This window comes from Cupressus sempervirens, chromosome 1 (assembly GCF_028749045.1).
Source record: "Cupressus sempervirens isolate cs-2001-9-10 chromosome 1, ASM2874904v1, whole genome shotgun sequence".
Classification (NCBI taxonomy): domain Eukaryota; kingdom Viridiplantae; phylum Streptophyta; class Pinopsida; order Cupressales; family Cupressaceae; genus Cupressus; species Cupressus sempervirens.
In genome coordinates, this window is record NC_143118.1 from 218,525,774 (window position 1) to 218,669,952 (window position 144,179).

Sequence of the window (144,179 nt, forward strand, 5' to 3'; positions counted from 1 at the left end):
TGCAAGGGATTTGCATAATCTAATGTCCTAAGGATTGGTGCATTCTTGATAGCACATTTAATTTCTTGAAAAGTAATAGTAGGCTCACCTTCCCAATTGATTGTTGCTCCTTTCTTGAGCATCTTGGGAATAGTTCTATTAATTTCAGCAAAATTTGTCACAAATCTCCTCAAAAAAATAACTTTTCCAAAGAAAGACTCTAATCCTTTTACATTTTTGGGCTTTGGGACCTTATCTATTGCTCTCACTCTTTCAGGATCAATTTTTACTACATCTTTGGATACTATGTGGCCCATCAATTTCCCTTCTGTTACTCCAAAAGTGCATTTCTTTGGATTTAGTGGAGCTCCATAATATAAAGCTTTCATTTAAAAAATTATAAATGCTTAAGGTGATCCTCATCCTTCTTTGAGCATGATGTCAAATCATCTTGATAAACAACCATAAATTTTTCAATATACTCTTTGAATGTAACACTCATGGCTCTATGAAATGTTTGTCCTATATTTATCAGACCAAAAGGCATCTTAACGTATAAATAGGTTCCCCAAGGAGTTTTAAATGTTGTAATTTCTCTTTCTCATCAACAAGGACCTATTTATATCCTGAGAAACCATCCATCATTGGCATTAATTCTAAACTAGTGACTTGTTCCAACATAGCTTCCATGTTGAGTAGTCCATAATTGTCCTTTAGGGAGGCAATATTCAGGTTTATAAAATCAACACACAACTTAGTATCCCCATTCTTCTTTCAGACTCGTACTAGGTTAGATACCCATGAAGAATTTCTGATAGGTTTGATTATCCCCCCATCCCTTATCTTCATGAGATCTTCTTGCATCTTAGGGGCTAGAGTAGGATTAATAGGCCTTTTTTTTTGTCTAAAAGGTTTAACATTCTCTTTAAGGGGTATTACATGTTGAAAAAGATCCTCCTTATAAACCTTAAGGTCATCATAATACCATGCAAAAACATGCCTAAATTTTCTTAGCAAATCAATCAATGACTTCCTAATGGCAGGGGATAATGTTTTACCAATGTACCTTTTTTAGGTGATTTGGCTATGCCAATATTGATTTCTTCAAGCTCTTGTGGTTTCTTTTCTTTGATGTCTGAATGCACTTTGTCTTGATTATCAAAGACACTTTCTAAAACCACCAACCCTTTAGGTACCTTATTTTTTTTCAGTTGTAAGATCTCCTGACCAAAAATGATTTCCTTTCTATCTATTATCTCAACCAGTGTACTGCAATCCAACTCTTGACCATTATATGTATCTTTATTAAGGAGGAAATTTGGAATGTCCTTGTCATCCTTAAACACTTTGAAATTCTACATTATCAAGAATGGAAGGTTTCTTTTGCATCTCAATCTTAGATGCACCAGTGAATAATATATCATTAGGCTTGATTGATACATTTGCTAATAGGTTAGTCATTTTATTGTTGCTTTTGTCCATCCAAGATATGTCGAATGCATCAATTGCTTCAATCTAGTCCCAAACAACATTTCTATACTATTTTAACCTCTTATTATTGGAAGCATGTCTCCTTAATCTGAGATACAACTAACTCTAGGTCACCAATAACATGCAGCTTTATGATACCATGATTTTCTACCACTTTCAATCCAAGTAAATGTGCTTCATATTCTATAATATTATTAGTGCATATGAAATTCAAAGTAAATGAATACCTAAAAGTATTTTTGTTTGGGGATATAAAAACTATCCTAGCTCTTGACCCATCTTTAGAGTTAGCACCATCAAATAATATGCTCCAAAGGTTATGAGAATCTACACAATTTGTTGCCTCTTGTATAATTAATGGAATTAGCTTTTCAATTCTTGAATTTTGTAAGTTTAACTTTGAAAGCATTGACCTTTGTGTACAAGAAACAAGTGTCATCTATATCAATGTTATCTTCCAACATATGAAAGACTCTTGTTCTCTGTGAACTTTAATGGCCTTGTACCCTATGTGAAATGTAGCATATGAAAGATCACATTGTAAGCTACCTCCCATTGCAACACTCCATTTTCTTGAGAGAAACATTCAATACTATGGAGTGATATCAACTACTTGGATAGTCATCGTTAGTTCAATATCAGGGTATGCATCTAATTTAAAATGTAAAGCATTTATTGTACCTATGATAGGTACTTCTCTTGTATTCATGGCCCTACATCTACCCTACATGGTATCCACTTTCAGAACTAGGGCTTCCATAATTTTAAAAGGTGTGATAGTATTAGAAGCCCCTAAATCAATCATACAATTTTTTAAGGTCTTCCCATTTACAATCAAACTCAAAAAGAATGGTTCAATATTTTCTATGTAGGTTGTAGATGAATTGTTCAAATACATCTGAGGTATTTGGGACATAACTCTATTTTCTTCCTTTTATTTTATTACAAGTGGTACTTTTTGCATTACTAGTGTTTCTTGTTTAACAATAGTACTATTTCTTAACTCACCCAACCAAGAGACAGTCGTATTCTTGTGTTCCTCTATCCTAAACATCTCAAATAAGGGAAGCTTAATAGTAATTTGAGACAACATAAAGATCATATCTATAGGGTCATATATAAAAGATTTGGAAGGATTACCTTTGACTATTTTTGTTTGAACAATAGAATCTTCCATTTTCTTGGTGACATCAAGACCTGACTTCTCTTGTATATTGACCTTGACTTTTTTTGCTCTTTGGAACTACACTTTCATGTTTTGTTCCCACTTCTTGATTTTACTATCTTTGGTTTTTAAAATCATTGGATTATCCTTCTTTTTCTCATCATCCATTTTGTGAGTAATATCCTTGGTGAAAATACCAAATGGTTTACCATAAGTATTGTTTATTGTCCTATTTCTAAGATTGTAAGTGTTATGCAATTGAGCTATCATTTTAGCAGTGATTCTATAGATCTCTTCATTTGATGGTTTTCTCAAATACATGTTCTCTACATCTAATACCATATTAAACATCTTATCTTCATTTTGATCTCCATCATTTTAAAATACTTGTTGATGATGCAATTGATACAAATTCCTTTGATTTGTAACATCAATCTTAGAATCCTCCAAATCAGATTCTTCACCATTATCACACAATTTTATCATGTTACATCCCATTTCTTCATTTTGTGCTTGCTGATTTGTAGAAAAGGAGTGAACAACTACACAATAGTATGGAGAATGAGGGGATTGACGCACAATACACCAAGGAATTTCTTCAACCATGTTTATATTTTTTTTTATAGTGGATCTATTGTACTTTTATCTTCGGTGTTTTGAGTAGGATTGGAAATAGGCTTACCATCCTTCCACTATGTTGTGTAAGGATAATTTTTCATCCTAGTCTACTTATTTTAATTATTGCTAAGTTGGGGCTTTTCACCAATATTGGGCTTATTAGCATGGTATGGTAGTGGATTCAAATTCTTAAAAAGATTCAAGAATTGGCCCATTGTATCATCTTTAGGTTTCCTGGTTACAACGGATTTTTTGCCTTCTTTCTTATTTCCCCTTGGATTGAATAGCTTTGAACCATCCCTTCTCCCTAACTTACCAAATGCTTTTCTATTATTTTCAATATTCAAAGCCATCTTGTAAGCATCTCTCAATATTCTAGGATCCTTATCCCTTAGAGTGTAAGCCATTTTACTATCAAAAGCATTGAAATAAGTTGTAAGGAACACATCTTCTCCTAACCTCATCACTTGAAACAACTTATACATCCCCTTTTGGAATCTCACATTGAAATCAAATGTTGATTCATTTGGGTTCTTCTTTATGTTGTTAAACTCATTCCACATGAAACTTGCATTGGTATTGTCCCCATATTACTCTTTGAAAAGCTTCTCTAAGTCATTCCATGAGCTAATGTTTTCATCAAGTAGTCTTCTAAACTAGTCCCTAGCATCTTTAGTAAGAGAATGGATAACTAGCTTCACCACCACATCCTCATGCTCTAGCTCATAATCATTTAACATGTCAATAAATTTTCTAAGATGCTCTTTACTAGTTACAACATTGTTGCCTAAGAACTTAATGACTTTGTCTCGTAGATCATTAGAAATAGGATTAGGAAAACTAGGGATGCCTATGAAGGACATTTTCTTATACTTTTCCATGTAGATAGGTCTTCTCTAAAAACCACAACATTTGATGTGCTCAGTCTAGACCCTTGGGTTTGTATAAGAATTTGAGGTTGTTGAACAACTAATATTTGGCTAACTTGGTAGTTATTGAAGAGGAAGAAGGTATTGATTGAGATGTATTTGATTAGTTATTGCATGTCCATAGATAGGAATAGAGGGTGTAGCTTGTGAAGGCTAGTTTGGCCAAGATGCTAAGGTAGAAGTAGATTTAATAAAATGTATTTTTCTTCTAGTCTCTACCACCTAGGCCTTATTTTCAACTTTCTCAAGTTCTTTGGCTAGATCTTCTCTTTCTTTCTTGGCTTTCTCTAAGTATAAATCAAGTTTATACATGGTAGGGAAATTTTTGGATGTAGCTACTGGTTCATTTATTTTGACACTAGTCACTTTCTATTTACCTTTATCAGTGACCTTGGTGGTATGATTAATCACTTATGTTTCACTTTACTTTCTAATAGGTGTATATGGCTAGATCTGCACAACTATTGGATTCTCCTTTTCCTGCAAAACCCATTCATATTCATGAACTTTGGATCTCATCTGTCCAATATCTCAAAATAAATTTGGATGCAGGGAAACAAACTTATCTTCTAATTTCTTATTTTGTTCCTACAAGGCAGACATTATCCTAAGTAGGTTGTCTCTCTCAATGAGAGCATCCATAGTAATTTGTTCCTTCTCCTTCTCCAAATGTATGCATTTGGCTTATTCATTAGCAACCTTTTTTCTAAGAATCTCTACTTCAGTAAGAAAATCATTAGGATCTTTGGTTGTTGTTTCTTATTCTACAAGTCACTGAGATCAATAAGGTTTCTCTCAATGAAAGTAACATAGTGAGGGTGAGATGAAGATCTACATGACTAACATTTATAGGTCTGAGATGTTGATTTATTCATCCTAAATCGCTAGATCAAAAAGTAGTATCCCCCATGGATGAAACCATTTTTTCTTGGTAAGAATGATCTTCATGAAAAGGTGTAGTAAAAAGACCTCCTAAAATCCTATTACTCTTAGATTTTGAGCTATGGGACAAGATTTCTTTCTCAACTACAAATTGGAACTGAAGATTATCTCTAGGTTTCCATGCATGACTAGTTTATCCCTTCTTCTTAGGCCAATTCTTCTTACCACCCTTTAGTAATTTTGTGTACAACGGGATATCTAGGATTAGTTATGGGGTATTAGTTGTAACTAGGGGTAGATGCCCTATCTTCACAAAGTGCTCCTATAGTGGACCTCTCCTCAGGTATATCCCCTCCTAAATCGCTAGATCAAAAAGTAGTATCCCCCATGGATGAAACCATTTTTTCTTGGTAAGAATGATCTTCATGAAAAGGTGTAGTAAAAAGACCTCCTAAAATCTTATTACTCTTAGATTTTGAGCTATGGGACAAGATTTCTTTCTCAACTACAAATTGGAACTGAAGATTATCTCTAGGTTTCCATGCATGACTAGTTTATCCCTTCTTCTTAGGCCAATTCCTCTTACCACCCTTTAGTAATTTTTTGTACAAAGGGATATCTAGGATTAGTTATGGGATATTAGTTGTAACTAGGGGTAGATGCCCTATCTTCACAAAGTGCTCCTGTAGTGGACCTCTCCTCAGGTATATCATTTGGGCATCATACCTTGCTTATAAATCTTCTAAGTTAGTTTTCTCAAGTAAGGCATGGTTAGGGTTCAGCATGAAAACCTCCCTGATTACTTCAAGTGTAACCCTAAAAAAATTTTCAAGATCATATCTCTTGGTTATTATTGTCAATAAATTGTCATAAAAAAAGATGCTAGGAACAATCAATTTTTCAATGTCAAATTGCCAGACATTGCTTAAATTAGTATCATGTTTTCTTTCAAAGAACCATTTTTTGAATAACTCCAAACCCCTAGTGGATGTTTTAGCATCTATTATCCATTTTTCTTTATCATAAAAATTCTCACTAACCAATAACCTAGGGTTTTTTGGGACTAACTCTTTCTCCTTAGTTGTTACATTATTAGACAATGACAATTGTTCCAGAAAGTCATCGTGTACATTCCTTTGTTGGTAACCTACTTTCCTTGAGAAATCCCTTCATGGAGGCATCTTATCTAATTTATCGCAATTGAAACTACAATTTCTCAAGTAACTAGAGGTTTTTAATGCTTACCCAACAATTTTTCTTACTTTACTAAAGAATTATTTCTACAACAATTCACTATTTTAGAAAATCACAATCTAAGCTCTTGTTGTTTTGTAGTTGAATTCTCTTTCCCTGGGTACTCAATAATGAATTGAACCATAAGTTTTATTCAAATTTTCTTCACACAAACTCACATTGATCAACATCAATGTTCTAACAGTCAAATTTTAGACAGCACTAAAAATTTGAATTCTAGTTGTCAATCTAGGCAAAGATTAGATAGTTCAATTTTAAACTTTAATGGTTGTGTTACCTTTTTGGCAAGTCAGACATGTGTCATAACATCATTTTCTCAATTTGGCTAAAGTTCAAGCATCTTCAAAATGAAAGAAAGAGACAATCGTTGATCTTTATTTCATCAACGATCTTGAAAGATCCTAGTTGTCCCTATATTCATCTCAAAACTTTGGGCCCACTGATACATGTGTCTCTTCATTTATTTCTTGCTTTAGTTAAACATGATGCAACTTCATTTTTTGATAAAACGATGATCATTGATCATCTGATGGTTATGAAAAAGCAATACATTTCTTTATACCCTATATTCTTAGCAAATCAAAGCTTGCCACCTGGAACCTTATACTGATAACAACCTTTGGCAACTTGTAACATGGGTTGGCCCTACCATCTCCACATGTCTTCACGTCATATTCTTGCTTTGGTTAAACGTTGCACAAATTCAAAAATCAAGAATGCAATAGTCATCAACCAAACAAGATCTAATGACTTTTAGAAAATGAAGTTCCTTTGTTACAGTTAGCGTCTATGACCAATCAAAACATGTCATTCAGACAACTACTCTAGAAATTTCCTTTTTGTGGCCCACAACTTAGTCTAGTCCCACTATTCTATATGGTAGCTTATCACTTTGTCACTTTGGCTAAAGCTTGAGTATTTTCAAAATTTAATAAAGCATTGATCTTCATTTGATCGATGGCCAGGAAGATGCACAATCTTACATTGCTTGAAACCAAAAAATGGTGGCCTATAGGGATAGGTGTCAATACATCACTTTCTTACTTTAGCTAAACAATACACAACTTCAAAAAGCAAGAAAGTGATGATCATCAATCTTAATCTAATCAATGATCATGAGATAAACTCACCAAGGGCTAAGTACTTAAGCAAAACAACGAGTAGGTGAACCACAAGAAAAAATTAGGTTAAAACAAAGTTATGCACTAGGGTAGGGTAGAATTTCACAAAAATATTTAAAAGATTGTGCAAAACTATATAATAATAAAAAATTTGAAGGGTTTTGTGGTGTTATTTAAAAATCTTTCTGTGCATATTTGAAAATAAGAACAATGTCAACCAATTTTCACAAGGAACCTAGGGCACAAAAGGCATTAGGGCAATGCAAAAAAAGATTTTTTAGGGAAAAATTTAATCAAAAGACATATAAACCCTAACCATAAAAGGATAACTAGATTTTTTCACAACCAATTTTCAAGGATTTTTAATATTGTAAAAAATTAGGCCAATAGTGGACATGAATACTTGTCATTTGTTTCTTGGTAGACATTGGCAGTATGATTGTAGGGTTGTGCATGATTCTATCAAGAATGTGTTTTCATTTGTGAAAGGTGGCAAGAAGCATTCCCTGATTCCTTCGTGGAATGAAGGGTTTGGTAGGAGGAACCTAAGTATTGGCATCTAAGTTGAGTTGGAATATTCTAAGAGGGTTAGATATCAGCATGGAAACAAAACTTGTAGCATAATAATGATGGATGTGAAAGAGTAGAAGAAGAGAAAGGGAAAGAGTGTACAATTTGAGGACTTGGAGGATATGTATGTGAAGAACCAATTTTGGATTTATGTGATGAATCCCAAAATATGTTCTTTGAGCTATTAAGAACATATTTTTGAACTTGGGGTGTCTGATGTAGGAGCATCCTTGGTTGGCTAGCAATCTTGCATGTTGGTGTGGTTTGATCTTGGAGTTAGAGGACCCAGTCAAAGGAAGAAGTGTGACTCGATCAATAATGATTTGGTTTGGTTGTTGTATTAGCTGATTGACTCATTTAATGGAGATGTTTGATGATGTTTTTGGTACTCAACATACACTAGGAGCTCAGTTCATTCTATAGGGCTTAGTTATTCTTGGTTGCTATGTTGACTGAGTAGCTCAGTTAATAAAGAGGTTGGGTTTTTTCTAGAGGACTCAGCACATACTAGTGCTCAATTGACGAAGAAGCTCGATTATGTCTAGTGGAATGCTGACACTTGGCATGGTTTTCTCAAATAGTTGGTTTGGTCTTGGTCCATATGGTAACTGAGTTGTCTATGAGCCAACATTTTGCATTTAATTTGTGTATGAGTATTTAATTAGAGTTGTAGCCAACTTGTGGTTTATGAAAATATTCAATGTAAGGGTTTATTTTAATTTGTAATGGGCTAGGCTGACTTGTGGCTTAGTTAGGTATAAATAAGGGGGTTTTGTAGAGTTTTAAGTTATGATTCATCCAGCTTGGAGAAGAGGATGAAGTGGAGGAGCAAATTTTGAGAAGGGCTAGTTGTTGAGGCATGGGAAACAAGGAGATTGCTTGGTGAGCTTACGAGCACAAGTTGAGATCTTCCTTGAAGGTTTTTACCAAAGTGTGGATCTGAACTAGCTAGTGTGGAGTTGGATCTTAAGGGATCTTGCAAAACTATTTTTGTAATTGCTTTTTGTATTTAGCCCTAACCTAGAAGGCCTTACAGTCAAGCATATTGCATGTAAATATTTGAACAAAGTGTTGTGATTTGGTATTAGATCTTACATTTGTGTTCTATTTTTGTTGTGTGGTTTTTCCTAGGGGTCCAGATTACCTCCAGTAGGAGTACCTTTGAATTCTCATTGTGTCATCCTTAGTTGAAAAATCTAATTTTTTTACATTATTAGTATGTTGTCACTTTGAATTTCTAGTTTTATAGAATTCTAGTATTATCTATTTAATCTAGCTTCTTCTGCATGTTAGTTTAAATCAAACTTAGATTAATTATAATGTTATAAATTAATCTCTCTCATAGTTGAGTTTGTCATTTTAGCGTAGTTACATTTGCATGCCTGAATCTCTTGTGGATCTTTCAAGTCTATTGTATTATCTCTTGATGAATCTTCCATTATATTGTGCACCTTCTAAGCCTCATTATTGGAATATGAGAGCATACATGGTTAGATCTTACATGCTTTGAATAAGAAATTGTAAGTAAATTTATAGAATTTTAGAGTATTTTATTTGTTCTAGATGTAATGATTTACAAGAGTGTTGATAATTTAGATTAGTAACCTAATTTTACTAATACATTTTTTGGCAACCAGTGTGGGGCTAGAACTAATTTCTACTTTTGATGCACAGGTACAATTTTTCATGCAACATAACAAAGAACTAGATTTGATAAACTTCCACACAGTTTATTATATTGTAGCTCTATACTTTATTATTCCCAACTCATTGTTGTATCATGCCCCTTATAGTCTTCTATCACCTCTACGTGTTTTGTCACATGGATTTATGAAGATCATAGCATGATAATTTGGTGAAGTATTGTTTCACCCTATTGTATCACACATTGAACATGGGTTTTTCCTCTTAGATGCAAATATGTTATATTTTCATCACGCATTCTATTGTCTAGTAGTTTGTGTTAGCTTTCCAACATGCCAACTTTTCTTTTTGTAGGATTTTAAACTTGGTTTTTGAATATCTTTGTCTAGCTTATAGGGTTCATTGGTCAAAGAAATGATATAAACTACTAACTATGGGTTGTATAGTTCAAAGATGAAAAAATATTAACACAGTGGTTTTTTAGGTTTCCCAAACATCATCAACCAAAATTATGAATGTTTAATGTTTATTAGGAACCTAGTCATATTTAGGTGCACTTAAGAATTTTAGCACATTTTTTTGGAATGAAACATGTCTAGTGTGTCTATAAGGAAGTGGCTTGATAGGAGAGTATGCTCATGTTCTTCTAGGAGAATAAAAAATCCAAACCCTCATCACCTATCTCATTTCCTCTTGTTTTACATATATAGGGCCTTTCAATTGTAGTACAAATATCTCTTGAATGACCCAAGTGAGAGTGCAAAAATGCTACGGATTCCACCTCACTATAATAATAAGGCTTCTTGGAGAAAAAAAAATTCAAAAGATGCATGAGCTTCATCCATGTTATCCTTGAGGTGATTGGTCCATGAATGCATTAATCAATGTGTAGGGAAAATCTGTCTCAATCTTGCTTTGTGAAACTTCACTCTTTTAGGCATCGATAGGGCTGAGAGGTCTTAATATTATTTACAAGACTACATAGGGTTTGATGTTAAATGAAAAATTTTTACTAGACACAATTAGATAGTCCTCCACTCAGTACACCTTTGAAGGTGTCCTAATCCTTGTGTAGGGATTGATCCAAGTAGTTTCCTAGATAACCCAAAGAAATGAAAATTTGAATGGGATGTTTGTGATTTTGTGTGATCAAGAATAAGCATCATTTGAAAACTCACCAAATTTAGTTCTAATAGATACTCATCATGGGAAAGGATTTTTATTACCCACCTATTTTCTTTCTAGGGATAGAGTGTGGTTGTTCATTTTCTTTATTGCATCTATCTTTGTCACACTCATCCTATCAAGTTGTATTATCCTTGGTAGGATTATTTTTTACTAATATTTTCTTCATATCTTCAATTCAATAGCATAAAAGTCAAAATTAAAATAAGTGCAAAACTAGCATGTCCTAAAACGTGTCCATTAAGAGAGTGAGTAAATTACTTATTCCTAGTGTGAGTATATTATCTTTTTATATCTAAAAACATTAATGTGAAACTATTTGAAAACTACTCAAACATTAGAAATGACAAAAAAACATGATCCCTTCATCAAAATCATGTAAATCAAACCTCTACTAGTTGTTTCATTGCACCTAGTAGAGAACTTATGTAGTGCCTCTCCCATTTGACTTTTGTAAGTCATCCTGATGGATGCAACCTTGTTGATCATTTGTTGTGATGGGATCATGATTGTGACACCATCGAGGTGTTTGGATTTATGTTTCTATATCAGTTGCTTTGTTTATGCTTTTGACTGATCTATGAGATTATGTTGTGATTTTTGGTTCATTGAGGTTTGTGCCAGTGGTTACCAAGATCGATATGGTATCATGAGGTTGTTCTGTGATTACCTTGAGATGTGTGCAGAGATTGCACTATGTTCTATTACCATGGTACACTAGACTAGGTTCCTACAGCAATGGTTAGTCATGTTTATGACTGTGTTTGCTTATGTGTTTTAAGTGTCTTTTTGTTGATTTTGTAATCAATTATTATTAAATGCTTAAGTAATTAGAAATGGATTGTTCATGTGGGATTATTTGGTTATGTGTTGCGGACATTTACCTTGTTATATTTTGATCTAAGAGATATATGTTCTTATGTGATGCTTTATATTTGAGAGGACCTGAGGGTCATATGTTACACCTTGATTCCAGTATCATAGATTTTAGACTACTATGTTGTTCAATTAATCATATTGTATGACGATGCCATTTTGAGATGACAGTGTGTTTTATGATGATATCTAGTTATTCGGTTTTTGGACATACCTCTGATTATGTTATGTGATGGATTTAATGCTATGGTTATTTACTTCATTCTTGCGTTGCTATCTTTTATGCGAATGTGAGTGATGTAAATAGATTATTTTAATATAATTAATTAAATGGTTAAATTAGGTGATTTAATGCATTTATTGCTTCGGCTATGTTATTATATGCAATTGCACTTGATCATGTTGTTTAGTGTGTAGGATTTATATCCCTGGCAGTGGCACATGGAGTTAGTGATTCAGCCATTCATATTTTACCAATGTCATCCTTATATGGTCAACGTATCCTTTATTAAAATGTTTAAATTAAATCTTTTGGTGATTATTAAATCTGAACTCATTTGCATTATGTGATTAGACTAGTAAGCGTGTCTATGCATTTAGAGGTTCGCATTGTTGCGAAAGTTATTAAGGAGATTTATGTGTTTTTGGGTTTTTGAGCTTTTTAATTGATTTATTTTAATTTATGGCAGCTTTGCCATAGATGAATTCCTATTTATAGGAATAGCCTGTTTTCGTTTGGGTCGATTCAAGGTTTAACTAGATTGGTTGGTTAAATGCCCTAATCAATTATTCACCTGAAAAGTGAATAAGTATCCAAAAAGGAATTTAATTCCTCACTTCTCACTTTCGAATTGGAAAGTTGGAGAGTAAAACCCAAAATCCTCTTCATGAGGATTTACTATTTTGTTCGTTGTGGGAGCTACAGGCGTGGGTGATGCAGGAGCATCTTGCATTGGAAAATTATTGGACAAAAAAAAAAAAAAAATTGAAAAAGAAAAAAAGGCAAAAAAAAAAAAAAAATTATGGAGGAGAGAGAAAAGTGACGAAAATTAGAGCAGAAATAATAAAAAATAAAAAGGAGAAAAGAAAGGAAAAGGTGATTTCTATTTTCGAGGTGCATAGGTGGCATAATAGAAAAATAAGAAAAATAGTTGTCATTCCATTAATCAAGGTGTCTAGGTGGCAATTTAGAAGTTTGTGGAAAGTTCCTTGAATGATGAATTTAATATTGGTTGGGTGCTTAGTTGTATTTGGGTGGGAATTTAATATTTATTTAAAGATAGTTGTATTTACCTTTTATCCCACATTGGTTGTGTTTGTAATGTCTTGGGTTAGAAGTGCCTATTTAAGAAAGGCTTATTATCATTTGTAATCAAGCTCAAGAAGGAGCTCAAGAAATAGAAGCTCAAGTGAAAGCTCAAGGGGGAAGCTTGAGGAGTAGAAACTTGAGAAGTAGAAGTTGTGGAAGGAGAAGCTCAAGGAAAAGCTTGATATCATCTTGTGGGTGTTGTAAGGATTTTCAAGTATAATAAAATTGCTTGTGAAGATTTATTTTTTTTATTTTTGGTCTCCATATTGTGGCATTCTTGGTTGTGAGTTAGTAGGGTGGTGTGGCCCTTTATCAGTAGTATTAGAGCTGCCCTCTATATCAAGTGGTATCAGAGCGTACCTTCGTTGGTGGTATTAGAGCGTGTCCTTCATCAGTGGTATCAGAGCACACCTCCATCAAGTGGTATCAGAGTGGGAGATCCAAAGTGTACAAGCAGATCGCCGAAGTGTGAGGCAGTTTGTACCAGGACCTTGGTTGGGTGAAGTTTATCAGAGCTGGTGGATTTCAAATCCATTGTCCTAGACTTGTGATGTGGTTCCTGATTGTTCGTGCGAGGTGGCAGGTTGTGATCTGACTTGCAAACAATTTGGTTGTCACAAGGAGCGTGGGAAGGATTTGTTGCAGAGGGTTTACAAAGATCTTGGAAGATGGCTCCAAGAGGATTGGACCCTAATATGATTGCCAAAATCCATGATATAGTGGAGAGGAATTTTTCTAAGATGTTTGCTCAGTTGGATGCTAAAGCTAAGAAGGTCAAGGTGGAAGAGGATGGTTTTGCTGATCAGTCTGTGGAGTCTGATGCAGAACCTGCAGAGCAACTAGAGGTTGTTGCTGAAGATATTCTTAACATTGTTGATGTTGGCACAGAGGTTGGTTTTCATGATCAAATGGTTGAGACTGACATGGAGATTGTGGAGCACTCTGTCATGGATGATCTAGTTGATGTTGGTGGTGACTTGTATGTTGTAGAGCACTCGGTCGTGAATGATCTGATTGTTGGAGGTGAGTTATGTATTGCAGAGCATCTTATTATGAGCAATGAGGTTGCTGGTGTTGAGAGTTTGGCATGTGTTGATGGAGATCTACATGTTGATGCTAATGCAGAGCTTGTTATTGCTGGTATGGATTCACTAGTTTTTGATGTGAATCGGAGTTTGGTAATGAAGCATTATGTTCAGTTTGTTTCTGAGGGTAAGCATGCTGATTGGATGGTTGAGATTCTGGTGTTTGATAGAGTGATGCATATGTGGAGGATTTGTATGGTGGTTTTCTTGTCTCTGTTGAGGTGGAAGCCTTTGGTGAAGATGAAGATGGTTGTAGATTTTCTTTTTGGCGTCCAAGTGTGGGACACACTTTTCTATCTACCCGGGGAGTCTGATGCAGGAGCATCTTGCATTGGAAAATTATTAGAAAAAAAAAAAAAAAAAATTTGAAAAAGAAAAAAAGGCAAAAAAAAAAAAAAAAATTATGGAGGAGAGAGAAAAGTGACGAAAATTAGAGGAGAAATAATAAAAAATAAAAAGGAGAAAAGAAAGGAAAAGGTTATTTCTATTTTCGAGGTGCATAGGTGGCATAATAGAAAAATAAGAAAAATAGTTGTCATTCCATTAATCAAGGTGTCTAGGTGGCAATTTAGAAGTTTGTGGAAAGTTCCTTGAATGATGAATTTAATATTGGTTGGGTGCTTAGTTGTATTTGGGTGGGAATTTAATATTTATTTAAAGATAGTTGTATTTACCTTTTATCCCACATTGGTTTTGTTTGTAATGTCTTCGGTTAGAAGTGCCTATTTAAGAAAGGCTTATTATCATTTGTAATCAAGCTCAAGAAGGAGCTCAAGAAATAGAAGCTCAAGTGAAAGCTCAAGGGGGAAGCTTGAGGAGTAGAAACTTGAGAAGTAGAAGTTGTGGAAGGAGAAGCTCAAGGAGAAGCTTGATATCATCTTGTGGGTGTTGTAAGGATTTTCAAGTATAATAAAATTTCTTGTGAAGATTTATTTTTTTTATTTTTGGTCTCCATATTGTGGCATTCTTGGTTGTGAGTTAGTAGGGTGGTGTGGCCCTTTATCAGTAGTATTAGAGTTGCCCTCTATATCAAGTGGTATCAGAGCGTACCTTCGTTGGTGGTATTAGAGCGTGTCCTTCATCAGTGGTATCAGAGCACGCCTCCATCAAGTGGTATCAGAGCAGGAGATCCAAAGTGTACAAGCAGATCGCCAAAGTGTGAGGCAGTTTGTACCAGGACCTTGGTTGGGTGAAGTTTATCAAAGCTGGTGGATTTCAAATCCATTGTCCTAGACTTGTGATGTGGTTCCTGATTGTTCGTGCGAGGTGGCAGGTTGTGATCTGACTTGCAAACAATTTGGTTGTCACAAGGAGCGTGGGAAGGATTTGTTGCAGAGGGTTTACAAAGATCTTGGAAGATGGCTCCAAGAGGATTGGACCCTAATATGATTGCCAAAATCCATGATATAGTGGAGAGGAATTTTTCTAAGATGTTTGCTCGGTTGGATGCTAAAGCTAAGAAGGTCAAGGTGGAAGAGGATGGTTTTGTTGATCAGTCTGTGGAGTCTGATGCAGAACCTGCAGAGCAACTAGAGGTTGTTGCTGAAGATATTCTTAACATTGTTGATGTTGGCACAGAGGTTGGTTTTCATGATCAAATGGTTGAGACTGACATGGAGATTGTGGAGCACTCTGTCGTGGATGATCTAGTTGATGTTGGTGGTGACTTGTATGTTGTAGAGCACTCGGTCGTGAATGATCTGATTGTTGGAGGTGAGTTATGTATTGCAGAGCATCTTATTATGAGCAATGAGGTTGCTGGTGTTGAGAGTTTGGCATGTGTTGATGGAGATCTACATGTTGATGCTAATGCAGAGCTTGTTATTGCTGGTATGGATTCACTAGTTTTTGATGTGAATCGGAGTTTGGTAATGAAGCATTATGTTCAATTTGTTTCTGAGGGTAAGCATGCTGATTGGATGGTTGAGATTCTGGTGTTTGATAGAGTGATGCATATGTGGAGGATTTGTATGGTGGTTTTCTTGTCTCTGTTGAGGTGGAAGCCTTTGGTGAAGATGAAGATGGTTGTAGATTTTCTTTTTGGCGTCCAAGTGTGGGACACACTTTTCTATCTACCCGGGGAGTCTGATGCAGGAGCATCTTGCATTGGAAAATTATTGGAAAAAAAAAAAAAAAAAATTTGAAAAAGAAAAAAAGGAAAAAAAAAAAAAAAAAATTATGGAGGAGAGAGAAAAGTGACGAAAATTAGAGGAGAAATAATAAAAAATAAAAAGGAGAAAAGAAAGGAAAAGGTGATTTCTATTTTCGAGGTGCATAGGTGGCATAATAGAAAAATAAGAAAAATAGTTGTCATTCCATTAATCAAGGTGTCTAGGTGGCAATTTAGAAGTTTGTGGAAAGTTCCTTGAATGATGAATTTAATATTGGTTGGGTGCTTAGTTGTATTTGGGTGGGAATTTAATATTTATTTAAAGATAGTTGTATTTACCTTTTATCCCACATTGGTTGTGTTTGTAATGTCTTGGGTTAGAAGTGCCTATTTAAGAAAGGCTTATTATCATTTGTAATCAAGCTCAAGAAGGAGCTCAAGAAATAGAAGCTCAAGTGAAAGCTCAAGGGGGAAGCTTGAGGAGTAGAAACTTGAGAAGTAGAAGTTGTGGAAGGAGAAGCTCAAGGAGAAGCTTGATATCATCTTGTGGGTGTTGTAAGGATTTTCAAGTATAATAAAATTGCTTGTGAAGATTTATTTTTTTTATTTTTGGTCTCCATATTGTGGCATTCTTGGTTGTGAGTTAGTAGGGTGGTGTGGCCCTTTATCAGTAGTATTAGAGCTGCCCTCTATATCAAGTGGTATCAGAGCGTACCTTCGTTGGTGGTATTAGAGCGTGTCCTTCATCAGTGGTATCAGAGCACGCCTCCATCAAGTGGTATCAGAGCGGGAGATCCAAAGTGTACAAGCAGATCGCCGAAGTGTGAGGCAGTTTGTACCAGGACCTTGGTTGGGTGAAGTTTATCAGAGCTGGTGGATTTCAAATCCATTGTCCTAGACTTGTGATGTGGTTCCTGATTGTTCGTGCGAGGTGGCAGGTTGTGATCTGACTTGCAAACAATTTGGTTGTCACAAGGAGCGTGGGAAGGATTTGTTGCAGAGGGTTTACAAAGATCTTGGAAGATGGCTCCAAGAGGATTGGACCCTAATATGATTGCCAAAATCCATGATATAGTGGAGAGGAATTTTTCTAAGATGTTTGCTCGGTTGGATGCTAAAGCTAAGAAGGTCAAGGTGGAAGAGGATGGTTTTGCTGATCAGTCTGTGGAGTCTGATGCAGAACCTGCAGAGCAACTAGAGGTTGTTGCTGAAGATATTCTTAACATTGTTGATGTTGGCACAGAGGTTGGTTTTCATGATCAAATGGTTGAGACTGACATGGAGATTGTGGAGCACTCTGTCATGGATGATCTAGTTGATGTTGGTGGTGACTTGTATGTTGTAGAGCACTCGGTCGTGAATGATCTGATTGTTGGAGGTGAGTTATGTATTGCAGAGCATCTTATTATGAGCAATGAGGTTGCTGGTGTTGAGAGTTTGGCATGTGTTGATGGAGATCTACATGTTGATGCTAATGCAGAGCTTGTTATTGCTGGTATGGATTCACTAGTTTTTTATGTGAATCGGAGTTTGGTAATGAAGCATTATGTTCAGTTTGTTTCTGAGGGTAAGCATGCTGATTGGATGGTTGAGATTCTGGTGTTTGATAGAGTGATGCATATGTGGAGGATTTGTATGGTGGTTTTCTTGTCTCTGTTGAGGTGGAAGCCTTTGGTGAAGATGAAGATGGTTGTAGATTTTCTTTTTGGCGTCCAAGTGTGGGACACACTTTTCTATCTACCCGGGGAGTCTGATGCAAGAGCATCTTGCATTGGAAAATTATTGGAAAAAAAAAAAAAAAAAAATTTTGAAAAAGAAAAAAAGGCAAAAAAAAAAAAAAAAATTATGGAGGAGAGAGAAAAGTGACGAAAATTAGAGGAGAAATAATAAAAAATAAAAAGGAGAAAAGAAAGGAAAAGGTGATTTCTATTTTCGAGGTGCATAGGTGGCATAATAGAAAAATAAGAAAAATAGTTGTCATTCCATTAATCAAGGTGTCTAGGTGGCAATTTAGAAGTTTGTGGAAAGTTCCTTGAATGATGAATTTAATATTGGTTGGGTGCTTAGTTGTATTTGGGTGGGAATTTAATATTTATTTAAAGATAGTTGTATTTACCTTTTATCCCACATTGGTTGTGTTTGTAATGTCTTGGGTTAGAAGTGCCTATTTAAGAAAGGCTTATTATCATTTGTAATCAAGCTCAAGAAGGAGCTCAAGAAATAGAAGCTCAAGTGAAAGCTCAAGGGGGAAGCTTGAGGAGTAGAAACTTGAGAAGTAGAAGTTGTGGAAGGAGAAGCTCAAGGAGAAGCTTGATATCATCTTGTGGGTGTTGTAAGGATTTTCAAGTATAATAAAATTGCTTGTGAAGATTTATTTTTTTTATTTTTGGTCTCCATATTGTGGCATTCTTGGTTGTGAGTTAGTAGGGTGGTGTGGCCCTTTATCAGTAGTATTAGAGCCGCCCTCTACATCAGTGGGATCATCGAGAGGTTGAGCTTGTTGGATCCAGCTTAGGGAAAGCTTGGATTGCCACAATTTTCAGCTACTTCTACGGGATATTTATTTTATGGTTCAGATTCCTATTTTGCCCTTTTGGCTGTGAGGTAGGGCTTTCCTGTTTTATTGTTTTGGCTCCATTTTTGCTTCTATTTTTGGTAGCCGTTTGTTTGGAGGTTGAGAACTAGTGTTCCCCTCCATTTTTGTATGCTAGTTCTACCCGGTTGGGTAGGTATGAACATTTCCCTTTTTTTTGGGATAAGGGTTTGGGTTTTTGGGCCGTTATGCTGACCGTTTTTGCATACGGTGTCTGATTCTTTTTTTTTTGGATTTTTGGGGTTTTTGAACCCAAAGGCCAAATGGGTTTTAATTTTGGAATTTTCCTAAAATTTGGGATTTTTACCTCAGTTTGCATGCTGCCCTATTTTCTTAGGTTTTCTTGGCACATTGTGGTTTGTGGACCTGGGTGATCTGTTTGGATACTAGTTCAACCACTTTTGCATCTTTTGTTGCATTGGGATGCATGTTGCATCTGTCTTCTTGATTTTGTTTTCAGTTGAGGGACTTGTTGCTTTGTGTTCTCTTCTAGTCCTTTTATTTGATCTTCGTGATGGTGGTGCACCACACACGAGTATGTGCACATACATTATCGGATGACTTGAGACTCTCGATCTTCCATGGTACTTTCAGGAGTTATGATCATTGGGGTTGGGTTGGGAATTTGCATGCTTACGGGCACTCATCGTTGGATGAGCATGGGTAGGGTAGGGTAGCATATGGAGGGGGCTTCTATTTTGCAGCCCGACAATCATGACATCATGGGTCAGCAAAGGAAGTTTTATATAAGTGATAATTAAAGAAAACACTAGGTGGTAATAAAACTTAAGATAATAAAATGTGTGAGCACCCGATTAAGTTTGAGGACACAAGGTGTGAGCACCTGATTAAGTTTGAGGACACAATGTGTGAACACCCAATTAAGTTTGAGGATACACGATTTGAGCTTTGGCTTGTCGATGCCAAGTGACTCTCCATGATGTCAGCCCCTACATAGCATCCCATTGAGGTGTCTAACCAGGACCTGTAGTTTATGCATTGTCTATGTCTTGGATTCAGTCATCATACTGCATGGCATGTGTGTTAGCCATGGTTGTTGTTTTGTGTGTGTGTGTGGTTGGATCATTATCTCCATCAGCATGGTGGGTGTGGACCTATAGGTGCCATGTGGTTGGGAGGCATAGCTACCTTCACCACTACTAGGAATCAGTGTACAGAGATGATATTTTGTCCTAGCGTGACCCTTGTTGGATGTCTTCACTTGATACTTCAGGTTCCAAAGTATGCTTTCTTGTGATTTGTGCTTTCATTGGGATGCTTGTATATCATGTTTAGATGATGATAGTTTATTTGATGCATTCCCTTATCATGATGTTTAGCATATGATTAGATGATGTTATTTGATTTAGTAGTATATCTATTGCTTACTGTTGTTTAGCATGTGATAAGTGATGTTATCTACTATAGGATTATCTTATGTGTTATCACTAGCATGTTAGATTTCCTTATGCTAATATTGTGCATGTTTTTTAGTAGTGACGTCCCTATTACAACAGTATCGACGATTTGGTCAGTGGCTTGGGATGTTACGCACGAGGGATGGCTAGGACCCACGATGGTCTTATGATGCTATTGACGGATGGGAGGATCTACCTACATAGTTTGGTTGTTTTGTTCTTGAGATGTATTTCTATACATTGTGATGTTGCTTTTGTTCTCTTCGATGTTTATTTCAGTATGTTCTTTGTTGTTGTAGTTTAGATGGATAGATGTTCATCGTTTTGTGTTGTTCTTGCACTCGAGTGTTCATTCCTCAAACCTTTGTGGATCTGATACTCCCTAGTGTGGAGGTTCTTTGCTTTATTTTGGTCAGTTGTTGGTCTTTTGTGTTTCTTGAAGTGTTTTTGTGTCCTTCGGGTGACATTTGTTCAGCATGGTGCAACATTAAAAATGTATCGCACGCCCATGCAAACTGTGTCATACGATACTGTAAAGTATCGCACGCCTTCTTGAGAAATGTCATACGACACTGGATGAGTGTTGTACACCTTCTTGAGAAATGTCGTACGACACTGATAAAGTGTCACACGCCTTAAGGAGAAGTGTCGCCCTCCCTTAGTAAGAAGTGTTGCACAGTTTTTTGTAAAAACCTGCGCAGGCAGACAGCGGGCACTTTTCGTCATGTTCCAAACTTTTTGAGGGTTGATTTGGCTACCCTTTTGGGTTTTCTTCGACCCTATGTTGTTGCATTTTGAATTCTGTCAGTTTCTCTTGAAATCCAATTTTTGTGTTTTTGTTTTTGTCTCTTAGGGTTTAAAATATATCATATAAGTATAAGTTGACGTATATTTAATTTCTTATGCTTAAAATATATTTTAATATATGTGACGAATCTTTTAAGATAGGTTTCAGACCTCTCAGAGATAAGGATTCTAGGAAATTTCAGGGCTTCAAAAATCCTAACTTAGCCAATTTTCAGGGCTTTAGGATTTTAGGCTTAGCCAAATTTTAGGATTTTGCATTTTACCCTAGCTTGGTGTTTTTTTGATGAGTGGTCATTTCTTGATCCCTCATCTTATTGTGGTGGTTGTTGGTTTTTGTTCATGTGTGTCAGTTGGTAGTGGTGTTCAGAGATCTATTGGTTGTCAGGATTGTGGTGAAGTCTTCCATTGCGATCGTTGTGATCCTTGTATGATGTTGTCATGTGCATTCATAATTGTTAAAAAAAAATTATTGGCTTGTATTTCATCCTTGTTTCCAAGGATCTCTGGACGGGGCATTACAACTTATCTAATAGGGAGGTCTCAGACCAAGGTCCTAATCTCTTCTAGGACTCTCTAGGGCCCTTAATTTGACCTCACTAGGTCTCTCTCAATGACCCTTATCAAATGATTTCTTCACCCAACTCCACTTCTCCACTAGATCACTCCTATCAAGTTTAGTTTCATTCTCCACACAACAACTCTTACTTAGTTTAACTTACCAAGTACCACTCCTAGTATTCTATGTCCATGATTTTTGCAAAAATAATGAGTGGGGCTTCCACACTAAGTTTTCCAACAAGTTTTACGATCATCTTTCTCACAAGATCCATAGCTTTGTTAACGATCTCATGAAACCCTTGTATTGGGCCTAGTAGCCCTTTTATGCCTATTAGGCCTCCTAGTTGAAGTTTTTATCAATAAATATGCAAATTCCTTAACAAGTCCCCAAAATAATCATAAATCTAGATACCCTTTTTAGAGCTCTCAAATATTTTCTAGGTTTCAACCCTCCAAGTTGTTCATACGATATTGTCCTAAAATCAAGCCTAATAATGAAGGTTTCACTCTTATACTAATTGCAGTGACTTTGCTTTCTTCAAACTCCCATAAATGGATTCATAAAATCTTGGTCATTGTCTCACAATAGCTTAAAAGTATCCTCTATTCAACCATGATGTTGGATTTTCCATGCTAATCCATTGAACATCTCATTCAACCACTTCTTCGAATGTTATGCCTAGTTGGGTGACTCGGGACTCGCCCAGGGCTTGTTGGAAAAAATAAAAACTCCTATATATAAAAACTCCAAAATCCATATTTAAATTTTTTATACAATTCCCTAACATGTTCTAGATGGTCGTATAGGTCTAACCACTAGATTTCAAGTTAGGGTCATTTTAAGACTATAGACTCTGCACAAACTAGTGAATAGTCACCGAGTGAAATAATTTTTTTACACCTAGCAAATCTAAAGAAATTGAAAAAAAATTTCACACCAAAAAATTAGATAATAATTTGTATCTAATCATGTAAAATAAAACCCCAAATCAATCCATTAACATGTAGATGCTTGGGTTAAAATATGACTGAGACATGAATTGCTTGTAAAACTTGTTTGCTTCAAAAGCCAAATCCATACAAAACTAAGTACACCTTGCACTCTAATTGGAAATGAGCTTAAATAGCTCTCACACATGTGATACAACTATTTCTTCAAACCCACAACCAACCCTTGGGTAGTTTGTAAAAAGTTCAATGTTTTCAAAGTTGTCATTGACAACTTTTACATTTTGAGTATTTTGATGAGCTTAGTACCCATGAACACTTCAAATGGGTCTAGAATGATCATATGATCATAACTAACATCATCCTAATCCATTTCAAATATTTTGGATTTCATTCCCCTTTGATCGACTTTGACCCTCATTGACAACTTAATGATCATATGGTAATTTTTAACACAACTCTAAGAAAACTTTGTCACACCTATTCAAACTCCTAACAAAGGAATCAATCACATACTTGAGACTTTATTCTAGTCCTTCTTCAATAGTGGTTTTACTAGAACAACCTACAAAAAAAATTTCATTGGATCTCTACTAAGAACCTAGGTACTCTCGCACCATTATCATACGATACAAAAAATCTTCATGTTGCATCGTCTCTAGTTCTGAGTTGTATCATTTGCCTTCTAGAGGATTATCAGATATAATTTTGAACATTATTGTACTAAAAAAAATTATCATCCCCTTCATAGATTTTTATTGTACCAACAACCATTTATCACACCTTATGAATATTTTTATCGTACGATACAACTCTTTGTCAACACCTTTTGCATGAGCATCAAAGATTATCAAAATTTATTTCTAGTGGCTTGATCTTTGCTGTAATTTTTCATCTAGTGTTTCACAACAGGTCTAGAGTTACATTTCATTAAAAATGAGACTTGATTCTACTAATTATGAGTCTCACATTGTGAGTTACATCATGTGTCTCCTTCTTTCATCTAATACATCTCATCTCTTGCTTGTTCATGTGTGTCAAACATCAAGAATTCAACCCTCATCCCAAAAACCTTGAAAAAATTCATCTTTCTTTATCTCATCAAACAAATAAGTGTGTATCTTACTTATTATACAAAAAATACAAGAAAATATAGTTTTCTATTAGCTTTTGGTACTCTTTCATGCTAGTAAGAACTAGGAGTCAAAGAATCCAAGGAGGAAAGTCTAAAGCTAACAATAGCTTTTCCACCAACATTCCTATATCTTGGAGATTGAACCCTTTAGTGAAGTTTCTTTTTAGATCTAAGTCCACACCCAAATTGGAGTCACCCATTTTCCTAATTTCACCAATTTAAAATAATGTTAATAAAACTATGAAAGCCTTATCAAGAAGGTAAGAGGAGACCATTAATGCATAAGAGAAGAAGAGATAATTCCTATAGTAAAAATGTATCTTAGCATATATCTCAACATGTATCCCAACACATGTCATAACATGTTGATTCATCCTCCAACAATGATGAGGAACCCACTAATAAGGGCATTCTTTTGTTCCAATAGGATAATATGACACAAAAACTTATGAACATCACCCTCAACTAGGAAGTAGAAGAAATGAAAAAGCAAGTAGAAGAAACGAAAAAATAATTGATACAATTGCAAAAGGAAAATGAACAACAAGAAGAAAAATACTTGTTAGAGACTATTTTTCCTTTCTCATTCGACAAATATTTATACATACCTCCTTTTCCTTCAAAAGTTGAGATGCCAATGTATGAAAAGTATGATGTGAATAGTGATCTTCAAGACCATGTAAGGGGATTTTGCACCCTTATTATAGAGTTCATGCATAGAAAAACATAACTGATGAGACTATTCCCTCAATCTTAATAGTCAACCCATTAAGTGGTTTACCAAACTATCTCCAATTATTTAGTCTTCAAGAAGCTAGTAAAATTATTTATACAATAGTATTCTTACATCATCCAACATGTTATGACCATGTTGGATCTTTGCAAAAATAAAAGAACACTCACAAACCTTTCATAACTTTCCTTCAATATTGGAGGAAGATTTATTCCTACCATCCTAGTAAAATTATGGAAACTAAAAATATTAGCATCCTTGTTAGCAATAGTATCTTGGAGCTACATCATGACCTACAAGAACTTCACTCTACCTTCAAAGAACCAAATATGTCCTGATCAAAAATGAAGAACTCACCCTTAACAAGGACAAATCCAACAACTCTAGTAACAACAATAGGATTAAGGAACAACTCATATGTACCAAGGATAGATCTAAAAAATCTAGTAAAAATAATAGGAATAAGAATAAGAAAAAAAATTGGAACAAGAAAAAGAAGTGTGGTCTATGATGGTATAGTGGACACTTCCACAACTAAGCTTAAAGATCCAATCTTCAACTTGTTCAACAACATTCAAGTTGCTAAAAAAAAATAAGCCCTAAGATCACAAAATGATTCTAACAAGGGAAAACCATCTTGGTCACCTAAACCAAAGAGGAATTTCACCCCTTTGGAAGAATCAATTGATTTTTTTATGAAGATGTTATTGTCTAACAAGATCATCACCTTACCTAACAACTCAAAACCATATGAACCTAAGGTAAAGCCTAGGTGATGAAATATTGAATATTACTATGATTATCATAGGAATAAGGACCACTAAAAAAATTAAACCATGGATCTAAAGAATTTTATTCAATACTTAATTGATAATGACAAGATCAAATTTTACCATATTCATTCTAAGTCGATCCATGTTTTGCTAAAAAATGATAACTAGGACCATAACAAGAAACCATTTTAGAAAGAGATACTAGGACTTCCTTAGTAACTATTTCATCATAAATAGGTTTGAAAAAAATATTATTAGCAAAAGAAATGACAACATTGATGTTCAGCTAATTATAAAGAGGGGGTTATTTAAATAGTTTGCTAGATTTAGCTTGCATAAATTAAAGGTCTAAAACTTTGTACTCTCTAATAAAATTTGGTTTGAAAACTAAGGATCCTCAATCATCATCTCTGAGAAAACTAGAGGAAAGAGGATCATTATTTTATTCTTGATCTTGTTTCTCATCAATGAACATAATAGGTTTATTATATAAAAAACTATTTGTTCTATCATTCTATCATCTGTGCGAAGAGTATATATCATGTTATTGTAGATAAATGAAGAGTGGAAGGAATAGCATGCATGTTATGTAACCAAGGTCTACCCAAAAAAAAGTTTTTAATTGAGAGGTTCAATTATCAAATGAAAATGAGTACCCAAAATAAATGGACCTAATTTGATAGGTAAAGTGATGATAGCTAAGATTTTATTACAAACATTATCAAAGAAATGTATAGGAACATTATTGGGTTGAATGTTTGAAATATTGACATTAATCTTTGAGCATATTCATACTAAAAACATTAAGCCCAAACCTATTATCAATCAAGGTCCAATACATAAGATTAACATTGATGAGGATTACTATCATAAGAGCATCACAATGATGTTGAATTTACTTAGGAGGTGAATCATCTTGAGTGAATAATATTTGAGCTGAAACATGGGTAGTGTGCATGCATCACAAAAGGCATTGATTAAGAGGTGGAGTTGGAAGAGTGGTTAAATACCTTTGCAAGCACACATGATATGTAGAAGAAGTTTGAAGAAGTTATCAAAGAGAATTCTTGATATTGTGTAATTTCTTTTCCAAATCATAATCCTTTCCAAGATTTTAATGAATATGGGGTGGAGGAAGAATGGGTTGAGAAGGTGGGAGAGAAGTACGAATAATTGGACTAGAAATTTGAGGATTATTTTTTATATGATAGGTATAAGAGACCACATAATAACCCTTAGTAAATTCCAAAGGATTTAATATTTTCCTTCCATAGTTATAATAGGTTTTTTTGGAGTATGAGAATAACTTTAAGGGTTAAATTAGGAGTAGGTGAGGATAACCCTTGATATTGATGAGAGGTTTATTAGGAACTTGATTAGGTTATTGATTATTTGTTGATTTCTCACTAGAAGGGAGAGCATGAAAGAGATTGATATTATCTTCTTTTTCCAAGGTATCCTTGGAATATGGATAATGGACTTCCTTTAGGGATTCATCTCTATTAGGAGTGTCAAATTAAGGAAAAGTCATACTAAGAAAAGAATTTATAATGTCATCTTCTTTCTCTAAAATCTCATCATAAAGGGAGTATGTTTTAGGAGAGAGTTAAACATCATGGATGAATGTGTCATCTATAGGGGAACTAGGTAAGTATCAATAATTATATCATCTCATTTGACCAATATTTGTTCATAAGGAAAAGAGTAATCAACATTATCATCTAGTGATTCATCCCAAATAGTGAGATCATTGAAAACTTCAAGAAAAATACTTTTGGAATGAAACAAAGTTTAGTTCCTATAAGGAAGGTATCACATAGTAAATATTCCAATGTAGACCCATGGGGGAAGCACATATCAAGAGAAGAGTTAACATAAATCCTCAACACTTCTCTTGAAAAAGAGAGGTTGAGAAAGGTTGGAGACATCTCTTGAATCAATATGGCCTCATCAGGAGGGGAATATTTAGGAGAGTGATAAAGTGATAAAAGGAAAGCTAAACCACTATCACATTGAGATAATAGACACATTAGAAGATTAAAAACATGAAATTTTATTTATTTTTATTTTGAATGTAAATATATCAACAGGAAAATAATTACAATAAAAACTATTTAGTGCATGAAATGAAATATTCTTGTTCTTTTCAAACATAGAATGAAAGAATGAAATGAATTTAGATATAACAGATCTAAATAAATACAATGTATTAAATATTAAATGTATACAAATTAGATACAAAATTACAGATGATAAAGTGCAATAATACAAAAGAACTAACTATAAAGTGTAATAATGCATAGAATATGAAAGTGTAAGGAAATTTCATGCAAGGGAGATCTAACTAGGAAATAAAAAGGTATGAAGCATGAAAGGTATAGGCTCACCAAAATGTAACATAATATTTAGGAAGAACAATATGTGAGATAAGTAATTAACATGTGTATATTGATTAATCATGATTTTATGTATTACATTAAGGAAAGAGAAAGGGAGACCTTCAAGTGTAACCTCTCAAAGGGTCCCAAACTATATAAACACTACCAAAGATGAGAGGGGTGGTAATGTTGAATCTAGGTCCTTTTTGAAGACATATAATCAAGGTTCTCTTTCTATAGGATGTTCTCTCCGCTTTGTTTCTTGAGTTAATAATTGATTTGATTAGAACATGTAGAATGACCAATTGAAATGCAAGTAATAAAAGAGCATATATGAAAGCTAAGCACATATATTGATCAGATATGGAGCATGAAAATTAATTATTTGAAATGAAAAAAGAAGCACAAAAACAACCTTGAATTATAATGACAAAGGTCAACTTAGATATGAAAATTTTTCTATCAAAAATATGAACTACTTTAGATCTATGATTGAAGAACTTATGCCTATCAAATTTCAAAAAATATCAAAGCCACTAGACATGGATGAACTAGAGGTTAGGGACAACCTAAATAGATCAAGGATGACCTAAAGGGTTATTTTATAAGATTCTTATTTGGAGATAAACCCAGTGATTGGGATTTGATATATGCACAAGAAAATTTTGCATATAAAAATTTAGCAAATAGGAGAACATGCAAGACAACATTTGAGATTGTTACTGGCATGCATCCTAAGGGTATATCATACTTGAGGAAATTTGGTTTAGAAGAGGAGAATTTCTAAAGGAGAGGATTGTGTAGATTTAATGAAAACTTTGCATGATGTGGTAAGACTTGGTTTAGATAAAAGTAATCAAAAGTATAAGGACACAATAGATAGCTTAAGAAGACATAAATTATTTGAAGTAGGTGATAAGTAATGGCTCATTTGAATAAGGGAATAATTATTTTTGGAACATATAGCAATTTGAGAATAAAGAAGTTTGGACCTTATAAGATCTTGAAGAGGTTTATTAAGTGGTAATGCATATGAAGTTGAGTTACCGATTGACATGAATATTTCACCTATATTTAACATATCCAATTTGTATGAGTATTATTGTTGGATACAACTGATTAATTTTGTATTGTCTTTGATGTTATGCAAATTTCATATCATTATTAGTCAGTGTATGTTGAGCTCACTCGGGCAGTGAAGACAGTTTTTATGCCTACCAAGCATTACTGTGTTTGCCTAGTTTAGAAGGCAGTATCTACCAAGTTCACTCGACGTTGAAGGATGGTCTGCAGAAGATGAGTGTTAACTAAGCTCACTCAATTAATGAAGAAAAGTTGGATGGAACTAGTGTTAACTTAGCTCACTTGGTTTCCAAAGGATCTTTGTGATTTTGCAGTATTAATCGAGCTTATGTTGGTTAACATAGGAAATCGTTTCTAAGTTAGTGTCTACTGAGCTCGACTAACAAATGATTTTCTTGTTTTGACATATTAAGCTTAATTGATTTATCTATTGGTTCTAGCCAACTAAGATGATGAATATTATTTAATCTAAGTTGTATATGAGCCAACTTGACAATATGAAAGATATAAGTATAATGTCAAGTTGTGGATTCAAAAGAAAGTAAGAAGTTATGAATGTATTGAAGATTTAATGATGTAGAGGGAAGCGAATTTGAAGAATAAGCAAAATATCCTTGTGGAGTAGAAAATATATATTTGATCAAGAAGGATCAAGTACAAGCCAGAATAGAGATCTACAATCAACAATTTAGTTGCATTCAAATCAAGTCATATCATTGTTACTCTCTAACTATTGTAGTAGTGATCTAAATCTCTTAACAGAGTTGGCTTAACAGCTATTTGTAAATCCTCTAACAAGGTGGCAGTTCTATTGAATTGTCTTAAGACCTTTAACAAGGCCACTCCTAATAGGGTGATTAAATCCTTTATAGGGTCGCACCTAACAATGTGTTTTGAAACCTTTAACAAGGTTGACTCTTAAGTGGGCTCACTTCAGAAGAGTGAAAATAGTAACTAGTTGCAATTAGTGGTTTTTCCCAAATTGGGTTTCCATGTTAAATCCTAGTGTCAGAAGTGTTCATGCTATTTTATTTTATGTGTTTACAACTAAGTTAAAGTAAGGGTAATCATAGATAACATTTAATGATTTGCATAATTAGTACTTATCGAGTTACAACATTTTATGTGTGTCTATTGAGCATTAGTAGTATTTAATTTTTAGACTTTATTTTGTACTAACATCTAAGGGATCTAGGATTTATTTTAGAACTATTTGATTCACCCCTCCCCTCTCAGTTACTCCTCTTATATTTCCAACAATTATGATTCAAATGAAGATGTAAATGTTCATCGATAGTAAATTAAGAAGAAAATAGAGGTAATTGAGAAAGTTCTAGAGAAAATGATTGGAAGAAGTACAAGAGGTAAGGATTACATTGAGTATTTGGTAAATTGGATGAACAAACTAATTGGGAATTTTTCATGGATTTCTCAATAGGCACTAGATCAATTTGAGTTAGCTTGAGTTATACATCATCTTAATTTGAAAGAATTAGTTCTTATTTACCTCGAGTGTCTAATGAAAGAGTATGTTGAGTATTTGGGTAATCTTGCATAAACTACAACATTCTCTCTATTTGTTCTTATTTTTCTTATAAGAAATTTGTTGAATCAGTCATGCATACTTGAGATATTTTGATTTCTATCTTGGAATCTAGTTAAGAAAGTTCTAGAGATCATATCTTTATGATCACACCTCATCTATATTTAGTTAAGTCATCAATTGGATTGCTTATGGTCTCACTAATTTGGTTGCTCAACACATTCACCTACTGGCTTGGTCACCTATTCATTGATCTTTATTTTTGTACTAGTTGATTTGTGTTCACAAGTTCTTTGCATAGTTACCTATTGTCTTCAAGTTATAGTTTTATCTTATGCATTAACCAATTTTTTTATTGTGGATTTTTCTCAAAGCTATCGATTGATAGATCTATTTAGCATGGACCTTGAGGTGTATTTATGCATATCCAACCTATTAGTTGGATCATCTTTAGAATTTTCTTGAATTTTTGTAACTAATTTTAAATCTAAATCAACTAGCATAACATGTTTGCATGGGGACATGTGATATCTTGATTGTTGAACTATTAGGGAATCATCTCTAAATCAAGGGTTGAATTCATGCTTTAGGGGAAAAGGAGGGAGAGATCAACAAAGAGACATCTTGTGGGGTGATGGCTTGTTGGTAAAAAATTATGTTTGATCTATTGTTCTTACTTTGCACTAGTCATAATTGGGGAGGCCTTACAACCTGACATACTTATTGTACCTTTTGGAATAATCAATTGATTTGGCATTATTTCACTCTATATTTTATATTATTTATTTTGTGGTTTCTTAGTTTTAATATTGGACATCTCATTGTGTGATTTATCCATGTTGAATTGTGGCACATAGTGAGCATTTTTCTCCATGGTGTTGTTGTGATGTGTAGCCTAATCATACTTGGAGGTTAATTTTTCCCCACTTCATTCGACATGGTTTCTCCCCAATGGGGGTTTGGGGTTAATGCCCCCAAGGTCTAGGGGTCAAGGGACAACACCCCTTGTTGGTTGCTAGGGTAGTGCCCTTTGCAAGGTCCCAAGGTCAATGGCCAAAAATGAATTTAATATTGTAAAATGCACTGGGATTTACATTTTTCTATTGGTTGGCTTATTTTAGCCCTATATTTGTATAAAAATTTTGTATAAAAAGGCTTAGAGTTGAGGATTTTATAATGAATAATGAGATTGTAGCTTCTTGTGGAAGTATTGAGCTATAAGGGATTATGGATTGTAATCAGGTTGTAATCACTGGATAATAAGAATATTGAACTCATTGCTTGGTGAGTGTAGTCCAAGATTAGGTGAACCACATTAAATATTTGTGTCTTGTGTTCTCTTCTATGCGATTTTTTTAATGATATTGGTTATATTTACATGTAATTTTTATTTGTGTCTCATTTATTCTAACAGTTACACCAACCAATTGATAAAGGTCCTTAGGTAGAACATTGTAAATTTCACTATGTGTCCTACAAAACTTGTGCATACTCCATATAATTGCTCCCTTTAACTTCTTCTTGTCCTCATCATTGCAAAATTGATATCTTCTACCCTTAAAGCCTATTCTACCACTTTATATTATGTCCTTGATAATGACGTCTATGGTTGGTGTTATCTTCTTACCACTCTCTTTCAATTGTTTGACTTCCTTTTCAGATTTAGTCCTTGCTTATTTCTCTTCTTCAACATCCTTATTCTTACTTTTTCCTTGCTTCTTTACTCTACCTTTCACTTCCTTCTTCTCCTTAGATGGATTTTATTCTATAGGTTCCTTCTCCTTACTCTTCTTTTGGAGCTCCCTTTTTCTCTTAAATATCTTTTATGTTGTAGGCATCTCTTTTATTTCTTTGTCAAATTATTCTAGGGTTGGACTGTAAGTGCCTACTTTTTCACCTTCAAAATTATCTAACAATGAATGGATTATTCTCCTAGTATTCCTCTATGTAATGCCTTGCTCGAAAACCCAAAAGAAATAAACTTAATATATTACAAAGTTTACTAAACTATTTTTTAAAAGTTTAAACAACATCAAAGTAATAATAATGTGGAAGCAATATATACATACACATCAAATACACATAAGAAATTACAAAAACTATTTCAATTCCTCAAGGGTCCCTTCATGTTGAGTCACATTTAATAAAGTTTTATTAATAAGTTTAAGTATCAATTGCAATGGCCATAATCATAAAATGAATAAACACATACATAATCATATAAAAAAATGCATAAGTACAACTAACAATACAAAAGCACATATAATGAATAACATCTACTACACATGTTATAGGGTATGTGAAAATAGATACAAGTACATTAATATACAATACAATATCCGATAGGATCTCAAAACACATGATACATAGATACATTCAAATGAATAGAAGTCTTCAAGTTAAGAAGAAGAATGATAATGGTACTGTTGTATCAATGAGCATCCAACAACTGTCAATTAGAGGAGGACCCAAATGGTAAGAATACACTACCTCTCGATCGTGTAGTCACCTAATCAAGCTCGCACTCCCACCATGCAGGAGAGATAATGTACAATCCACACACAGATAATTAAATCATAAAATAATCCTAGGCAAGGAATCCTGATAGCCAAATCTACCTCAAGGGTACACAAACTACTAAAGAAAAAAGATAATCAAAATTGAAAGGACACTCATTCCAATACCAAAACCACATACCAAGTCAACATACAAATACTAAGACTAAAAAATATACAACCACCTCAAAATCAATGTCAAATGGCATGAGCACAATGACCAATAGATAACAACTATCATCAATAAAAGTAAACTACCAATCACTAACTCCAACAATAAAAAGCACCACCAATGAATAACTGATCATTCATTAATAAAAGTCAACTGTCAACAATAAATGACATCTAATCAATGAATAACAACTCACAATAAATATACCATCAAAAATAATATCCAACAAGTACACTACTAGAGGCAAATATAAAATAACCATGAAAGAGACTTAGGCTACATACTATGGAGTGTCATCACATGAGCCAACTCTAAGATTACCCTAGCAGTCTCTCAAGACCCTGACCTCCTAGTGATTCTATGCAGTTTCAGAATACCATCTCGTGATGATGAGAAAACTAGTCATACCTCTCAAGGTATCATCTCCATCTCATCCTTAGTCTATACAAGCACTCAAGGCATGGACAAGGAAAAATCTCTAACTTATCTTTTTAATGTATTTCAAGGAAAAGGGCTAGGTAAGATATTTTAATTACTATATTATCACTTGTTACACAACTTACAATGAGTTACCCTGGTAGCCATTTTGGGCCTTGGCCCCCATTGTAAGCCACTCCCATAGACATGCAGTTAGAGTACCTTCCCAAAAAAAATCTGAAACCACAATAGTGTCGCATACCACAAAAGTAATATTTATCAAATTTGGTTCCTTAATAGATAACCCAAAAATAACATTGGTTCTCAAAACTCAAGTTCTCATAAATGCTCAATAGCATAAAGCTCATAAAAGATAAAACTCTATTCAAATCATAAAGTTCACCATGACATCAAGTCAAATAATTATAAAAGAAATCTCAAAAACCACCTCTAGTGCACATCCTAACTTGGCCAACTATACAACTCACAAATAAAAACTATCAAAAAAATTAAACATCATAAGACTATAAATAGAATATTAGAAAACACAGTTTTTAGCCAAATGATTTTATTCTACCAATTTCTTTTGTTTAATTTGAGTCATAAAGATGTGTTTAGAAATAAAGTAATAATATATATGTTAATATAAATTGTTATGCTAATATACTTCTTTAAAATAATAAGTATTTAAATATCTAATTTTTTTGTCCATATAAAATATCATGCAATATTATCTTACTATTAATTTAAATAATCTTAAATCATAAATGATTTAATTAATAACATAAATGTATATTATTATATATAAATATTGATATCAATTTCAATTTCTAAAATATTAATATAACTTCTATTTAAGTCTAATATTAATATTAAATTTTTCTAATTTAATTAGAGATAAAATTATAAATTTAATTTAATAATTTATAATTTTTCTTATGAAGTCAAATAGTTATTAACTCAATGATTAGAAAGTGAATTCTACCACAACTTCTCTTAAAATATAATAATATTCTAAATATTTATTTATTAACTTCCCTCTTGCATTAATAATTATAAAATCATTTATATGCAACTAAGAGTTTAATTAAACTTAAATAATCACTAATAGTAACATTCACTTTATTATAACTAATAGGATAATATTTATTTCATTTAGAAATTATTATTATTTAATAAATAAATCTAAAAATTATATTATATTTTTATAAAATTAAATTAAACATGCAATTAGTATTTTTGCATATCTTTGATCTCTCAAATCATGTCAGCATACTATAGTTAGTTTTTTATTTTTAACATATTTGTTTTCACATGCATATAACCTTACTGTACTTAGCTTTCTATTTTTAGCATATTTGTTTCACATGCATGTAACCATATTATACTTAGCTTTTTATTTTTAACATATTTGTTTTCACATGTATGTAACCATACTATACTTAATTTCTATTTTTAGCATGCATGCATAAGTTTGGTTACAACATGTATTCTCAATTAATCTTTTTTTTTTTTTTTCTAATAAATTTTGCAATTAAATTATTTTAGATATAAGAATAATATTTATCTATATTTAAAAAATTCATGGTAATCATAAGATCTTAATGAAAAATTTAAAGTTGAAAACCTAATTGTTCAATTTATTATTTTCTTCCAATTATCTGAAATCAAATTTTCATTATATTAGAAAGAGGTTCATAAGAATACAATCACAATAATTTTCTACAATTTTTCTATAATTTTTCTCAGTCAAGTTTTATTGATTAATAAGTTTTCCTTTTTCAAAATCTACAACATAATTATTTATTCAACAATAAATATAGTAAATTAATAAGCAATATGCAAACACCCAAGAAGATACGAAGTAGACAGATCTTTTAATAAAATTGTACAATGGGTTTTCAAACCCTACTTCAAAACTATAGCTAAAATCTTAGACAATCTGTAAATACATGCAAATCCAAACCCTCTAAAAACTTTAACAATTCTTTTGATCCAATTACGAATTTTACTTCCTAAAACCTATGTAATTACAAAAATGAGTTCTAGATCTTTGATAAAGAGTTCTCCCCTAAATTAGAGCTCTAATTGTGCAATCACAAGAGGGGACTCAGTGATCAATCACTGTTTATTACTTTATTACCTTTTTATGCACAACTATTTTAGATATTTAATTACAACATATCTTAATTTAAATAATTAGCTTTCTCTCTATAATTGATTTTTGGAACTTTTGTAATAATGTATTTATTAATTTAATTAATATCATTATTTAGAGTTTATTATTAAAATAAAACTCTTAAATATCATTAAATTAAATAAATATAACTACACCACAATTAGAACTATAAATTTATCTTTAAATTTCATTCTTTTATATTTTATTTTTCTCTAGTTTATTAATTAGTGCAAATACGAATTAAAGCATAGTTTATTATTTAAATTAATAATAATGATCAAAGCTCATTGTTTAAATGCAACTCTAATTTAATTATTATTAAATAAATAATTATAATAAAGCAATATTAAATCTTTAATATTTTAATTCTCTTTTTGTCCAACTTCTTAAATTAAATCTTTTAAACTGAAGTGCATATTTAATTAATTATATATCATCATATCTGTAATCGCCTCAATTTTCATCTGCGGGATGGGGTTGCAGCTCATAGGTTTCCTTCTATGTCCAGGCAGCTTCACCATCAGAGGAAGGGTCGAGTTAACCGGGATGGGCACTGGACTCCTCCTCCCTGTGGAGTTCTGAAAATTAACACTAATGGTTCTTCCCGTGGGAAACCTAGTCTGGCTGGTATTGGCGGAGTGGCTCGTTGTAGTTTTGGAGATGTTAAATTTTTCTTCTCAATTCATAAGGGTGATTATACTAACAATCTCATGGAAGCTCAGGCTATTTTATATGCTGTGGAACAGTGTTGCTTGCGAGGATGGAGTAAGATTATTTGTGAGTCTGATTCCCAAGTGGTGGTGAACATGCTTTCTTCGCAAGAGCTTGAGGATGTTAGTTGGCAGCTGGCCACTGTTGTTAAGCAGATTTTTTTCTTCTCTTCCTCTTTTCAGTTCATTAGGTTCACGTATATTCTTCGTGAATGGAATAGAACTGCTGATTGTTTAGCCAAATGGGCTTCTAGTCATGATCCAAGTTGAAATATTAGGGATAGGAGGCAACTGTCCTTTGAGATGGTGCAAGAATTTGATGATCTTGTTGCTCAAGATCGAGCTCCTTGTTGAGCTCTCCTTGTTGTATTCCTTTCTATCTTAATAAATTTTTACCCCTCTTTTTGTCTAATTTCTCTTTAACCAATTTTCTACATTTAGACTTCTAAATTAAGACTTTTGAATTACAGCACATATTTAGTTTTTTAATTAATTAAATATTCTCATTTTTAATATTTTCTTTTTAATCAAATAATATTTAATTATATGATTAACTCAAATATTATAATTAAATAATTTACCAAATAAATCATATAGCAAAATCCACATAAAAGCAACATTACCAAAAGAGGCCAAAACTCAAAATTAAACAACACAAACAAAGATAAACTCACAGGTTTAAAAAGGGTGAAAAGTGAGTTACAAGTCTTCCTTGCAAGATAAGTATTAAGGCTATGGTTGGGATTGGACTTGAACATTATCTCCTCATTCTCACCATTGAGTTATTGTGATAGGGCACACTCATCGTTGTAATTCAAGGAAGTCAATGGCCAGTACTTGCAATCCTACATAAAAGACAAGCATGTACATGTGTATATATATTTTTAAACTAAATAGGCAATGGTAGGGAGTGATACATCATGTAGATCTCGACTAGTGGGTGACTATGACTCCCTCCTTTAACCACATCAAACACGACAAGCATAAAAGTAAAACAAACATTCACACCATACACATGCAAGTATGGGCTAAGTACTATAATAAATCTTGGGTATAAATCATCATATATTCAAACATGAAAACTCATCATTTGACATCATCTTGAAAGCAACCACATTTATTAATTAAGAACCATTAAAGTATTATTAATGCACTAAAAATCATAATCAACTATCACCATGTGAGATATAATAAACTAAGTAATTCTTTGTTGCTATACATATAATCCAAGTCATGAAATAATATCGTAATTATAAATCCAATCTCCTTGAAACTAACACATGCATGAAATAAGCATAAATGAGTTTGGTAAATATAACATAAAAACAACCTATGGGTGGGCATTACACTCTGTATCACCAACTTATTTAGTTCCATCTGGATTTTTCAATGTGCTTCCTGCTCCTGCTAAGCACAAACCTATGTCACCTTTTATAAAGAAAAAAGATATATGAATGTGACTATTCAACTTTAATGACAAAGAAAATGGTATTTGTGTTTAGAGTTTGAAGATGATGTAAACTAATGAAATGTGTATAATTGGATGAATTTTATGTCTATAATTTTTATAATTTTTTTGAGTAAGAATTTATTCTCTTTTTTTTTAATTTTGAAGTCTCTTTTTTAACTATAAAAAATATAGGGTGTAGTTCCTGTCAAACAAGTATATGAAAAACATCTTTTTTTGTTTTGATTTGAAAATATCTTATAGATGACATGTATAGATAGGGAACAAAAAAAATAATTATTATTGTTGATGTATATTTTCTTTGTTATAAGTACTCAAGTTTGACCTTATAATAATCCAACAATTTTTTCCTCCCGTCAAAAATTCCCTTTCAAATCTACACCTTTTTGAAAAAAAATTACATATTCATGAAGATGACTCTCTTCTCTAGAGATAAATATAAATATTTGATTTTTTTAATATGATTTACTACTTTTTTCTCTCTTTTTTAGGGAGCATCTTTTGAAATGTTGAAATATCAACTTATAATATTTTGAAATTATAACATATTATAACTAATCAAAACACTCAGAAACTTATATAATGATGATATTGAATCTGAGATCTGTAAAAGGGTATTTCTAGCTTTTGAAACAAATTGAGTTTTGATAGAGAAATGAGATTTGACCAAAACGAGTTTTGGTATCCTAAAAGGTGACACAGATCTATGCTTTTACCTAGGCATGGTTGCATCTATAGGTTTAGATAGTAAAACATTTGCATACATCTTGAATATTTCTTCATCTAGCTCATAACCCATGATTGATAGCCAAGACATTATTGGTTACACAACTTGAAAAGTACAAGTGTTTGTATCAATAAGAAAATATATGTCATTCTTATATTATTTTACCATTTTTCTTGAGATTATTTCTCTCTTATGCATTTTAGATCGAAAATCTTTGAAATAAACCTATATTACATTATTGAAATTATCACCCAACTCTCTAATGAATTCACTTATGTGTGTCACTACTAATGTATCACTAGCTCATTGAACTGCTCCTCTACTTGGAAAAAAGTTTTGTATATAAAAGAGAATACATATCATAATCAATCCATAATTGATTTTTTTAATCCCTCTTTATTTTCTCCATGTCCACCATGAACTAGCTCCTCAACATCTCACAAAGGTTGTATGTAGCATCTTTCTTTTATATTTGGCATGTTGCATGGATAGCTCCACTGGGTACACTATTAATTTTTGTTGATTAGTATACCTTGTAACCAATAAACAATTATTTTTCAAATTTTTAGGTTTTTTTAAAAAAAATTGTGCCCTCCAAGCCCTTGTAGAGAAATTTTTTTATATAGGCATTGGGCAATGACACCCTGGCCCTACACGCAAAATATTTCATTTGATATAGATAATTTGTAATGGTTCAAATCTGGCATTAGTGAATATTCTACAAAAAATTCCAGTGGTCAAACCCTATCACCCACAACCACACATATTCCACATATCAGAATCACATCATTCACCAACCAACATAATCTAGCGAGCAACTCCCATACATCAGCGAGCTTCTTTATTCACAATACCAGCATTGTTCCTTTTAAAAGCCTACAGAGACTTCATTCCCATCGATGTGGGACTAAAGAATAAGTCCCACTAGCCATAAATAGTCCTCAACACCACAGTTTAAAATCTCTAGTGGCTGGATTGCATCTGATCACTTTTCTAGAGGCAGCGACGATAATGACCCTAGATAAAAACTCGACATGCCTAGTCTGATTTCTTGGTGCCCATCCACATGAGCCTACATGGAGCCAGTGGACCACCTATACCTACCAACTTAGACCTATACTCCCTTGCCATTTGTCATTGCAACAACTACCACGTAGCACGGTGACTCAACCTACGCTACAATAACCCATTCAGCAATACAACTAACATGTGGCAAATCAGCCACCACACAACATCTAACTCAACCACCTATGTGAAGACCAAATTAGACTAACATGTCTAAAAAATCTATATATTTTTGTACCATCCACACAGTCTGTACATACTGACATCATCATTGCATCAATGTGACATCATCAGAGGGCCTAAGTACACTGACATCAGCAATCCACTATCTTAAAATTGATGGTTGTTTGACTGTCATCAAGAGGCAAAATAGAACTACTATGAAAATCATATGACTGTCAAATTTAACCTTGTCTTTTGCTGATACAACCCCTCTACAAATTATTTTTGATTTGACAGTTTGACTTTGGGAGGCCATATCTCATTCATCCGAACTCTAAATCAAGTGTGATTTTTCAAATTTTGGGTAGAATTTCCAAAACATTTTAGTGGTGAGGCTCTTTTTTGGTTTTGGTGCATGGATTTGTTAGAAATTGTGTCTTTTTCTGACTATATCTGTCCAATCCTACATTTTGCAACTTAAAATGCTTTGTACGGGCTCATCTAGACATGAAACCAAGTTCTATTTTTTTGAAAGTGCATTATTTTTCATCTACTTTCTAGATCTATGATCAGATTATAGGGTTGTGTGGACAAAAATGTCACTTTTAGAATTAGGTCCTTTTCTACATTGTAATGCTTTGATATATCTTTAGAATTGTTGTATATCTAAGATACATTATAATATTCTAGTTTTGAACTCCATAAGGAGGTTGTAAAAAGGAAAAATTAGAAGTCTAATAAGGCCAAATTGGCAAGTGGCCATTGTAGATGCACTACATATAAAGTGCCAAAAGAATCTTTTTTAGGGGGGTTTCTTGATTGAGTGAAAGGGGGGATGTTCTTGGTGTTGTGTTTCTCTTTTCCTATTGTTTTCTTTCATTTTCTACATCATGAGAAATTTTAAGTTTCCAAAATTAACTCCACATAACTATGCTACATGGTCCATTAAAATGTGGTGTCATTTAATGCATAAAGGAGTTTCTCAATATGTAGATGGTACCCTTCCTAAACCAATAGGTGATCAAGTATCTACTAGTGAATCACTGATTGGAGAATAATGTATAGGAAAGCCCTAGGTGATATTTGTTTGTGGGTTGAACACAAGATCATATATCAGATTCAAAAGTCTCGTACATCCAAGGAAGCTTGGGATACCCTCCAAAACATATATGGTAAAGTGTCTGAGGAAGATGTTTTCAAAATTAAAGATGAGCTTATCTCCTTAGATCCAAAGACATTTGATTCCATATAGGATGTTATAATAAAGGTGAATGAATTAAGAACAAAGCTTGATGATTATGGGAGTCCTATTAAAGATGATAGGTTAATCTATCTCATTCATAATAAGCTTCCATATGAGTACTCCATATTTTTTTCTTCTTATAACAACTCAAAGACTACATAGGGTCTACCTATCAGAAAGTCTCTTTTGATTGCTATGCTATTATGTTGGATGAAGTAGAAAAGAAGTTGAAATCGATGGAAATTTTTCAGTCATCCAAGTCTAAGGCATTGGTGGTCAATAATGAGGGTTCTCAAAATTCAGTTGGTCAATCTTCAAATAATGGAAAGGGTAAGAATAAAAAGTGGAATAATAACAAATCAAAGGATGCAGAAAAGACAACACCACAATCAAATCAATAAGGCAAGTCTTCCTCAAATTCAAACAAGAAGGGGAACACTAATAAGGACAAGAAAAAATGTGCCTATTGCAAGCAATTTGGTCATGAAGAACAAGAGTGTTATCATAAGAAGATTGATGAGTTAGCGAACATCATAAAGAAACATAATGTTCCATTGCCTAATGCTTATAAGGAGAAAGGATATTCTTTAGATTCAAAGAGCAAAGGAAAAGCACTCATGGAAAATTCAAGTTCTTCAACAAAATGGATTCTTGACTTAGGTGCCTCATATCATATGGGTTCTTCAAAAGGAGATTTTTCTTCATTGAAGTAGTCTAAGGTACCACACATCTTTGTAGGAGATGATCCAAAAATGGAAGTTGAAGGGAAAGGAAATATAGAGATGGAAAATGGATAGTTCAAAGATGTTCTCTATGTTCCAAACCTAAGTTCTAATCTCCTCTCAATTTACCAAATCACTCACCTTGGAGATGGCAATAAAGTTGAGTTCCTTCCTAACTTAGTAATGGTGCGCACTCTCAAAGATGATTCATTAGTTGTAGTGGGGAAAGTTAATCATGACAAAAGGTTGTATTCTTTCTAATACTTTGTACCCAAGTCTCCTTCACAAGCCTTGTTGACTAAATCTAATTCACAAACTAAATTATGGCATGAGTGGTATGGTCATCTTTCCTTCCACTATCTTTAGCAACTTTGCTCCAAAAACATGGTCAACGATCTACCTACAATCAAATTTTCCCAAGATGAATGTTCAACATGTTCAGTGGATATGCATCTAGAGGAAAATTTTAACAAAGGGAAGTCTTCAAGGGCACCAACTATTCTTCAGTTGGTTCACATGGTACTAGTAGATCCTTTTGCAGTGACATCAATAAGCCAGGGTCGCTACATACTTACTTTCATTGATGACTTTTCACGGTATACTTGGGTCTACTTTTTGCATCACACGAATGAAGTGTTGGACAAAGTTTTAGCCTTCAATACTCATGTTGAATAGAAATCGAGGAAAGCCATCAAAGTTCTTCGAATGGACAATGAAAGTAGATATGTGAACAAAAGACTTAAAGATTTTTGCAAACTTGAGGGTATTGATCTTCAGAATCCACTAGCATTCAGTCTACACAAGACAGATGTTGCAACATTGAGGATCCAAACTCTTAAGTCAATGACAAGTTGCATAATACAAGCCAAGTCTCTAGATCCATCACTTGAAGTTGAATAAATCAGCAATGCCAGTCACATACTTAATAAGTCTCCTCATCCTGCCTTAGATAGAAAGACTCCTTTCGAGGTATGGTGTGGTAGAAAACCAATTGTGACACACTTTAGAATCTTCAGTTGTCCAGCATTGGCAAACATATCTTCCAAGGGATGCAAGGCATCACCACTTAGGCCTTGTACTTTCATCAGATATGAAGACAATGTTAAGGCATACAAACTTATGTTTCCTAAGACACATGAGATTTTTGTGGAGAATGATGTTCACTTTGAGGAAAGTTCACCAAGCTTGTCCTCTAATCCTCTCCGCACATCATACATTGTGGAAACTAATAGTGACACCAGCAATAGTGCTTCAAAAAATTTAGATACATGGGATTTTATTGATAGTTGCAATGAGAGGTCAAGACATCAACACATTCCACATGCATATATTGCCATAGTGATAGGTCCAGAATAGCAAGGTACACCTAGTCTTCCAATTCCAGCATTAGAGGATGACTACATAGCAGATATTTTAGGTTTGTTTGTGGAGTCATACATAATAGATTTGGGGGACATTCTTGATGATATACATCTTCTCTTTGATGTAGAAGATACTTCTTTAGTTGTTGTGAGGGCTCACTCTAACCCTCGTGTCCATTCTCTACATGATCAATCTTCACAGGTTGATGTGATTGTGGATACTTATGCACAACAATTGCAAGAGGTCTCTTTATCATCTGAGGAGACAATATGTTCTTTGGGATAGGTTCTACATTCATCCTTGATAGGAAAATTGAGCAAGTTTCAAAGACATCATTAATCATTAGGATTCTTTCCAAACATAGTGGGAGCATCTCATTTGCACCTTTGCCATTGTTTTTTCCAGGAAGGAACAATATTCAACATTCCTGGATCAACTTCTACATTGAAGCAACTATCACTGATCAACACTCTTCATTTGGGGGGAGATTACCTTGTCTCTCTTCTTCTTCTCTCTTGTGGGGGGGGACCTTTTCCTCTTTTGGGATAGTGTTCTTCTCACATTTTCTCTATTGTATATACTTGACGTATGTCGTAATGGGGGGTCTTGATTACTCCATCCATCCATGCATCTAGTTTTGTCATCTTTTTCTTGTGGGGAAGGTTTTTCCCATGAGGTTTTCCCCCTTTCTCTACTTTATGAAATATTGCATTTCATTATGTACATGGGTACCTAACATGGCCTAGTATTTGGGACCCATTATGTGTTTTATCCTAGTTCTTGAGAACTTAAGTGCATTCCCCTAAGTTGCACTTAAGGGGGGGTGTTGGTATAAATACGTATTTATTATTTACACTTTACTTAAGTTTACTTAGGCTAATGCATTAATTTAGTATTATGCATTATTTTATTATTTCTTAGGTGAGACACTTAGGAGTTTGTGTACTCTCATGAGTTGTCATGTTGACAACACTAGAGTAAGAAAATCTAATTTAGCACATGGTGTCCACAACACTAGAGTTTGCATAATTATTAAGTTGTCATGTAGACAACACAATTATTCACACTCCTAATTTAGCACATAGTGTCTACAACATTATTTTGCATGCTACACCTTTCTAAGCTTATCCTCACATCATTGCACTTTCTCCTGTGCTTAGTGGAGGATAACCCATATCTAGTGGACATGTGTCTGGTTGTATGACTTATCATATTGTTAATTCTTATACATTCTAGAAGCATTCCATAGGCCTTTATATACAGGTACTCCTAGTGTAATTATATCCATAATGAATGAATATTATATCATCATTCTGATCATTCTCTCTTTGGTCAACTATTATGCTTGTGCTAGAGTTCCTTGTCTTGGGTGAATTTTGCCCTAAGGCAAATTCTTACAAATATATTAGGCCTAGTTCTTATTGATTGACTTCTACAAACATTTTTAGTATGACCAACATTTTCAATATTGAAACAAATAGTTTATTAGGATTAGTACTAGTATTTATTGAATGCACCTTTAGATAATTTTATGGATCCTTGGATTTAGATGATTCTCTAGAGCTTCAAACATGCTTTGAGTAGTATATCCAAGACCAGTTGTATCTTTGTATTTCCTCTTACTATTTAGTTGTCTAGTAAGCTTTTGTGATCTCTCATTGAATTTCTTCAATTTCTCTTTGGCTTCTTTCTTAGTCTTTAGTTCCCCTTTTAGTCTCTCATTTTATTCCCCCAATATCTCATTTTTATTCATCACTAATAGATTCTTTCCATCAACATAATGCATTTTGCTTCGAAGTAATGCATTTTCCTATCTTGCTTTTTTGAGATCTTCTCATTTTTCATTTAGTGTAGCTTTCTTGGGATCTTCAACATAATTTCTTGCATCCTCAATATTTATTTTTCCTTAAAGGAACTTACACACATTGATAGACTAACTCTCAAGTTCTTTTCTCTTTTTTGTAATGTCCTAGGTCAGTTTCTCTTTTTCATTCATCGTATTTGATTGCATCTTTAGACCTATTGGATTTTGATAGTTTTTCTATGTAGTCTTGGATTTCACCCAATTTTTGACTTAGTTCCTTCTTCTTTTCAAGATAACTCTTCATTTTTTCCCTCAAATCCCTAATCACTTTATTTGCATCTTCAACTTTCTTTTCATACTTGTTTTTCTCCCTATTTCCTTTTAGGAATGTTTTACACAAGCATTTAAGTTTCTCTATACGAGGAATAATTCTCTAATACAAATTATTAGTATTTAGGAGTGTTGAGAGGTGGAGGGAGGGGTGAATTGGTACAAATAGGTATCCACTAATTCAACCACTAATCTAATCAACCTTAATAAAATCCTTCAAAACATAAAATAGGTAATTGATATAATGCAATAAAAATAAATAATATCAAACATCCATAAAATCATCACACATAACACAATTATTCTTATATGTAGAAATCCTTGGCTAAAGGGTGAAACCACAATAGAGATGACACTCACAAGCCTTTCATTGTGGTAAATATGTTTTCTCTATTAGGAGCTACAAAATACTCTTCTTGAGGGTTCATGTGACATATTTATGAGTACAATTAGATCTATTAGGATCTACCCTACTAGAAAATTTTAGAACTCCTTCTAAAAGTCTGTTATATTAAATGATTTACACAAATAGATTGATTAAGGCCCACCCACTTAAGGGATTTCCATTGTTGCACCTATTAGAGTACACCAAGTTAAGTGGTCTAGATGTAGAACTACTTGCATATTAGATCCAATTTGTTCATTGTAATCTACTCTCTACTCAACCTTTTCTCTCTACTTTGATCTCAATCCTAGTAGATTGAAACTCCTTGACCAAATTCATCCAATTTCTCTCCCAACAATACTAAGAATAATTCTTTATAAGAACTTCATTTTTATGATTTATCTTCACCATTAATTCATCTTTCATCCTTGGTTCTCATTCACCTCATTCATTGAATGATATATCTTGATGTCATAATACATTTTCCTTGATTGAATCAATTCATATTAGGGTTGACATGAAATTTCTTCAAGAACAGTCAAAATGTACTTGACCAATTTTAAACTACTTTTAGAATTTTCTCCTCCCATGCATTTTGATTTCCAATTTCCACCTTAATATATCTTTTATGATTAAGATACATCATCATAAATTCCAATATCACCATTGTACACTTATTGATCATCAATCATTGATTCAAGATCGATAACTCAAGAGCATGAGTTGTTTATCCCATAACTTCATTTTCTTCTAAGATCCTCACTCACCTATCATCATCTTGATTTTTTATTATGACCATATTCTCCTCTAATCATTTATATGTTGTAATTATGATTTCACTACTTAATTATTAATGCACACTAATTGCCACCATAATAGCCTTGTTGTATTAGTCTTCTTATGTACTGGTCATTTTACTTAGCTATTTTCCCTTTTCCTAATAAGATAAACTATATACTATTTATCTTCTTTTTTTACTTTTTGACCCACTCAATTATTTTGGCTAGGTGTCCATCAATAAATACATCACTAGATCTAACCACTTGACCAATTTGTCCACTTCTCGTCATAATGCCAATAATTTCCTATGAAGAAATAAGATAGATCTTAAGAAAGAACTACATAATTGATGTAAAAGAGGTCCTTCGATGAATGAATCTTTTATTTCTTGGCTTGAACTCCTTCAATGCATCTTGAAAAGATTCTTGAATGGATGATGACTTAAATGGATCTTTCTCTTGATGGATGCTCTTATACCACAATGGATAGCTTGCATGTGTAATGGATAGTAATGGATGACCAAATGAAGTGAGGAATTCTTCTTTTATATCAATCTTGTAATCACAATCAAAAGGGTCAACTAAATTGGGTAGGAAAACAAATTAAAAAACCCAAGATTGGCTAGAGATCTAAGGAAAAACACCTCAAATAAGGGACAATCGCATCCCCTACCAAGGGTTGGGCATGAGATTGTCCCTTACTTGGGGTAAGGGATGACCTTGACCTTTACCCCAAGAATTTTGGACCTCATAATGTACATTAGGATCTTGGGGATGAAATAGGAATGGCTAAAATATGCAAAAACTTGAGGACATAAAATATTTTGAGCATAAGCACATTCATGGACATAGAAGAGCATTAAAGAGTGAGCTAACATTTCTTACAAATAAATTATATACTTTTAAAGATGGTAAACATATTTGTTGGTTCATTAGCAGAATATGACTATAATCCTAATGATTGGAGGCCAACAACTCAGAGCCATAGAGGAATCATGGAGAATTTGGTTGAGATGTTGGAAATGTTTTCATTTGGCATATTATCCTTGTTTAATATGATAGTTTCTATTATGTGATTATTTAAGTTCTTAATTCACATTTAGAGGTTTGCATGATGCATTTATTTGATATATCAATTCAAATCATGTGATCTCCTAGAAGGAGATGGTCAAGTCACGTTTTCATATTTATGTTCATAATTTGGCACTAGGAGATTTGGCATTGATCTTGTTAGTTGTGTTTGAATTTCGTTCATGGTCTTTTTCTCAATACTTCATGATGAGATTATGTAGCATTTTATTTTGGCATGGATTAAATGATTACAAGGTTTTCATAGATATTTTGTGACATAGATGATGTTAAGATTCTATTTTGCAATAGACTTAGGTTAAGATGGTTGATGGTTTCAATTTGAAGACATGCAAGCTTTCACCTAGTATGGAATTGAGAGGAGATTTTACTTAGAGAAAATCATGATGACTTAGATATATTGAAGAGCATTCTCACCCCCACACTTGGTTTATCCAATGATATAATGCTTAGGAGGTATTGTGCATCATTCCTATCACATACACATTATATTTATGCTTATCTTTCATATATATGGATCTTGGGTTATAAATAGATGATTAGATCTAGATGATTAGATCTAGATGATTGAATTTGATATATTTATGACACTAGTTATCTCCTTGTCCATTTGAGTTTATTATGAGGATATTTGGAGATGGTTTACCTAGTTCATTTCCTTCATTAGGAATATTCATTATGAGTTTGGTCTTCTTGGTTTTGAGAGGCTTACATCCTTAAAGACATTGTAGGATGTCCAATATATTTTCATACAATAATAATTCTCACATAAACCACATGAGAAAATAATCTAATAAGCACTCAAAATGCATATGGAAAATAATGGAATACATATCCCTAAAAGATGAGACAAGATATAGCCTTAGGAAACCCTCATAAAGGAAGACTTGGCTTTCAAAAGGATCAATCGTCCATGTGTATTATCAATGCAATGTTACAATACACCCATGGAAAATTCTGAATCACAAGCCACTTGCAAGCACTTGAGAATAAACATATAATACATCCCATACCATGCTTAAAACCACCACAAACATTAATACGAATAGTCTTAAAACTACCCTTGTGATTTATTGTGTAGAGACAAGCTCCCACAAAACCACAAAGTGGTATTACATAAACTTTGTGTCAAAAAATCATGTGTATTCAATAGCCTTGAACCCTACTTTAATATTGATTATATGTTTTTCACTTTAGTGAATATCTTTCCCCAATATTAAAGATATACAATATGACATCTCAATTTGACACTCACATTAAATATAATACTAATACTACAATAAAATACATAAAATGTAGCCGTGGATGGAATATATGACCCCATGAATGATATCTATGTATATGATGTATATCCATCTAGGTGTTCCTAGGTCCAACACACATAATAGTGAATATAACATTACAAATATTATGCAAGGTATACAACAAGTGGGAGAAAGTTGAGATAAGAAGAAGTGTTCATAGGTGTATTTTAATGTTTATTAAATAATACATAGATGACGAATGATTTTGGAGGTAAGGATTTTCCCTCATGAAGGTTTTCCCAAATACTATCTTGTGTCATATTTTTTATAGGTATGTTGTTTAGTCTTTTTGCATATGGATGTTGAGCACTTAGTTGATTAATTTTTTAGGTGGGTCATGTGGAAGTTTCCATTGTATGGCTATATATTTTCTTACAACTTTGAGAGAATAGAAAGAGGCATCAAGATGATAATTAATCCAGACTTATGGATTTCAATATTCAGGGTTTGACGAGATTATTGGTCAAGCCAACTAAGGGATTTAATCAAGTATGCAATATGTAGTGAAACAATAAAGGATAATGGGGACTTGAAGACTTTGGTAGGTATCATGCAAGAAGGACTAGATATCAACATTATGGACATCTATACATACTTATTAAGGTTCAATAAGAATTCCTTAACCCTTTTTATATCAATCATTTACATGAGGTAATATAGATCTACAAAAAAAAATTTCTTTCACATTCTTTGTAATTGAAGCAAAACAATGTAATATCTTTGATAATATTAATGAAAGGAATTTATCCCCTACACGAATAGTTTTCTTTAAAATATTAAAAAATATTATTATAAATAAAATGCATGGAGTACATCATTTTAAAGGTCCATATTTTCATCAATTTGTAAGGTGCAATAGACACCTCTATAGGAGTATCTCTCAATGCAATTTGTATTAATTTTTATTCAAAGATTAAACCAGCTTGTGAGGGGACAAGTTTGTAATTTATAGGCATAGTTTTTTAAAAAAAAGAAACAACAACAAAATGGGTGTTTGCTCGAGATACATAATCACAACAAACTAGAAATTGATTAATAGCATATTAACCATGACTATTAATAAAATATTTCCAAAAGGTAGTAAACCACATGCTAGAGTCATATAACCAGTCATACATTAATCTAAAACTAATATAACAAGTCTTAAGAATAATAGTTAAAATAAACATAATAGTTAAAACATGCCACATATGGTATAATGAACAATAGTTAAACTTATTGCTGGAGCTACTAGAGAAACCATAACCACATCCCCACTAGGCTAGCAAAATCAATAGAAAAAGAGTCACCCATAAACAACATCAATTATCCATTCCCAACCTCTTGACAATTCTTGGACAAGAGGATGTTAGCCCATTCCTTGTTGATGAATTTAAACAGGGTCCAATTATTAGCTTCCTCCATCATCTTTTTTGACGAGCTCCTTCTCCTACAATAGATAAAGGGTGAAGGCAAAAGTGTGCATCACTTTTAGGGAAAACTTGCTAACATCACTCAACCTATTGTTCAAGCTCACAATTTTCTCCTTCAATTTATTGACAATGCACTCAAGACCAACAATCTGGATCTTAAACTTACCCATAATACCACAAGTTTCCTAGCTATTATTAGGGGCAACCGTGATTTGCATTTCCTCAATTTGTAGGCATATTTAACCATGAGGAAAGAAGAAGTTTCTATTTGATTGTCACAATGATCCTTTTTCTTTCATTAAAATAAATGAAAAAATTGTTATTTCAATTGAAAGAAGATACTAATAAATTATTCATTTAATAAAAAATAAAATTAGAGGATGAAGTTGCTATTAAAAGTTGAAGTCAAGAAGGAAGAAAAGAGAATTTTGGTAAGTTTCTAATTTAGAAATAATTCACTTCTAAGATAAAAGTGAAAAAAAAAATATTTAAGCCAATAGGCTTATTAGTATGAGACTTGCCACTAGATTGTTATGAGAATCTGACAGTGTCAGACACTGTCAAAATGAGAAAATGGTGGAATTTCACATTTTCATTCAAGTTATCATACATCAAAAAATGACATCTTATCTTTGGTGATACTATACGCTTCCTTGAAAGGAGATATATTATTACATTTCATTTATGTTAATATACTCATTAAACTTTATATGAATACAATGACAAATACAAATCATACATTACATACAATAAATGTTGCACATGAAAATTTCAAACAGTAGCCTTGGGTTGCTTTATTGTGGTATCATGGAAAACCTATTCTTGGGAGTATTCCAGGAAGATTTGACGGTCAAACATGCTCATCTCCTTTACACAATCCAACTGTACCAAAGCAACATAAAACACAATTACAGTCAATGGAAACCCAGAAGATATTCCTACAGGAACTTTCGTTGTGCAATTGGATGGTGGCAGAGGCATGCTCATCGACTCTGGAACAACCATAACCAAAATACATATGGGGAAAACATAAGATCATAGAATTCACTAGATTTATTGGAATTTTGAGTAGATGCATAAAACTTGGCTAGAATGTTGTGAAAGATAGAAATTTCCAACTCTAAATGGTGAGAAATTACACAATACTCATTAACAAAATACAAACACAAATATGACAATAGAGACTTCTTTCCATATGCATTTTTAAATTACACGTCTATACATACATACATACATACATACATACATACATACATACATACATACATACATACATACATACATACATACATACATACATACATACATACATACATATATATATATATATATATATATATATATATAATTTAGAAAGTCTTTATAACATATTTTAGTAAATAAAAAATAGAAAATGTTGTTTGATTTAAAATATAATAATTGATCTACATTAGTCATAAGAAAATGTTTATAGTAAAAATTTATCATTTTATATTTTTTATAAAATATATTTATTGTTATTAATCATGATTCAATTTGATAAGGTTGGAAAGCATTCAAAAAGGGTAAGGAATAGGTGTATAATTAAAGAAGGACTAGTATTCTATAATGTTACATATGCACACATTTGTAAATATAATATTGTTAAGGTTGAATCCTCTAAACTAAAAAGTGTACAATTTAGGTAGGAGATCAATTAGGTTTAATACTATTTCAAATTCTAATTATAATTAGGATTACAATTAGATTGGGTTGGAGTAAGATTCAACATAAGTGAGGAATATATATTGTAATGATCTATTTCAGATGGTTGTACAATGCAAGAAGGGTGGTACATGTACCACACCAAGTTGGGAGGGAAGTGATAGAGGTTGTACAGTGTATGGGGAAGTTTGTATGTTGAGTTCTAGATGTTGTATGGACTACAACCAGTGATGGCCATATGGTGGGTGCCGAGGAGTGTGAACCGTACAATGGAGGGTGTGACTCCAGACATACGATATAGTGTCGTATAGTAGTACAGAGGCTAGAGAGAGATGTATAGTTGTTGGGAGTGAGTAGAGAGATTGTCATATGGAAAAGGAAAGGAGTTGACCATAGGGGATGGTGAATGTGCCTATTTACGAAGATTTGTGCTAAGCCACAGTGTTGAATGGTGTGCGGATAGGAGGAAAAGAAAAGGTCTTGTAACCAAAACTTATAGATCTGAATTTGTAAAGTGAATCCAAACAATAATAGAGATGTGAACACAAACAACCTTCAATTAATAACTACCAAAAGATGATGCTTCAACTTCCCAGATCTAAGTGAAGTATTACATGCACTGGAATAGGGTGAGGGTTGAATCCCACCAAAACTAAATAAGCCAAGTAGGGAAGATCTTTCACTTCCGAAATGGCGAATAGCAGAGAACCCCCAATAGGAATTTTCAGTATAGAGAAAATAATCTAAATTGCATGCCTAAAACAACCTACAAGAAGACCTTATAAAGGGCTTTGGGGAAACTTCCCGAAGGATTACAAAATAGTAATAAGCCAACAAGTACTAACAAAAATAAAGAGTTGGCCTGAGAGATTAAGAAACATTGATTCTCAACCACATAAAAAAATATTATTATTTAATAATATTGGGGGTCACATTACAGTCCTCCATGCCCAAACATCCTCAATAGGAAGATCCTTCCATCGCATAAGAAACTCCTTAATGGCATGGGCCCTGAGCTTCTTCTCTCGGACATCTATGATCTCTACTGGCTCTAAAATTAATTTAATTTCTTCATCAACGGGAGGAAATTCATTTGACATTATGACATGTTGTCCAATAGCCTTCTTTAGTGATGACATGTGAAAAACATTGTGGATTCAACTCCCTTCAGGAAGCTACAATTCGTAGGCAACTTCTCCTACCTTTCAAATCACTCTGTATGGTCCGTAGAAGCATGGTTTTAGTTTCTCCTTACAAGATGACTTCAAGGAGAATTTTTTATATGGTTGAAGTTGAAGGTATACCAGATTACACACCTCAAAACTTCTCTCAATTTGATGTCGGTCTACAAAAATCTTCTTTTGATTTTAAGCCCTTTGTAGATTTTCCTTGAGAGATCTCATGATATCTAAACTCTCCTATAGCCAATCTTTAACCCTTGGTGCATGACTGTCTCTCAATGCCAAATCCATGAATGATGAAGGTTCATAACCATATGCAATGCTTTGAAGGGTGGCATGTCTATTGACATGTGATAGGTAGTGTTGTAAAAATGCTCACCTAGATGCAACCAACACACCCATGCCTTCTACTACACTGAAACATATTTCCTCAAATAGCCCTCCAATCATTTGTTCACAATCTCTATCTGTCCATCTAACTGTGGATGGTAGCTCATGCTTGGTGACAACTCTGTTCTTGCTAGTCTAAATAACTCCATCCAAAAAATGCTAAGGAAATGACTATCTATGTCACTTACTATATTTCATAGAAGACCATGTAAAAAGAACACCTCACAAAAGAACAACACGACCACTTGTGATGCTTGGTCAAATGATCAACCACAACAAAAATGCAATCCTTCCCCTGAACTTTGGGTAGCCCAGTGATGAAATCTTTTGAAATAGTTTCCCACTTTTGATCAGGGATTGACAATGGTTGGAGAAGTCCTGCAGGTAGGATGTGTTCAGATTTGTTTTGCTGATAGGTAGAGCATTCCTATACATACTATAAGACATCATTCTTAAGGCCCTTCCTTGTAAAATGTTCTCAAATCTGCCTGTAGGTTTTTAGGTATCCTGCATGTCTAGCCAATGGTGAGTCGTGCATCTCTTTCAAAAAAATTTCCTTCATTTTGGACTTGAGTACTGATGCAAAGCCACACCTTGGAAAACTCAGGAGGAATTAGTCACTCAACTGAGTTGCTTCAAGGGGCATCTACAACCTTCAGGATCCCACACTAAAATCAGATTCAAAACAAAACTTTGAAAATAAAATCCCCCAAAATATCTTCTTGCTGCCTTCAGATAGACCCACACTCAGACATGAATAACTTCTAAACCATATAAGATTTACTCAATCCAACCATTGATATGTTGAAAAACTATATTTTAAACAACATATAAAAATTTGAGAGAAATCCAACGGTTCAAACTTGAGATATTGACCCCGCATCAGAGTACATTTTTCTGCAAAACATTGCTTCTTGCTGTCTCTAGATAGACTTGGGAATAGGCAAATATAACTTTTGAACCAGAAAATATTTTCTCAATCCAACCATTGATATTTGACTTAACTAAGTTTCAAACAACTTATGAAAATTTGAGAGAAATCCAACGGTTCAAACTTGAGATATTGACCCCGCATCAGAGTACATTTTTCTGCAAAACATTGCTTCTTGCTGTCTCTAGATAGATCTGCACTCAAACATGAATAACTTTTGAACCAGATCAAAACTCTTCGATCCCTCTAGTGAAGATGGGCGTAATTATGCCTATAATAACATATCCAAAGCTCATGAAAATCAAACAGTGCATTTGGGAGATATTACCCACGCACTGAGACTAATTTTCTGCAAACATACCGAATTCGACCCAAAACTAAATTTTTTTAATCTTCTGCAAACTATCAACTTGTTTCCAGTGAGAAGATAAGAAAAATCTGTTCAAAACTCAGACCATCGAAAACTTGCACAAAGACAAAATGAAAAAAACATTCCATAGCTCTCCAAATTTGATTCGTGTCTTACATAGCCGACTGGCTCACCCTTAAAACTAACTTTCTTTTTCCTATTAAAGGATGTGAAACGTTTTCTTCTTATTTTAGAAAAGAAGAATGTCTTCTATCCAAAAAAAGGATAAGAATTTGAAACATTTTTCTACCAATATTAGACAGTCGTTTTCTAAGTCAGGAATATTCCAAAAACTGCCTACTACCTATTATTGGATTCTAAAAATCATTAAACACTCCACCTACGAACTAAAAAAAAACTATTCTAATTTAAGATCCACACACCTGGTCCTAGGTGGCTATATCTGGAGAGCTTATCGAACTGCTACTCTAGGTATGCCACCACATGTAGGACGTTATTACAAACTTCAAAAACTAAAAGCATTTAAAACATAACATTAAATTTCCTATTACATTTTCAACAATGTTGCCTCCTGTAGCATTTCTCTTCTCTGCCACTGCAGCAAGTACTAGATAAATCCTACCCTTGTAGTAGATAATATCATCTACCACCTTATACCTATCATCTTGAATTTGACCATCCATCGATTGGAAAGAAAATATGTTTTTGGAGTATTCAACCAATAGGCATTCCTTCCAATCTGCTGAAATTTTAGACAATGAGCATATTGTAGGCCTCCTTGATAGAGCATCAGCCACGACATCATGTTTTCCCTTCACATACTCAATATCAAAGTCAAAAGCTTGGATTTTTCTCACCCACTTCTATTGTTTTTCATTTAAATCTTTCTGCTCTAAAAAATATCTTAGGTTGTTGTGATCTATCCACACCATAAATTTTGCCCCAACAAGATATTTTCAAAACTTTGTTAGTGCATGCATGATTGCGAGCATCTCTTTATCATAGATGGAGTACAATCATTCTACTTCTAAGAGTTTTCAACTCTTGAACACAATGGGGTGATGATTTTGCATCAACACCACCTCAATACCTTCTCCTAAAGCATCACATTCCAAGATGAAGGGTAGATTGAAATCAAGAAGTGCCAGCACTGGGCATGAACTCATGACTTCCTTCAACTTGTCCAAAGTATGTTGTCCCTTCATATCCCAATGAAAAGAACCCCTTTTTGTCAAGTCTATCAGTGGTGCACTAAGTTCTGAGAACCCCTTCATGAACCTTCTATACTAATTGCACAATCTAAGGAATCCACATAGATCAGAGAGTGTCTTGGGAGGCGACCAATCCACGATAGCTTGAATCTTTTTCTGGTGTACTTGGACCCCTTGAGCACTAATTATATGCCCCAAATACAATATTTGTGTCATTCTAAACTCGCATTTAGTCCTCTTGGAAAATAATGATTGTGACTCCATAATTCTGAGTACTTCATCCAAATGCCTCAAATGTTCCTCTCATGTCTTACTGTAAATAAGCATGTCATCAAAAAATACCAATAGGTATTTTCATAGTTGCTTGTTGAAGATGTGGTTCATGCATGACTGGAAAGTAGCTATAGCATTGGTTAAACCAAATGACATAACTATGAACTCATAATGTCCGTAGTGGCAAGGGAAGCTGGTCTTCTCCACATATTCATCCCTCATGCAGATCTGATGGTATCTCGAATGAAGATTTATTTTGGAAAAATAGAGTGCACCATGTAACTCATCCAATAGTTTGTCAATCTAGGGGATGGGGTACCTATTTTTAATGGTTTTCTTGTTCAGTGCATGATAGTCCACACACATTCAGAGGGTTCCATCATTCTTCTTAACCAAAACTACTAATGATTGAAAGGGACTAGAACTCAACCTAATCCATCCTTTCTCTAGGAGTTCTTGGATCATTTTTCTATATCCTCCTTAAACCTTTTTGGATGGCAGTAGGGTGTAGTGATGACAGGTTTGGCTCCTTCCTCCAACTCAATGATGTGCTCAAATCCTCTGTGTGGAGGGATGCTTAAAGGGATGTTGATGAAGACTGTACTATGCTTATCCAACACTATGTGAAGCTCATCATCTTGATGGTCAATCTGTTGTCCTTTCATTTGTTTTGTTGATATCAAACATTGTGCTGCCCGAACAATGTAATCATGTCGAAGAATAACTTCCATTCAATGTGTTGAGATTTCCTTTGACCCTCCATTTGACGTTCCCTTGACGATCACCTTCTTTCCACCCACTTTGAGTGAAAACTCCATTCATTTGAAGTTTTGTGTGTACTCATCCAATGTTTTCATCCACTAGATGCCAAGAATGACTTCCATGTCATCTAGATCTACTACAAAGAAATCTTCGATCATCGTATGGTTTCCCATGGTAATGCTAAGTTGTGGGACCAAATGGGTATATGATAGGAGGTTTCCTCTGGCTACCTTGACTTGGAATCTCACATGTGTCTCTGTAGTTAAACCTCTTCATTTCACAAGTGATGAATTAATGAAATTAAGTGTGGCCCCACTATCCAACATGACTATCCATTGTCCTTGGAGAGTTCCTCATACCCAAAAAAATAGTACACCTTGGAGTGCTCACAAGAGCAATGGTTCCTCCTTGATGTACTAGTGCAACAATCCTCTTTGCATAATTTATGTTTCACTCTTTTGCAATTTGTTGATCATCTTCTTTGACTCATGATTCCTCATCCTCTTCACTGTCTGACATCACCTCTATGTAATGGATCTTCTCCTTCCCTAAGCATCAATGGCCTAGTTCCCATGAATCCTTACAATTAAAACATAGCTTCATTCTCCTCAACTCTTGTCTCATAGCTTCATCTATTGTCTACTTCTTTGGAGGGGGCTTGTTGTCTTTCTCCTTCGGAACGATGGATGACCTGGCATGTGAATAAATTTTAGAAGAAGAAGTAGATGTTGCCATGTCTCATGCCTTCTTGATGTTGCCACAAGTGTGTCAGGGTTAAAACCCTTCACCCAATCCTTTAAGGGTTCAGTCAACCCATTCATGAATAAAACAATAAGTCTTCTCTCTAAAATGTCTATCATTAGTATTGATAGCCTTTGAAATTCTGCAATGTAACTCTCTACTGATCCAAATTGCTTTAGTTGTGCCAACTCCTTGAAGTTAATCTCTGGATCCCTTCCATCAAAGCAGTCAATTAGTCTCTACATGAACTTTGCATATGAAATGATTCTATCATGATTGAGGCTGACCATCCCATGGTGCCACCATTCATGGGCGATTCTATCCAAGTGACATGCTACATACTTGAATGCCTCTTCTTTAGGTATGGGGTTGAGCTGGAAGTATGTATTAGCCTTTTGAACCCATGCTCATGCTGATGTATACCTAGATCCATCAAAGCCTAATAAGTTTATCTTTCCAATATTGCATCTAATGTCATCATTGTAATTTCCCTACCTCCTAGAATATCTCATCCAAAAATTCACATAATCCTTGAAGGACAATTCTACACCAAATCCGACATCAAACCAGTCTTTGATAGAATTGATCTTGCATTTCAAGGAAAGTAGTCTCTTATTCACTAGGTTGTTCCAATCATCGAAGAAATGTCAGCATCATTGGTCATGTGTGGGATCACTCTGTGTGAAGCCTTTCATTGACAGAATTGTCACCATGCTCATTGTGTCCTTCATTTGACCTTCCTTGTGCCAAAATTCAGAGGCTCTCGCTAACTTCTAAGGTCTCACCAAGGTGGGATGGAAGTGGTAGAGGTCATACGATCTATGGGGAAGTCCATACGTTGAGTTCTAGATGCCATATATACTGCAACAAGTGATGGTCATATAGTGGGTGCCAAGGAGTGTGAACCGTACAATGGATGGGTGTGACTCTGGACGTACAATATAGTGTCATACGATAGTACAGAGGCTAGAGAGAGATGTACAGTTGCTGGGAGTGAGTAGAGAGACTGACGTATAGTGAAGGGAAGGAGTTGGCCGTAGGGGATGGTGAATGTGCCTATGTATGAAGATTTGTGCTAAGCCACGGTGTCAGATGGTGTGTGGATAGGAGGTAAAGAAAAAAGCCCTGTAACCAAAACTTGTAGATCTGAATTTGTGAAGTGAATCCAAACAATAATAGAGATGTGAAGACAAACAACCTTCAATTAATAACTGCCAAAAGATGGTGTTTCGACTTGCCAAATTTGAGTGAAGTATTACATGCAATGGAATAGGGTGAGGGTTGAATCCCACCAAAACCGAATAAGCCAAGTAGGGAAGATCTTTCACCTTTGAAATGGCGAATAACAAAGGATCTCCAATAGGAATTAGTAGTATAGAGAAAATAATCCAAATTGCATGCCTAAAACAACCTACAAGAAGGCCTTATAAAGGGCTTCAAGGAAACTTCCCAAAGGATGACAAAATAGCAATAAGTCGACAAGTACTAATAAAAAATTAAGAGTTGGTTCGAGAGATTTAAAAAACATTGATTCTCAACAACATAACAAAATATTAATACTTAATAATATTGGGGACATTACATATATAATTCAATAAGGATTAGGGTTCTACCAAAATCAAGTATTAGAAAAGGGTTATGATTCAAGCTTAAATATACATTGGAGTTGGACAATGAATTATATCCTCTAATATCTAAAATGAAAGAAGTGTGTACACATATAAATTGAATTTAATTAGATAAAAATTAGGTTTCAGATTAGGTTGAATTATATTTATATTGGGATTTCAATTCAATGTAAATGGATAAGGAATGTGGATATAATTCAAGGAAGAGTCATAGTTCTATTAAACAAGTATTAAAGTTCTTGTGAAGTTAGATAATAGAAAATTTTAAGTTATTCTTAATTATAACTACATGTTAGGACATTAATTAGAGTTGCACAATAAATGTGTTAAAGCTAACATTAATGCCAACAAATAATTCTTGACATCAATAAGAGTTATGTAATAAATATTTAAGACCTAGCATGAATATCAACCATTTTAAAAAGAAGCAGGTGAAAAATAAGCAGTAGGAGAGGAAGAAGACAAAGGAGAAAAGTAGGAGGAGAAGGAGGAGGAGGTGGATACAACATAGAGAAGGAAACCACCATGAAGAAAAGGATGAGGAAGAGGAGGAGGAGGAGGAGGAGAGGGATAAAAATAGGGAGAAGAAGTCAAAGTAGGTAATATAAGATTACACATAATTAAGTTTGCAAGTTAAAAGATTTATTTTTTAATATATTCATATTTGTGATAGTATAATAATGGATAATTATTCTTTATTTTCTAAGAGTAACATTTACACTTATTTTATAAGGCTCTATAAAATACTAGGTCATAGTGAATTCTTCAATAAATGTATTCATGTTAATAGAAATAGAGATACAAATAGATATATATACACATATACAAGCCTAGATTAGTGTTGATAAAAAAAAAATAATAATATTGATCATTTGATATATATTTTACTATTGGCTTAACCCTTGCACTTCTCAAAGGTGCAAGTGCTAGTTTTAAATAAAATCTCATGTGTCCACATGAGTAAAGTCCCTTAAGCTTATGATCTTATAGACGTCATCAAAAATCTTTCTTTCATTCATTCATCAATCATCCTTACAAAAAGTATACAGAATGCGCCAATCACAAAGAGTCAAAACAACACAAAATCAACCATAATAGTTAAGTACCATACTTTCTCTGACGTATAATCGCTTTACTGGTTGAAACGAAAATGCAATGATTTGATGATGCCATCTTACACTTAATAACTGAGAGTGGTATCACTATAACTGGAGACCATCTTAAATTCCTACGCCAAGAGTTTTATAAGATAGACATGCATTAGGCCTTGCCATAAACTTTTACCATCTGTCATTTTCTAACGATGGCAACAAGATTCGGCCTTTTTGTTATGATGCATTTTTATCTCGTATGTTATAAATCTCAATCGATGTAACCAACATAAGTTAATGTACTGAAAACTACAAATTTATATATTTTTTCATTCATTTTTCAGAAACCATTGTTTACTTAATTCTCGTAGACCTCACCTGGAAAGTGATTTTTTTGGCTTGTGTGATTGATTTTATTGGGTCACCTGGTGATCTCAAGATGGGTATTATATATAATTATCCTGGTTCCTATGATTGGATATTCTACACTCGTACTAAATTGTACAATTGACTTATCTAATGTGGAACGAATAAAGAACATGCCACCTAATTACAGTTGCAAATTTAGAAGACCATTCTATAATGAGATCTAAATCGGCCTTAAAGGGTGGTCAATAAACGCAACTTAAAAATCTCGAGTTTGAAACCCATTAATTTTTCAATGGTACGCAGCAGAAAAATCGAATGCAATCAGCGGATTGGGACTATTCTCAACTATACCCCTCTTTCGGTGGTGTATCTTCAATGTGCAGAGCATATTTATAGAGATGAATAACTTTTACTTGTACCCAGAGGAGGATATAGATTGAAGAAGTTGAATACCGTGGCTTTCATTGCAAAATGGAAGCACAATTGAATCACCTTTTGTTTGTGTTGGTTTTGATGCTATTCAGTGGTGTGCCATGTTTTGGTGGAATAACTAGCAAGTATGTGAGGAAAACTGAAGCATCTCTGGATATGCCCATGGACAGTGATGTTTTCAGGATTCCAGAAGGTTACAATGCTCCTCAACAGGTAATTCAAATTCCCCTCTTTTGACTGGTTGTTTTTTTTGGACTGTAATGAGGTGATTCGCCTACTGCATTCATCTGATTATCTGTAATTTATCTGTTGTGGGACTTCAGGTGCATATAACTCAAGGAGACCATGAGGGAAGGGGTGTACTTGTATCATGGGTTACACCCTCTGAGCCTGGGTCTAATACTGTTCTTTATGGTACCGAGCAATCCAAATACAAATACTCAGCAGAAGGGATTGTAACAACTTACAACTATTATAATTATACATCAGGTTACATTCATCATTGCACAGTGAAGAGATTAAAGGTAGGTGGTGGTTTATTTTCTTACTTGTCATATTAGAACTTTTCGCAAAATGTTAAGAGCTCTCCTCGGGAGTTGTGACAAGGGCTTAATCACCCTTTATGTACTATAAGTTGAGTGGTTGTATGGGGCACTAACGGATTGGTCTTTTGGTGCAATGACAACCCCACTCTAACAAGTGGTATCAAGGCTTGGTCATGGGTCCTAGATCCCTGGGTAATGTTGAGGGGGGAGATTTGTTGGCAAAATGTTTAGTGCTCCCCCTGGGATTCGTGACAAGGGCTTAATCGCCTCATGTGTACTGCAAGTTGAGTGGTTGTATTGAACACTAACAGATCGGTCTGTTGGTGCAACGGCAACCCCACTCTAACAAAAACAAGATAAAGCATTGTTTTCTTGATTGGGGAGGAGATGGGAGTGGGGTCTCTAGGTACAGTGAAAGTGTGTTATCCACTTGATTAGCATTTTAATTGTTTTTGTAATTGTTCAAACTTCAAACAAATATTTCAGGTTTTGTCTGATTCTTTTATGTATAAGTGCATGTTTGTAATGTTTGTAATGGCATTCCACCCTAGGATTATTTGTTCATATATTGAGTAAAAATTGGTGATAAAATAAACCCTAGGGTCTAGACCACTTATTGTGCCATTAAAACTAGGAAATATTCCAGTCCAACCTTTTGAAGCACTAGCTTTGCATTAGCTTTAGGCACGTAGTAATTGAAGTCACAGGAATCATACAGGCTCATTAAGTCCGCATTTTTAGTTTCCTACACTATACTGCAGGATACGTTGATATAGGCATTAACTGAATGTGATACGCCTCTTTTATTATATTGTCTGTAGAATGAGACATTTACATGGGTGGACATTAAGTAACTTGTAATGATGGTACCCAGAAATTCAAACAAGAGCACTGGAATTTCAAACTTCTTGTTGGTCTAATCAGTAGCAACAGAATTTTGTTTGGAAGGCTATAATCATGTTAAGTCAGATGGTACAACGAAGGGCATGGAAGGTACATACCACATTAGTGTTAGTGTAAAAGAAAAATATTAAGGTTGAGAAATGCATGCATCTTTTCATTTTTGGAACTTAAAAGTAGCTTCTGATCCCAATTCATATGTTGTGTGGTTCAAAGTGGGGGAAGCTTATTAAATTACGTATGCATTGGCTGCTTAAAAAATATGGAAGCAGATTTAATCTTTATTGCTGTTTTTTTTTCATCTGGCATATAAAATATGGAGAAATATTTAGAGATGAATCTAGTTAGAGATTTTTTTTTTAAATATGGAGAAAAGGTTCAGTCTATGGCCATGCATAAAAATGTAATGGTTTCCTAATTTAATGATCTTGAAGCTAAAACTATCCTTGCTAAATGATAGCAGCTCCTATTTTTCTTCTGAGGATTCTAAAAATTCCTCTAATCTGCTAGTGGAACATTCATGGGATCACTTGTACCTTATAAAATTGAAGTATTTCCTGCCTGGTTTGATATAGTTTTGGCAACCTGACATCAAATCCTAAAACCATTTTAAGGTACTGCTAATCCCAATTCATTCCCACAGTGTTCACTTACTGGTTCTTAACTAAGTTTGATGCTTGATTTGAAATCTTTTCCTACAACAGTGGAGCTGCTACAGTTTAAGGATTTGAACCAAGTAGTTGATGAATAGGGGTCAAAATTAGGCAACCACTGGTTAATGTGAAATTTGTCGCATGTCTACACATATTTCCTTTCCTACTTTCTTATAAAAACATTATGTAAATTTTTTAAAAATATTTATATAATAAAAATGAAAATAAATTTACAGCTTCTTAAACAGAAAAATAAAAAATCATAAGACCATTAACTCCAGTTAAAACTACTAATAAGTTTGAATACTGGCTGCCAAGTAAAATCAGTGAAGCAGCCTGATGGGACCTTGTTTTTTAGCCTATGTAAAAACACAATAGGATGTAATTCCACCAACCTGTCCTCGAGATCTCAAAATATTACATAGAAAAAAAATGGGAATGCACAAAACAAAAAAATTATATCAATTAATTATTCTTGTATTTAGTTATCCACTCATAAAATTATTAAATAGCATTATATACAATAAGTGGCAGTTTTTGGGAGTAGGGTTAGATTATTTCTGTCAAATTTCAGCTTGTGCTCTAATGTTTCACATTTGCTCTCTGGGATAACTATTTTGATCATAGAATACAAGCTCTTATTTGTAGTCTTGATAATTCTTTTTCTAATGTGATTGCAGTATGATACCAAATATTTTTACAAGATTGGATTGGGAAACACAACACGGGAGTTTTCATTCTTAACCCCCCCAAGAATTGGTCTGGACATACCGTATACATTTGGTGTCATTGGTATGTCTACTAAAATATCTATTACCACATGCTGCCATGAATTATGAGTTTTGTTCATTTTATTTCAATTATTTTCAATTCATGAGAGTTTTGCAACTCAAAGTGCATTCCATGTAATTAAGAATGAGCACAGTAGCCCTGGGTTTTAAATTTACAATAAGAGCTTACTACATTAGTACAAAGATGCAGTGATAATAAACTTGGCCAGCAAAGACTAAACAAACTTACAAAGTGCTGACAGAATGTAGTATCCAACATAAAATTAAAATTTTAAGCACAAAAATTTCTTGTAGATAAAATTTTCTTAAAAACAACTGTGTAAATGTTTGGTCTTGTACGTATATGGAGCTTAGTTATGATTAGGAACCATGTTTGTTGATTCTTCTTTCAGCCAAGTCAGAGAGTTGGGAAGATCCAATACAAATTTATATGTACAAAAATCTCTAGTTAAAAGCTATAGCATGAGAGGAGGAACCTTGGCAAAGGAAAACCTTTCTTCGAGCCAGAAGGAAAGGGCTGATTGAGATAAAGTTCTTATATACATTAAAGTGAGGAGTATCATTGTTTATCCTGTCAAAGAACCAATACAGAGACTGATGAGGTCCTCAAAAAGCCTTGGCCCATGGCCAACAATCCTTGAGAGTTGAGAACTAGGTAGCTGAACTTCTATCCTAAGAGAGAGAAAAGCATGTGCTGCCTTAGTGGCTGCTTGTGAAGGGAGAATTTGTCTCACAAATCTGTCACTGTCTGTGCTACTAAATATTGTTAACCAATAAATGCTTGGCACCCCCAATGGCTGAAATCTGGTCAAAAAAGGAAGGACCAATGTGGTTGTCTTGGAGGTATCATTCACGTTTGAACTTTGATATCCAGAATTAACATTTTCCAAAGGATAAAGGGGAAAATACATTTGGTTTGTATAACAGAGAAAGGTAGTAAGGTGCTATCTTGAGTGTATCTACAGGCAATGTTGTCTCCTTCAGATCTTTATGATAGGCATGTCAAATAAGTTGCATGTCCATCTCCATATGCTAAAGACAAAATAAATATATGGCTATCATAAATATATAGTTTCACCTCAAACTAGTTAGCTCCTTTCCATAGGCGGATGTGCGAGTCCAAAGGACTACAATGTGTTTGGAGGGCATTAGCAGGGGGCACTGGCATCCCGTACGGACATAATTTTAAGGTCACGAATTCAGATCAGAAAATGAAGGGACTAAGCCCAAAATGCTAAAACAACTAAAATGTAAATAACAACTAACAGAATAATATAAAGCTACTAAGACAATATATAAATGATGAAATACGAAATTATAAATATTTATAATTATAATTTTATGAAAAGGTGAAACTAATGAGAAGAACAAGAAGAAAATATAGCTGATTAGTAGTTGATAATGTGATCCTCACGAACAACCAAGAGACCACGAGAAAGCTACAACCTGCACAGAAACAAGAAAGGAAAATTGTTAGGGCCACATGAGAGGCTTGCCTCAGTCAAACCCCCATTTTGGTGTTTCCACCTCCACAGATGACCAAAGAGATAATGGATACGATAACTAGTGATAGATAATTGAATTAAAATGATGAAGACATTAAATGTTGATACTTTAATGTAAAGAGGAATAAGGTAAGACACTATGATATGCTCAAGAGACACTAAAATATGCAAAGAGACAAAGAGAGACTCCCCAAATGCCAAGGAGAGTGGATACAAAGCATGAAGCCAAGTAGAGAGCTTTAGCTTGTAACAATGAGAGTGAACCTATAATAAAAATGAGTTTATGGAGAACAAGATTGCTAATGAATGCAAAGAGTGTGGACTTGAAGTTTCAAAGTGAGTGAAAAAGCTTGAACAACTCAATAGAGAACTTGAAAAGGAGCAGTGGAGAAAGTGACTATGAAAACTAGAGAGAAAAAATGAATGATTAGTGAGAGAGATTCAAAGATTAGAGAGCTTGTGAAGATTGTGTAGAGAGAAAAATGATGTCCAAGGAGGGTTTCTACCAAACTCGGATAGACTCCGTGTAGGAAGCCATCATTTGGCTGTTACAAGTTGCAAGGTGACAAGACTATAATGCTCAAATAGCTCTTTGCATGTCTGCAGATACATGGACACAAGCACGCTAGATGAATGTCTCTATGGAGTGGACATGTTTTTGGTCACCAAGGCTCACATACGTGGATTTTCGGCTAATGCTCAGGTTAACTTATGGCATACATGGGTAGATGTTGCGGATTTGTGTCCTAGGTTGAAGGGGAACATGATACATAAGTGGCCCACCCACGGAGGCGTAAATTTTAAGAAATTACAAAAAGAGTGCAAGAGGAATATTTGTAGATCTTTTATTTTATTTGGCAAGATTGTTTTGATCATGTTTGAGCATTAAGGAAAAATTAGTTGAATGGCTAGTTAGGACAAAATATAGCTTGGACAACCACCACAAGTGAATGTTTATCTTAGCTGGTTTGCATCCTATGTAAATAGCAATCAAATTACATTATATAATTTTATCAAAATAAGTAAAGAGCTTGGAATTGATAATCATTATTGACTAGAAGTATAGAGCTTGAAATTGATAATCATTATTGACTATGAAGTGCATTTTCAGATTTGCCTCACTTTGAATCCATATGGACTTTGTGGAAGGCCAACAAAGTTATTCTTACTTGGTCTACTGTTCCTTTGTTGCGGTTGTAGACTCAAACCCTACCTCCAGAGTCCGTTGTTGGTTTTCTCAGGCCACTTCCCTGTTAGGTTCAATTGGGATCGACATTGACCGTCTACCTCCCTTCCAGTTCTCACTGGATGCTCCACTCACCTTCTCCAGTAATGACAGGAGTTGAATGAAACTATTAGACTTGATATATATAGATAGTACATCACCACGACCTAGTGGTTACGCTCAAGGATGGCTTTTTATGTTGAGCACTTTCTAGACATTCGAGATGGGATTATTATGCAACCTGGTTACTTGTCTCAGCATTGGTGTCACACCATGCACATCTCTCAGGGGTCCTTCAGAGTTGGCTCCCATCAGCTTGGATCCAAACATATCACCACATAGACAGAGAGGACCAGATCTGTCGACTGTGTACTTTGGTTGAGATCGAGCCTTAGGCCCAGTTCATCTTTCGTTGCTCCGTCTACTATGAGGTTAGAGGGAGATTTCATTTCTTATTCAGGGAGTGCAGATCCCTATTTGTGTTCTTTGGATATATGGATCGGAGGTGCCCAACGCTTTACCTCTGTGAGACTATTTAGCTCCGCAACCATACTTTGCACCTTCTGCTCCCCCAAAGACAGGCCTTTGATCAATTGATCACCACCTTCTTCTCGTTCTCGTCTCCAGTGTGGGGGGTGAAGCAATCGTCCAGTACTAGTATCTCTACCTAGGTCACTCCAGATTTGTTAGATCCCACAATAGTTTCACTCATCTATGACACTCCTCCTGCAAATATATGATTCAAGGCTATTACTCGCCCTAAATCGTATCCTTCAATATTGGATATCTTTCAGCCAAGGAATGATCCCTAGTCCTTCCCTTAGCACCGATTTCTTTTCTCCTTTTTCTTTCTTGCTTTCTCTTTCCCGAACACCGTTTGGTGATCCTGTTGTACATTGTTTCTTTTGTTGTACAGTTTTGGTCCCCTAGACCCTTTTGGTAGTTTCTTGCTGGACATTAATAAATTTATCTTATCTTATCTATCTTTTCTTATCTTTGCACCAAAATGTTAGAAATAGCTGGTAGGGCACATTGCTCTAATTTTTCTTATAATTTAATGGAAGACCTACGATCCAACTAACTATAAAATGCATGGATATATTTTGGAATTACGACAAAACTTTTTAACTAGTGGCATGATTATTCCAAAGAGCATATCATGCTTTGTGTTAATGCAAAGAGAGAATACTTGATTTGATATTTATTAATCCAGACAAAATGCCTTTATATAGGCAAAACAATAACAGTTCAAAACCAACAAACTGTTCAGTTTCTAATGAACGGTCTAAAGACCAAAAAAACTAAACTCTTCTAAATTGTAATATGCAAACACTTTAAACCTACTATTTTGTATCACAGATCATGCAAACCAAAAGGCAAATAACCTTACTTTGCTCATAGATTCTATGCTAATAAAGTAACCATAAATTAAATTTCCAATTCCTATATCATTGTTAAAACCTAATAGCATATTCTAATACAACAAAGCTTATTATTTTTCAATATTTAACAAAGCACATACCACAAATTACAGTAGTTTGGCTCTATGAACTTTATTAAAAAATGAATTTAAAGGTTACCTCAAAATAATTAGATACTTTAGGTTTAGGGTGCACTAAATAAAGGTTTGGAACTTTTGGTGTTTGAAATGTTATTGTGGACATAACATTCTAAAAAAAAAAACTGTTTGGCATGGTTGTAATTTTTAATGATGAAAAAGAAAATGAAGAAAAAATATTTGAATTATACATATCTTATAGTTTACCATGAGTTATTTTTGCTAGTTTATAGAATACTTGAGAAACTGTAAATTTTCACCGGATCTATGGAGTTCTACAAGTGAATTTAGCATCATAATGCATTGATTTATTATCATTAAATACAAGAATGGAGTTCATTGCCATTGGTTTAAAATTGTAATACGAGTTGAGTCAGTACATATGGTTCATGTTTTTTCAGAGAAATATAATTCCTCTAAACATTTGTTCTTGAAGTTTTTCCTGTTTAAAGGTTTTGTGATGTTCCAATGTCCCCCTAACCCTTAGTAATAGGTTCGTGCATGTGGGTGTCTGGAGACTGCTCGAATACCACATGTGACAGGAAGGCCTAGATAGGTCGTACGGTACCTGTTTGATGTGGATGTCGTACAGTGTGTGGGATGGAAAATAGACTAGCCATACGGGTGGCAAGTGGATAGTACAATAGACAAGGAAGGGGTGTATGGCTGGCAGAGTTGGATGGCCATACGAGAGGGGGCCTGATGGCTGTACGGAGAGGGGGGGCTTGATGGCCATACGGAGAGGGGATCTGATGGCTGTACGGAGAGGCCTGTTGGCCGTATGGTAGACTGGAGGTGAAGGTTGTATGGTATGGTGTCCGTACATAGACATTGTGCCAATGTAGTACGGTAAGAGGGCCATATGGAGGTGTGAATGGATGGTGTATGGAAGACACAATGAAGGCCGTACAAAAAATTGAGGAAGTAGTATGGGAATGTTTCAGAAGCCACACAATTAGGTGTCTGAGCCAGGAATGATAAACCACAACTATGAATGCAATCTTGTTCATACATAAACACAATAGCCTTAGGTGACATCCAGACACAATAATAGAGACTTGAACACGAATAGTCCTTCAATTAATATATGCCGAAAGATGATGCTCTGATTTGCTAGATCGGAGTGAAGTGTTACAAGCAATGGAATAGGGTGAGGGTTAAATCCCACCAAGACCGGATAAACCAAATAGGGAAGGTCTTTCACTACCAAAATGGCAAACAACAGAGAACTCCAACAGGAATTCGCAGTACAGAGAAAATAATCCAAATTGCCTCCCTACAACTACCTACATGCCATGCTTAAATACCCAATAGGAAACCTTCCGAGGGTGTGCAAAGATAGCTGATGGCCATACTTACCTACGGAAACAATTAAATTAAAAATGGGTCCAAGATATATTAAATTAATCTGCCCATTAAAAAAGTTTTAATTAAATATATTTATTTTATGATAGGGACATTATAGTCCTCCCATCGCAAAATTTGCTTGTCCTCAAGCAAATGCAAATCTGGGTCTAGAAAAACTTTCGTAATCAACCTCTTCAGTTTTGAGTCAGGTACTAAGTAGATCTTCCTGCCGAAGTAAATGATGTCATCAATAACTTTGTATCTTTCATCGTGTACATAGCCATCCATCAACTCACATGCAAAAGTGTTCTTGGAGTACTCGACCAATAAATGGGCTTGCCAATTATCCAAGGAATGGGGTAAGGTGTTGACTATCTTGTTTTTACTTGCAGTGTCTGGGATCAAATCATGTTTGAAAATGGCCTCCATCTTCTTGATTGTGACTTCTCTCGATCCTTTATTTGACATTCCTCTTAGCAGTACCCTCTTGCCATCCGTCTCAAATGAAAAGTCCATCCTTTTGAAACTTTGGGCGTACTAGTCAAGAGTTTCCAACCATTGGATGCCTAAAATGATATCAGTATCAACCAAATCTATGACAAAGAAATCATCTATCATGGTATCGTTTTCCATGGAAATTTGTAGTCATGGGATCACATGAGTGCAAGGTAACAAGGTTCCTCCATGCTCAACTGCGCTCAAGCCTTTACTGGCAATCAAAGATGAATTGATGAAATTGAGTGTGGCACCACTATCAATCATGAATGGGACTCATTTTTTGTGAAGTGTGCCACGAAACCTGAAGACACCACTTCCAGTCATTGTAGTGAGGGTAGCAATGGAACCCCCTTTTTGTATCAGGGCATTTATTCTCTCTTGTTGGGTAATTTCTTCATCAGTCGCTATAGGTATTTGTCCTTTATCATCATTAGGCATCACCTCAATGTAATGAATCTTTCCCTTCCCAAGGTAGTGATGATCAGGCCCCCATGGTTCTTTGCACATGAAACAAAGATTTTTCCTCTGAAGCTCTTGCCTGGAATCTTCATCAAATTGAGATTTTTTCTGAAATGGCTCCTTATCTTTGTCTTCTTGTGGGGATGGTGTTGGTGTAGTTACGTGAGTCTTGGAGGAGGATGCGGCCATGTAACACACCTTAATATCTTCGTTGAGTGTGTACAGGTTGAACCCTTTGATCCAACCTCTCAAAGGCTCTTTCAGCGCATCCATGAATAACACGATTTGACGTCTTCTAGAGATGTCTGTGACTAATACAAACAACCTTTGGAACTCAGTGATGTAATTGTCTACTGTACTTGTTTGCTTTAGCTAAGCTAGATCTTTGAAGTTTAGCTCAGGATCCTTCCCATTGAAATGGTCAATGAGTCTCTCACTAAACTCAACATAAGATGTTACTTGGGTATGGCCAAGAGTAACCAATCCTTGGTGCTGCCATTCTTGCACCACTCCTTCCAGATGTAGTGTTGCAAACTTGATTAGTTCTGCTTTGGGCATCAAGTTGAGTTGGAAATAGGTGTCTGCCTTCAGAACCCATGCTTGTGTAGTGATGTTTCTAGATCCATCAAATGGTGATAAGTTTACCTTTTTGATCTTTCTGCTGAGATTAGCATTAAAATAACCACGATTTCCTCCACCAAAATATCTCATTCTTAGATCAACAGTCTCTGTAAGATATATCATCTTCCATATTCGTGATCCTCCAATCTTCCTAAAGTTTTTCTTGCATTTCCTAAAAAGTGGGCTCTCTTTCTTTGCGTGGTGCTTCCATCCTTCGAAGGAAGATGGGTATCGAGGGTTGAGAGTGAGAGGGTTGAAAGGTTGTCCCTCCTGAAACAAAATCTTCGCTATGCCCATTTTATTCTCCTGTTGTTTTTCCCTTGGCCAATCTTTGTAGAGTTTCCTACATAAGCCTTTGGGTTTCGTTGATTTGCATTTGGTTTCTGTTTAGCTCTCTTAAAAGATTCATGAGTTCTATTGTAGGATCCTGATGATCTGCCATTCCACCAATAAGGTTATTTCACCTTCTCCTTCGAGTATAAACTTGCATTCACTTCCACAGGCGGGTAGAATGAAAAGCTCTAATACCACTATGATGTTCCAATGTCCCCCTAACCCTTAGTAATAGGTTCTTGCATGTGAGTGTCTGGAGATTGCCCGAATACCACATGTGACAGGAAGGCCTACATAGGCTGTATAGTACCTATTTGATGTGGATGTTGTATGATGTGCGGGATGGAAAATAGACTGGCCGTACAAGTAGCAAGTGGATAGTACAGTAGACAAGGAAGGGGTGTACGACTAGCAGAGTTGGGTGGTCGTACGGGAAGGGGCCTGATGGTCGTACGGAGAGGGGATCTGATGGTCATACACTAGACCGGAGGTGAAGGCTGTATGGTACAGTGTCTGTACATAGACAGTGTGCCAATGTAGTACAGTAAGAGGGCCGTATGGAGGTGTGAATGGATGGTGTATGGAAGACAAAATGAAGGCCATATGGAAAAATGAGGAAGCAAAAGGGAATGTTTCAGAAGCTGCACGGGTAGGTATCTGAGCCAAAAATGATAAACCACAGTTGTGAATGGAATCTTGTTCATACATAAACACAATAGATTTAGGTGAAATCCAGACACAATAATAGAGACTTGAACATGAATAATCCTTCAATTAATATATGCTGAAAGATGATGCTCCGATTTGCCAAATCTGAGTGAAATGTTACATGCAATGGAATAGGGTTTGGATTAAATCCCATCGAAACTAGATAAACCAAATAGGGAAGGTCTTTCACTTCCGAAATGACGAACAATAGAGAACTCCAACAAGAATTTGCAATACAGAGAAAATAATCCAAATTGCCTCCCTACAACTACCTACATGCCATGCTTAAATACCCATTAGGAAACCTTCTGAGGGTGTACAAAGATAGTTGGCGGCCATACTTACCTACGGAAACAATTAAAGTAAAAATGGGTCCGAGATATATTAAATCAATCGGCCCATAAACAAAGTTTTAATTAAATATATTTATTTTATGACGGGGACATTACAGGTTCAATAAGGATAATTGTTCATATAAACAAAGCACAATTTTAAATGAAAGATGAAAATATATATTAATGGTGTCTTAGGTTTGGGTTATCTATGGATATTAGCGATCTTCTTCCGTTGATACAAAATTGTTGTACCTACAACAATGTGACATGTATAATGTTAATGTGAGTTTCCACTCATTAAAAGGCAAGATCGTATTTGGGGACCTTCTATTGTCACAATAATGAAAGCATTCTCAAATCTGAGATTTCTGTGTATCTATTCTCTTTTGTAGATAACTGGTTAATTAGTTCTTATATCGAGGTGGTCTTTGCTTTGTGTGCCTGAAAAAGGACAAGAGTAAAATATTTATTGGCATGTAAAACATATACTAAGTTCAAGTATGTGATTGCCACTAAGTCACAACCATGAAAACATATCATAAGTTATATTTTTAGCTGTCTCATTGTATTTTCCATTCATAAGTAAACAAATATCAATAGACTCTTCAAAATGTGCCTTCCATATAATTATGTTTATGGACAATTGATTAACATAAAACATATAGTTTAGACAAGGAAGGGAAAAGGATGATGCCTTAGAAATTGGGAATTCCTGAAATCCAGGTTTATTTTCTTTTGCCTGATGAAAGTTGAACTGTAGGAACCATTTTTTTAATTGTACTCATATTGAAGTGTAATGCCATGGTTGGACTGGTTTGTGTTACATGCTACAATTTAGGAACATATTCTCTTTTACCAATGTTCATTTTTAATTGTGCTATTCTCACTGGCTTTGGAAGGACTATCTTATATTATTGAACTCTATGAAGCTATGCTTATTTGTAGATAGAATAGTACGAACTCCTCAAAACTTTTCTAACAAAAGTTTTCAACTTTAAAGATCATTACTAGTTGTAATTTATAAATTATTCCAATCTTCTCTTTGATTATCTCTCTTAAATTATTTGAAAATTTTGGATTGAGTAAGAATTATAGTAATCATCCTTCATAGACTCAATTCCTTAGTTTAAGCTTTGTTATAATTTTTTGGCTGTCTTTGTGGTCTTAATACAAATCTTGTTTTGTTAACAAGGTTAGAAAGAATTTCTTTATAACTTACTTTCCTGTTTTCTTAGCATCAGATAGAAACTTATTTGCAAATAAAAAATCAAAATTAATAACGATGAAATTCCTAACTGGAAAGCGTAATTAAGTCATGAGTTAAGGTAGTACACCTATCTTATTTTTATTCTTTGGTTTGGCTGTTATAAGACTTGTTGTATATGCAGGAGATCTTGGTCAAACATTTGACTCAAACAGGACCCTTCAGCATTATTTAAAGACAAAAGGACAGACAGTTCTATTTGTAGGAGATCTTTCTTATGCGGATAACTATCCATTTCATGATAATAGAAGGTGGGACACTTGGGGCCGATTTGTTGAAAGAAGTGCAGCTTACCAACCTTGGATATGGACAGCAGGAAATCATGAGATTGATTTTGCTCCTGAAATCGTAAGTAGGCACATCTCCATTAAGAATTGGCGTCATGATTGGAATTGACTGATATTTCAGTTCAAAATTACCTAGATATCTGAGATTTGATGTTTTCTTAAGTATAATACTCATGTGGATGGCGGTTGTTTATTACATCATGCTTTGACTTTGACTGCTATATTTTGCTGGCGATATAGTCCTCTTTCTCTTTTTTGATGGTTTAACAAAGAAAATTGGTGTTCTTTTTCATTTGTGTGAAATATGGTAAAACTCTATCATCAACTCTCTTTGGTGTCTACATAGATGATCATAAAGATTTTCTTTGGAATCATACTTATCTAGATGATTTATGTTTATTACATAATGCTACAACAACTGTATATGTCTTTGATGATGACATAGTCCTCCCCTTTCACTTCTAATGCTTTATAAGAGAATTCAGTGCCCTTGCTTTGTGTTGTGGGATTTAACATCTTGTCCGAGAAGATAATTTCTTTCTATTAACTAATTTAAGGCATAAATGTGACAATGGCCAGAGCCAAATCAAGCATCGTGATTGACACCTAATAATGATTACAGATTAAGTAACAGAGTACTTCAACATACATTCAAGAACTTTTATTTCTCTAAGGCATGATCATGCACGTGAAGAATGGATTAAGAATATTCTAAAAATAATCCATGATCATGGCACTGATTCAATCTCAAAATAGGAAGAGGAATTGAATAGAATTATCTAATATCTACTTCAACAAGGTTATCTTGTAACTAATGATTTTTAAGCTATGTTCCATTGTGTTTTGGGGATGGGGGGATGGTCGGGGATGGGTTTCTTGGATGTTTCCTAAAGAGCCAAAAATAGGGGACAACAATATACATTTTTTTAAGATATGTGTGTGTGTTTTTTTCAAGATATATTAAGACATTACAGATAGAGAGAGGGAAAGAGAGAGATATATATATGTCAATAATTAATAAAAACAAGACAATATGCAAATAAATCATCAATTCACAAGCTACAGCAAGAGTATAACAACATAAATGATAATAGCAACAGTACTAATCGGTATAACAGCATTATAATAATAGTTTTAAACTAAGCCACAAGGTTTGAATTTGAGTTCAAGTTCGTCAATCATAAAAGTTGAATGAAATTTTGCAAGGGAAAAAATTAGGTAAAAAAATTCGACATTTATTTTTGGTTATATATATTTATGTATTTTTACATATTAGTAATATATCCACAAAATTATCAAAATAGCTAAACAATGCTAATTAATTTAACTAAATAACTCAAGGTCAGTTTAATAAAATACTATTATATTAAATAATAGTATTATATTAAATATCATAAAATTCGGATGAAGTTTGGAAAGAGTAAAAATTCGTTGAAAGCCGAATCTCATAGATGAAATTCAACGATTCCCGTGACTTACGTTTTAAACATCAAAACCATAGTTTATCAATATAAAAATTAAAATCAAAATGTCTCAAACATGAATCCAGTAGTCTAAAACATCAAAATATAACAGACTATAGGCACAACATATGAAACTAAACCTCATTCTAGCTATCAATATCCAAAGGCTTAGAATTATTTGAGTCATTATCTGTAATGTCCCCAGCTAGAGTTACTTAGAAATCTGAGACAATTATTTTTGAATCCTATACTCTTGTTATGAATAATTACTTATAACCCATTGTATTCAATAAGATATGGGCATTGGTTATATTGTTTTGATAATGAAGTGTATATATTAGGTGTCTTGTAGTATGATTGCAATATAATTGCCACTATTGGATGATATTCTTGCTATTAGATCTGGACTGATAAATGTGTAATATTATATTTATATCTCTAATGCAGAGTCTTTAGGTTACATACTACTGACTTAGCAAGAGACCCTATGCTCTGGAATGGTAAAACCATTACTAGATGATTTATATAGTACTCTCCTTTCCTTATATGGTTGACTGTTGTGGAGGTTCCTATACTCTTCTTATTGTTAATACCATGGAATGATGCTAACCTCGTTGTTACTGACTTATACTACAGTCTGTAAAATTATCTTTCCAATCAAATGCAATTGTATATCTCCACTTATGCAGTTACTACCCAATGATGATTGTGAATGTCAACTTCATAACTAGCATATATGTTCTTGCCACATGCGGCAGCAGTTAATATGAATGGGTGGTATGTCTTTGTTATATATTGGTCTATGTCTTGGAAAATATGTATTTTACATTCCCCACCATATTTAGTCAGCGGCAGATGAATATTTGTTTGTATCTCAAGTCCTTGTTCGATAATTTATGGGTTCTAACACTGGCTAGTATTTGTGCTGCTTGAGTTTTCTATCTGCTCAAATTGTTGATTTAGCCTGAAGTCCAAAACTCTTGGAGTTCCACACACGGAATGAAGAGATAAGTTCTGACTGTTCTAGTCATTAGTGATCCCAATATGGAAAGTCTATTTCAGTAGTCTCTGATTGAGATTTCAGTCTGCCGTTCCAACCTGGAGTTGCCGATTCGATTCCCTTATGCATGTCCACGCTGACTATTTATGAACGAACTTGCAAGGCTTCTCTGCACTCTTCTAAGCTGAGTCAAATGTTATTGTATGGACATCGTGATTGGACTGCGAATGATCATCCTCTTGCTATTGCTATAGGTAAGTCTGTATTTTTATGCTGCCTGGTTTGTTTGTTGATTGTTTCTTTTCCAGAACTGAATATCTCTGTCTTCTTTCGTCCACAACTATAGTCATTGTCTCCCTCATAGTCCCTCTTTATCGATAGTCTATGACCCATCCCCATTCATAGTCAGCAGTTTCTTGGCTGATCAAAATCTCTGGAAGATAAATTTCCTCTTACGCTATCATCATTTTTCTCCTATGTTGATGTGATACAAACTGTCCTCTCCCCTCTTCCAATTACTTCCATATCTATATATATATGGAGATAGAATGGTTGTGACTCTTCGTAGAGTCACAATGATTATTATAATATTTATTATTAGTTATCATATGTAATTATATGAGCATATCATGATTTTGTAACATATAAAGATTTATTTATTTGTGATCTCTTGATTATTATATTAGCATCTCTATTCAATTATATATTTTATTTATTGATAATACTTATTTAATTATAATATATTATTCTATTATAATAATAATTCAAAGATAATTATATAATAGACATTATATAAGATAATAATATCATCATTCTATTTATTAAATAAGAATTTGGATACTCTATTCTTATAAGATATTATTAGTATTTATCAATATAATAATTATTTATTTATTTATTTATTCCTTATGTTCACTCTATTATTAAAATTGATCCTGGAAATGGGGAAATTACATTATCTCCCTTTGATGAAATCGGATCATCCAATGGTAGCTTGAGAAATTCTGGTTGCATCTCCTTATATTTGAATCTTATCATATGTGAACATGATTTCAAACCTTGTGGGCCCCCCAAATTGCCATTTTGGCAAAAAAATTCTAAAATTTCCTTTTTAATGCCAAAATCATCCAAAAATGTAGGGGAAATTTTTCCATTTTGAGGATAGATCAGGGATGTTTCAGGCGTCCCAAAGGCATTTCGGGGACAGCTAGCTGTCTCCAAATGTTAGGGAATACTTCCTACCATTTCCCACGGTATTTTGAAATCAGGGGTAGTTGGGGGCGTCCCCTTTTTGTCCACTATTCCTGAAATGTTTCGGGGATGTAAACAAGTACCTTAGGGAGAAGAAATGTATTCCTATGTAACATAGTTTTTAAGTTCACTTTGAATATACATCTTAGAACCTTATAAGGCAAGAGCTATTAGAAGTGTTCAAAGAATCTGAATGCAAAAATAAAATGCCTTAGCTGAGTGAATGCTATGAAAATGGCTCTCATACCCAAACAATAAGGGTTGCTTCATTAGATCACTACCAATCTTTAATCTTGTGCAATATTGTCAAAAAATGTGTAGTTAGCCCTAGCTTGAAGACTCAAGAAGTAAGTTTGTAGGGGTATCTTAGATAACCAATCAGCCTTTGTCCCAAGAAGGTAGATTATTGACAATATTACAGTAGTACAGGAACTAATATAATCACTCAAACTCATAATTTATGGAGAGTCTTCAAAAAATTTGACATGTCCAAAACATTTGAAAGATGTAGTTGGACTCCTGTTTCCAAAACTATGAAAGCCTTTGGGTTCAGCAATAAAGTGGGCCTGGGCAAGCTGTTGCGTCACTAATTTATTGTTCCCAGTTACTATGAATGGTTTTACTGTGGATTGGGATAAAGAGATCTTCTAAGGCATTATATTTTCGTCATCAATAATGAAACTTAATGCTTTAGCTATGGTGTGCACCAAAAACAGAATGTCACATACTACTTGCAGTTGGAGGACAGAGATACATAGTATTCCAATGCATGGTTTAACAATCCTATGCTCATCAATCATGTTAAGAAAGATAAAATATCTCAAGATTATAGTAACACAATACTAGACAACTTGAAGGCTGCAACTAAATAAGGGAAAAACACTCAATTTTTTTAATAGGACATATGCCATTCTGGAAAAGAGTGGAATCAGTGACCTCTTGGTTTTGAAGAATACATAGATTTTTGTATGCACTCCAAATAACTAATTTTGTGAACAATGGACATTGGATATTAATGATTATTCCAAGATTTCACACATTACTGAAATTAATTTTAAGAAATGAGAATGATAAAAGGAAAGAGACAAAGAACCTGCACTATAAGAAGACATTTACTCACTAGAAACCCCTTGTAGGTGAAAACTGCAGACAAAGTGAGTACATACATGCTTACTACTTCCAAATGGTATTACGATAGAAGTACGTCCCTTAGGCTTTGAATACAGAGTGTCCAAACAATAGAGATGATTCCAAGCAACCTACTCAAATTCTCCAAACTCCAAACCACTTTCTCAGCTGCTGCCAGTGCAACAGTAATAACAAATTCACTGGAACTCAGTTCACAACTCTCAAAGATGTTAAAATAATGCTGAGAAGTGCATAAAAGGATCCCAAAGAGACTACAAATAGTTTTCTAACACATTTGGAAGCTGAAAGGTCTTGAAAGCCACACAAAGAAGAGAAATTATTGAGAATTAGATAAAATCTGGAATCTAGATGCACATGTGACAAATTCACGACTTGGAAAGGAATTTTCACATATCCCATGGCAACTACATTTTTGCTGCTTTGAGAACTGGCAATTTCACCAAAATTGGGAAATACTCCTTTTTAAAAATCTTCTCATGCACCAATCTTTTCACATGGATGTTTTGACCCACCCAAATTGATCTCCAAGATAAAAGAAATTCCTATGCCAAAAAAATGACATGGGGTACAAAGACTGCCTACTTTTTAGATCATTACTCCCCAAATCTGGAACTTGGTTTTCTCCATAAACATAGAGACTTAGCAAATAAGGGAAGGAAAACTCCTCAACAAAGGACACATTTTTCATCCAATTGTGCACTACAATACAAACATAAGCCAAATATTGATACACCTCTTTCCTCAACTAGCAACGTGATGAGATTTTGCTTTGCTTGAACATGAAAAAATTTGACCAACATCAGTTCTCTTAAAATAAAGCATATTTTGTGTTATGACTCATCTTCTCATGTAGATTTAGTAACTTCTCAAGGTTATCTTTTCCCATATTGAGTGTACAATTCATTCTTGATGGCTTTTTATTCATTAATCCTCCTATAGAATATTGGTCTTCTGCCATACAAGTACAAACCACCCAAGATGACACCATAGTCAATTAGAAACATCAAATGTTTCTTCATCAATAAAGTTAGTTCCAATGGAAAATATAACTTATATTGCTTGTTAAGGAATACTAGATCAGAGATAGAGATATAGAGATTTCAAATGTTATTTCTTTTGTTTATAGTTCATGTAATTTTGCTCCTGTAGAATTTCTGCAGTGTATATATAAATAGTGAGACCTTATTGAATGTCAATGCTGAAGATGTAAGTATGTGAGAAGCAGATCACTGCAGGTACTAGATTGTTTGTGTTGTGATTGTTTTCCAGCAGTTATAGGCGGTCAATATATAGACAAGACTGAACAGTCACCTTCACGTAGAGTCATGACTACATGGAGGATGACCTTTCATCAGCCCAACCATAATCCCGATAACATATTCATTTTCTTTAATAAAAATAAAAACATAAGCGTGCTTGTTACTGTCGATGTGAGTCAAGGTATCGGGGGCCAATATCATGCCCTTACAGTTATGAGATTAATTTGATGATTCCAAAGGCATTGATTCAATTGCAAGATTAATTGGTGGTTATTATAAGTTAATAATACCAATATAGCTGCAGGCTGAATTGACTCTGATCTGGTGTTAGCAATATGCAATTTGATATAATCATATTTAAATAGTTAAACAGATATTATATATATATATATGATTATATCAATCAGAATTGTATCCGACTGATGCTACATTTTCAACACTCCCTCTTAGCAAGGGAGGATTTAAACACCACAGTCTTTTCACTAGATGGTAATCAGAATTATCAATCTCATATTCTAATGATATTTGCACTAGCATCAACCTATGATGTTATCAAAAGAAAGTATCATATCCTAGACGATATAAGTTATCTGATTTATGGCACATTCCGGGACAACAGCTGAATGTAGTCCTGTCAAATAACACTCACAATTTCAGAGCATCAACTTAATGTAGTCTCCATAATAACAAGTACCATGATCTTCGGTACACTTTGGGACATCAACTTAATGTAGTCTATCATGATATGTTTTTTATCATGATCTCTGGCACATTTTGGGACAACAATTTAATGCAGTCTATCATGATAATGAATCAAGACTCCATAAACAACAATTATAGTATCATGATCTCTGGCACATTCCAGGACAGCAACTTAATGTAGTATAATCTGATATGTTTGTTATCATGATCTCCGGCACATTCCAGGACAACAACATAGTCAAGCTATTGCTAAGATTGTCACCTTACAATAGTGACCTCATAAATACATCAAATGAATGGTCATCACCTTTCATGACTTAAACCACATATGTAACTCTTTTAACATTTAAAATATAAATGAATATATATTAAATTTAAACATGGCTAAGAATTAATTCTCAAGTTTTACAATTACATTTTAGTCATACCAAGTTTACCTCTAAACACTCCACTTTCAACTTTCTAGGAGGTTTGGTAAATATGTCAGCATTTTGCTTTTCAGTGCTGATAAATACCAACTTGATGACATTCTTGTCTACCATATCTCTAATGTAGTGGTAGGGAATCTATGTGCTTGGATCTTTTATGGAATATTGGATTTACTTACAATTTAATGCAGCTTTAATTATCACAATGTATAACTGTGGGATTCAAGGGCTTCCCAAATAGTCCAACCAATAACTTCCTTAACCACTACTTCTCGAGCTTCCATAGAGGCTTCTATGTTTTCCGCTTCAATGGAACTCTGAGCAATTGCTGACTGCTTTCTGCTAAACCAAGATATCATAGCAGATCCAAGGCTGAAACATCTTGTAGTACTTTTAGGGTCGGTGGAATTGTCGGCCCAGTCAAATTCTAGATGTCCTTGAAGTTGAATTTCAACATTGTAATATTTTAGACCAAGTCCAATGGTACCACACAAGTATCTCAAAATTTGCTTGGCTACCATGAGATGAATCTTCTAAGGTCCACACATGAATTGGCTTAGCGCATTTGTTGCATAGCAAATATCAGAGCGAGTATTCACCAAGTACATTAGAGATCCAATTATTTGTCTGTAGCATAGTTCCAAAAATCGCCATGAAATCGCCGAAATCGTGATAAGATTCATGGCTCCCGATTTTTTTGGAATCGGAAATCGCTGGTGGCGATTTTTTCGCGTGAATCGCCTGAATCGCCAAAATCGGCGATTCATGGCAAAAATCGCCAAAATCGCCATCGTGAATCTCCAGAAATCGGCCGCGGCAGCAAGGATAGAAAGTTCAATTTTTTTAAAAAAACACATGTTTTATTTGCTTTCTAAGTTGACTTTCCTCTTTGTTATAACCCTAAAGAGCCTTCTATTTGCTTAGTATGAGTAGAAGAGAGGAAGAGTGAGAGAGAAGAAGAGAAAAGAGAATCCATAGGTTTCCAACCGGCAAGAAGGAAGAGCACCAAAGAGATCAGAAGTCCATTTGGGGAGGCCATAAATTGCATTGGGAGCATTAAGGAGTCAATATCAACACTCCTCAACTCATTTGCAAGAGGTAAGTGTTGGTTTTTTTTTTGCATGTTAGTGTAGTATGCATTTTTTGTTAAATTTTTTTAGTGTTCATTTGCAAATCTTGAATGTTTTTTATTTTTAGTTTTACTAAATTGCAAACTAGGGTTTGTTGTTTTGTAGTTTTTGTTTATTAGTTGCAAACTTTGATTTTTTACATGAATTTTTTTATTGCAGCAGCCCTTTGCTTTCATTTTCCAATTTCCACAATGGGTAAAAAAGATGAATGCTGGAAATATAATGAAGAGTTTCCTGGGAGAACCAAATATCAAACAAAATGTATATTTTGCAAAGAAAAAATAAATTCGGGAGGTATCTATAGATTGAAATACCACATTGCTGGCATACCTGGCCATGATGTCACAGTTTGCACTCAACAAACCGCTGAGGCAAAACGCTCTTGTTTAGTGGCATTAGAAAAAATTGAACAAGACAAGTTGACTAAGAAAATGCAACTTGAAGGGTTAAGAGGTATTGGCTCCCGTGCTCCCACATCCGCAACCGCATCTACATCTGCAAGTGCATCTGCATCAGCTTCCGCATCCGTAGGTTGTGTTGGGGAGGGTTCTTCTAGGCCTCCTTTTCATCCTAGTGCTAGTGCTCATGTGAGTGTTAGTGGTAGTCGGTCTCATACTGAGACAGAGTCCAACACCAACCTATTGCGGCCTAGAGTGCGGAAAAGCAGAATGGATAGTTACTTTGTGCCCCGCACTACTCCTGGCTCCCAACCCACGCTTGAGGGCATGGGTTTGAACAAGGAGATTCATGATGCTGCCAGAAAAGAGATTTGCAAATTCTGGTACTTTTGCAACATTCCATTTATTGCAGCCAGGTAATTGATTCTTTTTTCTTTGTTATCTTCAAAGTTAAAGTTAAAAGTAAAAGTAAAACTTTAATTATATCTACTTGTTTTATGATTTTAGTTTTTGACATCTAAATTTCTAATCAATATCATTATCTATTTGTGACAGGACTCCTTATTGGCAGAACATGATAGATGCAGTTGCCATTTGTGGTCTGGGGTTTAAAGCCCCAACTGAGGCTGAGTTGAGTGGATACCTCCTGGAGGAAATGGTTGAGGATATGAGGCATGAGCTTGAGGACAACCGAAAGGAGTGGATCGAAAAGGGTTGCACCATCATGACTGATGGTTGGACAGATAGGAGGGGAAGAACACTTCTCAATTTTCTTGTATCCTGTGGAGGTGATTGATCATTCTACTTTCCTACATACATAATTTTGAATCGTGATTGACTATTTCAAATTTTGATTTGTTGATTGCTAATAGTAATTATAATTCGTTGTTTTGTTACTTGTAGGATATACCATGTTCCTCAAATCCATTGATGCTTCTGCTCATGTAAAAAATGCCACATACTTATGTGAGGTTATTGAGGAAGTTATAGCAGAGGTGGGGGAACAACATGTGGTGCAAGTGGTGACGGATAATGCAGCAAGTTATGTTGCTGTAGGTAAACTTTTAACTTTTTAAGTTTTGAAAATAAATTTATTTGAATTTTGAACTTTTTCTAATTCTAACTTAGAATTTCTAAGTTTCCTAAGTTCTAAGTTCTAACATGTTTGAAATTTGAATTTCTAATTATCTTAAAATTGTTGTAGGCAAACTTTTGATGGAGAGGCACCCCACCATATTTTGGTCCCCTTGTGCAGCACACTGCCTTGACCTCATGTTGGAGGAAATTGGCAAACTTGAGTGGGTCAAGTCATGTGTGGAAAGGGCAAAAAACATATGTAAGTTTATTTATAATCATTCATTTGTCCTTAGCACAATGAGGAAGTACACAGGAGACAAAGAGTTAGCTCGTCCAGGGATCACGAGGTTTGCCTCGAATTTCATCACCTTGCAGTCCTTGTTGACATCAAGGGATGATTTGAGGAGCATGTTTGTTGGGCGGGAGTGGATTTCATCTTCCTATGCTACGACCACTGCAGGGATAGATGTGGTGGATTGCATATTTGATGATGATGGTTTTTGGAAACCTACTAGAGAAATACTTAAGGTAATTTTATTGCAATTTAACATTTAATATTTTACAGTTTACTATGCTAATTTTTTAATGATTTAGTTTTACCTTATATTATTGAATTATTCTATGTTTAAGTTTTGACTCAAATTTTTGTTTTACTTTATATGTAGGCCATTGAGCCTCTTGTATCTCTCCTACGAACTGCTGATGGGGAGAAGCCCTCTATGGGCTACATATATGAGGGCATGGATAGGGCCAAGGAGGCCATTAGAGCTCGGCATTTCGTTTCCGTCCTGACTTCAAGGCGGATGAGGAGGTTCTCACCGGATTATATACAGTGATCCAGAGGTTGAGTACTGATGAGGATAACAGTGCTGCAATTATTGAGCTTGATAAGTTCAATAATAAAGAAGGGCCACTTTTCTCTAGCAGGGTAGCCATAGATGCTCGGGAAACAATACAGCCAAGTAAAAATTAAATAATATATTCAATGTTCATGAATCTAGATTCTAAACTTAAAGTTGATTATGTAATTTTAGAGTTAACTTGTAATTTGTAATTTGTAAATGAGACTAATTATTTTTATTTTCCCTTATTTCAAATAGATGGTGGCAAATGTTTGGGGCCACAACCCCAAAACTTTAAAAAATTGCCATTCGTATTCTGAGTCAGCCAAGCAGCGCTTCTGGATGTGAGCGCAGTTGGTCCATGTTCGAGCACATCCACTCGAAGAGGAGAAACAGGTTGACAGTGCAGAGGTTGAATGATCTTGTCTTCATTCATTACAACCTCCGTCTTAGGATCAGACAGATTTTGGGCACTGACTCCTCTCCGATCATTCTGGAGGAGATTGATCCAGAATCAGAGTGGCTCACAGAGGTTGTAGATCCAGTCTTCACTGAGGAAGACCGTGCGTGGATTGACCAGGTGGATATAGAGGCTGAGGCAGCTAGAGCACGTTCTTCAGGCATTGGTAGACGCACACGTGCACGCACAGACACAGGCCCTAGCGACATTCGTGAGCCCATCTTATATGCGGGAGATATGGCTCGACAGTCCTCTAGGACCTACATTAGACGCCTTGCTACTAGGCAGACTGGATACTCAGAGGCTGAGGCTGAGGCTGTAGCCGAGCTTGAGGATGATGTTGAGGATGATGATGACTATGAGCCTGAGGCTTGAGCTGGAGCCTTGTTTTTATATTTTGTTTACAGATATTGATACTGAATCATTGATAGACATATGTTTCAAAGTTTCAAACTTTCATGGATCTTCATCTTAGATTCTTACATAAATTTATGATTTGATGTCTTATGGATCATCTTACATACATTCTATGATTTAAATCATTATGATCATTTGATTTCTATTTACTTCAGCTAGCCTACAATTTACATTTTAGAATCTTAGATAACATAGTTACGTATGTGATGGATTTTATGTTTCATGTTTATGTATGTTAAGTTTTAACTTCTATTTGATGATGTTATAGTGTGCTTAAGTTATATTCAATAAAGGGTGCATGAAATAAGTTTTAAATTGTTAAAATCTTTAAATTTAAAGGGTTTTTTCAAATTTGCCGATTCATTGCCGATTCATTGCCGATTCACGATTCGATTCGGCCTTGCCGATTCCGATCCGATTCCGATTCATGTTTCTTTGGTCTGTAGTATGTAGGATATGTAGGTTCAGATTCAAATGCATCATTTTTAAGCTTATGTGGATTTGTTTCCATCGGTGTGGATAATTGTTTACAATCCATCATTCCAAATTTGGTCAATATGTCAATAGTGTACTTTCCTTGATTTAGGAAGATGTAGCTCTCCTTTTGCCTTACTTCTAGACCTAGAAAACAGTGCAAAAGACCCAAATCTTTCATTTCAAATTTAGATGCTAGATCTTGTTAACATTTTACAATAAGATGATCTTCCCTTGTTATTAGTAAGTCATCAACATATAGAACTAGAGTTAGCATGTCACTATATGATATTTTGAAGTATATATTAGGATCAACTTCATTTTTGGAGTATCCTGGTTTTCTAAGATAATTGTCTATCCTTTCGTACTATGCTTCGGGGGCTTGTTTAAGGCCGTAGAGATCCTTCTTTAATTTACACACATAGGAGTTTTTGTCATAAGTGACGAAGCCCTCTAGTTGTTCCAAATATACCACTTCATCAATAACACCATTCAGGAAAGTAGTTTTTACGTCCATTTGATGTATCATTCATCCTTTGGATATTGCAATAGCAATAATGGTTCTTATAGAGGTGTATTGGGCGATAGGAGAAAATGTCTTTTCATAGTCAATTCCAAGCTTTTGAGAAAATCCCTTGGCAACAAATCTTGCTTTGTGTTTTTTGATACTACCATCTAGTTCATGTTTGATTTTTGAATAATCATTTAGAGGAGACAACTGATATGTTCTTAGGTCTAGGTACAATTTCTCATACATCAATTTTTAATATAGATTGATATTCTTCAATCATTGTGTCTTTCCAAGTTGGACATGTTAGAGCCTCTTCAGCACTTGATGGTTCAGATTTGATGAGTTTAGATATAAGAGCAACATAACATGAATGGCTTCTAGTTTTCTTACTTTCTCTAAAGATTTCATCAAGTGTCACATTGTTTTCTTCAATCATCTTTCGTGCCCATAGTGGTCTTTTCTTGTTGTTAGGGATTTCAATATTTTTAGTATTAGATGAAAAGGGTTTTTGATCTTCTGAACAATTCTCCAACTAAATCTCAATTGTAGGGTATTCATCTAATTTTGTAGTTGGATCCTCATTTGATTCTTCAATGTTTTGAAAAAGGTTATGTACAGTATGTTCCTCAAATTTAACCTCTCTGCTGATTTCAATAGTTCATTGTCCTAGAATGTAAACTTTATAACCTTTAGAGGATTCGCTATACCCAACAAATATGTCTTCCTAGAGGGTTCTACTTTGGACCTCTTTTCTTTAGAGACATGTATATATATAGGACGACCAAAAAATCTCAAGTGACTTATGTTTGGTTTGATTCCCATGAAGGCTTCTTCTGGTCTAAGATTGAATTACATCTATTTTTGGTTGTATACTATTGTATTTGAACTTTCATCCCAGAATGAGATGTGAAGATTTTGATCATGCATCATGGCTTTAGCGGATTTAGTGATAGTTTTGTTTTTCCTTTCAACCACCTCATTCTGTTGTGGATTATAAGGTACTTGTATACTTCCTCTTAATCCCAACAGAAGTGCAGAATTCTTTAAAGTTTTCATAAATGTATTCACCCCCATTGTTAGATCTTAAGTTCTTGATTTTCTTCCTAAGGCCTTAAATTCTTTGAATTTCAGCAATACTTCATTTGATTCTTTGAGTTTTAGGAAGTAAATCCAAGATTTCCTATAGTAATCATCAACAAAAGTCACATAATACAAAAAGCCCCCTAAGGAGGATATTGACATTGGAGCACACAAATTAGTGTGGATAAGTTCTAATACAACTTTTGATTTATGTTCACTATGAGGAAAAGACCCTTTGGAAATCTTTCCTAAGGCACATCCTTTGCAAGTTCCAATATGTTCAGATTTAAGATGAGGTAATCATGTCACAATTTTTTCTATAGAGGGTAGTGTATGAAAATGGAGGTGCCCTCACCTTCTATTGCAAATTTTATTAATTTGTGAAACTTCATGATTTAGGGATTGATTTTGAACATTACAAAGTTTATATAAACTTTTATCGCTAAATCCTATAGAGATTGCATTTTTTATGTTGGAATTTTTAGGCTAGGATAGTGCTTTGTCTTCTTGAAAGGTGACTTGATATCCTTGATCTGCTAGACCAAAAATGGAGACCAGATTTCTTTAGATGTTAGGTACAACCATAACATCTTTTAATTTCAGGGTATCTCCAATTCTTAATTTAATTGACTAGGTTCCAATTCCTTTTACTGGATGGGTGGAATTATCACCTATAATGACCTCTTACGTCGAGTGTCCTTCAAAGGCTTCAAACTGATCTATGAATCCAGTCATGTGTCTAGATGCTTTGCTATCAATTATCCAGGTATTCTTGTTTGAGTTTAACTCACTTGACAAGGATAATAAGTATAGTGAGTTTTCTGCTTCTTTAACTTCAGCTATAGCGGCTTGAGCTTTCTTCCTCTCTAGGCAATACCTGTGAGGTGTGACCAAACTTGTCACACTTGAAGCATGAATTCTAGACAAATCTCTATTTTTGTAGTTTTGATTATTCTTCCCTCTTTTCTGCTTTAAGTTTTTTTTCCTTCCTTTATTGTTTGTATTTGCATTAAGGGCTTCAATCTCTCCCTCTTTATTTGATCTAACCCCTCTCGTAAATAGTCTAGATTCTTCTTGACTGCAATTGATTTTTAGTTGATCAAATTTTGGTAGAGTGGGTTGTACACTAATGCCTTGAATAAAACATTCCCAAGAAGTTGGTAATCCTTTAAGGGCCATTAATGCCAGTTCTAGATCATCTACCTTATTTCCAATTCTAGAGAGTTGGTCTTTCAATTCTGTAAAAAGTTAAAAACCCAATCTTGGCTATAACATGTACAATTTCAATTTCACTAATTTCTTATATCATTTGGATGGTTTGACATTTTATAAAGTCTTGGTGAGTATGCACCCAATTCTGAAGTAACTAACACAATTCAACTCTATACTAATTATAATGGTTTATAATTTCTAGCCAAACTTTTGTTTGTCATTCTTCACAACCCACAACTTGCAATACCGAAGATAGTAATACTGATATATATATTTCTGTATTGTATTCTTTCTTTCCTTGAATTTTGGATGCAAGAAATTGAATTACCACTTATTTAATTTATTTGCTTACATAATCAGAAGAGCAAATTAAGAACCTGATCATAATTCTCAGAATTGCACCTTGCTAAGATTATTAAATTCCAAATTCAAAACATATAACTCAGAACCTGGCTGCCATGGCATGGCACTTGCTTGCTTATTGAGATAACTGAAATGCAAGTACAATCACCAGTATGTTGGACCATGTACCAATGAATTCAAACTGCCAATGAAGCTCCTGCAATTGGTAATCAACTAGCTGTCATTGTATAGTGTTTGACGGCTCACTAGGAAGGCAACAACAGATCATATGTGGTTGATGCCTTCACTTAGGAAAACAACCGCAGGTCATATTCAATGATCGAATTCGTTGTTGGTAGTGTTTATTTACCTCAGCAGCACTTACACAATGATAGACTTCCCTCCAATCACATGTGGCCTCCAAATTGCAGGTCTGCATTCCAATTTGGGGAATATTTTGCCAATGAATTGGAGTCGGTAGCCAATCAGACCTCCATCAATGCCCTTTTGTAAAATGATAAGTCCAGTTGTGTAGATAATCAATTGGAAGAATCCTCTCCTTAGCCACATCAAACAACAATAGCAGAATTTGTCGAATTGCTATACAACAGCAGCAATTCACAGAACTAGCCTTCATAACAATTCTCAGAACTTCAAGAAAACCCTCACCAAATAATCAAGAAATAAAATATGTAATCAAGATTGTTCTCCTTAGCTACAGAATGATATAGTAGGAGAAAGTTGGCCAATTGTATACTTTAGCACAATTGCCAACATTTTCTCAGACGTACTTCAACAAGGGCTCATAGGTCAGAAAAATAGGAAAAAGCCACAAAGGCACAAAAACAAATATATAATCAAGTATGTTTTTCCCAATGAAATGAGCTCTCATTTATAATATTTCGTTGGCCAAAGTTTCCTAAAAAAATCCACTTCAAAAATTGAGGAAGTTTCCCAAAAGAACCCAACACTTGAAACTTTCCAACACACTTTTTAGAAATATCTCTTAAAGTCATTATTATAATAACATAAATATTATTATAATAACACAACTTAATAATTAATAATAAGAGCTCATTCAATTATTAAACTTATTTACTATAGGTGACGACCAACTGTTGAAGCCACTCATTGCACTGCCAAAAATAGACCTACTAAAAATAGTAAATCTACAACTGGGACCCCCAAAATACTCTGTCAACTCATGAGGTTCGCTATGATGAGCTGATTCCATCAACTGTGTAGACTTACAAAAAACAAGGACATTACAAATTCTGAAATTCTTATGAAATAGGATGTAATGGATTCTCCTTTATTCATTTTTATGCACAAGTTGTTTTGAGGTGGGCAATCTACTCGTATTGTTGATCTCATATGTATTTTGAATGGTCATGAACATATCATATGCAATTGTTAATTTTGATATTGTTGGAAGAATATGATCCTTAACAGCATAATAATTTTCATGGCCTTATTATTATGGCTTTTCCATATTGTTTTTATGTGGATCATTAGCAGGCATTATTTGTTTTCTTCTACATAAGACTCAAGTTCAAGTTCTCGAAGTATTATCATAATTCTAATTCTCCGTGAAACAAAATTTGATGCTCCTTCAAGTCTGTCCTCGAGTCTGACATGATTGACCATGATTTGCACTTTTCAAATGAATGTAAGACTGAAACAATTTTAATTTTAATTTTATTGCTTTTTATTTGGTCTCTATCAGTTAGGCTCTGATGTCGTGTTAAGGAATATTACACCAGAGACAGAGATATAGAGATTTCAACTGTTTTTCTTTTGTTTACGGTTCATGCAATTTTGCTCCTGTAGAAATTCTGCAGTGTATATATAAATAGTGAAACCTCCTTATTTGATATGTCAATGTTGAAGATGTATGTGAGAAACCGATCACTGCAGGTATGAGAATGTTTGTGTTGTGATTGTTTTCCAGCAGCAACAGGCAGTGAATATATATACAAGACTGAACAGTCACCTTCACGTACAGTCATGATTATGTGGCTTGGGCCACATAGGGTCATGATCCTACGTGGAGCATCGATGACCTTTCATCATATTCGGTTGCCTTAATAATCCCGATAACATATTTGGTGGCCTTAATAACAAATAAAACATAAGCATGTCTGTTACCGTTGACGTGAGTCAAGGTATTGGGTGCCAATAACATGCTGCTACAATTATGAGATTAACTTGATGCTTCCAAATGCATGAAATCGATTGCAAGATTAATTTGTGGCTATTATAAGTTAATAATACCAATATAACTGCAGGTTGAATTGACTCTGATTTGGTGTTAGCAATATGCAGTTTCATATGATCATATTTAAATAGTGTACACACACACATATATATATATATCAGAATTGCATCTGACTGATGCTACATTTTTAACGTTGCTTACTAACTAGCAAACTAATACTTCTCTAACTCATGCAATCTATACTGCTAGGAACATTGGAAAAAATATATATTTACTTTATCCACCAAATTTTGTGAAACCAAGTCAACTTGGGAACATGAATCAAACAAAGCACCAATGCTAATATTCATCTTAATGTTAAATAATTCTTCTTTCGCTACCATACCAACTTATTAAGTGCAAGAAAAATTAGAATCCTCCTCAAAACCACCAGCAGTAACTTTTCCCTTTTAAATGAGTACATTCATGGAACACAAAAATTTCTTACCCTGTGACTTTGCTTGTGGGGTTAACTTCAGCAGGAATCTTCAACATGAGAACTCTAGATGACCTTTCTTACCGCATGATCATAATGGTGTAGATTTTCTTGTTTCTTGTGGAATTTAACTTCTTGTCCTTTTAATTTTCCATAACTTCATTAGACTTGGAATAGGAAGAACAACCATTTGTCTCAAGATGGTGAACATGAGAGAATGTTAAATATTAAGGAAGCGATTCTGACCTACAAAAATTATTATAACCATATATTTCATTTGTATTCCTTCTTGTTTGTGTGTTTTAAGTTATTTTCTTAGGTCCTAGACACACATTTACTTAATTTTACTTATGGACCACATAGAATATTCCTGCTTTAGGTGGTGTTATCACATTATCACTTTCCACCTTAAGTTAGACTTCCACCTTTGGTGGACTTATCACTTTTTCAATTTTTGATCTTTGGAGGGTGATCCATCTTTTGTGGATGTGTTACACAATCACTTTTCGATCTTCGAGGCTGATCCACCTTTAGTGGACATGTCACACTTTCACCTTTCCACCTTTGGAGGTGATCCACCTTAGTGGATGTTACACTATCGCCTTTTTGAATTAGGTGGGGGATAAGTTATCAACTTATCACTCTATGTATCATGTCACTAGATTAAGACACTTTTCATAAGTTATGCCGTCCTAAGTGTCACCTTGGCCTTTTAACCAAGAAGTTTCCTTTGTAATATCAATTCACTTTATTCAGCTATTTTATTGCATTATTGGTGAGAATATAGTTTATTCTTGTCATATTAATTATCTTGTCATTGTGTTTTCCATTAGGCCTCTAGATCTTGGCTGGTTGTCTCCATGATCAAATCTTACACTTATTCCAACACATTTCTACCATTTGTGTAGATCTATGTAATTCAATAGTTTATGTTTGTATGTGATTGCCTTCCTTTGGAATTAGAATTTGTCATTCCACACTTTATTCTTCCTTCTAACATATTAGATATAATTGTTTCCTATTTACTTGTTTAAAATTCTTCCAAGAATTTATATAATTCTTTTTGATAGCCATATATACAATAAAATTTCAAGCCAAGACAAAAAAACTTCCAAAATTATTCGAACAAATGAGATATTTTAATCTGAAGTGAGAATATGCATATTAAATTATACATCAAATTTGTGTGATCCAATTGTCAAGCTTCTCTTCATTCACTTCACCTTAAAATGGTAGTATCTGAATCTTGGCCTCCAATTTGAATAGAGGGTTTCTTGGAAGACCTTTCTCGCCCTTTGAAGACTCTACTTCGCTGGAATTGGGTCTTTCACCATCCAGTTTATCCATGAGGATCTCCATTCATTGAGAAAGGTTTTCTATGACATTCTCTATCCTTTGGAATCTAGCTTTAGCATCTACATATCCTCCTTCACCTCCCATGTATCTCAAATCTCAATTCCACTTGTAAGATTTAGTTTCTCTTTGCAAAGGTTTAGATCTTATCTCCACTTGACCTAAAAACTGAATCAAGACACCCTCCAACACCAGGAGCAATTAAATATTAACCACCCTCCTTGGAATCATAGAATTGTAATTGTGTCCACAACCAGGTCAAGTGGAGATAAGATCTAAACCTTTGCAAAGAGAAATTAAATCTTACAAGTGGAAAAGAGATATGAGAAACATATGGGAGGTGAAGAAGGATATGTAGTTGCTAAAGTAAGATTCCAAAGGATAGAGAATGTCATAGAGAATTCTGAATCGAGACACCCTCTTTGGAAATCATCAAGAAATCCCTTCAAACTGCAAATAGGAATCTGCAATAGTCGGCATCCATTATTGAATGAGAATGGTGCACAAATTTTTTAATTGCTAAACCCTAGAAGCCAAACACCATAAAAAATGTCTCATGTGGCTTGATAAACTTGTACAACTGCCTTAGTTATTCACAAAATCAGTCAACAAATAGCTGCCTGAAGATGTATGCTTGAATTATATTCACCTCTCCAAAAACTTTAACCAACTTACACAATCTGAACCTTTGAATGAAGCCCCATGATAAGAAATAATTCAAATAGTCTTTCATAGTCCCAAAATTGCACATACATTGAAGAATTGGCGTTGACTAGTGCTGAATATAACAGAAACACTAGGTTTCTTGGCTCCATTTCCAAGAAATTCATCAACAAAAGCAAATAGATAGACAAAATGCATAATCTGATATTGATCCCTTCTCTTTGGCTTTTATAATATTCTCAATAATATTAAGTATCTTTTTGAATAAGTCTCTTTCAATGACTTTATACTTGCATTTGTGGTTGACTTCAGGTTATATCATTAACTAAACTTTACTTTTCCATTAAATATAATGACCCCTCACATAATAATATTTTATAAAGTTAAATTATAATTTTATAATATAACCATTATAAATAATATCATTAATGCCATCATAATTTTAATATCTCATTGGTTACTCATCAACTATCTATCTTGTCTGAACTTGTAAGTCAAGCACTGCTTCCATTGTACAGCTGTCTTACTAAAAATACTAAGAGCATTTCTATCAGCACTTGACGTACTAATTAGTAATGCCCTGAACACCTCATCAAACAATGGTGGCAAGGGTCATCACTACAATTGGGTCCATCAAGGTACCTTGCCAAAAACAGAAATGTCAAATAAATGACTTACTACAAATAGTAAGTGTACCAAACTGAAACCAAACAAAGAGCAATCCTGAATGCTTTTGTTACTCCAGAAAGGAAAAAGCCTCATGTCACAATCTGACTTAGCCTATGAAGTCCACTAATAGGCTAATCCAACCATAAACCATATCATCCCAAAAATGGTACATTACAGTCTACTTTCTCTAAAATTGCTTGTCCCCAAGCAATCTCATAAACAAAACAACACACTAGTCCACCAAGATCCTAAAGGTAGAACTGTGTATTGCCCCTTCTAATCTCAACTAGCTCCAACAACACCAACACAAAAATAATTGATAGCACCTACTGAACAAAATCAATACCAACTACTAGTCTCGTAGGCCACAACTTAAAGGGAAGTCAATCAGAAGGTTGACAAATTTTTCTTTCCAAAATCGCGTAAGGTGAACTGTCATTTAGACTAACACGTGTGCAACTGCTCTACGCATTTGAAAGAGGTCATGCACATGAGGGTCAAAAGTAAAACTATAGATACTCGACACCATGCCCACACACAAGAACTCCTCTACAAACCCTATCTGAAATGCTGATGCATTAGAAGGATCCCAAACTCTAATAGAAGCCTGTCAAGAAGAACATCCTCTGACTTCTGCTACTCAACTTTGATCTCAACTTCACCGTGCCAAAAGTGGTGAATCTAATCAATAAGACTTTCCCAAACTACTGTACTAACCCTTTCATTACTTAGGTTCCAAAAGAAAACTGAACTTAAATCCATCTGCCATGTGGAGATACAAATCACGGAAGGTATCTGCAAGACCCCAACTATCTTCCACCCCTGCTAGACTCCCGTAGTTGTGCTGGCTCTACAAGTATTTCCCCACCAAAGATAAAATTGAATACTTGTGACTACTACTTCCATCTAATGAAGATGGTGAGTACCCATCCCACAAAGGAAGCTGCAACCTCGAGCCAATTCACATCGATGCATCATCAAATCCTTCGTGTGTTGATCAGGAAAGAAATTAAGAGTACTCCCTATGAAGTCATGATAGAAAGCTCCCACCTAAGTCAATGGCTGACTATCATAGTTTTGAATATAATCCTCATCATCTGACTCATCACTGACACCTGTAGTGGATGTAACCACAGGGAAACTTGGTAAAACATTTGGTTATCTACTTCTCTCAACAGATGCACTCATTCCATCTGTATCAACTGCACATGTAATCTTGATATATTTCTCCACATCCTCAACCTGCTGACAACCATATCTCATGGAAATAAGATCATCATCAAACTCATTTTCTTTCATGAGCATGTCCTTTAGAACATATGAACTCATACCACATTATACTTGCATCTAACTCAACTGCTACTATAAAAGACTATATTGTATCTATAGTTGGTGAAGCCCATGCCAAATTCAAATCTAGAATAAGCTCCTCAGTCTATGAATAAGACTCATGAAGGGCCAGTTGCGCACTCTCCAAGGATTCCATAGTCATATCAAGCTCATGAGTGAACTTGTTGACTTCGTATTTCTTCCCCTTCAATGCATCATAGCAAATGCAATCCCACTCAAGAAGATAGTCTATATTAGCCAATAACTGTAAATAGTCATGTTTCATTATCCCAATGATTTCTCAAAGTACTTGGAACTCTTCCAAAAGGCCACTATCACTGTGGTCATTTGACATAGGTGTACTCCAACCAAAGGTAGCCAACATCAAGTTCTCTATGACTGTGACACTCATGTTGTCATTAACCTTAAGTTGCCTAACCAAATGGTGAGAGCTATAAATCCAACGACTCCCATGCAAATGTTTGGACCCAAAATATGTACTGTGATGTGAGGCTGTATTGACATCACTCACCTCATGATAAGCAACATCAAATGTGCTATCATCAGGGCACTCATCAATACTAAGGTACTGCTGCTATGTATCTCATCAGATGACTCAAAAGGCATTGCTCATTTGACATAGGTGTACTCCAACCAAAGGTAGCCAACATCAAGTTCTCTATGGCTGTGACACTCATGTTGTCATTAACCTTAAGTTGCCTAACCAAATGGTGGGAGCTATAAATCCAATGACTTCCATGCAAATGTTTGGACCCAAAATATGTACTGTGATGTGAGGCTGTATCGACATCACTCACCTCATGATAAGCTACATCAAATGTGCTATCATCAGGGCACTCATCAATACTAAGGTACTGCTGCTATGTACCTCATCAGATGACTCAAAAGACATTGTAGAAATCGCTGATTTGACAATGTCTATGCACATTTCTTCCCAAGGTAGCTGCATGTCCATCTGAAACTCGATCTTGGGACTCATTGCCAACCAACAAATTTTAGATTTATTTTCCACGGTCTTATTTGCAAGGTCAGGGTTGTTGTGGTCTGAAACTGCATCCTGTAATTCATTTCTAACACCCAAATCTTGAGTGTCAACACTAGGGAACTCCATACATTTGTATTTTGCACATGGAATGGCTTCTATCTTTTGAGTAGGCTCAACATCATGACTATTGTCATAAAAATCAGAACTGTTATCAGTGTTGATAATGACTTCTTGGGCTCTATTAATGTCCACTTCCCCCTCAACCTTCCTATCACCTATCACCATTACTTGTCATTATGTGAACCAACTCTTCTAGCAAAAAGATCACAAGCTATTTTATGATATATTCTCTTTACCAAACCAATCTTAGGACATAGCCTTGATTGAAAAGTCCATAAAATGATAGAAAGATAAATCTTTCTTAACATATTGAGGGAGAGTTTATATTCCTCAAACATGCTAAGTATTTCTTCTCTTCTATCACCCATTGTATCTTGTGGTGACTAATTGTTGTGGTTGAGTATAAAACCCCAACCCTGCAGGATGGCAGGAAACTTCTCTCATACCACTGTGGTGAGCAAGTAAAATTTTGCAGCTAATCATGCAAAATGAAGTACAGATCTAGTAAGGAAATAAAAAAATGACAAATATGCTGGTATGAAACAGAGAACAAAGGAAAGCAGCTAAAGAATGAAATTTGACTAATCATTGTTATTTACAATATGCATAACATACGTGATTTATACAACAGAAGAACTCCCGTAGAGCTGAAATCATGATGGGAACAGTAAAATATAGTTTTAGATCAAGGCATAACAACCTCAGTTATCTCTAATGCAGATAATAAACTGGAATTAGACTCAAGTTCACCAAACAAAGAAATGGTGACTCATAAATTACAGAATAGAAAGAAGGCATAACATGCAGTTGAAATTACTGTACATCCAATTAGAATTGACTACACTAACACCCCCCCATTTCTAACTAATAAATAAATAAAGAGGCACAACTCAGTGGGAACAAAACTCCCCCTCAAAATCAACACTAAGTTTGCATGTCTACTACTATGATGCGGCACCCTTAACCCCAAGAAGGATGTCTAGAAAGTGAAATGCAAGAGGTGATATACCAACTAACTAGTTTTTGGTGTTTCTGCAATGATTCCAAATTACTTGTGATTCACCAACAGAGATTTCCTTATTTTATTGATTGATAATTTTGATGCATATCAATGGAAAATACAAATATTTAAATCAGCTTGCAGCTAGAATGGAGAACATCAAGTGTGCTGTCCTCTTTGTAAATCATCACGAAATCCCTTTAAACTTGAAAAGAATCTGCAATAGCTGGTGTCCAATACTGGATGAGAATGGTGCATAAATTTCTAGGTTCTAAAGCTAGAAGCTAAACACCAAAGCCAAGAGTCTCATGCGGCCTGATAAACTTGTACGGTCGCTTTAGTTATTGACAAAATGAATCAACAAATCGCTTCTAAGCATGAAGATGTATCCTTGAATTCTTATTCAGTTCTCAAAAACTATAATCAACTTGCACAATCTGGACCTCTGGATGAGGCCCATTGGTAAGCAATAATTCAACTGGTCTTTCAGAGTCTCAGAATTGCACATACACTGAAGAATCAATGTCCGCCAATGTTGAATATAATAGAAACTCTAAGTCTTTTGACTCAATTCCCAAGAACTTCATCAACAAAAGAAAATAGACAAAATGAATAATCCCAAATCAGCCCCATCTCTTTGACTATTTTAATATCCTCAATAGGTTTGATCCAAGTAGTTTTTTAATAAGTCTCTTTTAATGACTTCATATTTGCATTGGTAAGCAATAATTCAACTGGTCTTTCACAGTCTCAGAATTGCGCACACACTGGAGAATCAATGTCCACCAATGTTGAATATAACAGAAACCCTAGGTCTTTTGGCTCAATTCCCAAGAACTTCATCAACAAAAGAAAATAGACAAAATGAATAATCCCGAATTAGCCCCATCTCTTTGACTATTATAATATCCTCAATAGGGTTGATCCAAGTAGTTTTTTAATAAGTCTCTTTTAATGACTTCATTTTTGGATTTGTGGCCAACTTTAGGTTATATCATTGATTATAGTGTACATTTCCATTGAAATATAATGTCCCCTTACATAATAATATTTTATAGAGTTAAATAATAACTTTATATTGTAATTATTATAAATAATTTTGTTAATGCCATTATAGTTTTAATATCTCATTGATTACTCATCATCTATTTGTCATGTCTAAACGTGTAAGTCAACCACTACTTCCATTGCACAACCAACTGCCTTACTAAAAATAGTAAAGGTCCATCTCTATTAACCCCTAGCTTACTACCTAAGTCACAAGGTTCGAGTTTGAGTTCGAGTTCGATGACAATGAAATTCGGATAAAGTTTGTCAAGGGAAAAAAAATGAAAATAAATTCGACATTAAATTCTCTCTCTATATACATATAATTTTTTTTAACAATATATAAATTTAAATCAATTGAGTTGTCAAAATAATTTTAAAATGCTAATATTAAATTATTAAATTAAATTGTCAAATGTTTTATTTTATTATTAAAACAAAATAAAAGTAATTAATTGTAAATGACTATAAATAGAAGTCACTTATTTAATTATTTAAAAATAAATCAACATAATAATAATAAATTTAAAAATATTGTTATATAAATGTAGTCAAAGTTAATCTATCAATTGTGTTAAAGTTTATATTGGTCGGTAGGTTTTGACGGATTTGCGACGGAGTTTTCCTTCTAGGCTCACAGCACAACAAATTTTTTTTGTACAAGGTGTGACAATTTGTTTTGTTGAATACTTCATTTTCACCCTCATTATTTTCCGGCTGCCCGAAAATTGGCTTTCGTAGAACCTATTTAGAAGTGTTATGGTTAAAACTAAATCATATATTGCTTGTTTTTGTCACAATTTTTGCTCAAATGGGCTCATACACTTATCGATGCAACTAGTAATGGATTTTTTGTGAATCCTAAACGCAAAAGCATACAAACTTTGTGCCATACAAATTTATAGATGAACTTGAACGAACTTTTTTAAGTTTATATAAGTTCGGCAATTTTTAAACTTCATACACAAAGCTTGACAAACCTTGTGACACAGCTTACTACAATTAATAAGTCCTTGACTATCTGATCAAATCAATGGTGGCATGAGTCATCATTGCAACTGAACCCAATCTTGGTGCCTTCTCAAAAATATAAATGTTGGATAAATGAATTACTATAAATAGTAAGTGTACCAAACTAAAAAAATTGGAGAATAATCCTAAATGCTTTTGTACTCCCAAAGGGAAAAAATATGTGTGCTCTACCAACTGGGAACCCTCTAACCATCTGAATTAGCCTATGAGGGACAATAATATGATAATCCAACCATAAATCATATAATCCCAAAAAGGGGAAATTATAATTGAGGAACAAAAGGAGCCAATGAAAATCAAAGACAATGACACCCCAAATATCAATGCCCTCATCAACAATGAGAGAGGATTGAAAAATGTGACATTATATCCCTAAGCAACGACGATCACTTGCTTGGGAGTCAAGGTACTATCATTTATAGAATCCCAAAGAGAATTGAAAAAAGCCAATGAATCATTTCCTACCAATTCCTACTATTAGTAAGACCATTTTTGACTAATGTGGGAGAGTGAATGTAGTTATCCCACCATAATGAGATGAGATCAATTTATTAATGTCCTATAGAAGACCAACAAGTGTGTCTAAGGGACTACAAAATCCTGGCCTAAGGAAAGCCAATAGCAGGAGCACCAAATAGTGTCCAAGGAAAGAAAATAGACCAACAAAAACAAGAGACCATAAAGAAACCGAAGCACCCCACTAGCTGCCCCAAGCAAGAAAGAAGAAATCTAGAATAAAAGGAGAGGCCTTAGGGCAGGAAGAGACCCCAAGTCACTGCTGAAAACCTTTGGATGAGAAGGGGAGGAGGAAGGCTGCAACTGTGCAAAGGATTTGTGAGGATGAACAACCCAGAGGGACCTTGAAGGGGGATCCTGAGGCTACTTGGAAGCTTGTGCTGAAGAAATTGCCATGAAGAATGAGGTGATGAGCTAATTTGCATGCAATCTCATGTGGAAGCGATACTGTAAGAAGTGGTTCTAGATCCTCAAGGCTTTTTGAAGATAGAGAGCAAGGCATCTTTTCTCTGTGTATCCAGAAAATGAGGGGAGAGGATTGAGTCACCCTGAACAAATAGTAGATGGGGAAGTAGAAAATGAAGTGAGTCTCCATCTCTGCAACCCCCATGTCACAAAGTTGGTAGATCCATTCTTCCTTGATAAATGATGGTCAAACTAAATGCGGAATCTATGCAAGCCCACTCTAAATGAGCCAAGAGAGATATAGAGCACATGTGACCAACTATGGGATAAATAGGAGGGCCAACTAATAATCTTGTCTTGAATATCTAAATAGTGCTTGGTATAGAAATCCATTCGTGGGCTCAACCCCTCAGGTGGTTAACCCAAGTAGTGAGGATGTAATGTTTATAAATATTCATCCTAATGTGCCTACTCAACTCCTGCTGATGCGACAATAGATGAGCGAGGGCATCCAAAGAGTACACGAAAGGAGGAAGATGATTGATGTCAAGCTCGATAGATCCCAAAAGAGTTGAAGCCTAAGAAAACCAACAAGACCTCCCGGTAGGGTTTAGGTGTGCAATACCATCTGAGTAGTATTCAAGTAGGAGTATTTTTTATGTCCCTCCAAGAAGTCTGTGAAGTACTATAGGCAATGAAGAAGACTAAGTCAAAGATGGTGCCAAGCCTAAAAGGACGTGTCCCAAACTTGGCCTATACAATACTATGTGGAGTAGTCTGCAAACAACATATAAAGTGTCGAAGAAAAAGGGTCTGAACTGGCTGAAGTGACGCGACAATAGATGAGCGAGGGCATCCAAAGAGTACTCGAAACGAGGAAGATGATTGATGTTAAGCTCGATAGACCCCAAAAGAGTTGAAGCCTAAGAAAACCAATGAGACCTCCCGATAGGGTTTAGGCATGCAATACCATCTGAATAGTATGCAAGTAGGAGTGTTTTTTATGTCCCTCTGAGAAGTTTGTGAAGCACTATAGGCAATGAAGAAGACTAAGTCAAAGATGGTGCCAAGCCTGAAAGGATGTGTCCCAAACTTGGCCTATACAATACTATGTGGAGTAGTCTGCAAACAATTTATAAAGCGTCGAAGAAAAAGGGTCTGAACCCGCTGAAGTGAAGCCTACTTTGACTCTAACAATGATGGTCCCCAAACCACGAAACCATAGAGCACAGTCATTCTAGTCAAAGTGTCCATAAAAGTCAACTTGGATGTTGTCTCCTAAAAGTGATGCTTGAAACACTTTCTATCAACAAGGACCAAGGAACTATACCCTTTGTTGATATGAGGCTGAAGTGTCAGTTTGATGAGGGCCAGAGAACTTGACCCCTAGATACATGTAGGAAGACGAGAGCTCAATCTCTGCACCTTGGAAGAATATGTGTTGATAAGAGGTCTTGAGACAGTTGAAGACCATCACCTTGGTCTTACCTAGGTTAACCATTATCTGGCGTAAGTGCCAAAAGGATGCAAGCCCAGTAAGAAGTCTTTGGAGTCAAGGGACGAGGCTAGGATGACCACATCATCTGCAAAAAATGAAATATAAATTAAAACTTGATGTAAGGAGCAACCATCTACTTGAAGCAAGTGGCCTTGAAGATAACCTTCCAACTCATCAATGTATAGTACAAACAATGTGGGAGGTAGAGGGCACCCTTGCTTCAACCCAATGGTTCTTCCAATCAACTTGGACAACCCTTGGGGGATCCTAATCCACCCAACCATCAACTCGTAAAGTCACACGACGGTTGTCAAAAGATTATGAAAAATTTCAATGTCCCAAAGCCTCTGAAAAAGTGTTGTCTTGCAGACCTAATCAAACAACACCAACTCATAAAGTCACATGATGGTTATCAAATGAGTGCGAGAAATCCCAATGTCCCAAAGCCTCTGAAAAAGCATCATCTTGTGGACCAAATTAAACACCTTGTGGAAATCCAAAAAGTAGCAATAAAGCTTCGAGGAGCAATGTTGCGCTTCCTTGATAATCACCCTAAGGGTCGTGATGTGGTCCGTGGTCTGGAAGTCTGAATGGTAACCAACCTGCCCCCCATCTTGAATATGCCTTTGATCCAACTCCTAAGAAATAATAACATATAGAGAAGTAGCATAAAGTTTGGAGAAAGTGTGCCCAATCATGGTGGTCCTATAATTGTTCGGATTAGAGTAGGCCTAGCCTTATGAGTTGGATGGACGATTTGTCATGACCAAGAGGAGGAAAACCTTGTGCAAACCACTCTTTTAAACAACACTGTGTGGAAGGAACCCAGTGCCCTGATGTCATACTTAAAAAGTTTTGCCTAGAACCCTTTTTCATCTACAACCCTACTGTTGTTCAAACACAAAACTCCTTCGCTCCTATTTCTAATGGTGAAAATGTGGCACTGAGAGGGAGGAGTAACAATAATGGAAGACTAGCTCAAAATGTCGTAAAGGGTGGAGGTGTGGGAAACCAATGAATTCAGTTATACTATGATGGTGGAGGGGATTTGTAAGGGTAAAGGGTGTGCTAAAAGGCCTTGAGGGACTAAAGTAGCTAGTTTCAAAGGGACTGGCTACAAAGATATATGAACATGCACTTTTCAGGTAGAGGAAGAGGTGGTAGGCGTGTCTTTGTTGTATGTAGGAAGCAGGATTAAGGGTGGAGGCAACACACATGGTGCAATGAAAGAATTTGTAGTCATCATCAAACCACTGGTTATGGGGGAAAATGTTCTTACAAATAGGTGAGTAGGTGGAGGAGGTGCGGTAGGGAATAGAGAGATGGTCCACCTTTAAAATGGACATGGAAAAGTTCTAAAACAAAATGGAGGCACTTTCCTGAGGGGGGTTGGATAAATGGGGAGGAGCTGCCTGAGGCACAAGGTGAAGAGGTCATGGTTTCCATTGTCAAAACAAAAGGAGATATGGGTGGGGGAGTGGAGAAGGGGAGGAGGGAGGTGGAAGAGCTTGAGGGAAAGCGTTGAGTGGGAAGCAATGGAGAAAAAAAAAGGTGAGGCTGAGGGAATGGTCCTCCAAAGGAAGGTAGGTGATGGAAAAGAAGCTAATGGAGGGAATTAGAGAGGAACAAGAGAGAGCATAATCAACCATGTTTGCACCCCATAATGAGGAAAACAAGTGAACAAAATAGAACTAGGAAGGAAAGGGAGGCCATACAAAATCACCAAGTTAGAGGACTCACAAAGTTGGGGCAAATAATGGTCATACCTCATAAGAGGGACCATCAAATCATTAGAGGATCTTTGGAGATCAAGTGGGACTGGGTTTGACTTAGTACACATTGATTCCAAATATCGGTTGTGGAGGGGGGTCTTCTTGTGCCTGGTCTATCGTTGAAGTCACCCATGATAATGATTACCCCTACCACAGAGAACCTTTTGATATTGTAATGCAAGTCAATAAAGGGATCCCTCAATCCCACTATGAATACATAGGGAGATGACATTGGTGGGAAGTAGACAATGACAGTGAAGATATCCTTGAGATGTATAGCCACCTGGCTCACCTAGACCCACATAAATGTAGCATAACTGTCAGAGTGAACTACAAAGGTCATGCAACGAAGTCAACTAATGCCCAAACAAGCCACACCTCTAGACCCCCTAACTCCACCCAAACTTTGAACCTCATCTTTATAAGCTTAGAGCCAATGGAAACTCGTAACCCCAAGGAGTGGCCTCAAGGAGCCCTCATATGTCTCTGTGACAAGGAGAATGTCATTCAAACTAATTGAATCAAGGAGAAAACCTAACTTGGACCAAAAGGAGCCATTGTTGTTCCAGCAGTTGACACACAAGGAACGAACTCTATGTTTCTTCATGCGCAATTGGGCTTGTGACTGCTATTTGGAAGCATGTCTGCCCATGTATCCCAACCTATAGGGAAAGAATCTCTAGTCATTGCCTTCAGGTTCCTAATGAAAGCTCACTTTCCCTTACGTCTTGCTACTGCAACAAGTTCTCAAGAATGTTTTTGTTCATCCACCTGAGGTCTAGTTAGGTCCTCATCCAGATATATCTTCATGGGGAGAGGAAATGATTTCATCCTATCTTTGAGGGCCCAAAGGTGATTTTCTGAAGACAAGAAGCGAAGAAAAGGGTTGTTGTCAAAGCCAAGCCACGCTTTATCCAAAGTGATATCCGAGATATCTAGTTGATCACTAAGGAAGGAATACCTTGCTGTAAGTGGATCCAACAAGGGAGAAGGCAGGCCCAAACCTTCAAATTCATCTCGTGAGCCCTTCGAGTATGCTTCTTGGAAATTTTAGCGTGAACCAATTCCTCACGCCCGACAAGAGGGCCAACAATGTTACTGTTGTTGCAAACGGAGGTGTATGACTGTAAAAAAATTTTAGTTCCACATTTAAGAGACTATTGAAGAAACACTAATTCTGGTTGCTTATTTTTGTGCTCCAGGATGTTAGAGTTAAAAACAAAGACTTGCTCGAATAAGGAAAGTCGTATTTTCATCTCAATATTCTCAGTATAGATGAGATTGAGGTTGTTGGACATTAGTTGCAGAGAATTTTAAGTGTTATGTTGTCAACCTCCAGTTGCTCCACCCTATCCAAAATTTCTTGCAAAGCTACAACATCAAAATTTGACTTATGGTGGTATGTAAGTTGCAAGAAAGGAGGAGGTTCCAAACAATCTTTGTTGGTATTAGATGAACTCTGTGACCATCACCCAAGTCGTTCATAGCCATGAACCAAGCCAAAGTCCCAAATCGGACAAAATAGCAGAAAGAGTTATGCCAAAACTGTAGAGGTCCAATAAGAGTGACATAAAAGGAATGCCCCAAGCCCTACATCAAAAGTTGTAGCAGGAAGAACACGTGAAAGGGGAGAGAGACTACTGGGAGCAAGCAAGAAATGAACTCACAAAGGTGATGCAAAGAAAACATGGAACAATGCAACCAAAAAAAGTGAGTAGGAGGGCGGAAGCAAAAGACTGCAGCCGGAATACAACCTGAAGAACATATAAGCCTCCATAGACAAAAGAATGCCAACAAGGAGTGACGCGACGTAAACCATTGCAAGTGACAATGGTTATGAAAATCCAAACTTCAACAGTCGTGAACAAGGGTATGAAAGTAGGTTAAAGATGTACGCACGATACAAAAGAAAATGCGGAGGTCTAGGAAAAGGAAGTTGATGCATGAGAAACCACTTGGATGAGGGGTGCCATGGCTACATAGGCAGGAGATTGAATGTATCAGGTGAGTCATTGTAAGATAATGTTTCTCTAATGAGACCCTAGAAGAATCTTAATCACCATTTTAAGATTAATATAGAATGAGACTAAACTTTAAAAATCTTTTTTTAGTGTTCGTACATCATTTTAAAAAACCTTGAAATCCAAATCTTGCAAGGAGGTAGATGTTCTTCAAATGTATATACACCAATTGAAGCCCCTAACTATTCTTACACATTATTGTGACCAAGAATGTGTTTGGCCTCAAGAAAACCAAAACTAGGTGCCATTTGAAAATATATATCACTGGGGAAAAGAACCAAATTTTAAACCATAGAAAAATGGAAGCTTTTCCTTGAAGTCATCTAGGATAGAAGCCCTAAAGTTGAGCCTTCCATTATCTTCAATGTTCTTTTTAACTCAAGATAACTTTCATCATAATGTGAAGAGGGTCAAACAATAGGGCAAAGCCTATGATGTGAAGTTTTTCTTAAATACATGAACAAGTCTCTTGTTACCAAAGAGAAGCACTTAGGAGCCATAAACATAGTAGTGGGGAATAACTAAATGTCCTTAAACATAACCAAATTGTAGACGCTAGGAAGCATACTAAAGCATCAACCAAGCAAAATAACTCAAAACGTAGCATGCCATTAGAAATAGTGGAATGAAATGTGTGAGAACATAGTAGGGACTGAAACAAATAAATCTCATCAATACAAATTCCATAGTACCAACATACACCAAGGAGAGAACAAAGGGTCACATCAAAATCTAACAAACCAATGATTAAGAGGCCAATGCCACTTATCATCCAGTAGAATGCTTCCTAACAAAGGCCATGACTCAACATCATCATTGAAGAGAGAACTCACATTAGCTAGGGCCTTCATGATGAAAATGCACTAAAGAGATGCTGGAAAAATGCTTGCTAAATTCTGAATCTTCTTAAAGAAATATTCAGAGCTTCCAATTTGACAATTAGCCTTTCCAATGTAGCTTGCTTGGAATTTGTTTTACTCAAAGAACCAAAACTTGAAATTGGATTGGAATCAGCAAGGCTGACTCGACTCCTAAATTGGCCATGAATCACCTACGAATCGGCAAAGTGAAAAAAACCTTGAAATTGAGAGATTTTAATAAGATAAAATTAATTTCATGCACCCTTTTATTGAATATAACTTTATCACACTATAACATCATCAAATAGAAGCTAAAGCCTAACATACATAAACAATAAATCCATCACATGCATTAAAAAAATGGTGATTTTTTACCAAATTGCTGATTTTCGAGGCCGATTTTTCTAATGATTTCAGGCAATTTTTGGCGGTTTTTGGAGAAATTGCCCAAATTGGCGATTCAAGACCAAAAATCGCCTATCCAATTCAATGGGTCAGCAAAAATCGGCTAGGCCAAGCAGAATTGCCTAAACCGGATGAATTGCAGCGTTTTTGATACCATGGTTTTACTCCCCCAATGTCTCTTGGCCTCAATTTTTAAACACAAATTCAGATTTTGGAAACATTTCCCAGTAAACATTAAACAGATTACCCCTTTATAATGGTAAACACATTAAGTGAGAAGTTATTCATTTGCAACTAAGGTTCACTTCGCAAATAGGGAATGGCCAAAGTTCCAAACAATAAGATTCTGGCCAGACAATTACAATGAGCGTGCCTAGCTCTATGGGCATTGGAAGAATTCAACTTAGCCTTTCCAATGCAGCTTGCTTGGAGTTTTGTTTTACTCCCCCAATGTCTCTTGGCCTAAATTATTAAACACAAATTCAGATTTCTGAAATGTTTTCCAATGAACATTAAACAGAATTCCCCTTTAAGAATGGTAAACACATTAAGTGAGAAGTTGTTAATTTGCAACTAGGGCTCACTTTGCAAATAGCTAATAGCCAAAGTCCCAAACAATAAGATTCTTCCTGGACAATTACAATGGGCATGCCTAGCTCTATGGACATTGGAAACTAACTTTAACTACTCAAAGATATTGCCAATTGTATGTTACTGTGCAATATTTAAATATGGAACGCGACCACTAGAAGACCCACATGTTTGATTTCATTGATAGAGATTGCCAATGGACATAGTTTCCAATAAAAAATGAAGCTTTTTTATGGTCCATCTTACCAATGCTTAAATATCTAACCAGATGGAACTTCACTTAAGATATTGTAGGCTTTGAACATTTACTTTTTAACTAGAGAAGCGATGCTGTAATGATCAGTGGAATTTGATATGCAATTGCCCAAGATGGACCAAAGTCAAGCATTTATTTGGCTTGTTTGACATGGAGAAATACTTACCATGGAATAGTTGTGTAAAAAGGGTCATCAGCCCTAATTATTTTTAAAGTGATTAAAAAATCCATATCTTGACTATCTTTTCCATTGCTACTCATATTTTCATAGCTTTGGCTGGGAAATTTCACACTAGACTTGTGGCAATCTCATAGAAAACAAATCAAGAGGTGGTCATCGAAGAGTATGCAAATGCCAATATCATAACTCTGCCATCAATAATCACATGGTTAAAGCTTCTAGGTCCTATGGAAGGAAAACAATGGAATAAGCATTGGAAACATCTTCACCACTTCTAAAGACTTGATCTGTGTGGTCCATGCTCATATTTAAAGCATTGGCTATATCCTCTCTTATTGTTGTGAATATATATTTTTCTCTCCTAATATCCAAGATAATTGGCTGGCTAAAAAAGAGTAAAGTTCTATTTTGTTCCAAATTCCAGCATTTCAATATCTTAATAGAACAATATGGATCCCTCCATTTGGATGGATTAAAATCAATTTTGATGGGAGTTTGAAGAAAAAACATGGGCAGAAAGGATTGAATGAGTGATGAGGGGCTTAGAAGGTCCCTTTATACTTTTACTCAGAGAGCAAAACCAATTGATCAATGTCACACAAAAAAATTAGTTGACAAGGTGTATATTGATGAAATTAGAAACACCCATGTCTAGCATTGACAGCATCCTTTCTTATAATCTTATGTATCATGCTGAAAAGTGTGGCTTCAAGAAAAATTGCATTCACATTATTTCACCCCCACACTTAAATCTATGGAAAGAAAAAATGTAAGAAAGCAGATCAATAGAAGCACCAATTTTCTTATCCAAATTGCAAGATTTAAAGATTTTTCCAGAGCCACACCTTGAAAATGTAACAGATTTGCTATTTCAAAGGTCAACTTTGATGGCTACCACTTCCTCAAAACAAAGAACTGTTCTTGTGGTCACCTTTTGGAAAACCTTTAGAAAGCTCTTTCGAATAATTCATGAATTTTATGAATCAAATAATCTGACAGGAAAATAAGTCACCGACCTTTAAAGTCATGGGAAGATTCTTTTCTCAAAGATTTTAATGTAGTTCATGAGGTAAGCACCAACTTTTATAAGGTTACTCGTTGATTATATTAGCTTATATTTCTTATCAAGGATTGGGATTTTACATATATAAACTTAAGAATTGAAATTCCACAACAGGTGGAAAACAAACTTTAAATTATTATGCATTTGATGATGGGAACAGTTAGTTTTTGAATTTTTGACTGCATATTGTGCATTACTAATATCAGCCATTTTCATCATGCTTATATATATTTCATCATGCTTATATATATATCGTTTCAACCTGTTTTACATTTTAAGCCTAAATTAAGAAACATGCCAAGATAAAGTTCATAATTTTAATCCCAAATTTTATGGCCCTGTCTAATGATCTAAATTATTGGCATGGGTGCTAATGGAAATTAGTTCACAAAAGTGTAAGTACTGTAGTGCTATCATGTTCGCTTTACAATTGTTTTCTTTTTGTCTAATCTATTTTGGGGACTTGTATATCAGGGAGAATTACATCCTTTCCAACCATTCAGGCATAGATACCACGTCCCATATCGCTATTCAGAAAGTGCCGCTCCATTTTGGTACTCAATTAAGCGTGCATCAACTTACATCATCATCCTCTCCTCATACTCAGCATATGGTGGGTCTTCTTCAATTCTTTTGAGATAGTTTCAATTTTGTTTCCTTTTATTTCTGACTTATGATTTGTAGATTCAAAGCTGTGTACTTTGCTAACAAACAGTAGACATCTACACAAATTTCTTTTTCGCAACCCACTTCCTTTACATAAAATGTATGGACATGCATTATTGTATAAGATAAATATTGAACATTAACGGCACTTCCAATATATTGGATTCTTGAAAGGATAGTATATGAATGGTGCCAGATATTGATTTGCTTGTTCTATTCAAAAGTAACCTACTGAATAATTTGTCAAATGTATCATTATATGTATAATACATAAAATAAAGTAACTCGTGCAAATTTGGGATCTTTTAAAAAATGGAAACTGCAGAGAATGTTCTTGTATAAGTGGTGTATGTTGACTATAATTTATTCCTAACAGCAGTCAAAATGTTCCAAAGGCAACAAGATATTTTTACATGTTGCTGCCAGATATCATATTGACTTTTTGTTTTGTTTTGGGTGGTTTGTAATTTGAACTAATTCAAATTAATTCACAGATACGGAAGTCTTTTAAAATTAGAATCACTTCAAGAAAATACTGAAGTAGAGGTGTGGAATACATTTTTTATATTAATCTATTATAGCACGTATGTACAAAAACAATTAAATATTTGTAGCTATAATGAAAAATAACATATAGACAATATCCTATAATGCAATGATTTATGTGGAGTAAACCCTTTGGGAGAAAACTTTTGCGTCGAAAGCACAAATCAATTGCATTATCAGCAACAAAAGTTAACAATTCAATATCTCAAAACATGCCCTTATAGGAGTATAACCAAGAAGTAGACCTAGAGTAATTTTGGCAACATAATGGTATTTGCAAAACTCACTATGCATACTTTAATCCAAGCATCTGATAAATAGATAAAACACAAATATAAAACCACCAAATGTTTCAGAAAACATGACAAAACCTACAAAAAGCAGGGCAGCCAAATCCTTGGCACATATTCCCTCTGGTCTTGGTTTTTTAGGCTTTTTAAAGATTATTCTCTTACAATATCGTATTTTATAACGTCTTTATTTGACCAGCCAACTAAGATGCCCCAATTCGGATCCATCATCCAGTCAAATATGCTCTATGACATTTGTCATAAATTTGACCTTTATAATTATGTCCATATACATCATAGGATCTATCATAAGTATTGCCCAGCTCACAATGTTAAAAGATATATGTCACAATGATATTAGATGATCTTGCAACTTCTTGACCATTTAAAATAATAATTTGACTCGTGGCAAAGAGAACCAACTCAAAGTAGGATGCCTTCTTCTCATTAGAGGATAAAATAATAATTAAATATGAACATTCAGTTGAAAGGTTGAGACACCCTTCCCAACAAAGGTATAACCTTATGTGATGTTAATATACTTTTCTATGCCAATTTGTTGAATGCAAAATTGTGATAATAGAATACTAGGCTCTTGGATATTGAAAAGTTCAAATACCTCAATTCTTCTTTGTCATAAGCAAATGGTTGGAATTCATGCTACTATAAATCCATTATAGTGTCAAGGTAATTGTTTTTCTCTCATAGACTCTTTGTTATATAATAACTTATTTAGATGCTTCCACAAAAGAATTGTTACAACTTAGAACTTACAAGTTTTCCCTTGTGTAAGTAGACCAAATTTAATCCTAGTAACCAAATTTGCAGCTATATCTTCCTTTGTAAAATGTGCCTTTGTAGGTTATGTTATAGTTATAAACAATGTCAACATACCTAGTAAACTTTAATCAATTGTAAAGCTTATGGTGAGTGTTGGGTGGATATTTTGCAACCGACAGTTTTGGATAAAATCCAGTCACAAAATAGAATGACCGGCCACAATGTGGGAGACAAAGTCTCTCCTACCTTACAGGGAAGGCTCCCCCTTTTCACCGTTCCTTGGATCAACTCAAAGTAAGCAAGATGTGTAGCGTTTTGTTAAAAAGGTGTTACCAATATCCATTCTTCTTATTTTTCAAGAAAGAATGCACTTACTCGTGGAGTGAGTAATGGGTAGGGTGAATTTCTAACTACACTTCTATCAAGAGCTGGAAATAGTAATACTGATAAACTTTCACTAACTCAAAGGCTACCTAAAAATATACCGGTTTGGCTATAAGTCCAATTGTACTTCTATATGAAAAAACTTTACAATTAGGGCACAAAGACTCCTAAAAGTAAGAATAACTTATCTGTTTTACGAATTAAGAAAGAAGTATAAGCTACAGACAAAGCTTCTAGTATATTTCCACAACTGCTCCCAGTCAAAGCTTTGGCTCCAATTGCTTCTTAAATCACTATGTTCTTTTATTGAACACGCAATAATAACATGAATCAAGACAATAGGCACAAATTACAGTCAAAGCTTCTAATTTACTCTATCACAATTGCTTCTAATCAAAGCTTCAAATCCAATTTTTTTTTATTCACTTTTCTCCCAAATTTGTACTACACAATCAAAGTTATGCTTTCACAAATGTGGCAGAGCTTTCTTGCATACAGCAAAAATGATTTTTACAATGAGGGGGCACTCCTTTATATAAGCATAGGAGTTGGAAAAAAGATGGAGGAAAAAGTGGGAGCAACTCAACAACTTTGACTTAGTCTAACTAAAAGAAAAATTATAGGGTTACATGCAAGTAGTACTACATGTTTTACATACACATGTAACTCGCATAACATGTAATTACACATCTTCATGTAATACATCCAAATACAAACATGAAAGAAGAAGAAGAAGAAAGACGAAAGAGAATTGAAACAATCATAGGGATTGTCCTAAAAGGCCTTGTACTTGGCGATGCTATCTCGGATGATCAGAGAATTGGGAGTTCCTATATTTTGTGCCACTGCATTCATCTTGATAACCATGATGTTGCGTCTTTTGATAACCTCTAGCTTTGATGAATCGTCCATTGTCATTTGAAAACTTGATGTAATGCAGCTTTTCTCGCTCTCAAGTTGTCGTGAATTCTCCTTTTGTAGATCAACACGTTATGGAATCTTGGACACTTTGAAAACCTTATTGACAATGTCTGGATTTAAACTTGGAATAATTTTCCATCAGCACCTTTAACTCTCTTTTTTTTAAGCAAAGTGCTTGGAAGGATGGAAATGCTTTGAAACATGAAAGTGGAACACATGGGAATGTGTGCAAATGAAGATTGTTGATTTTCAAATGTGACTTAGGGTTTTCAAGACGTTATTACATGAAAAATGGATTACATGTATATGCAACATGTAATGAGGAATGGAAAGGTGAGATGAGATGCGAATGCAGATGGTGGATGCACTTCACATGCAAGTGCGAATGATGGATGAGATGGAAAGCATGGAAAAATGTGGAAACATGTATTTGCTCATTGAGGCACAAATACATATGGAGAGATGAAAATAGAAAATGGAAGAGGGAAAGCAAGTTTTATAGTCAATTAATTGTAACAGATTTCCACAATCCATGAAAGTGGAACACATGGGAATGTGTGCAAATGAAGATTGTTGATTTTCAAATGTGACTTAGGGTTTTCAAGACGTTATTACATGAAAAATGGATTACATGTATATGCAACATGTAATGAGGAATGGAAAGGTGAGATGAGACGCGAATGCAGATGGTGGATGCACTTCACATGCAAGTGCGAATGATGGATGAGATGGAAAGCATGGAAAAATGCTGAAACATGTATTTGCTCATTGAGGCACAAATACATATGGAGAGATGAAAATAGAAAATGGAAGAGGGAAAAGAAAGTTTTATAGTCAATTAATTGTAACAAGTTTTTAAGTTTCTTAGCTCTCTTTATCATCCTGATGATGGATCATAGAGTATGATCCGAAAGGTTGATGTAAAAAAAACATACACAATCAAACCCAAAAGCGAATACAGAAGTTTTATAGTCACCTTTGGTGAAAAGATGAAGTCATTTTTTGAGTTTTTTGAACAAAAAAACATGACTTTTTTATGTAAAAATGTGGGCCGTTTTTGCAAAAACATGGCAAAAAATACATGTTTTTGAGTAATTTTTGACTTGTGAATGCAAAAACGACTTCCTCAAATGCCAATACATGGATCCAAATGCAAAAAAGTGACTTCAAAATGCATAAAAGTGGATAAAAGCCTCAATTTTCTGAGCATTTTAAGCAAAAACGTGATTCATAAAAGGCAAGGAACAAAAACATTTTAGCTTTTAAACACCAAAGCATGAGTCACAATGTAATGCAAAATTCTTGAAAAGCCTAATCGATTCCTCTTTGGGCCAAAACTTGAGCCAAAAATGATGTTTTTTAAAAAAAATTTCAAAAACATGCCCTTGGAAGGAGTTTGAAAAAATGTTTTTTTAGCAAGATAACCATTTTTAATGTTAGAAAATCCATTGCCAAGCAAAAACGACCCTAATAGGAAAGATTTTATGTAAATCCACCAAGTCTGTCACAATGAGCAAAATCGGGTTCTTGAAGAGCAAATGCATGTGTTCTTCCAAAATAGATCTTTTGGGGTGATATGCATGTTTTTAAATATGATTTTGGTTTAAAATGGACCTTTTGGAGTGACTTGCATATTTTTAAAACTTTCAACAGACAAAATCAGACTTTTTGGAGTGCATAATAGATTTTAAAATATGCATATGGGCAAAATCGGACTTTTTGGGGTGCAATGCATATTTTAAGTTGTATCTCACTTTTTTGATGCAATGACACAAAAATCTACTTTTTGATGTAATGACATCAAAAAGGTCCACTTTTGATTTCAAATTGAACTTTATATACATTGACATGTAAAATGTCCACTTTTGATGGATTTTATATGTAATTGCATATAAAAGGTCTACTTTTGATAACTTAAAGTCATTTAACAAACATATATCAATTTAATTTCATTAAAATGTTACTTTAATGGGACATAAACAATATTTATATATCATATTAAAAATATAACACATAAATATCATTTAAAAAGTAACATTTAAATGAGATTTAAAAATAAAAAATTAAACTGAAACTATATAGTTTATATAGTGATTTTATTCGAAAAATCAAAAAGTAACTCAACTTAAAATTATAACATAAAGTGCACTATAGTTACTTTAAGTGAAAAATTAAAAAATAAAGTAACTTAAAAATATAACATAAAGTGAATTTAAATTATATTTTTCAAAAAGTGAATGTCAAATTAGAAATATAATATGATATTTTTAATTTGTGTTGTATTAAAAAGGTCCACTTTTGAGACACTAAAATGACCATATCTCTTGACTGACAACTCCGATTAAGCTCTAGATTTGATCAAATCGAAAGGAAAACCAAAAGCCATGACATGAGCAAAACCAAAGGACTGAAAACCAACAAACACAAACTTAAAAATAAAGAAAAGGATGATGAAGGGCCTCAAAAATCAAGTAAAAGCTCAACCGAAAGCAAAACGAAAAAGATTTGACGAAAGCTTTCAGTAAAACAATTTGATATACAAATTTAAGTTGATTGATCGATCAACATTAAACAATTGAATATCAAATTCAAACTTAGAGATACACGAAACTAGCTTGAAAACGTTTCGTGTTGTTACCAACATTTTGTGGTGACAAAATGCAGGACAATAGTGAGAAGGAAATCATGTTTTTTGACATTACCATCTCCTATATCTTTGGTGCTTATGTTTTACATTTTCTAAGAGCTTCACCAACATTATGTTTGATGATGTGCATTGAATTTGATTGTAAATGCAAGTTAACTTCAAATACCAAAGTAAATTATACTGTTTTGGAAAATAGATGTAAATATCTATTTAATAAGACTTGAGATTTGCAAAATTGTTTAATGTACAGGAAAATATACCCCTCAGTATCAGTGGCTTAAGGACGAGCTTCCAAAGGTCAACAGATCAGAAACTCCATGGTTGATTGTTCTAATGCACAGCCCATGGTACAATAGCAATACTTACCACTACATGGAAGGGGAGACTATGCGAGTGCAATTTGAATTGTGGTTTACAGAATACAAAGTTGACGTTGTTTTTGCAGGTCATGTTCATGCCTACGAGAGATCAGTAAGTTTCGAGTTTCCATTGTTATGAGTTGTCTGAATGATCTTAATCTGAATAGCATATAACTCATCCATTATTAGAACTTCCATTTTGCTCCTTGTAATGTTCTACATCTCTCTAATGTGAGCCAATATTTGCTCACTTATTGTAAATATTGGTGAGTACTGGAAGCTACTTTTAGTTTCTTCATGTCAATTCAGAAGCAGCAACAACAGCTACCATTAAAGAAAAAGGGACTTGCTTTATGCCAATTCATAAAGACAAATTTAGCATAGAGCACTTTGTAGGGTTTTTTATGTTAATTCACAACTATTAAAGCCTTGAACTGACAATCTCCAGAAATGTACTACCCAAGAAGCGGTAATCTGTTTTTCACTTGAGCCCTTATTCTTGCAGTCATGAAACAGTTTAGAAATTCCTTTTCCCCAACTTAAAGTTATATCTCTGGTTTGTGCCTTTGCAGAAGCGGATATCAAATGTGGCTTATAACATAACAAATGGGGAGTGTACACCTACATTTAATTCATCTTCTCCAGTGTACATTACAATAGGCGATGGAGGAAATATAGAAGGACTTGCATCAGTGTAAGTTGGAAAAATGGCTCATATCATAGGTCAAGTTTTGCTCATTATAAGAAAACAAATTTTATCCATACTGCTATTAGGTTTTAAAATTCTTGTTTTGTCTGCCAAGATCTTTGATTTATATAAAAATCACACACGGTTTGCATGGGAATCGACTGCAGGTATACAGATCCTCAACCTGAATACTCAGCATTCAGGGAGGCAAGTTTTGGCCATGCAATCTTTGACATTAAAAATCGAACTCATGCTTATTACTACTGGCATCGTAATCAGGATGGAGATGCTGTGGTGGGAGATTCCCAATGGTTCTACAATAGGTATTGGTATCCTCAAAGTGAACCCATATCAGAAATCTAAACCTAATATTATTTTGTAATTCTGAGAACACATCCACAAATAACATCTTTTACCAGGCATGCTGGGTATCCAGTGTTCATGGTTATTTTTGGTTAATTTAAACTCTAGAAGTACATGGTTTGCATCTGAAGAATAAAGATATCCTACTATATTCACAGGTTCATGTTTTATGGACGAAGGAAAAAAATTTTGAATACATTTTTAAGAAATATTCACGACAATCATTTCTAGTGTGACTTATGGTGATATTTAACTAGGACATTTTTGACAGTTTTTTTTGGTTCTGTCTAATATGTTGGATTGCATATATACAGATATCCTGCAATGCAATTTATGTATTTGTTTTGCTTTAGAAAGCACTGAATTTATGTATTATTCATTAGTCAATCACAGAAAGTCCAAGTATATGCATATTTAGAAATTGTGCGTACTACCAAATGTCGCATTTGATTTGTTGTGAGGTTCAAATGAACCAATCTTACTACTAATGATATAGACATATTTGACAACATTATAAGCAAGAACAATAAAGGGTGTCAATTATCTCAAGCAATAAAAGAAGATGTCGATTCATACAATATTATCTCTTAAGCCATGCTATTTTTCAAGTGATTTTGGTGGTTGCTTTAGTGGCACGTATTTGGTTTTTGCTCAAAACTATTATATAATTTCATAGGTGTTTCACATCAACATGAATTTATCGCCCTTCATGTTTCCCAACAATGACTTCATCTTATGTGGTCTAAATCTATCATTTTCCGTCACAGTAGAAATATGATTTAATTTTACCATTCACATGGATTTCACTGTTAAGTTAGACTTTATAAACTTTATAATGAATGGTAGAATTATTCTTGTTATAACAAGTGTTTTGGTTGTATGGGTTCAGACCCTATCTCGCTTTATCTAATGAGAACAAGTGCAATAAAGAATAAAGATACTATCAAGGGTTGTGGTTATTAAGCTAATTAGAGTTAGTAAGTGATTGAATCATATCATCAATTTTAAGAGTGAGAGTGATTTACTTATACTTTTATAAATATATTTAAATCTCTTAAAATTGAATGTCATTTATTTGAATCATGTAGAACTGGGCACAAGCTACTAAACCCAGAATTTCAAGATCAAATTAATGATAAGGTGTTATAAAATTTTGCAATTATAGATATAATTTAGACCCAATGAACTAAAACATGTGTTGGGAATAACAGTTGAAAAATGAAGATTCTTATTTATATTTGGTTAACATAACATCTATTTCTTTTGATGTCATATTAAAGATCCAACTACAAGAAAACAAATATCAAAAGGGAGCACTAAACACTTTCAAGCTTTGATTGGGTGTACATCTTATGTGACATGCGTTATGTGACTTCATATTATCTCTTCCATGGTTCTCATTTTGGTGGTTATGATGATGGTCAATGTGGATGTAACACCAAGATCTAATTAAAGGTTATCCTATTCTTTTGATGACCATCAATGTATAATGTTTTGTTGTGACGCCCTTCTCACTAACAAGACAAATTTATCCTTGTGACATTGGCCTCTTAGTCACATGGATAAGAAATCTTTTAAAATGGTGTTGTTTAGTGTGGATATGAATTGACGTTTTACATCATAAGCCTTAAAAAGGTGGTGACTAGGGAAGCAAACTAGATGATCCACCTTTGGCTAGCTGATGTATGACTTAATTTTTTGTGTTATAGGTATATTTATATAGATGATGGTTCTCTTTGGAATCTAAATTGGCATTTTTTTATTGTGTTTGAAAAATATCAAAATTTTCAGCATTTATAAGTTAATGCATGGAGTTTTTTTTAATGATTACTAGATTATTCGAGGGAGTGTGGATTGTAGTTTGAGAAATTAGAGATGTAAATACACCATTCCATCTCATAATAACAAACAGATAGGAAAATTGAGACTTTCTAAATAATTTTGGTTAAAAATAAATATTTAGGAAAAGTGATTAAGGATATGAGTATTCATGGGTTGTAGCAAAATAAGAAAGAAAAATAAAATAAATTGAAAGAAAGATACAAAGAAGAGTTAATTACATTCACAAAAGAAGTCAGACACTCATAGGAGTTTATTAAACTTAATTTGATATGTATATCTATTCATAAACATTAAAAATTGTATGTGTATTTTGAAATAATTACTATAAGTATAGAAAACAACTATAGGAGATTAAGAACAAAATATTGTAGTTTGTTATTTCCCTAAGTATTGAAGGATTTTCTCTATATTGTGGTGTTTTAAGTCTATAAATCAAGGATATGTATGCTTGTGAAAATACTTGGCATTTGCAAAAGTGATATAGTGGTATAGGTATCTATTCTTTGTAATTCAATAAAAATACTGTTCTCTACAATGTGTAAATGCTCATATGATCAATGTGTGCATCAAAATTTGTTTAGAGTGACAATCTATAATGTTTCCTTAAATGCACTTAATAATACTTGCGATGAAAAGAGATGTGATATGAATGCACTTCAGTGCACTTAAATACAAGACAAGAGTAGATCACTCAAACTTGTGCTTAGTTGGCCCTTTGTGAAAAAATTGGTAAGATTTGGGAAAATATTACAATTAATTTTTGAAATATCGGGGGTTAAATATATAATCAAAAGTTGACCTTATGCCTATGGAAATAATGAAATAGAAAAGGGATCAAATTTTTGATAGGCAATAAATGTATAGTGATACACATGTGGATACATGCAAGTGATACATGAATTATGTTAATACACAAGATATTAAACTGTACATACATGCAAAGGCCAAGGGATTAGTGCATATGAATGTACACGAGAGGATGAAAGATAACATAGGAGAAGGAGATTGATTTTCCCAAGATTATTACATCTTTTTAAATATGTAAACATATTAACTGATTCTATGAATGCTCAAAACAAAATATGAAACATCATTGCTATACAAATTTTGCCATTATTATTTTATCCATGTTTTGATGTGGGTGGGAATCCTAAAATGATCGTGCATCTTAAATTATGTAGCACCCATAAACATGTGTTTTTCATATGAGCTTTGATCCCGAAATAAGTAAGGCTTGGTAACCTCTCAAGTGACAAAGGTAGCATACCTAAGAATAACATAAAAACTTATCTTTATTTTGGATAGCTAGGCACCAACTAATAAGGTGGGTAAGACCTTCACTTCTAGCTTTGCAACACCAAGGAAGGGTTCTTAGAGATGCTAAATTAATGATAAATAGATTAAGGATTCCCCTAACACAAATTGTACAACTGGGGAATTGTGTATTCCAACGCTAGAGCCATAATATATCTATATGCTAGGTTGGACAATTGAGGATAATCATCAAATAAATAGATAACTTTGTAAGAAAGTAAAGTCCGACAAGATAGTTCTAAGAGGTGGTGTGAATCAATTATGCATTTAAAACAAATCTCACTGTCTTTATTAATTCTAAAATATGTAAACAATAGTTGCAACAACCATAGAAAGATAACCATGCACAATAACTCCAAATATGTTAACTAGGGAAACCCTTGATTAGAGGGAAAGCCCCAGTGCGAATGATGCCCACAAGATGATGTACTAATATAAAAGTTCCTTGTGAAAGGATAGACTCTTTTAGGAATCAATGAAATACAATCAGTGCATAGAGTCCCTCTTAGGAGACATTGAATCCCTATTAGGAGATTCCAACCCTGTTAGGAGTTGAATTGAACTCACTATCCAAATAGCCTCAAAACAGTCTTCACTAGACAATCTTTTGGATAAGCATATCCAAGATGTTTGAATTGACTAAACAATAACTCCTTTGCCAATAGAATTCCTTTGAATCTCACAATACATTAATCCTTATCAACCTCTTCTCTAATCAAAATATATTTGCATTCAAGTTCGCTCAACAATCTCATTAATCAAAACCACATCGTTCTCTTAATTAACACTTTACCACAAGGAAATTAGCTCTCCTTTATACCAAGTCCTAATAACAAGTATTAAGTTGGCCCAAAGGCTTTCCCAATTTACAATAATTATTTGGGACACCTTTAAGATATTACAATACATGTTATGTATCGCAATTAAACTCTTTCCTTAATGATATCAACAATAGTTGTCTCACAAAAAATAATACTCTAAACAATCTTCAATAAGTCAAATCAAACTGCATCTTTGATTTTTCTATCTCAACCATACAATCTTCAACAAGTCTCTGACCTTTCTCTAAGCTCGCTTAACTAGATTCTATCTCTATCAAAAGATAAAACTAATTTACCGGCAAATGCTTTCGAAAAATTGTCTCTAAAAGCTACCTTCATTAAATATGGTACAACTATGTCATGTCTTCCTATTTTTTTGTGTCATTAACTATAACATCCTTACACATCACTAAATGTGTATCTATGAGCACAAATCATAAGTCATTGACTGTTGACCGCACCAAACAAATCTTCCATTACAACTCTAGTAATCTACACAAAATAACTCATATGTTGACATCAATGACAAACTCTATCTTAAATGCAACACATAACCACTTAATCATGTCTCCAGTAATACTAACATACTCCCCCATGGAAGTACCATCAACATTCATGCTAACATTCTCCCCCTTTGGAATTATTGGCAACATAGATGAAAAACATCTAAGTTCCATAGATACCAAATATATTCTTCCTTGTCTATCTTTACTCCCTTGTTCATGTTGCCCATGAATGTAAATATACATCTCTGACTTAAACAAGTTGTAAAGAGTTCTTCATGTTCAAATCACAACCATATAGTAACTAGTATGCATAAGGAAGGTGTTAATCTCCCCATACATAAGCATCTACATCAATCAATGTTCTTTATCTATTATTCTCTACCTCAAGGATCTTTTTTGTGTACATGTCTTTTCCCCATGACATCAATGACAAAGGTATCATTACATAAATTCTCTAAGTTCAATCATTTCCAAAAGAATCTGTTCAATCTCAAATGTCTAAAGACATTGTTAAACTACAATACCAAGAGTCCTTAATGACTTAGCTCAAACATAAATGCTCCCCATAGAAGAAGCATCAAGCATCTAGTCTAGGTAAAAGATATAGTGCTCTACTACAAATTTGACTAATGCAATCTCCGCATCATCTACTTAGAAGTAGGTTGGGGCATAACCTTAAGCATACCTCTTAAATACTCAAATGTGTCCTTAGCCAACGGTTTTGTGAATATATATTTTATCTACTCCTTTGTAGCAACATACTTCAATCTTGCCTCTTTTTCTACTACCTTTTCTCTTAAAAGGTGATACTTAATTGAATTGTGCTTTGTCTTTGAATGCAAAACTGGAATCTTTAACATACTCATTGTACTTGTATTATCACAATGTATGATAATAGGTTCTATAAACTCAATTCCAATGTCTTTCAACATTTTCTTCATACAAGTAACTTGATTACAATTATTTGTTGCAACTACATACTATGCTTCTATTGTGCTTTGTGAAATGCAATCTTATTTCTTGCTCAACCAAGAAGCTAATCTTCCTCCCAAGAAGAATGCTCCACCACTGGTGCTCTTTATGTTATCTACACTTCCTACCCAATCAACATTAGTTTACACATATGAAATCATGTGATTTTTCATACCATAGGCCATAATTAGGTGTTCCTTCCAAATATCTAAAAATTCTTTTTACTACTGTATAGTGTGTCTCTTTAGGATCTAGTTGAAATCTTGCAACAATTCCAACATTACCTTTGAAAACAATGTTATCCACAAATACTACAACAATTAATAATCCATCTTTATTCTTTCTCATAGATAAATTACTATGAACGTTACCTTTTACAAATCCCAAATTTGTCAAGTGTTTGTCCAGTCTTGCATACCAAGATCTAGGGGCTTGTTTAAATCCATATAATGCCTTCTTCAATCTGCAAACCATATCCTTCTCATCTTTCAAAGGAAAACCATCAATTTTTTCAATATATACCTCCTCTTCAAGTTCTCCATTCAGAAAAGTTGACATCCATTTGATCAAATTTAAAGTTCTTGTTAGCTACATATGCCAAAAACATTCTCACTGCTTCTAATCTAGCAACATGTGCAAAAGTTTCTTCAAAATCAATTCCTTCTTTCTGTGAATATCCCTTAAAAATGAATCTTGCTTTGTTCCTCACAACTTCACCTTATTCATTCATTTAATTTTTAAATACCTATTTATTTCCAATAACATTATTATCTTTAGGTCAAGGAACCAATTCCAAGTCTTATTATTTTCAATCTATTCTAATTCCTCTTTTATAGCTTTAATCCAATGATCATCTTTACAAACTTCATCAACATTCTTCAATTCAACTTGAGAAATTAAACACAATTCTCTGTGTACCTCATTTCTTGTCAAAACTCTTTTGTTTGCACTTCCAATGATTTGTTCAACAAGATGATTATTTGCCATGTTTCTACTAGGCATCACTTGCTTAGCTCTTTTTTTCCACTAGGTTCAAGTCATGATTCTTCTCTTTGTTCTTTATTTTCTCTTTGTAGTTCAATCTACAAATCATTATGATGAAAGGTGCTCCCCTTAAAATGATAAACCATAATAGAAAATAAAGAAACAATAGCAAACGCGAGAACAAAATATGGACTTCTTATTTGCACTGCAAATGTAGAATTACAGAATTCACAAGTACAATATGCTAACCAACATGGGTACCTTCATTACAACGATCTACAAGACAAGTTGCGAACTATCACCCAAAGTTGTCCTAGAAAATGTTCGAGCCTTTCTTAAATAGGTAATTTTATGCCTCCAGGGAAGGTTCTAGACATTGAAACTTAATACCTAGAGCCGACAGACCCTAACAATACATATAGAATCAGCCAAATACATCTTTGACAATTATTTTAGATATTTTAGGTTGCCCAACTTTGAAAGACCATAACTCATGAACTGTTGCTCAGATTGGCTATTATATCCACTTTTCAAAAATGCCAACTCTTGAACTACAGGCTCAAAACCACACAAGCATCCTTCCCTCGAGTTTTCGGACCTCATCCAGGCACTCTAAGGCCTCCAATGTTGGGCCTAAAGATTTTCTACAAATGTTTCCACCAAAAAATTGCAATAACTTCTCTGGTACTTTAGCTAGAGTTTCACAATTTTTATTGTAGGCTTATAACTCTAAAATGAACCTTCTTGTAGAAAATGAGAACATTCTGAGCTCATATGAAAAACTTACTAAAAATAGCAAGTTTCCATAAATAGTAACCACCCTATCTACTAGTCCTTATTAAAATAGAAAAGACTGAAAATAAAATATTTTTGGGTGATGCAAGATTGCTCTTACAGCTAGGATGCTCCTACATCAGACACTCAGGGTAATTTGAGAAGTGACCCCATCACGTCTTAGGTGTTTAGAGGAAAATCAAGATGGTTAACCTCCTCCTTTGCTAGCCATGATGAATTCTCTACTGGCCTCCCTTTCCATTTGACTAGATATTCCTCATAAGTTCTTTTCTTTGTACTTTTGCCAACATGATTGTCTAGTATCTCCTCAATCTCCTTTGTAGCCGAACTAGCTGCTAGAATACTCCATTGTGCTTTTGTAACTTCATCTCCATCACCTCCTTCATAATACTATATCAAATTTGAAATATTAAATACTGGTGAAATATTCAATTCAGCAGGCAACTCCACTTCATAAGCATTTCCAGAATCATGCCTTTTCACTATCTTACATAGGAAAAACTTCTTCATCTTTAGCTTATTATATGTACCCAATGGAAAATGCTCTTTTTTCAAATGAACCATGACTTCATCTCCAATTTGAAATTCCTTATACTTCCTTTTTACATCTATCGTATCCTTATACTATGTATTCATCTTTATGATGTGCTTCCTCACCTCCTCGTGGATGTTTTTCAAGTTTTCAGCAAATTCTTCTGCTTCAACACTACTTATCTCCCCTTTATCCAACTACCTCAATTCAGAAGCATTTTTGGGACTACTCCCATATACAATCTGGAATGGTGATTTACCAGTACTCCTATTAATAGAATTATTGTATGAAAATTCCACCTATGGCAAAATCATATCTCATCCTTTTAGCTTGTCTCCAGCCAATCATCTCAGCAAGTTTCCCAAACTATGATTCATAACTTCTATGTGTCCATTAGTCTATGGATGATGTGATGAACTGATCTTCAAATCTGTCTTCAACTTCTTCCACAATGAATGCCAGAAATACCCAACAATTTTGGTATATCGATCTGAAACTATACTCTTTGGTAGACCATGTAGTCTCACCACTTCTCTGAAAAACAATTATGATACATGAAAAACATCACTAGTCTTCTTGCAAGGAATAAAATGTACCATCTTTGAAAACCTGTCAACCATCACAAAAATAGAATCATGCCCACACTGAGTCCTCGGTAATCCAAGAAGAAAATCCATGCTAGCATCCTCCCATGACTTCTCTAGTACAGGTAATGGCTAATACAACTTTGTATTCTAATTTAGTCCTTTTTCCATTTGACATACTTTACAACTCTGTACAAACTTATTCACGTCTTGCTGAAACTGGCTAGTAATAATTCTTAGCAAGCAAAGCTATGGTTTTATCTCTGCTAAAATGTCCAACCAATCCTCCACTACGCTTCTCCTTGATGAGATTCTCTCTCATTGAACTTATGGGAATGCACAACTAGCTTCCTTTGAACATTATACCATCTTGGATCATGAAATCCAACCACTTTGTCCTATCAAGTGTAACAGGTTTTGTATAAGCCTTCCACACTTCACCAAAATCAAGATCATCTGTATACAAAGTACTGAGTTCCTTAAACCCAACCACCTCTATCTACATTTCTATCAGCAAAATTTGTCTTCTACTAAGAGTATCTACAACTCTATTAGACTTCCCACTCCTATGTTTCAAAATAAATGTATAACTTTGCAAAAACTCAACCCACTTCAAATGCCTTTGGTTCAATTTTCTTTGACTATTCAAATATTGCAAAGCTCGATGATCACTATACAAAACAAACTCCTTGGGAAGAAGATAGTGTCTCCATTTCTTCAATGCTTGAACTATAACATAAAATTCTTGATCATAAATAGAATATTTTCTTTTTGCATCATTCAATTTCTCACTGAAATAGGCAACAAGTCTACCTTCTGGCTCATAACAACTCCTATTGCAGTACAACTAGCATCACAGTCTATTTGAAACACCTTGTTAAAATTAGGAAGTGCTAAAACAAGATGCTCAATAAATTTCTGTTTTAATAGATTAAAACTCTTATATGCTCCTACAGTCCACTTATATTCCTTCCTATCCCCTCTCATTATTTTAGTCAAGGTTCCACAAATACTGCTAAAACCTCTTATGAACTTTCTATAAAAACTAGCTATTCCATGAAAAGATCTTATCTCTATCACACTCCTTAGAGTAGGCCATTCAAGGATAGCCTTCACTTTCTCTGGGTCCATTTTCAGAGCTTATGTTGAGACTACAAATCTCAGGTAAACCAACTCCTTCTTTACAAAACTACACTTCTTCAAGTTTATTAGCAACTTTTCTTCCCTCAACTTATCAAACACCTTAGGAATCTGGATCAAATGATCCTCTAATGTCTTAATAAAAATCTAGGTAAACAATGACAAACTTACCCATAATTTCCTTCAATACCTCATTCATGAGCCTCACTAAAGTGCTCAGAGCATTAGTTAGCCCAAAAGGCATGACTAACCACTCTCACAGTCCTTCTTTTTTCTTGAAAGTAGTCTTCCACTCATCACTTTCTTTGATACGAATTTGATGGTACCCACTCTTTAGATCTATCTTTGTGAAATACTCAACTCCACTCAAACAATCCATAATATCATCCATCCTTGGAAAAGGAAATCTATACTTGATTGTGATCTTGTTGATAATACAAGAATCTGTACACATCCTCCATTTTCCATTCTTCTTTGGTGCTAATACTGATGGCACTACACATGGGCTTAGACTCTCTTCTACAACAACTCATGAAGTTGTCTACTCAACTCTTCACTTTTTGCCGGTGTCATTCTGTGCACTACCTTGTTTGGAAAACTAGCTTCTGGAACCAAATCCATCTGGTGACTAATTTTCCTCATTGGGGACAATCCATCAAGTACATTATCTAATACAATATCAAAAAAATCTCCCAACATATCTACAACTTCTTTAGGTGCCTCTATTTTTTCTTTACTATCTTTTGGAATTATAGAAAATGCACATTCTCACACTTCATACCTTTGAGATACTCTTTTCCATCAACAAAACATATTCTGGCAGCACTACATACCTTTTCTTCTTTATCCTTCAACAGTTTCAACTTATGTTTCACTCCATCCTTAGTCAGAGTATAGGTATTTGCTCGCCCATCATGTACAACATGCCTATCAAATTGCCACAGCCTACCCAACAACATATGACATATGTATATAGGTATGATATCACATAGTACCTCATCCTAGTAGCTTCCAATCTTGAACTTCATTGAGCACTACTTATTGACCATGACCTTGTGGTCATCTTGCACCCAAGCAATATGGTATGGATGCAGGTGTTTCTATCTCTTCAGCTTCAACTTGGTGACCATCATTTCTGACACCAAATTATCAGTAATTCCACCATCAATGATCACATCACAACACTTATCTTCACATTTGTACCTTGTGCAAAACAAGCTCCTTCTTTGATTAGGTTCATTCTCACCACTCAGATCAACATGTGCAACTCTAGCCTAGCCTTCAATTCTTTGATCTATCCTTCCTTGGCCCTGGGTACATTCAAATGCTCTATGCCCTTCTTCTCTATAGTGAAAATATTTCCCACAGAAGCCTCTTTTTCTAGATCCTTGTCCTCTACCTCTTCCTCTCTGATCTCTATTGTTTTGATCATGGAAATGATTATAATTGTTTCCCCTTTGGTTCTGATTGCTACTTCTAGCCTCATCCTTATTCTTTTGATCATCATTATGGCCTCCATAAGATCATCCGCCATATCTTCCACCACGACCTCTTCCACTATTCTTGTTGTCAAACTTCTTTCTCAGTTTCTCCTCAACTTTTAGGGTGAATTGGTATGCCTCCTCAATATTGTTCATTCAAACTAGACTCAACTCATCCTTAATGCTTGGCCTTAACCCATAAAGATAACGAGCCACTTTCTCCTTATCAGCTTCTGCATGGCCGATCCTAATGAGAACTCGGCAGAACTCTTCAGTATACTCTTGCACAAATTTTCCTGGTTGCTTTAACCCTTGCATTTTCTTAAATAGATCAAGCTCATATTCCACAGGATTGAATTGTTTCTTGAGTTTAGCTACCATCCGTTCCCATCTAGTGATTTTTTTCTTTCCCTTTCTATTTCACTCCAATTAAACCTCTTGCCACCAGATCTTCACATATCTCTTTAGTTTTTCCTTTGCAAATCTGACCTTATCAAGATCTTTAATATCTTCATGTACTCAAAGTGCTTCTCCAGTTCATTGATCCAATCAATCAGCTCCTCTAGATTAATATTTCCAAAAAATGTGGAAACTTCAAACTAAGGTCTTTTTCCAATCTTGGAGATGGCCCTAAAAACCCTCTCTTCTTCAGGGTTTAGAACTGCCTTTGCTCCAACATTTTCTTCTATTTCATCCTCATCCTTGCTTTCATCTCTTACGGGAAGATTTATTCCTCTGTACATTTTTTCTTCCAATGCTTACATTTATCTTTGGAGGGCTAGGAAACCCTCAAGTGTAACACCTACAACTGTTCCACCACGCTCTCTTCATGGAGGCATTTTCGCACTTCCACTAAAACCCTAGTGCAAATTGCCTCATAATTGGTGATCTATCTACACACTCAGCCCAAACCACAGTCCTAGTGTGAACTGTGTCACAATCAGCGATCTATCCGCACACTTAAGAACTCTAGCTCTGATACCACTTGATGAAGGGTGCTCCCCTTAATACCATAAACTATGACAAAAAAAAAGAAACAATAGAAAATGTGAGAACAAAATTTGGACTTCTTATTTGCACCGCAAATGTGGAATCACAGAATTCACAAGTATAATATGATAACCCACATGGGTGTGTTCATTACAACAATCTGCAAGACAAGCTGTGAACTATCATCCAGAGCTATCCTAGACAATGTTCAAGCCTTTCTTAAATAGGCAATTTTATGTCACCTGAGAAGGTTCTAGACATTAAACTTAATACCTAGGGCCTAAAAACCCTAACGATACATATAGAGTAAGCCAAATATATCTTTGACAATTATTTTAGATATTTCGAGTATCCCAACTTTGAAAGACCATAACTCACGAACCATTACTCCAATTGGCTATTATAACCACTTTTCAGAAATGCCAACTCATAATCTATAGGCACAAAATTGTGCAAGAAACTTTCTAACAAGTTTTTGGACCTCATACAAGCACTCTAAGGCCTCCAACGATGGGCCTGAATATTTTTCTTCAAATTTTTCCATCGAAAATCTGAAATGACTTCTCTAATACTTAAGCTAGAGCAATACAATTTTTATAGTAGACTTATAACTCTAAAATGAACCTTCTTGTAGAAAATGAGCATATTCTGAGCTCATATGACAAACTTACTAAAAATAGTAAGTTCCCATAAACAGTAACCACCCTGTCTACTATCCTTATTAAAATAGAAAAGACTGAAAATAAAATATTTTTGGGTGATGCAAGATTGCTCTTACACCCAAGAAGTTCCTGCATCACAGTATCAGTTACATAAGAAAATTCTTGCTCAATATTTTATTGTTAGTTCTCAAATTTGTCTCTCCATCATAATCATAATCAAGTATTCGCTCTTGAATTTTGAATCTCTCATCAACTCTCACATTAGTACTTTCAACAATAGTCTTTTTCCTCTAATTAAAAAATCTATATGCTTTTCTTTTCAAAGAATATCCAAGAAATATTTTGTCATCATTTATAACATCAAACTTTCCAATATCATCATCTCTCTTAATATAGAATTTACTTCCAAATATTCTAAAGTATTTCACAGTAGGCTTATGTCCAACCCAAAGTTCATAAGGTGTCTTATTCATGCGTTGTCTAAGATGCACTTTGTTCATAGTGTATATATTGTAGTGTTTACTAGTTCTCTCCAAAAGATATGTGATGCATTATTTTCAAACATCATTTCTCTGGTTGCTTCAATCACTAATACATTCCTTCTTTCTACTATCTCATTCTGGTTTGGAGTCTTAGAGGTCAAAATTTTTCTCTTTATGCAATTATCCTCACAAAAATCATCAAACTCATTTGAAAATTTGATTTCTCCTTGTCTATTAGATCTCAACCATTTAATCTTCAAACAGACTCATTCTCAACTCTAATCTTAAATATCTTGAATTTCTCAAAAGATTTAGATCCACATCTAAGAAATGCAACCCATATCGTTCTAGTGAAATCATCAATAAGAATCATGAAATACCTTTCACCATAAAAAGTTTTAGTCTTTGTAGGACCACTCAAATATGTATGCATAATCTCCAACTTCACTGAAGTAGTAAATTTCTTGCTTGGAAATGAATTACTTTTCTATTTTTTCCAACACACACTCTTTGCACATCATGTTGGAAGGTTTCAAAATTCTAGGCCAGTCTCTAATAGAAAATGTAGTACTAACATTCACAATGTTATCAAATTTGATATGATGGAATCTCTTTTGCCATAACCAACTGTCATCCACTTTAGCAATTAAATATTTCACTTTAGTAGGGTTCAATAGAAATACATTATCACTTGTTCGTGTACCAATACCAATCAATGTGTCATTCTTATCCTTGATAATGCAATTCTTCTCTATAAAATTATGTTTCAGACCATCCACAAAGTAAATATCATCAATGTTAGTCTTTCCATCAAGATTAATAGATCATTTTCCTTTTACGTGACATGTCGTATTATTTCTAACTCTAACTACTCTGCCATCATAACTATTAAATTCCACAAATTATTCCATACCAGCATTCATATGATGGGAAAAACCACTATCAATAATCCAATCAAACTTTCTTTTCTCAATCTGTGAAACTAATGATTTTTTTTCTTTTACTTCTTCCTTTGTTTATCTTTTAGGGGTTTCTTCTTTAATAGAAAAAAGTCAATTTTCTTCATCCTCATTATTGCTATCATCTAGAAAGTCTATCATCTTAAAATCAGGTTCAACATCCTCATTAACATAGAATATTCTTGACTTGTAAGGTTTTTTAGGCTTAAACCTCTATTCTCTCTTAGGACATTTAGAAGAATAATGAAAAAGTTCTTTACATGTCCAAAAAACAAGAATTATGTTATATCTAGGTCCTCTCTTCATAAGCAGGGAAAGTCCTTTGGTCCTCTTATCTTCAACTTCATTTTCCCAAGTGTTATTGGTTTAATATCTTTTTGTACTCACACTTTTTGTTAACACAAGTCTTTCCTTTTGTACACTAAAAGTTTTTTCTACTCCAGATAGTTCTTCATTCTATTACATCCATAATTGAGATGCCTACAATGTTGTGAGAAGAGTCTCCTTTGTAAAGCTCACCATTTAGGGAATAGCTTGTTCAATCATTTGTGCCCTTAGATGATAAGAAAGCGTTAAGGTCTTCAAATATTTTCACAAATTTCATCTTCTATCTTAGATCCACCACAAATTTTGATTCCAACAACAATCTCTGTTATTCTAGCAAAATAGCTTCTTATAGATTCATCTTCTTATATTTTATCATCTTGAAACATACATATCCAACTTTGCAATCTAGCCTTCTTAGCATGTTCATCACCTTCAAATATTTTATATAAAATAATCAAAATATATTTGCAAGTCTTAAGTTACCTCTCCATGTTCTATTTCAAGAAGAGTTGGTGATAATGCTTCTCTAGCAAGAATATTCTGCATGAATAGATCTTTTTCACTTTCTTCACATCCATCAAGCTTATCTTCTTTTATCACCTCCTTCTCATTCAATGTCACTAGCCAATATTCAATATTCTAGACTCATGCATAGTGGGTGAGTCTTCATCTTTTCCTTCCAGATGTCATAATCGATTCCATCAAACTTCAAACTTTCTTTTCTAAATTAAAAAGCCATGAATCTCCTCAAGTTGTTAAGATTTTCCTTCAAGGACTTTATGCTCTAATACCAATTCTTATTAAGTAAAATATACCAAGATAGTTGAGGGGTGGGGGGGGGGGGGGTGGAGGGGTTGAATTAATTATGCATTTAAAACAACTCTTTTTATCTTAATTTATTTTGAAACATGTAAAAAATAGATGCAACTACCATAGAAAGACAATAGTGCATAATAACACCAGATATATTAACTATGTAAACCCTTAAGCAGGGGGAAAACCCTAGTGGAAATGATTCCCACAAGATCATGTACTAATATTAAATTTCCTTGTGAAAGGATAGACCATTTTAGGATTCAATAAAATAAAATCAATACATAAAGTCCCTGTTAGGGGACTTTGAATCCTTATCAAGAGATTCCAACCCTATTAGAAGTTGTGTTAACCTTGTTAGGAGTTGAAAAAAGGAAAACTAAACTCATTGTCCAAAAAGCCTCAAAATAATTTTCACTGGACAATCTTTTGGATACACATATCCTAGATCTTTGAACTAACTAAATAATCATTCCTTTGAAGTTCACAATACATCAATCCTCATCAATCTCTACTCTAATCATAATATTCATGTTCAAGTATGCTTAACTATCTCACTAAAACCTCATTGCTCTCTTAATTCACACATTACCACATAGAAATGACCTTTCCTTTATACCAAATCTTAATAAAAAGTATTGAGTCATCCCAAAGGCTTTCTCAATTTACAATATTAATATAGGAAACCTTTAAGATATTACAATACATGTTACATTACAATTAAACTCTTTCCTTAATGATATCAACAATAGTCGCCTCACACAAAATAATACTATGTGCAGTCTTAAACAAGTTGGCTTAAACTACATATCTAATTTTTTATATCTAAACCATAGCATCTTCAACATGTCTATAAAATTTCTCCATGCTCGATAAACTAGACTCCATCTCTGTCAAAAGATATAGCTAATTTACCAACAATTTCTTTCTAGAAATTGTCTTTGAAAGCTACCTTTAGGAAACATAGTATAACTCTAGCATATCTTCATATTTCCTTATGTGTCATTAATCATAGAATCCTTACACATTATTTCACATGTATCTATGGGTGCAAAACATAATGATGGGGATGTTGCCTTCTACCTTGAGTTCTACCCTCTTCTAGAACATAGATTTACTCTTGAGCCGCTAGGATTACTACCTAGCCCTAGTACTAGAGGAACAAATCTCTTCCCCTTCTCAAGGATTCCTACCCACTAAAAATAATATCAAACCACCACTTCTCATGACTGATAAAGATCAATCATGCACTCTCCTCTCACTTCTCCTCTCTCTGCAAGTTCCTAACTAAGACATGCCTTGCTCACCTAGGCCTTGCTCATATTCAGAGCTAGCTCCACCACACACACAAATAAAAAAGAAAAGAACATATGTATAGAGGATTATTCTTGACTCCAATAGTCTATTTGAATAAACATGGAGATCAAGAAGAATCTATTTATTGGTCTACTCTTACACAACATAATTCTAATCTACCAATTCCTACCAATAGAAGATAAATTACAGACTAAAATTATTCAAGACACACTAGAATTGTCTTTATTGAATTTAGAAAATTACATTACATTGAAAAGCTTCTATCTACTAAAAATTAACTCTCTGCTAGCTTCTAACTTTATTTCTACAATTTCTTCTAACTCCAACTCTCTAACTCTCCTTGTGTCATTTGAGATCCTTTAACTTTTATCTCTACTCTAGCTCGTTCCAAAAAATCATCGAGATTTGACATCCAACCACTTTTTCTAACTCTAAAACTTCTTTCTTCATTTGGAATTGTTTCTTGGCTGAAGTGTCCTTTTCCTTTCTCCACGTATTCTTTCTCTTTTTGACTTTTCTAGTTATGATGTTGCAAACAAGTCTTTCTTGCCTCTTCGCATCTATTCCTCTACTAACTGTATCCCAAGTTGTGATGTTGCACCTGGCTATCTTCTTAACCATTTCACACCTTCTTGGCTTATCCTCTAAACATTGATGTCTTTGTTTTGATGCTGTGAAATGATTGGTGACGACTTTGCATCACTTTCTTTTAACTGTCTACATAACCCTGCGATCATGCAAAAATAGGCTTAACTACTTGTGCAACTTCGTACAGCCAAAGAACTTAACTGTCTAATTGGCTAAAAACTTGAAAAATTGAATGAATTAAGTTGAAGTCCTCATTAAACTTATTAAATTATTTTATACAATGTGATCCACTCCTTGATCATGAGCACAAAAATTAACTAGGGCTTGGAGTAAAACCCTAGGGTGCTCCTACACCATACTCCCCCTCTGCAAAAAAGAGACTAAGTTGGATTAGTCGACTTTAATGCCAAACTAATGCCTCATTTCTTGAATTCTTCTTCATTGATCTATGTAGCCTCTACAGTTGGTATTCCCTTCCACTGAATGAGATACTCCATGTATACTCAATGCCTTGTCATTTTCTTTACCCTAGAATCTAGTATCTTTTTTGCTTACAGCTTCTATTGTGTTGGTATCTTGTTTTCTTGGACATCTCTCCATTTCTTCTTTTTTATTATCTTATGGAATCTTAGGTCCTTTGTAGGAAATTAGCTCTTTAACATTAAAGATAGGTGATAACCCTAACTCCTTTGGTAAATTAGCCTTATAAGCATTATGTTCATATTTCTCTAGAATTTTACAGGGACCAATTCTTCTCATCTACAATTTTCTAGGCATTCCTTTCTATAACTTGGATTTATTTAGATGTACCAATACCAAGATTCCAACCTAAAATTGTACATCTCTTCTTCCTTCATCCACTTTTTCTTTAAATTTTTGATTTTCCTCTATCAAACTTATCTTTACCTGATCATGTATTTCTTTTATGGACTGAGAAAAATCTTTAGCATGCCCACTGATTGATCCAAGTTATTTTATTTCTCTGAGTTCACAAACTCCTCTACGGTGTCTTCCATAAACAATCTAGAATGGACTCTATCATTGTAAGGAAACTCAGCCTATGATATAAATTGATCACAAGTTTTCCCATATTCCTTTGTTAAGCATCTGAGAAGATTTCCAAGTACTCTATTTATCACTTCATTTTGACCATCAATCTGAGGATGGTATGTAGAGCTATGGGACAAATTTGTTCCCAATTTCCTCCATAATGTTTTCCAAAAATGACCCATGAACTTGACATCTCTATCAGACGCTATACTTCTTTGTAATCCATGAATTCTGATTACTTCTTTGAAAAACAACTGTGTTATGTAGCTTGCATCATGAGTGGTTCATTTTGTTGAACCTATCCATTACTACAAACACACTACCAAAACTAGATTTAGTTCTTAGTAACCCCACAATGAAACCCATATTTATACATTCCAAAGGTCTATCAGGTATGGGTAATGGTTGATACAAACCAGCATTTGATGAGGTTCACTTTGTGTTCTGACAAATAGTACATCATTCAACATACTTTCTTATATCTCTTTGCATCCTAGGCCAATAATAATATCTACTTACAAGCTCTAGGGTTTTGTTTAATCCAAAGTGTCCACTCAAACATCCATTATGTTTTTCTTGGATAAGGTTCTCTCTCATTGAACCTTTTGGAACACACAACTGATTGTCCTTAACATCAAACCATTTTTTCATGTAAAATTAGCAAAATCACTGTGAAAATAATTTTCAAAGGATATGCATACCTTTTAAGCTTCTAAGAAATCTTCATCTCCTTCACAGATATCTTTGAATTCCTCTACTCCAATGCTTTTCAATTGAATTTTCTATGCTATCAAAAATCTTATGATTAATTCATCTACTACTTTATTACTGATACCTTTCTTGTGCTTAATGGTGAAAGTATAGGAATGCAAAAATTCCATCCATTTAATGTGCTTCAAACTTAGCTTCTCTTGTGATTTGATAAAGCTTAAGGCCTGATTGTCTGTAAAGACCACAAATTTCTTGGGCAACAAATAATGTCTCCATTTTCTGAGTGCTTGAACTAATGCATATAATTCAAAATCATAGGAAGAATACCTTGATTTTTCTTCATTCAATCTTTCACTGAAAAATGTGATAGGACTTCCTTCTTGACTTAAGACTGCTCCAACAACAATGTTGCTTGCATCACACTCTACTGTAAATAGTTTCTCAAAGTTAGGTAGTACTAGGATTAGTTTAGCAGCTAGTCTTTCAAATCCTTCATCTGCCCTTCTTGTCCACACAAAAATTATCTCCATTTCTCCTTTCATAGTATCCATAATAGGAGAACATATCTCACTGAAGTTTTTGATGAACTTTCTATAAAATTGTGCCAAACCATGAAATTTTTTGACAATTTTACCTATCTTTGGTGTAGGCCAAGTTAAAATTGTTCTGGCCTTGTCTTCATCCATCTTCAACTTACCTTGTGATACAAAACGTCCAAGGTAGACTAGTTCTTCTTTCATGAACTCACAATTCTCAAGGTTAATGGTCAACTTTTCTTCTTGTAACCTTCTCAAAATAATTTCCAAATGTTTGAGGTGCTCTTCCTTACTCTTATTGTAAACCAAAATGTCATCTAGGTAAACTACCACAAAATTACCAATATAATGTTTCAACACTTCATTCATTAGTCTCATAAATGTGCTTGGTGCATTTTAGAGACCAAATGGCATGACTAACCATTCATATAACTCTGCAATGCTTTTGAAGGTTGTCTTTCACTCATCACCTTCCTTCATTCTAATTTGGTAGTACCCACTTTTTAAATCAATCTTGGAAAAATATTGTGCACTACCTAGGAAATCCATCAAATCTTCTATTCTAGGAATAGGAAACCTATATCTTATGGTTATCTTATTTATTGCTCTAGAATTAGTATAGAGTCTCCACTTACCTCCTTTCTTTAGTTCTAGCACAACTGGTATTGCACATGGATTGATGCGCTCTTTGATCAATCCCTGATCTAACAGTTCTTGAATCTACCTGGCAATCTCCTTGTTATGTTCTGGAGTCATCTTATAACCAACTATACTTGGAAATGAAGCTTGTGGCACAAAATCCATTTGATGACTTACTACTCTATGTGGGGGTAGTGTGGATGGTGTACCATCAGTAATGATATCCTTAAATTGATTTAATACAACTTGTACCTCCAATAGAAACATACTAGGTTTCTTCACCTCTTCTTCTTTGGGCTTTAGTAGAACAACAAATCCAACTTCTTCTTCTTTCAGGTCTTTTAGGAATTATTTCTCACTCATCAAAAGTGTTTTGGCAGTATCCTTCTCTATCTTTTCTTCTTCTACTATGGACTGTATCCTATAAGTGACTCCATCCTTCTTGAAAGAATATTTATTCTCCTTCCCATGATGTATTGTCTCTTTGTCATACTACCAAGGTCTTCCCAACAATAGATGACAATCATCCATGGGGAGTATGTCATATGGAATTTTGTCTTGATACTTCCCAATAGTGATGTTTGCCCATACTTGTTCATTCATTAGGATGTTCTACCCTTTGTTCAACTAAATCACTCTATAAGGACTCACATGTGGCATTTTTTCTAATCCAAGCTTTTGTACTACTTCCTCTGACATGACATTGTCATTAGATCTTGAGTCTATAATCACCTTACACAACCTTGCCTAATATTTTGCAAGTGGTTCTAAGCAATGCTCTTCTCTGCTTGGGTTCCTCCTTTACTAGTTCTTTAACTAGGTCTCTCCTCAACATTAGGTTCTCACCTTTCTCTACATCAAGATCCACTTCACCTTCTCTAGAATTGTTCTCCTCTTGGATGTAGTTGATCTTCTTCTCTCCATAGGATATTGATGCCTTCTTTGGACATCTATAGGCCAAATGCCCCAACTAGCCATAGTTATAACATTTCATATTGTTGTAGTGTTAGCCTCTACTATTGTTGTTTTCATTTCTACCTCTGCTACCATTTTTAGATTCTCTTCCTCTGTTTGAGCCACCTCTCTGATTGTTTTCACTAGTCTACTCATTTTTTTGCTAACTTTAGTGAAATAGTTTCTCAAAGCTATGTAGTACCAAGATTGGTTTAGTAGTATGAGAGATTTTGTTGCTAACTTTAGAAAAACAATGATCAAAGGGAAAGAGATGATTTTTTATCCTTGCAAGCCATAAATGTTAAGTTAGGTAAATTGTGGTGAAGACGTGCTTAGAGGATCGCAGGGTCACAAGAGGCAGAAGGTGGTTAAGGAAAATAGTTGTGAAGTTGCACCAAGCCTATTTTTGCATGATCATAGGGTTATGTAGATATTCAAAAGGAAGTGATGTGAAGTCATGAATAGTCCTTTTCCAACATCATACTGAAGACATCGACACTTAGAGGATAAGTTGTGAAGGTGCAAAATGGTTAAGAAAATAGCCAGGTGCGTCATTGTAACTTGTGATACAATTAGTAGAGAAAGAGACGCAAAAAAGAAAGAAATACTTGTTCATAATGTAGTCAAAACGAGAAAGAATATGTGGAGAAAGGAAAATGACACATCAGCCAAGAAACAGTTACAAATAAAGAAATAAGTTGTAGAGTTAGAAAAGGTGGTTGGACGCCAATCTTGATTATTTGTTGGAATGAGGTGGAGTGGAGATAATAGTTGAAGAATCTCATATGGCATTAGGAGAGTTAGAGAGTTGGAGTTAGAAGAAATTGTCGAAATGGAGTTAGAAGCTAGTAGAGAGTTAATTTATAGTAGATAGAATATTTTCAATATAATTTAATTTTATGAATTCAATAAAGATAGTTCTAGTATGCGTTGAGTAATTTCAGTTTGTAATTTATCTTCTGTTGGTAGGATTTGGTAGATTAGAATTGTGTTTGTAGGAGTAGACCAATAATTGGATTCTTCTTGATCTTTGTGTTCAGTCAAATGGACTATTGGAGTCAGGAAGAATCCTATGTGCATATGTTCTTTTCTTTTCTATTTGTGTGTGTCGTGGAGCTTGCTCAAACTATGAGAAAGGCCTAGGCAAGCAAGGCATGTCTCAGCTAGGAACTTGTAGAGAGAGAAGTGAGAGGAGAGTGCATGATTTATCTTTATCAGTCATGATAAGTGGTGGTTTGATAGTACTTTAGTGGGTAGGAAGCCTTGAGAAGGGGAAGAGATTAGTTCCTCTAGTACTAGGGTCAAGTAGTAATCCTAGGGGCTCAAGAGTGAGTTTGAGGTGTTCTAGAAGAGGGTAGAACTCAGGGTGGAAGGCGACCTCCCCACCACATAATTCATTGACTATCGACCATGCCAAAAAAATCTTCCTCTGTAACTCTTGTAACCTACATAGAATAGCACATATGTTGACATCAATGACAAGCATTGTCATGAATACAACACATAACCATTGAATCATGTCTCCAATAATGCTAACATACTTCCCCATAGGAATACCATTAGCATTCATACTAAGAAGCTTTGCATATGAGTGTTCGAGAGTGTATTTTATGATTATACTTATTATGTTATGAACATTCTTGCATGCCAAAAACACATGAAACTAATGAAACTTAACAATGTTTAATCTATCAATGTTGAGTGTGTTGAGAACTATGAGAAAGGAAAAACAAAGTAATATATAGGTGTCTATATCCAGTTGAGCAATAGTCTATGAAATTACAAAAATCTTATAATATCTAAATACCTTAATCAAGATATCTAAAAACCCTATGTTGTTCTAAGAAGATAGAGGGATTATACATACATACATATATGTATGTATGTATTTATGTATGTATGTATGTGTGTGTGTGTGTAGAAAAACACACACATACATACATACATACATAGAGAGAGAGAGAGAGAGAGAGAGAGAGAGAGAGAGAGAGAGAGAGAGAGAGAGAACCAATATCTAGCTTAGAAACTAAAAATATACATATAACATATAATTAAACATTCAAAGAGGAATTCAACTAAGTTTGGTCCTTTCATTAGTCAATCAAACTACAATGGTTACAATATAATCACACATTTGAGATGAACCAATCATTATTATTATAGTACTAAAATACATCTACCAAAGATTGGCAATTAAAACTATGAGACTTCTTGCGGAAAACTATATCTTATACTAGATTTGTATTTGTTCTCTCCACTATCTTGATATCTTGAGGCCTTTTATCCTTAGATTTGTATAAATGAGTTTTATCTTATAATTTAGTCATCTATAAGGTATTAAGAATAAATGGGGGTGCAAAAATATCAAGAAAAAATATCAAGTAAAAGCAAGACACGATTTGACATCTTTGTAAGTGAATCATGTCTTGAATAGATTTCAGCTGAGTTTGAGTGTGATGTAGGAAAAATCACCCATAAAATATGTGATCGAGGGTGCACTCAAGACAAAAAGAACCTACAAGAGTTCAGTGGGAATGAAATTCATCTCCCTATTTGAATCCAAAAGTAATTGCACTTATAACATTTCTCGTAGAAAGATAGTTTTTTGGTGATTGGATGAGAAGAGAAGAATATATATATATATATATATATTCTACATTATAAATCCCTTAATAATCTTTATAAAAATGCTCAAAAAAAGTGAATTATGTATACTATTTGTACTGATCCTATCTTTAGATTATGGTTGATGGACACAAACTAAGTTGTGTAAAAAGGATTAATGAAAAAAGATAAGAATTGACCAAATACACCATTAATATTGTTGTTCATTCTGGTGAAAAAAATAAATCTTAGGTATTTGTTTTATGTGTTTGCATGTTAAATGATGATCTAAAATGTGTAGGTGATATTAATTATGATCACACTATTTGACTAGATTTGAGTTAAATTCATTGCTTGAAAGACACAATTTAAAAAAATCTAGAATTGTTATATTGAAGTCAACCTTAATATCTCATTCATTATTTCCAATTTTGGTTGTTGGTTTGTAGATTTTCTAGTTTTTGGCCTCACTCCTAGACTTGTATCATTGAGTCACAAAATCTTGGAGACCCTTGGTTTTAGTTAACATTGAGCACTTCTCATGTGCTAAGTGATTTTTCATTGTCATTTTTCATTCTTTAGAGAAAAAATATCTCTCGATGAGAAAATTTTGGGCATATGGGGAAATTATTCTATTTCTCCTAAATCCTCAACAATCTCTTTCAACCCTCTAATTGAGCCAATTAGTGTGCATTCAATGTGGATTTATATTCCCAATTTTCTCCTTCATTTGTGATTTTTTTTTTCTTCAAGTCTGTGAATAACTTTATTGGCCATTTTCTAAAGGTGGATGATACATGTTACTCATTTTTCACCCGCAAGCTCAAATTAGGTAGAGTCGTGTGTGTTAAGAGACAATCATTACAAAAAAATGATCTTGTGTTATATGCCTTAATGAGAAAATATTTTTCTCTGATCCAATGATGCACATAGATATTAGATTTTATGAAGAAAATAAAGCGTTGTATTGTAAATTGATACATCATTGCATAATTTCTAAAAATGTAAGCATCTTTATTCATCAAAGTATTTATATTGCTTCACACAAGTCATGAAACTAGCTAAGAAAGATAAAAGCAATTCTTGAATTTATGACATGAATACATTTCTAAATGAAAAATAATAAGGCATAATCTCGTCATAGGAGCCATTCATTTCTTGAATGGCTGGTTGTGATTTTATTTTATTTTATTACCTGTAGGCTCAAATCAGGTAGAGTCATGTGTATTAAAAGATAATCATTTCAAAAAATTGATCTTGTGTTCTATGCCTTAATGAGAAAATATTTTACTCTAATCCAATGATGCACATAGATATTACATTTTAGGAAGAAAAGAAATGTCATATTATAAATTGATACATCATTGCATATTTTCTAAAAATGTAAGCATTTGTATTCATCAAAGTATTTATATTGCTTTGCACAAGTCATGAAACTAGCTAAGAAAGATAATTTTTTGCTTGAATTTATGACATAAATACATGTGTCATGAAAGAAATGATATAGAAAAAAATTATTCATTGATAGCTCCTAATCACATATTTTCTATGGATTCAAAAGAAAAGGATTTTATTCTAGCAAAGTTTTCTGAAAAATAATTGATGTTGAATGAAAGCTCTAATATGGAGTTACCATTAGTGGATTTTTGAATGTACAAAAGAAATTTAAAAGAGAAATTAATACACATTCACCACCAATAACTATTTCATTGTATAAAATACAAATGCACATAGCTCAACATGCTAAAACTTCCATATTTTAAATAGAAAATTTTAGAGAAACTCCATGTGAAATTACAGTGTTGTCACCAAAACGGCTTACCAGTTCTAAAAATATGAAAAAAATGATGGACAAATTAATGGTGGGATACAATTTTTCCTTCCTCACTCTAATCATGGCTATTGATTAGGGTTTCATAACATTCCACTTTTCCTCTTCCTAGTTTACAAACTCAAAAAAGGATAAAATATTTTAGGGCATTGGGCATTATGATCTTTTCCATATTCTTCAACATTTGAAGTCTAAGATGCCTTAAGACATTTAAAGCATAATTTTTTTAATTAATATAATAATATGTTTTTTGTTATTATATTAATAAGTAAATAATAGATTCATTTTTTTGATCAGCAAAAGGTCGAGGCCAAATAAATTTTATTAATATAAAAAAATTACAAAGTCTTCATTGAAGGGGGTACTAGTAGGAAAGAACAAAGAAGAAAACTTTCAGTCTAGCCGAGGACATTAGTCTTATACAAATTGTAGAATTAAAAGGGGCATACCCCAATCATACATTTGTTAGCACCTAACATCATATTTTCTTTTAGTTTGAAGGGATTATATATAAATGGCTCTTTCGTACTAGGGGTCTTAGGAAAGCATTCTTTCATTTACATGCTTATTTTTATTTAGATGTATCAAGTGTGTCTTGATCCGATTCCAAATAGCTTAAATCTTTTTTTGGCTTAAAGTAACATGTGTTAGAAGATCTCCTATTAATTTCAAAAATCTCCCTTGGAACTCTCTTTGCATCTCACAGAAACTTCAAGTTCATTTGGAATTATTTGTCTACAAATCAATATTCAATCTATAGATTATGATACTTTTAAAATCATTAGGTTGTGGGTTTAGGTTATATAACAAGAGATTTCCCTTTTAATGGTTAAAATTATATTTCCATTTATATTTTACTTGATTTGGCCATTTTAAATCTACATTGTTGCTATAATTTAAGAAGAGTATTATCATTTTAGGGCTTCGTGCTTTGATTGCTAGGTTAGAAATAGGTTTATGGAATACAATTTATTTTTTGTTTTGTTTTAAGGATTTAATTTTAGTTTTATATATTAATTATGCTTATTATTACTATTTAAATCACAAGGAAATGATAAAAAGTAGGTAAAGTGCCCTGGGGAGGAGATGGGAGTACTCTAATAACCATATACTATCCTAAATTTATATTTTATGTCGGTTGTCTAATCATTATAAGAACCTTTTAGAGCTTATCTTGTTCTTTTGAGAATGGATGTTTAGGGGTGAATTTTTATTGATCATTAGTTATGCATTTAAAGTTAAAAGAGGACATGGGAGAGTGAT

General features: G+C 34.3%; 2 protein-coding genes across 2 annotated transcripts; both read left to right on the top strand.

The window, feature by feature from the left end:
- The first annotated feature begins 60,460 nt into the window (after positions 1–60,460).
- LOC149576930 (purple acid phosphatase 2-like) lies at positions 60,461–117,706 on the top strand. Its single transcript, XM_089820850.1, has 8 exons — positions 60,461–61,347; positions 61,458–61,658; positions 63,913–64,024; positions 74,001–74,224; positions 110,313–110,451; positions 116,323–116,543; positions 117,004–117,125; positions 117,287–117,706. The coding sequence occupies exons 1-8, from the start codon at positions 61,174–61,176 to the stop codon at positions 117,480–117,482; spliced, it is 1,389 nt and encodes a 462-aa protein (XP_089676976.1). The 5' UTR covers positions 60,461–61,173; the 3' UTR covers positions 117,483–117,706.
- LOC149576931 (uncharacterized) lies at positions 83,503–84,975 on the top strand. Its single transcript, XM_089820864.1, has 4 exons — positions 83,503–83,731; positions 83,847–83,999; positions 84,148–84,548; positions 84,686–84,975. The coding sequence occupies exons 1-4, from the start codon at positions 83,518–83,520 to the stop codon at positions 84,854–84,856; spliced, it is 939 nt and encodes a 312-aa protein (XP_089676990.1). The 5' UTR covers positions 83,503–83,517; the 3' UTR covers positions 84,857–84,975.
- Positions 117,707–144,179: the final 26,473 nt, after the last annotated feature.

Bases quoted from the DNA above. Each gene is read 5' to 3' on its own strand.
- LOC149576930 (XM_089820850.1), top strand. From the start codon at position 61,174: ATGGAAGCACAATTGAATCACCTTTTGTTTGTGTTGGTTTTGATGCTA. The intron at 61,659-63,912 runs GTAGGTGGTGGT...ATGTGATTGCAG, and splicing joins GCACAGTGAAGAGATTAAAG to TATGATACCAAATATTTTTA. The intron at 110,452-116,322 runs GTGGGTCTTCTT...TTTAATGTACAG, and splicing joins CTCCTCATACTCAGCATATG to GAAAATATACCCCTCAGTAT.
- LOC149576931 (XM_089820864.1), top strand. From the start codon at position 83,518: ATGATAGATGCAGTTGCCATTTGTGGTCTGGGGTTTAAAGCCCCAACT. The intron at 83,732-83,846 runs GTGATTGATCAT...TGTTACTTGTAG, and splicing joins TTTTCTTGTATCCTGTGGAG to GATATACCATGTTCCTCAAA. The intron at 84,549-84,685 runs GTAATTTTATTG...CTTTATATGTAG, and splicing joins CTACTAGAGAAATACTTAAG to GCCATTGAGCCTCTTGTATC.